Below are 124,729 nucleotides of genomic sequence, written 5' to 3'. Positions count from 1 at the left end.
GCTACCTAGCTTAGCTGCAGTGGCTAGTTTCTTGTTTACCCTCTGTTAGCATGCACAGTTTACTGATGCATTTGCTATTTTAAATATACACAACTGACTAAAAAACTGAGCAAAAAACAAAGTGTAAAACACAAAAATAAAAAAAAATAAAATAATTCAGCAGGATGTGGTAATCTTTCAGGAAAAACTTTGAATGCAAACAGATAAAGTTATTTGTGTAAACATTTAAAAAATGTCATATAACCTGACTGCGTACCTTTACGTTTAGGTTGATGTTACTAAGGTGCTAATGGGTAACGGTTTGATTTTGGGTTATTTTTATAGTTAGGGCATCTAAAATATTATAAATGAATGAAAATCAATGGAAGTCAATGAGATTCAATACATGGTCCTCACTACATATAGCAAGAAAATTCAGTTCAATTCAAAAACACTTCAAACACATTCAAAAATGTCAATGTGATCTGTGTTTTTGTTCCTTGGTGTAAGAAAAACAAAAATTATAAAGAACATAAAGAGTAAATGTTTATTAATTTAATTGTGAATCACTTTGTTGAGTAAATTAAAACTTCTCCTCCCCAGTTCAGGACACTTAGAATGAACTGATGGAAATGTATTAATATTAGAGGTGTCTGCATATTAAATAGAAAGAAAAAAATCTGATAGAATAATAATTCTCAGCACAACAACCCTGCTTTAAAAAAAAATCAACTTATGTTTTCACCTGGCAGATTGAAGGCTGTTGGCATCAGTTGTAAGTCCAGCATTGGCTCCACCCCTTCCTGTAGTCATCCTGTCAAAGACATGGGAAAGCTTAGCGAGGTGCATCCTGGAAACTATGTCTTCTACGGTGGGCTGTCATGTAGGTTAATGGTAGCTGGTTTCAGAATGATGAAAATAAAAAAAGATTTTCTTGTCTGATTTTAGATGCCATGCAGTCCATTATTGGATCTTGTAGTCTGGATGATGTGGCTGTGAGGGTTTTGACGAGAGTCATTGGACATTGTCCTCACAGAAACCAGCTCCTGATCGACTGTGGATGGGCTGGAATCAGGTAGCTTTAATAAATGGTGCTGTATTTATTTAAATCAACAGTATAGACAGAAATATGCAAACCATGCAGCTTTTCTGGTGGAAACATGTCCAGTAATCTTTCTGACATTGTTCTTTTCAGTTTGGACGGAGCTGGAAAACTTCCCACTGGATATGCTGTGATCGAAGGGCATCCAAACCTTAAGTAAAACCTCTTCTCTCTTATTCTCTGATCTCCAAAGTGAATCTAAGTGGGGCTGAATAAACTCAGAGGTGTTTTCTCTAGGTTGTTGTCTATGACTCAAGAGCACGGGAGAGTGGAGCCCATCTCAGGTCCACTGGACTACAGCAAATACCCCATTGGCTCTCTGCTCACCTTGATCCCTTACCACGTCAGTACTGTTGCTTTGTTTTTGACTCTGTTGATAGAAATGACCTCTTGAGTTTCTACACAATGACTCTATCATTATCCCGTACATCCTTAGAATGGAGCACGGCTTATCTAAATATAAGCCATTTTTCTTGCTAAACATTGTTTTTTATTTTTACAGCTACAAAATGTATTTCATCTTTGGGGGGGGGGGAATGCATATCATGTAAATAGTTTTTATTTATTAACTTTCAAGACTTTTTGTTTATGATTGTATCAAAATCATATTATGTGGCTGAAAAACTATTTTGTTGAATGAGGCCAGGAGGTTGCCATTGATGGAAATGGAAAGTTTGTTTACAATTAGAATAAAGTTATTGCAGACAAATTGAAATGTTAGGTACAACACATTAGACTTTTTTTTTATTAATTCTTTTTTACAACCAATTATTCTCCCAGTGATTTTAACAACAAAAAAAAGCCCTTTATTGCACTGAAATGGTTGGTTAAAATGCAAATACTTGTCTTTTAAAAGAATACACAAAAATAGTCCAGCTTGAAATAATATGCAAACATTGCAAAAAAATACACATTCCTGTTCAACATAAAACATACCAATAATCAAAGTATTGCACACATGTTTATAATGGAGCAGGTGATAAAAAGTTCTCATAATAATGTACTTTTTTGTAGCCGCTTTGCCCAAAAGTACTCCTGACTCAACAATCTTGGTCTATGTGTCAAAAAGGTTGGACACCACAGAATTAGGCCAACTGAGTTCTTTCCATTTGAAAAAAAAACAAGATATGAGAAGGTAAAATAATAAAGTACGTGGGTTAGAGCAAAATTATATATATAAAAAAAATTAAAAATGCACTCTTCGTGCATTATTTATAAATTCTATACAGATGTTTTATACAAGTATACATAAAAACAAGCCTGTTTCATTGCAGCTGGTTGTGGGGAACAAAAGCCCAACTTAAATAAGATAACCAAAGGATGAATGCACTCAGTTTATTAAAATGGCAGGATATAGACTATTAAGATGCTCTGCATGTCAGAGCTCAGACTCACATATTTATACCATAGTTGTTTATTAGATGTAGTTTCCTTTTTCGTTACACAAAAGGTTTTGTTTCTAATGAGATAAGATAAGTGGGATTCCTGACTGGAAGTATTCCGCTCTCCCAAAGTTTAAAAAAAATGGAAACATAGCTTTTGTATTAGTTTTTTTCAGAGTCAGGGCTATTTTAATCTGTGTGATGTTTAGACATTTTTTTAATCTCAACCATTATTATTTTTCCCCTCTTGGGAATTCATTATTTTTTGTTAAAAATTCTTGAATGGTTTATTGTTTGCTGTTTTCTCTCCTTCCTGTTGGGGAGCACAGAAATAAAGAGGCCATTTTACCAATTCTAGCATATTCATATTATTATGCCGTTGAATATGCATTTCCCCATTTAAAATAAACATGTAAAATTGTTTCTCAAAGCATTTGGCTTTGAAGTGTCTTTCTATTAACCATCTTCCCCCCCATTCTTTACAGTCATGTGCGACAGCCATGATGCACCCTGTGTACCACGTGCACTCTGAGGGTTGCCTGCTGGGGAAGTGGACGCCAACCCGTGGCTGGTGAACATCTATCCAGCTGCGCATTTAAAGCAGCTTCAGTTGATTTGATATGAAGAGAGAAAACATATCGTATTGTTCTTAGTATATAGATATGTGCTAAAAGAAGAACTTGTGAACTAATTTTGGGTATAGAAGTAGTAGACCTGTTCACTGCATGCTGACTCTAAAAAGGTGACAGAATTACTGGGGGTGAAGACAAATTGATTTTAACTTCTAACTAAATAAATTGGTAATTAACATTTTCTGTGATTCTACTGTTTATTTTTGTATCAGTGTTATTCTACAAAGAAACTATGTGACTCTTAACACAAGGAACTTCTGAATGTTCAAATTAGCTAATTTGATGTGGTTCAGTTGGAATTCTTTGATATTAAACTCTGTAAGTAAAGATAATTATTAGAGTTTTAGTGACTGCATAGAATTTGACACTTTAGGCATATGTGATTTATTAAAAAAAGAATTTGTGTGTGCATCTCAAAATTTAAACACAATGTATTAATTTAAAATTGCACATTATTGTAAAAAATAAATGTATAGCATACAAGACACTGTATCTGATTGTTTAATAGATCATCTAAAAATATTAAAAAAAAATAAAACATGAGGTGAAATATGTTCCTAATGTTTACAATTTATGTTGACAAATGACAAATGTGCAGGAGGTTAAGTTATGGGGCTGGATGTAGAGGAAGGAGTTTGGTGTGGGTGCCTGGATATAGGCATGCGGGAGGGATGGAATAAGTGGGTTTTGGAGGCTAGATATTTTTTTATATATTTTTTTTATAATGAAAAGTAACAGATTTTTTTTTAGCCAGTAGATTTGTTAAGTGAGTGTGTTGGGCAAGTAGCTGGGATTGGCTCAGCAGGGCACAGAGGATGGAAGTTCGCCTCAGTTATGATCCTGCATTTTTTTTCCTGCAAATATGAGCAATGTCAATGAATGTTCTCTTTCAAAAAATATACATGCAAAGAATAAAATAGCTGCAATAATATACAGTGCATTTCTTAACAGTGGCTCAGGAGTTTAACAGCTTGATGCAGAAAGCTTTTTTCAGTGGTCTATTTGTTCTGCAGTTATGATGCTGTTTGTTGGCATCAGGAGTTAAAGGTCCTGAGGAGTCAGGGACAATATTTGAGTTTAACCTTTCTTTATATGGATAGATATCCTTTAGTTGATAAATGATGTCTGCTTGGATGATGAGTGAGGTGGTTAATAGTAAATAAAAATATATAAATATTTTTCTTTTGGTGAGCATATTTTTAGTAAAAACAATAAAAACTGTGCTTATTATTACATTTTATAATACGGAAGAGGATTAGGGCCACTGAAAAAATAAAAGAGTTAACTGATTTTTAAATATTAATCTTATAATAAGATTAATATTGGGAAAAAGTCAGAATTCTGACTTTTTTCTAAGAATTCTGATTTTAATCTCAGAATTCTGACTTTAATCTTAGAGTTCTGACTTCTCAGAATTTTGGATCTTAATGTAGATGGTCACCATGAAGAAGAGATGTGGGAGCACTCAGCTTCACTGAGAAAGATGTGAGTTGTTTGGGCGGGCAAGTAACACATTGGTGAAAAATGATGACTTTTTACATGCCCGAGGGGTCCCCGGTGATGCTATTTCATTAATGGAAGAGGAGAAGGTGATTAAAACAAGAGAGCTAGTTTAGTCTCTTAAACAGACATGGCTACGGCTTGATTCTAACATGTTTATCTGTCAAAATTCGGTCAGAAATCTGAGATTAAATTCAGAATTCTGAGATTAAAGTCAGAATTCTGAAATTTTTTCCATATTAAACTGAAATAAAATTAAAAAAAAATCAGTTAAATTTTATTTTTTTAGTGGCCCTAATCCTCTTCCGCCTTTTGAGATAGATGTTCGGGGGAATATAAAAAGTCAGGTTAGAAGTGCAACCTGGGAAATGTAGTTTTAAGCAAATCCAGCGTTTTGATTGGTCACTTCCTGACCTTTCACTCGTCACGTGGTTTAAAATCTTCAGGATGGCGCGGAAACTTGTCACATCGTAGCACAACATGTTTTTAAGTTTTCTGTTCCCTTTTTTTCTTTAGTTCAAACCTGTTCGCGTCTTTTTATTCATAAGTAAGTTGTGTTTGTTTCTACGTCTCATCTTTAGGTGGTGTTGCTGTCCATGACGCAGCTGCAATAACCAGAACTACTCTGTCCTCTTTTATTAGTGAGATAGTAGAAACCTTATATCAGCAGCTAAGCAGACCTCACCGACCTGCTCTTTATAATATTGTTGTTGTTGGGGCGACAGTGGCGTTGGATGTAGGAGTTTGCCCTGTAATCGAAGGGTTGACGGTTCAAGCCCCGACTCCGACTTTCATTGTCGTTGTGTCCTTGGGCAAGACACTTCACCCGCATTGTCTACTGATGGTGGTCAGAGGGCCCGGTGGCGCCAGTGTACGGCAGCCTCGCTTCTGTCAGTGAGCCCCAGGGCAGCTGTGGCTACAATGTAGCTTGCCACCATCAGTGTGTGAGTGTGTGTGTGAATGGGTGAATGAATGTAGTGTAAAGCGCTTTGGTCAAGTCTCCTAACTTGAATAAAGGCGCTATATAAGTACATGCCATTTACCATTTACCATTGTTTCCATCCTAAGGGATGAGTGTGCTGGAAGTGAAATTCGTCGGGGATGGAGATGTTCTGGAGCATATCGTGGAAAAACAGGAGGGTGAGCAGCTCTACTTTTCCTGTCTCATTATCCTTGTGAAAAAGTATATATTTCAGGCTTTTTAATTTTAATTTGAGCCCGAAGTTTAATAATGAGTATGTAATCAGGAAAATATAATTTTACAAATTTCTAATCTGAAACAAAAGGCATCCAATTTCACACTGATGTTCACCACAGATTAGAATAGAATGGAAATGGAATAAAAGAATCCATTTATTGTCCCACAATGGGGGGAAATTGTAGTTTTACAGCAGCAGCAAAAGATTATAGCAAAAGTGGACCTTATAAAATGTATTTAAAAAATAACAGAATAAGTGACAGGGTTAAGCCTTTATAGGGAACTCAGTGAAATACCTTTGAAAATCAAAAAATTTCAGCCAATAGTGTTAATGGAATCCAAGATCAGACCTTATTATCTTTTTACATTAAAAAACATGGATATTTTGATGGCAAAAATGAATGTCAATGTAATAACAGGAAACGCCAACCTACCCTAATATATAATGAAAATAACAAAAGTTCTTCTATAAGAAATTCATCAAAAACAACTAAGAGTGAAAGGAATACATTGATGCGGATACTGGCACTTGAATTTTTTAGTTTATATACCTAAATATAATTGTTAACTTGGCTTATTAACTTTTTAACTCTACTTTTTAACTTTTCAATTAGTTTTTTATCTTTTTTTCTCTTGAATTGTTAACTTTTGCTTTTAAACTTAATTTCCAGTTGGTAATATATCATTCAAGGGCTCATCTAATTGGCCAAATGCCAAAATAAAATGTACAGCTAGGTAGCAGCATCTTTGCTAAGTGGTTGGATATAGATCTATTGCTTCTAGACCTTGCTTAGGGATGGGGGAACTCCTTTAGTAAGGCAAGTAATCAAAAATAGTAACTTGCCCTATGAAGTGTTAAGAAAATAAACAAATGGGATACTGTACTGTACAGTGTTTTTAGAATATAAATACTGTGCATCTGGAGAATAAATAGTATACAGCTGTGGACATTTTTACGGCAATGGATATGTGGAGAAAAATAGCAACACCAGAGATGTGCAAAAATGACAGCAGCATGTCATTTAGGTTAGAAAGAAACTGCAAATAAGCATGATAGATGTATGCATGTATAGATAGATTGATGCCTGCCTGCCTGCCCGCCCGCCCGCCTAGCACCATCCCATATGCATCATGTCACTTGGGAGATCCAAAAGCTTTCAATACTGAAATGTTGTATCCGGATACAATACTTATTTTCAAAAGTATCGATACAGTGCTACCACCAGTGGCACCTAAGCAGTCATTCATCTAAAGTGCAGAATAGAGGACAATGCACTTTCAGAACACTGTGTGATTGAATAATTCTGTGCACTTTTCAGTTTCAGACTTTTTTTGTAAGAGGTGCAGCTTCTGAGAATTATTTTTGTTTCTTAACTGGTTTGTCATTGTTATGTGTGCAAAGGAAGGAACACTTAATTTTAATTTTATAAGTTTTTTATCAAGCTTGCTTAATATTGTGCACAGCATACAACCTTTATTGTATTTATTTATTGTATTTTATTTATTAATGAAAATATTTCTGTAGAATTTTGGAGTCTTTGTTTTTATCCTTGTGGTATTGAAAATGTTATCGAGTATCGAATATTTTCCTTAGTATCGGTATCGAGTTGAAATGTTTAGTATCGTGACAACCCTAGGTACTGGTGATTTAAATTAAGTTATATGGAATAATAAAATACAAAAGACCCCAGATTCAACTCCAAAGAAGAGCTACCAGCTTGAAACTAAGACATACTTGGTTGATCCAAAAAAATGAACCTAACACACCTTAGACTGAAATGAATAAGGATTCTGAAATGGCACAGTGTCTGATTCTATTTAGAATGTATGAACTATGTATAAGAAGTATAAACACCCATTGTTTCTTCTAAGACGTTCTGCCTCTGATTTTGTTTTTGTCATGCTTTAACAAGGCGTGCAGGGCAGCGCCGGCGCAGTGCAGAGGATGGTGAAGTTTAAGAGCCCACCAGGACAAAAAGGATGCAGAGGAGATGGAGATCAGGAGGAAAACGGAGTCTTTGATCAGCAGGATTACATCCAGTCTTTAGGAACGGATAATGCTGAAGGTAATCATTGCAGGAACTTGACATTTTTTCCCTTTAAAATGTTTCTTATTTTTTAGTTCGTGGGTCTTTCCTTAGCTGGTAGCCATAATCATCAAAATAAATTAAGAAATAGATAACTGTTATGCATTTATATAATCTTGAATGTATTTGATGGTGAAAAGTTTAAAATACTGGATTAGATTTGTTTGATTAAAGTTTTTAGTACTTTCTGGATTATCCTTAATGATCAGTAGAAGAGAAAAGATGCTGCACTGCAGTTATTTTCTTGGCTTTGCAGACGATGAGGATGGTTTGTCCAGACTGGCGGGTTCCTCCATTTTCACCTTCCAGAAGGTCAAGCGTGGCAACAGCATGGCCAACACAGGTGAGAGCTGCTGCCGTTTCTACAGCTGTGTTGTTCTTCAGCTGGATTAATTTCCCCCTGGACGCTTATTTGTCCTGTTTGTTGACGCAGCGAGCGAGCTTGCTCGGACCCCTGGGAAAACTGTAAGCTTCCAAGCGGCCGAACCCTGCACCCCCAAACGAACAGGCCGGCGTGAGTTTGAGACGCTTGAATGTTCACAATAAGTCTTTTTATTGGATGTTTTTATTTTAAGACATTTGTTTTCTTTCTGTTTAGAGAAGAAAACTGAAAGTAGGACCCCACAGAAGGTAGGACACCCAAAAGCAACAAAAGTCATTTTAAAATTGCTCTGAGATTTTTTTTGCTCTCATAATCGGCTCTGCGTTGTGGTTCTGAAAGCAGAGCAAGAAGGTCCAGTTTGTCTCCACAACACCGCATAGGCTCAGGAAGAGGCTAACAGGTAAGTGTAACATAAAGAACACAGACATTCTTTAGGATTGGCCTCTATTTTAGCAGCCTTTACAAAACCTCACTAGGTGACCTATGATTGAAATAGTTTCAAACAAAACAAATATTTTCTCTTAACTTCTTAATTATTCACCACTTACAGCTGTATCGCATTAAATCCCAATAAAACACACTGACTATTCTGGCTGTAAATGAGGAAAATTAAAAGTATATGAATCGTTGATGAAGCACTGTATGAAAGGTTCTGTATATTTCCAGCGCCGAGTCTTCGGTCGGACAGCGACAGTGAGCTCTCACCTTCTGACTCTGAGGAAGAGGAGGAGGAAGAGGATGGGCTAAAGGAAAAGCAGAAGGTGAATAAAGAGGACAAGGAGAACCAGAAAACCCCCAGCAAAGGTTTATCCGCAGCCCTCTACAAAACCCCAGCAAAGAAGAGCAAGAACGCTCCAGAACCGGCTAACCAGCCCACCATGATCGAGGAATATTTCGAGGCTCACGGCAGCTCCAAAGTGCTGACGTCTGACCGGACCCTGGAGCGGCTGCACACCCCTAAACTAGACAGGGTTAGTTGATAACTGTCAGTCTTAATAAAAACTTGGCAAATGTGTCTGAATTCGGCTAAAATATAAGGCTAAACATCTGTTGTTTTTGACAGGAGACGTTGGCCCGTCTTTTAGAAGGGAAGCCATCTTGTTACTCAAAGGAGATCCAGGAGCTGCACAACAAACACAGGAAGCACTTTACCAAATGGATGTTACAGTTACAGTAAGTACGGCTCTGGTTCATCAAAAGTTTCTCCAGGGTTAAGCATCAGCTTAGAAACATGCAGCTTAAAGGGATAGTTCGGTATTTTTGACATGAATCTGTATGGCATCACCAGCGGCATGCAATCACACTGACTTACCCCTGGCAGCGTCCTGTGAGCAGAGTTATCGTCCAGTTTTGGTCAAGCCGAAAGTAGTCCGACAGGTTTTTAGAGCCAGCGAAATAAAACGTTTCTCTTCCCAAAACATTATGTGTTCAAAAGAGCGATATTTTTGCCATGTCTCCCTCGCGGAGGGAGACATGGCTGTTGTTGGGCTCGCTGTCTGAATGACGGCGCGCACTGATACGAACAGAGAGAAAATAGGACCAATTGATAACGACGTGTGACTTTTTCCACTACAATGTTTTTGGGATGCGAAAATATCACTCTTTTGAACACATAATGTTTTGGGAAGAGAAACGTTTTATTTTGCTGGCTCTAAAAACCTGTCGGACTACTTTCGGCTTGACCAAAACTGGACGATAACTCTGCTCACAGGACGTTGCCAGGGGTAAGTCAGTGTGATTGCATGCCGCTGGTGATGGGGATGCCATACAGATTCATGTCAAAAATACCGAACTATCGCTTTAAACATTTTTCATGTTTTGCTAAATTAAAACCATCAAATTCAGTTATTAATTATATACATTTATGAGTAAGATTATACAAGTATAAACAATAATTAAATAGAGTCCACTTGTGTTTTTGCTTTCATTTTCATTTCATTTCATTTATTGTTTATTTGAAAGGGGACAGTGTACATTAATCAACATTAAAACAATGTAAATATACCCGAGTTAGCTAAGGAGTGCTAATTTTCATCCGTAGTCCCCCAGCCAGATATTAAAAAGGCAACCTTAAAAATAAACACAAGTATAAAATCACAAGATTAAATTACAATACCAATTACATAAAAAACATTATGGTTAAGAAATAAAATTCATGTAAAATGATTAAAAATTTATTGTAAAATTATTTAAATACACACAGAAAACCTTAGTGCCCACAAATTGGGCTCTCTACAAGCCATTTTTTTTTTGCATTCTTTTTGAATGAAGAGAATGACAAAGAGTCTCTGATGTTTTCTGGCTCTGTGTTCCATTGCTGAGATGCTCTTACGGAGAAGACAGCCTGACCAAAGGCTGTTTTTCTCCGGGGGACGATGCAGTCTTCCCTCACTGCCCCTCTGGCTACCCTAATCTCACTGGATCTGAACTGTACAAAGTCACATAGTGGAGGTGGTGCTAAACCATGTCTGATTTTATAAATTAAACAGATGTTTTTAAATTTGATAAGATTGTTCCAGGTAAGTAACTGATATTTCCTCAGAATACTACAGTGGTGGTAATGGTATGGTTTTTTATCCAGTATTTTTAATGCTTGTTTATATAATGTTTCTAATGGTTTTATTGTAGTAAAGTGAGTATTGGACCAACTTATTAGACAATATGTTATATGGGATAAAATCATGGGAAAAAAATATGATTTAGCAGCTTCAGTTGAAAGAAAATCTCTAATGAATCGGAAGTTTGCTAAAGTAAACTTAATCCTATTATGAAATCCTATCCTGGAAGATAAATCCAAATGTATTGTTAAAGTGCTGATTTTCTCTTCATGCATTTGTTCTGGATGGATACGTTACCGAATAAAATAGGGATGTCTCAATCCGATATTTATATCAGATCTTGGTCCAATATTAGCCAAAAAAACTGATATTGGATTCTATCCGCCAGCATCTATAATCTCCCATTTTTTTCATGTTGATAGAAACACTCTGATTCTGCCAAAGCTATGATTGGTAACGTTGGAGAGCTAGGAAGATTTGAAAGCTGCACTCCCCTTTCCCTCCCCCCTCCGTTCAAAGCTACGGCCTCTTCTGCAAACATTAACACTTATCTCACAGCAGAACACAGCAAAGCAGAGGGGAGCCGACTCAGGCACTTCTTTCAATACGTTTTTCACTTAAACCTTAGTACTTAATGTCTCATTTACCATGTAAACTATATTATTATTATTGTAGCTTTCAATGTAGCATAATAAGTTCAGCAATACTAAACTTACAAGTTGTGGTTTAGATTGAAGGGGTGTTGTGGATGGCAACGGCCAAAGCTGATGAGCGTATATGCGACACAGATGAAGGGATCTGATTGGTTTTTCCGTTCTGAATGAATCACAGGTATTGGTCTGAGTTTTTACAGGCTTGCTGCCCCTTACAGAAGTCTGTTTGTTTTTTCCTTTGTTCCTTTTTTCTGAATATTTCACTCAATATATTTAAAAAAATAGGTATTCTGAAGAGGATTAATAATCCAAAGTTTAACAGTTTCTGTAACTCATTGGTTTTTTTTCATGGGTAAATTGTATTCATACCTTTTGTTTGTCCCTGTTTTACTAACATTATTTGATGAAGCCTTTTCTTATATTCTACAGCATAAAATGAGTAATAAAAGCTGGTATAATTCGTGCCAATATAGTATCGGGTCAATATTGATATCAGCCAATGTTCTAAGCTGCGATATCGGCATGGTATGGGAAATAAAAGAGTTGTAACGGGACACCCCTAGAATAAAAACAATGTTTACTGAAAGCCATAGATGGGACTATTTGCAGATAAATGAAAGCTGTTATTAAAGTAAAACATTAGTTTATATTGTATTGAATCAGGGAAACTAAATGCTACACGGCAGACATTTTTAAGATTTATTTTCATGTTCAGTAAAAAAAAAAAATTATTATCCTTGCATTAAAGTGCGCATCAAAAATCCTGAATGATGTTATGATGCAATGTGAAAAAGGTGCAGCTGAGTGATGAGACGCCTTTGGGTGTCTGTGTGCAGGTTGGGATTCAGCGTGCTGGTTTACGGTTTGGGCAGCAAGAAGGCTCTGTTAGAAGACTTCCGAGTGTCTTATCTGTCCGATGAGGTCCACCTCGTCATCAACGGATTTTTCCCCTCCATCACCCTCAAATCGGTCCGTATTCAGAAAGGGAAGGAAAACGCACTAAATATGAACTCCTTGAAGTTTCCACTAAATAAGAAAATTTGTTTGCTTTCTCGTCAGATATTAAATGCTCTGACTTGTGAGGTTCTGGAGCACCAGGGAACTTTCCGAACCCCCTCCGATCAGATCCAGTTCATCGCTCAGACCCTCAAAGACAGTAAGAGTGCATGTTAAACCCCCCCCAGTAAGTTGAAATTGCCTGACGTTTCCCCCTGGTGTCACCACAGGCCCAGATCTCCATGTGTACCTGCTGATCTATAACATAGATGGACCAATGCTGCGAGGGGAGAAGACCCAGAGTGCTCTGGGGCAGCTGGCATCCCTACCCAACCTGCACCTGGTGGCCTCTATAGACCACATCAACGCTCCATTAGGTGGCAGCTTGGAGGACTCTGGTTATTACCCCTGATCTTGGTCACTGCTCTTCTTCACTAAGTGGTTCCTGTGATGTTTCCAGTGTGGGACCAGTTTAAGCAGAGCCAGTTTAACTGGCTGTGGTGGGAGTGTGTGACGTTCCAACCCTACACCGAGGAGACGTCTTATGAAAACTCGCTGCTGGTGCAGCAGACGGGCGCTCTGGCTCTGTCCTCCCTCACACATGTGCTGCGCAGCCTGACGCCCAATGCCAGGTAAGTCCGCCAGGCTGACAAACACCTCCTAAAATAAGTCTGGAAAATTATTTGAATACTTCCTCAGCGGTTTGGTGACGGTGACATTGACATTCACTCATCAGCAGCAAAAAAATGGGAGGTTCAGTTGCATTTGTGCTTTAATAAAAAATAAAGTACAGGAATTTAAGGTCGCCATCATATCCACCCCTCCCCCTGTATAGTAGCAGAAGCCACACTACACCACTGATATGGTGACTGGTTTTTCATATGACAACCTTTCCAGTCAGCATTGGTGGAGCTCCTTTAAACTGTTTGGTTTCCTAGCAACAGGCTGATTATTATTTATTGAACACAATCGTATTTCAGGAGCTTAAAACAAATATGTGCAGCTGGTTTCCAATTGCGTCTAATCTGACTGAAAACCTATTTAGGAACAAGTCATTGATCAAGAGTCTTCATGCAGCTTTAAGGTTGTCAGAGAGGATGAAATCAACACTTTTAAGCTCAATAGAAATCTGCTTCCTTCCACATCCTATAGGCCTTCTGGAAGAAGGGCTTTAGGGTCCAGGGTTGTAAATAAATCATTTTACAGCAAATTTTATGGTCTGCCAAAAAAAAAAACATGAATTGCAAAGAAAAGAAAAAGAAAAATCATGCAAAGAAAAATTACTACAAATGAGAAAAAAGGCTGCAGTTACAGAAAACAAAGAGCAGCAAAGTGGAAACACCCTGCAAACACAAACCCTCTGCAAATTCATAAATGCTGCTGCCAATTAAACAGAAAGTAGTAGAAGAGAAAAGCAGCAAACTAATGCTGCAAAATTGAAGTACTGGCCATTAAGGGGGGACGATCGCCAACTTATATGGGACTAGACCCCTAATTAAGGCATAGAACAGGATGCTGAGAGAGATTGATTAAAAAGAGCCAAAGGAAAACTTACGATTTCTTTCTTCCCTTCCTATGTCCTCTGGATGCATCTTGTTTATGCTTTCACAGCAAGTTTGGTCCTTAAAAATTAATTTGTTGTAATGTCTTTATTCTGCTCAGGCTGACACTCTATACCAGGGGTCTGCAAACTTTACAATCGCAGGAGCAATTTTTGACTTCAGCTCAGCTAATAAAACTCTTTAAGAGCAGGAAGACATTACATGATCTTTTAAAAAAAAGATAGATCTTATCTAATAAATATGTAACACAGATTTATCCTTTATAAAATAACCACAAATTCAAATTTTAGAATTAGGGAAAAAATTGTGAAAAGGGAATAAATACATTTTAATGGGTCACTGAAATTTGTGGAAAATTACCTATAGGGGAGAAAAAAAACATTTCCCTATCTAAAAAGAACAAAAATATATCCGTTATGCTTGGAGATTTATTTTACAATTTCAATGCAATTCATTTGAAAAGGGATAAAAATGCACCCAGTATTATTTGAAAAACATTTATCTTGGCCTTTATCGTTTTTTGAGCCATTATTTAGTGTCTAAAGAGCCACAGGTTGCAGACCTCTGGTCTGTAGGCTGCAGCACAATAGATTTCCAAGACTGGAGCTGGAAACTTGACATTGATTTCAAACACCGAAAAAACATCATTTCAGCATTTTTGGAAATCCATGGCTGAATCTCTCCCAGGAAACCTAAACCTAAGAGGAAGAATACTATATCTTCCAACAAGGGATGGGCGGATACGCTGCCATTAATAAGACAGAAAGATTCAGTAATGAAAAATCAAATTAACTATTTTTTTTGCAGAAATCTGCCAATAAATTATTTGGTTTTCTGCCAGTTCATTCATTTTTGCCTCATCTTTAAACCCTGAACTAAAAAATAAAATGATAATTGTGATTGATAATGAGTGAGTTTGTTTTCCCTTCGTTTTTCAGGGGGATCTTCAAACTGTTGGTTAAATTCCAGCTGGAGAACAAAGACAACCCCTCGTACTCAGGTACGCACACTTTCCAAAACTGAATTACTTAATAGTAATTTACTCGCTGGGTTAAACTTGCCACATCATTGTGAAGAGGACGACGTTTTCTGTTCTGTATGCAGGCCTGTCCTTCCAAGACTTCTACCAGCGCTGTCGAGAGGCGTTCCTGGTGAACTCTGATCTCACGTTGAGGACTCAGCTGACAGAGTTCAGAGACCACAAACTGATCCGGACACGAAAGGTCCTTCGCTTTAGGGTTTCACCTCTTTGGAAAAACTCTGTTCAAGCCTCCATGTTTGTCCCTTTTTGTAACATCTGCCTTTTTTACTTCACATCAGGGGGCAGATGGAGTAGAGTACCTGATTGTTGCCGTGGAAACAGGAACGTTAATGGATTTCTTGGAGAATGAGGATGATGACTGAAAGGGTAATGATCTTTAACCCACTCCTGGTGAAAGGCATATAATGTGATATTCACATTATATTCTGATGTGCACATTTTGGGAGATTTCATCTGAGTCAGTAAAAGGAACAATGAGTTAAATTATTGCTGGATTTTTGTCTTTAATTTCAAAATAGCTTTACACAATGAATAAAACATCCATTCTTTTGTTCTTGCAAGGCGTGTTGGCATGCAGATAAACGACAGAAATAGTAAAGTAACTTAAAAGGGGTGGTAAACTGTGAGAATGAAGATAAAAAATAAGAAGTGGCAGTGAAATTAAATTAGAAACTATACATATATATATAAGCAAGAACCAGGAAACAATATGTGGATTTTTTTTTAAGAGTCCTGAGATAGAGTCAGATATGGAAAGGTTAGAAAAGGAAAATCGTTCTTGGTGCATGCTGGAGATCTATTCAGTGTTGGATGTCTGCATTTTTCTGAGCTGACAATCTCTGATTGTCTCCTGAATCCAGTGTGAAGGTCTGCAGCCTGTTCTGTGTGGCTGTGTGCACAACCTGGAGCTCCTCTTCATCCAGGTCCCTCAACAGAAGCAGAACCGCATCGAGGACATGGGTCTGAAAGGAAAACATAAACTGGCATAAATCTTTCGGTTTTAAGTCTCACGAGGATGCTGCATGCAGGAGCTACCTTTCTCATCGTGGGTTTCTCCAAAGTGGATGGAGAAGAAAGAGAGGAGAACTTATCTCTTGAGAGGGGCTTCATTCCCAACTCCTCTCTGATTTTGCTAACAGGGAAAGAAAAAAATATTTCAGAAACATCCCAGTCTGATCAAGTTAAACTGTCATTGGAGAAAAGTTCAAAGCCTACTTGGTCTCCTCCATATTGTAGTTAAGGGGGTCGTTCTCTGTGTCTGCATCTGGAAGGCCATTGCTGGAAAGCGGGTTCTGGAAGCTGCCGGTAGGTGTGCTGACCTCATCACCTTGCACAAGAGCCAGGGCTAGCTCATCTTCGGTTACAACTGAACAAACAAAGCACCAGGCGTGAGCAATAAACCCACGCAGACGCTGCAATTGTTTTATCACTTTAAAGATGGAAATAAAATGTGAGAAATCTGGGAGGGGACAATGTAACTGTATTGGTATTGTAAATCTGTGAAACTAATAAAAGAAGTCATTTGTTGTGCCCACATGTGTGTAATTACATCTTAGCATAAAACCAGTTCTATGAAGGCCCCAGAGGTGCATTGGAGAACAGTCTTTAGAAAAAGCTACATCATAAAAGCATTATAGCTTGAAACATGGAGAGGGTGGCGTCATGCTGCGGGGAGGCTTTCCTTTAATGGATTGTCTGAGTGGGTATGAAGATGTATGGAGCTACAAACGGGACAAGTAATCTAAAACTAAGTGAATTACTTAACTTCCAGCAGGATAATGACCTTACAACCAGACCTACAACGGCCTAGTTAAAGCCCAGACCAACATAAAATCAAAAAATATAAAGCAAAAACTTGAAAATTGCTCATAATAGTTGTTCTACAACCAGTCTGAGTTTCAACAATTCTGTGACATGTATAAAAAAAACAAAAACTAGATGTGGAAAGCTGGTGGAGATACAGCAGCTGTACACATCTATCCAAAAACAACAGGGAGATGAGAGAGGGCCTTCGCCCAAAAACAAACCAACGTCACCTTGATTATCGAACTTCTGGAGCCGAGGCAGGCAGCGCAACACAGTGAGCCGATAACGTGTGGCATCAGTTCCACAGCAGGGATTCTCAGCTAACCAGAGGACTCTGAGGCGAGGCAGTGGGCGAAGATGGCAGAGCTCTGATAATGTAGGAATGGCGTTCCTCCTCAGGTAGAGTTCACTCAGATACAGGCAGCCGGCCAAGGGAGATAGAGATGAGATGTTGTTCACACTGTAGACAAATGGAGAAAACTAGTCTGGGAATCATACTAAACATTTCCACGGATGTGATGGGACAAGATGTTTTTTTTATTTTAATCAAGTACTTATCTTTGGAGCTGGATCTCACAAAATGAGCTTTTTAAAAACCACAGGTTGCTGTTGATGTTTTTTTGCATCAACAGCATGAGAGGCATTTTATAGAGCTGCTTGGCTAGCTTTTATAAATACAATTACAGAAAGAACTTATGAGAGACTTCAACACAGACACAGCGTTAGTTTTGAAGGGTTCAGCCTTCATCAGATGACCCACAACCAAGAAAACTGCTGTGGGTGAAAAATTGCAAGGATGACAGTGGTTGACTTGTAACTTTGAAGGCCACAAATATGTACATTTCCGTTTTTAACAGTTCCCCTTGATATCTCTGCATACTTCCAGCTCACAATACCAGCATAGTCTGCTTGGCTTGGAGAGAGGGATGGTACTCTGACAGTCCATAAAATGACCACAACGCATGAGCACACCCTCAGCTCATTGTGCCTTAGCTTACATGGACAATTAGGGTGTTTTTCTCATATTTTCCCTCCACTTGATGAGTTTACAGCAGTTTCTAATGTTTAAAATCATTATAAAAAATTTTATAAATCTAAGAATCAAATTAATTTTCATTTGAACAATCTACTGTACAGAAATGACTTTAACAAACCAGCATGACATCAAACACAAGTTTGATCTCTATCAGTTTATCTTGTTCAGGGGTTCATGCAGAGCTTGAGTTTATCTACCTGGCATTGCATCACTAAAGAAAAGGTTTAAGATGAACCCACTCAATCTTGAACCACGTTGTCCATCAGATATAAAGTGATCTGGCTGAAAATTTTGATTTTGTTTTACTAAATGCAGAAAATGTTAAAGCTGAAAGCATCAAGAGGTATGGTCAAGAAAGAATATAAAACAAACTAAAAAAAAAAGTGATTCAGCTTTCAATCAAACTTTCTTTATCGTTCTGTTTCTATTAGCCTTCCAGGGAAGTTTAGGGAGGTTACAGAATATTATACATCTTCAAGCTTCAACAATAAAACCTTTCTGCCTGCAAGATGATTGTCTAACTGAAATATTCTACACAGCAAAAACAAAAAGGTTAAATGATTTTAAAAGCTTACAGAGTTTTAAACTAGAATTATAAGATAATCATTTTAAATTGCACCATTTGACAAGTACTGGAATAAAACATTATTTTAGTGCAATCTAATGCCAAAATGCAGGTGTTTATACAAGTTTTACTTGAAAAAATTTGCATTTTTTTCCTATCTATACAACTGGCTTGGTTGGGCTCTTTATAAGTCTGCTTGGATGTTATTTATTGGCAGGGCTATAAACCATAACAGCAAAGGCAAAAACTACCAAGTGGAATTTAAATTAGCACCAGACAAAGGAAAGCTGTATTTTAAAATAAGAGCAATCAGTTCCGTTAAGCCTCGTGTAAAGTCAGCAGAGGGAAATATAAGCTTATTTAGGATGATATTACAATAATATCTCTGACTCCAAAGCTCTGGGGAACAGAGAGGAAAATAAGAAAATATCTTTTAACTTTACCAACCTGAGAGTCAACACTTCAATGCTTGGCATCTGAGAGAAGATTGAAATCTGAAACACAAAAAATATGAATAATTCTGTATATACTTGTTTTTAAAAAGTGAATAAAATAATATTTTACAGAGACCACACAGCTTTGAATACTCACGTCATTCAAGTTGCATCCCCTGCAAAACAATACGAACAGCAGCGTCAGCAAACATGAACACAGCTGTTCTTAACCAACAAGTCTATTATCATGTAAACCAACAACCAGATAAATTATCCATCTTAATTGGGAGATGTGATCGATTTTAGCTCTTACCAGCAATTTAGTTTCTTCACGCTTTCCAAGTCGGAGGCCTTAGCTTTAGCAAGCACAAGTTTCCGTGTTAGCTTCATGGTCTCTAACTACACAGCCTAACAATTAGGAATATATATAATTAAATCTGTATCAACAAACAACAAAGGCTGCATCCTGACAGCATCAGCGTACAAACAACATAACTCAGCTGCACGGTGAAAAGCTGGCGTCTTCAAGGTTAATGCGCATGCGCACATCTAACAACGCGTCCTTAGTTACGGCTAATTAAATAAATAATTGTGAGAAAATTTACTTTTTAAAATTTTATAAAATCCGTACACTAGTAGATACATACGTAACTATTAAATAATTCAATTTCTCGTGTATATATATATTAAAAAAAACAATTATATGTATCGTTTGTGAAGAACTCAAAGTCCCATAATGCCTCAGTAGAGAATGAGTAAACGGTGCATGCGCACTACGTTCTGCCTCTTTGGACCTCCGTCTCCACTGAAACGATGGTGAGCCTAGCTTGCTCCTTGCAAAATCCGAATCAATCTTACGATTCCTGAGCCTTAAGTTATATTTTTCCCCCAATGAATGGTTTGTGTGATCAATGTTTGCCCGACTAGAGTGTTATTTTGTTCTTATGTTTGTTGTATCAAGATAAAAAATTATATTTAACAGAACCGTCAGCTCAAAAATGGCTGCCGCATTAGCTTTGCTAATGAAGCCGGTCAGACTAGCTTACATTAGGTTTAGCGTTTGCTCAGTTTCATACGCTAGGAAATAATAAAAGAACCTATTGAAGTCTAACATTCGTTTACGATAAAATTTTATAGTTTCTGTACACAATTGTGTTAACGTGTCTAAAATTAGTGCTTGAAGTGGGTATGGTTGAGTAGTTGGGAGGGGATTGAGGCTGTCGTAATTCTATGTAACTTCTACAGGTTCCATTCGGTTTGCAGACGATTTTGTTTCTTTACCTTGCTGATATCAGTATTAAATACAAAGTACATTGAATTTTCTCAGAATAACGGCCATGATTGCAACATTAAGCTTTTGAGTGTATTAAGTTGTATAATCATTGCTGATGACATTGAAGATTGATATGTTCTTTAATGGTCACACTGTTTCATTGTCCCCAGGCCAAGCGCACCAAGAAGGTGGGGATTGTTGGTAAATATGGCACGCGTTATGGTGCGTCGCTGAGGAAGATGGTGAAGAAGATCGAAATCTCTCAGCATGCTAAATACACTTGCTCTTTCTGTGGCAAGGTAAGTGTTTGAGATAGTCATGTCTGTACTAGAACTGGCAATTCCTCCATAATTGGTCCAATATGGAAAAAGAGACAAAGTGAGTGTATAGCCCTGGGAGAAGTTAAAAGCATTTTTTAATCTCTTTATTTTCAGACCAAGATGAAGAGGAGGGCAGTTGGTATCTGGCACTGTGGGTCCTGCAGAAAGACTGTGGCTGGTGGCGCTTGGACGTACAAGTATGTTGTACTTTTTTTTTATGTCCCTCAGCTTGTATATCTTTTAGAGTAATATAAAGAAACCTTTGAATATACAGACCTTTCTTTCAGATGGGTATTAAAATGTGGTTTGTGTGTTTCTTGGCCTTAGTTTATCTCCCTAAAGCATTTAGTCAATTTCTGTTATATCTCTAAAAGGTTTAGATCTGGCTTAGAGATTTTAATGGTTTCTCTTCATTGAGGGAGAAACTTTTAAAACCTATGTGAGCGAGTGCCTTGAGGACTTAAGTCAGGCATTGTTACTGCCTAATCATAGCAGTAGCACGATCTATACCATCAGCTCATTTGATCATGCACAAAATGCATCCAGGTTAAAGTCCGAAATTCATTTTTCTCCGCATTAAAAAAAGCATACTAAATTAAAATGTAATGGTTTATCTTTTTTGTTTTGTGTTCTGAGAAATAAACGTCATTAAATCCTTTTTTTTATCAATTATCTGTGCCATTCATGTCTCAGAAATTTGTTCCTTTGCGTCTTCTGGTGTAGGTACCAGGTCTGCATGGACCCTACGCATGACAGTGGCATTGCACTATAATTGGCTGAATGTTTCGTTGATGGCGTAGAACTTAGTGGTTGGTCTGGACGATGATTATAAAAAAACAAAACAAGATGCAGTGTCCATATTTTGAGTCATGAGCATCTGTAGCCGGGGTTTCCGCTGGTCATTAAAAATTATTAAATTATAATTTTTTAGAGTAAGGACTTAATTGGCATTTAAATGTATTAAATATGAATATCATGGCATTTAAAGTGCTTTATTAAAAATAAAAACATTTTTAAATACAATTTCTCCAGATATATCAGCTATAACTGGTTCCGCGTACTTGCACGCAACTGCTTCCGGTTGATCGTAATGCTGTATGTTTGGAAAAGAAGCTGTAGGCGTAAAAAAATCTAGAGAATTGGACAACGCAAATTTCAACAAAAGTGGCTGGAAAACGAGGAATTCGTGGCCTAGCTGCAGCCTGTTGACAGTTAAGATGGGAGAGGATTTTGCTGTGTTTTTTATTGAGTCATGGGTACTTGTTGACATTAGAATTCTTTCTAAGAGCTAAAACAGGCTGGGCTCTTTTAGCTCTGTTAGTTGCCCAAATTAAGCTACACCACTTAACTTCGTGTCAACAATTGTCCATTTTGGATAAGTAGAGTAACTCTTTTGTCTAAAATCTCAAAAGTCATTTTCAAAAAGAAGTTCCATTCGTCTTCCCAATCCCCTAGATGTTATAAAAGAAAGTAATTACACTTTTTGTGTCACCATGTTAAATGGCAGAGCTCAGTCTGTCCTAGAGCACAGTACTTGGCTTCAAGATTGAGAATGATTTTATATTTTTACTTCTGGCATGTTCAGGTCATCAAAGGAAATTATACACGATGGCAAATATAGGTAAAGAGTTGAGACCCCAAAAGAGATTTGAATCTTATGAAACGAACCCAACTCAGTTTCTTATTGTGGCGTTGTCAGGTTACGTCATCAGCAGGAGAATGTCCCTCAGCAGTTTTGGTTCCTTGATCAGCAGCAAAAAATTTTAACTTTGGATTTATACACAACTGTTGTCCTTTTGAGTTCTGTGTTTGCATTTTGTTGTACCTTTATGGTTCATAGTGCATGTGCTTTAGTGCACTGCAGCAAGTGATCAAATAAATCAGTCTATAGTTTTAAGATGTATCTATAAGATGCAGCATATTAGCTTGAGGGCTTTAGTTTGACATTCCTGAATCTGAATAATTAATTGATCAGCAGAATTTGGTCGAGATAACATGTTAAACATCATGCAGCTTAGTTTTGTTTTTAATGGTAAATTTTAACTTGAAAAAATCATGAAGTCTCAAGAGAAATTAAATGTTATGACCAGTGTTGGGACTAATGTGTTAAGTAATGGGTTACCTTGCAATAACTACTAAAGTAACTAGTTTGTAAAAGGCAGTAAAGCAGATTTGTTATCCATCACTGTATACAACTGAGGACTTCAGTTTCCTGAAACAAGCGCAGTTCTGTATTAACACAGTAAAGACAATGAGCCACTGATTCAATGATGGCATTTCTACAGAACAAGCGATTCCTGGAGGCTAAATATTGCTGTGATTTGCCCTTAACAGCTGGAACAAATACTTCAGTTTATACCAATATATCACCTAAATCAAGCATAGCCTGTTGTAAAGTTATTTTCTAAGTCTAATGTTAAACCCTATTTTAAATCAACTGTTGCAAAAATAGACCAATACGTATTTATAAGCTAACCAGTCTAACCTTGGTTTGTATGGAATGGTCTTATTTAGACATCTGTTAACAAAACTACCAAAACAATACAGCTGTAGGAATTGAAATTTTTTTTCCCATCCAGGGAAGACGTTTCATGATGAAACGTCTTCATATTTGGAAAAAAAAATGTCAAGGGTTTGTTTTTAACTTTTTGGAGTAACTGAGCTGGATGTCTGAGAATCTTCAACAGCTTGCAATTCATGTTTTTTTTTTTTCTAATCTGAACACATTTAATCGATTTTGAAATATTTTTCATTTAAATATAGTTGGTGTTTTTTTAAGAATAAGTAAATGAACTAGTAGGAGTAATCTGAATGCATTCCATGTTTTTGATATCTGTCTTTGTCTCTTGCAGCACAACGTCTGCTGTCACAGTCAAGTCAGCAATCAGGAGACTGAAGGAACTCAAGGACCTGTAAACCAGTGCACAGCTGGTGGATTTGGGACTTTTGTTTTCTATTTCAGCCCAACTGGACATCAATAAATAAAAAGTCTGGATTGGAGAGTCATGTGTCTTTGTATATTTGTGTTCAAGCTGGCAAAGTGGGCTTCATTCCAAGCGCTGCCTCACTTAGAAAGAAGAGCTGCCACCACCCACCGAGCAGAGTTAGTTTGGAAGGACGAGATGGTTTACGTCCAAACAAGGTCTAGATTTTGTTGAAAGGCGAAAAGCTGTAAATTTCAGATATTTTCAACAACGGTGGGACAAAACCAGACTGACCAAACAGCCCAATTTTCAACAACTATTTCTGGACCTTATTAAGACTATGAGGGACCAGATTTATCCTTAAAAAAACGTCTGAATGACGTCTGGTGTTTGGGGAGGTAACCTTGAGCTTGATCATCAATCTATCTAAACATAAAGGTTTTAAAGTAGAACAGTAATTCACACCACATCAGTTTAACTATCCATAGATTTTAGTGTTTGATTTGATTCGGGGGTAAGGATATGAAATTCAGTAGAATTTGTTAATTTAAAATTTCACCGGAGAAGCTTTGATTTGATGGCGAAAGAAACCCATTGGACACCTAGTAAAGGGAATTATGTTTCAGTATGAGAGGATGGTTTTAGCGATTGGACAGTGGACAAAATCATTTTTCTGGAGAGGATATGTTATACTAAAGGTGATGGGTGCAAGCTTTCAAATGACGTGGAACCAACAGAGAAATTGTGCTAAAAGTTTTCTTAGAAAAGAATCAGGTTTTAATTGAGGTTTAATATTGGTACTAAAGCTATTAATGCATAGGAGATACGTAACTAAAGAATTAATCCAGAACAATAGAAATTGAGCTTGATAAAGTGGGATTTGTTAGTGACCATGCAATTAACATGTTTATATACCAGAACTGTCTAACAGGCTATTTTGCCATGTGCCTAGATTAAGCACTGTTTGAGACCTACAAAAGTTTTCTGATTAAGGTTAAAATTGCTAAACTACAGTTTTTCAGGCAATGTAAAAACTATACAATCAATATAAACAAATAAGGAAACTACATGTAAATGGTTCATATTGATGGCAAAAGAAACAGATGGTCCCAGGATTGGATTAGGAAGGTTCTTGCTGTAATGACAGATGTGATTATGAACCATATCTTTGTTTTTCAATTTGATTCAAAAATCACAGATGTTCAGACTGTCTGAGGAAGAGTTCCAGTCCCACGCAGCTCTAATAGCTGAAAACACACTCTGACAAAAGCACTTTTCTGGAAAGGGACAATACAATCTTTTCAATTCCCTCCTGTTGTTAAACCACATGTGGTGAAGAAGACAGGTTTGAGAAGCCCTGCTTGAATCTCTTAGATCAGGCATCCCCAAACTCGGTCCTCGAGGGCCGCTGTCCTGTAGAGAAACATCTAAAACCTGCAGGACGGCGGCCCTCGAGGACCGAGTTTGGGGATGCCTGTCTTAGATGGTTCCATAAATCCCTGGAGGAGTAGCAAAATGATTTCAGCTTCTCATGTTTCTGCAATGTATTTGCCAATAAATGAAAGATCAGCTGCAGGGTTGAGTGATTCTGGTGTGAAAAAGGAAGCAGCTTTCAGCTGCCCACTGGTCCTTAAAGAATGGGTGAAATGCAAAGGTTGTGCAGTGACTACAAAGGTGATGATGTTGGAGTAAATAAACAGCTATTCTCAGGAAGTCACTATTGCCTATAAAACATTGGTTAATTACTTTTATAACACATTTGTAATAACATTGTGCTATTATATCCAATGCTTGAAAGCAGAGGTCGGTTAACCTGCCACCAGAGTTAACACTGATTAATTTAAAATAAAAGATCTGTCTCTGCATGAATATCTTCGCAATACCACAGCTTTAATCAGTATTAGGGACAGGCTTGCTGTCCATTTCTAAACAAAACCCGCAATTAAAAGTCAGAGTTAACTCTTAGTTAAAATCTTTTATGTATTTAGAATATTTCAAAATTAAACCAATATTTTCTGTTTGTCCCAAATGAGAAAATTGCTCTGATTTTATTCACACAGTTCAGTTACTGGTTGCAAAACGAAATACAGGTCCTTCTCAAAATATTAGCATATTGTGATAAATTTCATTATTTTCCATAATGTAATGATAAAACTTGAACATTCATATATTTTGGGAATTAAAAGTTCCCAAAAGGAATTTTGGGTTTTCATCAGCTGTATGCCAAAATCATCCATATTAACACAATAAAAGACCTGAAATATTTCAGTTAGTGTGCAATTAATCTAAAATATATGAATGTTCAAGTTTTATCATTAGATTGTGGAAAATAATGAACTTCATTTTGAGAAGAGCCTTTAAATGGTGTGTGTGTGCGTGATATGTCCTGAAGAGGGCGCTGTCGGTCCCTGCTCCATCTGACTGACTCCTGGTGGAATCAGCATGGCGGCCTCCAGTGTGTTCCGACCGGGCTTGCTGAACCACAGAGTAGCGATAGTGACCGGCGGAGGCACCGGGATCGGTAAAGCCATCTCTTCAGAGCTGCTGGAACTGGGTGAGACTGGTTCTGTTCGGATAAAGTGGACTTTCTTACTACTAAAACCTTAAACAGATTCCCTCATGTCGGGCTATGAACTCCAGCACAGATAGCCTGCATGTTTAGGTGATCATTGACAATATTGACATTCGTTAACAACCAAACTGAGCATGCGCAGTGCTTAACAGTCTGCAGTAGTGGAAGGACTTGTTGGCTCTGTTTGAAAATATGGGCTGCATCCTCCAAGGACGCGGTCTACCTAGACTGGATCCTTCGAAAAGTCCGTGAAAATAAGGAGACAGGAAGAGTTTTGGCTGTGAATTCAAACACTCTGGTAGGAGATTGTTTGGAAGGGGTGATGGAAAGTTTTTAAACATATTCAATGGACATGAATAAGACAAGTAGTAATAAAAGAGGAACATCCTTGTGGTTTCTACTCTATGAATCCAGGATAACAAAGTTGTTCTGCACATCCTCTATGTATGTGGTTGGTCTTTTCTTTTTGGTTGCCGATCTTTTGAAAAATAAAATGCAATGGTTCTTTTTCTTTTTGTGGAGCTCCTATGGGTTTGAGAGGCAAACCTGAAAGCTTTAAGAATTGAAACATTTGTGTTGGTTTAATTACTCCTAAATGCCAATGGGAGATTATTAAACTAGGCAGAGCAATAATTATTTAACTTGTGAGCAAAACATGAACTAAAACTGGGACTAAAAAAAGCAACAGTTAAAGAGAAAACAAACCACTGGATGTGATCCTTTTTAATGTGAGAAATTGGTAATATGAAGTGAGAGTGTGTGAAGACACCGAGATGGGTGAGTCTCACTCCCAAAGGGTGAGAGTTGCCAGCCCTGTTATTCTGACCTAATGCTGCTTCTCTGTCTGCAGGCTGCAGTGTGGTGATCTCCAGCAGGAAGGCAGACAGGCTGGAGGCAGCAGCCCAGGAGATGAGACAGAGGATCCCCACCAACAGCCCTGCAAGTGTCACCCCAGTGCCCTGCAACATCCGCAGCGAGGATGAAGTGAGAGAACATGTTCAGGAAGAATCTGCTCAGTCCATGAGGGCGCGCTTTGGTTGGACTGAGATATCTTTATGCTCTCTGTGGCAGGTGAAGGCTCTTGTGTCATCGGTGCTGAAGCAGTATGGCAGGATAGACTATCTGGTGAACAATGGAGGGGGTCAGTTCAGCAGCCCAGTGGAGAACATGACCTCCAAAGGCTGGAAAGCTGTGATAGACACCAACCTGACTGGTACCTTTTACTGCTGCAAGGAGGGTGAGTCAGACAGACACTAACAATAAATAATTAAACAGTTTAAATTTCTAATGCTATGGCTATAAATGGTTAAGATTTCTAAAAAGCATAATTTATATTGAGATCCCCTATAGCAGGGGTCTTCAACGTTTTCCAGGCCAAGGACCCCCAGACTGATGGTGAGATTGGAGCAGGGACCCCCTAATTATATATATTGTATGAAATTGTGTTATATCAAACTGGTTCTATAGCCACTCTATTACAGATGGAGTAATGTAACGAAAGTAATTTCTCCCTGGGATTATTAAAGTATTTCTCATTCTGATTCCTGGTTGATGGGACAGGTGTTGTGAATGAAACGGTGCCCAGCTTGAAAGAGCTCCTGTGTGCCGCTGAATGTGAGCATTGATGACCGAAAGACATCTGCCTCCATTTATCTGCTTACTACAGTGTGTTGAATTAATGTTAATGTGGATTTAAAGACATTTTAATTAGTGGAAAAAATTGCAGGGGGGAATATAAAAAAAAAAAAAAAAAAAAGAGTATAATCAACCAAAACTTTCGTGACCCCCATGCAGTACTTCCATGGACCCCCTGTTGAAGACCTCTGCCCTGGAGCACTGCCATTAGGTAGTGCCCTAACGTATTTGCTCTAAAACCATCTTTGTGCAACATTTTTTGTGGGAGTAGTGGCCTAGTGGTTAGGGCATTTCATTCAGGTCCCAGAGGTTTTGAGTTCAAGCCCCACTCCCACAGACTGCCACTCTGGGGTTAACGCCCTTAACCCCACACTGCTTCCCAGGCGCTGCACAGTGGCAGCCCACTGCTCCCCAAGTGGAGTATTCCTATCCTGCTGGCAGCTTCTCTGTCCAAGTCTGTGTCCAAGTCCATAAATAGCTTCTCTGTCCCCTGCTGGGGAAAAATAGAAATCATTTCAGCATGATGGAGTCACCACCGTGTTTTACAGTTGTGTTTTTTTTACGGTGACATGCAGTGTTAGGTTACTGCCACCTGTAGAATTTTACAGCTTGACCAGAAATGTTAAAATGTTGGTTAAACTAAATTAATCCCAGTCTTCTCATGTTTCTCTGTCACACCAAGATGAGAAATTTATAAATGTCTAGTGTTTACGTTTTTCATCTCAGTCTGGATCTTTACAGCTCCTCCAGAGATACTTTGCACTAACTGTTACTTATGGATATTCTAGTAAAAGCAATCTAATTGAAATTTGTTCCTTCACTTTTCAGGTTTTTACGATTACAAAATTTGCTCATTAATAATTTTCTGTCACCTTGTCCAATAAACACTACAGCGTGCCACGTGAAGCCCCAATAAAATAAAGGGAAAAGACGGGAAAAAATGTGGAAAAGTTCCAGCTGTATGAATGACTGCATAAGGCACTGAGTTTTCTGCATAGCTTAGCACCTGTCCCATTATTCAGTCTACACAGCCTGGATGAAGCAGCATGGAGGTGTGATCGTCAACATCATCGCGGACATGTGGAAAGGATTCCCTGGAATGGGGTAAAGATGCGTTCCATTACCAACTGATAAACAATCATAAACTTCACATTACATCCTGGTGTTTCCTGTTACTTCCAGCCACACAGGTGCAGCGAGGGCAGCAGTGGATAACCTAACCAAGACCCTGGCCATTGAATGGGCTTCATCAGGAGTCAGAGTCAACGCTGTTGCTCCCGTATGTAAAGTTATGAGCTGATCAGTGTTGAGTTTTTGAAGCTGTGCTTTTTATTTTTTATTGTTTTTTTTTTGTTTGTTTTTTTAAGGGGACAATCTTCTCCAAAACTGCAATGGAGAACTATAAGGAGTTTGGACCTCATCTCTTTAAGATGTCTATTCCATTTAGCCCTGCTAAGAGACTAGGAGTGCCAGAGGAGGTGTGTGCAACCCCAACACACACACACAAACACACACACCGTGTAGTCTGCAGATGATATCTATCAAAAATATGGTTGGCATGCATAAATTAACCTATATAACCACTCTGGAGAGGAAAAAATTTATCATTCAGGTTTTTCAGTTTAGAACATCTGTCATGACTTGTGTTTTTAGTTAAAAAATATACTGCAAAAAAAAAAATTGTCTGCAAAGATATGAAATTATGAGAGGATCTTTAAAGATTTTTTAATAAGGAAGTTTATTCTTTTCACCAAGCAAAAATGAAAAATTGGTCTGTTTTTCTGAATTGGCAAGATCATTTTTACCAAAAAAAATTAAAAACATTCAGTTTTTCTTGTGCTGCTGGGATTTCATCATGAACGTCCTGTTACTGTACTAAGAAATATAAGCATTTCCTTTAGATCAGCTTCAAAGTTTCCCATTTGTTAAGTTTAATTAATTTTTCCTTCTCTTTTAGGATTGACGCTTTGGGAAATTCTCTTCTCTCGTAGTTATGTACTAGATGCGATCACTATTAGTTTTTTCGACTTTGAGAACACACCTGTGCGCTGGGTGCTACTCATGGCACATTCATTTAGACAAACAGAACATTTTTATTTATGTGCTTATTTTACATTATCTTGTTGCCTCAGAAAAAAAAAAAATTAGTTTTTTTTTCTAAGTGTCGGCCTAGTGGTTAGGGCATAGGGATTGGAATCCTGAGGTTCTGAGTTTGAGCCCCACTTCCACAAACTGAACAATGGCAGCCCAGTGGCAGCCCACTGCTCCCCCACTGTATGAAGATCAGGTAATCAGGAAGGCTGAGTCCATTTTGGATAATTATACCCATCCCCTACATAAAGAATTCCAGTTTCTACCCTCTGGTTCCCGTTTTAAATACCCACCAGTTCTGACCAACAGATACAAACACTCCTTTATTCCCTTTGCTGTTCAGCTGCTAATCTCTACCAGGAAAAGCAGATAGCCATATGTTGCATGCATATAGGCCTATGCTCTCATTCATCCCCTGCACTGCACATATTTATTTACTTTTTATTTTTCTCTCTCTTTTAGCCACCTTTTTAAATATTTTATGTGTTTCTTGTGTGCGATGTAAGTGCACATTTTTTTTTTATCTGTGATTAGTGAAATGTGAACATGTGTGTGAAAGGTGTACTACTACTGCACAGAAATTGCCCATACTGGGACAAATAAAAGGAACTGAACTGAACTGAACTGAACTGAACTGAACTGGGAGGGTGAAAATGCAGAGGCAAATTTCTCCAACCAATAAACCAATAAAGTTCAATTATTTTTATATCTACATTGTGTTTGTTTATTTCTATAAAAAATATTATTATTCAAATTAACTGGATTTTATTTATTGATTTTGGTAAAAAACAACAACATCTGGTTCATTCAGAAAAACAGACCGAGTCTTTTTTTTTCAGGTGAATGCAATATGCTTCTGTACATAAGGACCCATTTTTCCATCTCTCAGATTTCTTCCGCTGTTTGTTTCCTGCTGTCTCCTGGAGCCTCCTACATCTCTGGAGCCACACTGAAAGTGGATGCAGGACAGAGTCTGTACCATTCCCTGTGGGAGATACCTGGTATGTTGCCATTTATTACCACAGCCTTACTTTACCCTTTAACGTTCTTAGGTTGCTTTCAACAACATGCTGTATTTTATAGTAAGCTGGATATTTGTGTGTGTTTTTGTGCAGACCACAGCTCATGGCCTGAAGCTCCAGACGGTGAAAATCTGGACGCTCTGAAGGAACTGCTCAAGCCACAAAGCAAACTTTAATAAATTCCTTAACATGCATGACAACAAATGGGCAGATAGCAAAGCTATACGACCTATAGAATGTGATTTATTGTATATTAAAAAAACAACTGTACAAATTTGTATATCATTAGTAGGGAGTTAGAGAGATATAAATCAAAGATTTATAATGTACTTAATCTATAAAATATTAACCTGTTTTTAATTTCAATAGTAACACCGTACTTTTTTGCTAAAACAAAAATAGTGCCTTAAAAACTGGAAACCACAGATTAAAAGTGTTTTACAGTATAGACAGTCTGTTTGTTTTAATCTCAATTTCTATATTTTTAAGGTCTCAGTAAGTATAGAAAGAGAAAACAGAGACAGAGAAGATTTGCTGTATACGTATGTTTTTAATTTCTAAGTCATATCCATGGTAGTCCTTGTCAGGGTTGCAGACACAGACACACAAAGACACACAATCATGCACACGCACGCATTCACACCCAAGGACAATTTAGAGAAGCCAATCAACCTAACAGTCATGTTTTTGGGCTGCGGGAGGAAGCCGGAGTACTCAGAGAGAACCCATTCATGCATGGAGAGAACATGCAAACTCCATGGTGTGGGCCAGGAATCGAACACAGAACCTTCTTGCTGCAAGGCAACAGTGCTACCCCACTATAGTACTTTGCAACTTTTGATTAAGTCAAAGTAATGGGCACTTGTAAATCATTGTACAGTGAAGTTTGGAGGTGGGACCATGTTGGTGTGGGGCTGTTTTACAGCATATGGTCCTGGGAAACTTCAAATAATTGAAGGAAGCATAGAAAAATGTACCGAAAAATTCTTGATAAAAGTATGCTGCCATCTACCAGCATGATGAAGATGAAACGTGGGTGGACATTTCAGCAAGACAATGACCGCAAACACAGATTCAAGGAAATTGTCAATTTGGTTCAGAGAAAGAAAATAAAGATGCTAGAATGGCCCAGCCAATCAGTTGATTTGACCCAACAGAAAGTCTATGGAAAGAACTTAATTTCAGAGTTAATAGAAGAGGCCCACGAAACCTTCAAGATTGGAAGACTGACTGTGAGCCAAAATCCCACCTGAGCAATGCATGCAACTTATTTCTGAATACAGGAGGGGTATTGAAGCTGTCATTGCCATCAAAGGCTTTTGTAGAAAGTATTAAATCAATATCAGAAATGTGATCAATATTTTTTTCCCTGTGTCATTTCACTTTAATACACATAATTTATGGATATATCTTTTGTTTGATTTCTTTTCTATGTGTGGAATGGCACCTCTAGAAATATATTTACTGAGGAAAAATGGGTGCATGTTCAATAATTTTACGTGCCATATAAGGGTAAATGCTTACTTTTCAATTAGCCACAGTTTACCCTGCTTCGGGGAAAGATAGAATGGCACTTTCCTCTCAGTAAAATATATCTGAGAGGTGATCAAAATATCTGTGGAGCAAACCTGGAGTGTTTTACCCCATAATGACAGGATGGACAATAACATAGCTTACCGTAAACCTATAAAACCTTGAAATGGTTTTGAGCAAAATATCACAACAAAAGTGGTCACACAAATGTAGACCTTAAAAAGTAGTGACTTTTAATGAGTGTATTGTAGTACTAATACAAACGTCCTATTTGTGCAATTCAGCACAAACTACAAGGAGATTATTTCTCATTTTATAAAAAGAAGAAATATCTCAAACTACCGTAGGTGACGAATGTTTCATGTTACAGAGGCTGATAGTAACTTCACTGTAGAAAAAAGACAACACACCAATAAATTAACGAATATATTCAAATACTCTCGCGCTTTTGGAAGATGTTTTTCTTTATTTAATTTGTCCATAACGCGGTGCCGTAAGTTTGCCGTCAAGTGCTGCGGATTGTCGCAAGTCCCCACTTCAGCAGCAGAGGTCACAACAATTCGTCCAGGTACACTGATTTGTCTTTGTAAAACCTAGCATTTGTGTCCAGACTGTTATTGTTATGTCAGGTTTTGTAGCGATATGTTGTATCATAATTGAATCCTTGAGCAGAAGCTCGTCTCAGAGCGAATGTTTTCTTTATCTGGTTTAAACTAATGTAGCTTAGCTTGCTAGCTGCGAAAACACCGACTACTACCACATTTAGTAATGTAACATGTCGAGTTTTCATGATATCAAAAGTAACACATTTACTATAAAATGTCTTACTTTTTTTGTTTTTCTAGTCCTCTTTAAAATTCGCTATGTCTTTGAGATATTATGGAAATATTCCTTTAATAGCTACGCTGGTTGACTTGTTTATGGATCCTATATCATTATTTCGTTCTTTCATTTTACAACAATTATTACTGTTGCTGCTTGCTGTCTGTGTTTTTATCTGAACCCTAACAGGTTTCCTGTAGAGCTTTTTTGTTTTCTAAAATCCAACCAAATCTTATCATTAACCAATGGCTTGTGTTCTTAATGATGTATTCTTCTTTTTGTAGATTCTACTCCAAACAAAATATATTCCTTCATTTTTTTTAGCAATTATTTTTGGACAGTTTAACCTCATTTAACGGTTTAACTTTCAACCAGTCACTCAATTAATTGTATCTTTAAGGCATTTTAAAAACTCAAGTACTGTACATAAGAACAAAAACAGGTTAAAATGCATTTAGATTAAAACTGACGGAAAAATCAGGTTCAAAATAGGAATGGAGTAGTAGTTTCTATAAGAGCTTAAAAAAATAAAATAAATAAAAATAAGACAAACTTGTTGTGATTCAGTTTTAGCTTTCATGCATCGTTTCATTGGAACATATTTGACCATTTGCTGGGACTCTTCTGTCCTTGTGTTTGGTGTCCATTTTAATGACTGCCTTGCTAAAATTGAAGACAGCATGGGATGATTAAAAGGAAGAAGGGATTGGTTGAACTGTGGGTTATGATTTTCTCTATTCTAATTGTCCTAATATCACGCTTCCTACCGTTCACTGTTTTTATTTAAACTTTGATGTTGGCAACTGTTTCCTGTCTATCATCATGGTTTGACGTCGTTTCCTTCTGTATCTATTGCCTGTGCTATAAATCACTTTTTTTTTTCAAATAATATTGCAAAATATGTTGAAATGCATGTTTTAATGACCTATAATTATGACTTACCCAAAACATGAAAAAAGCCAGAAGCCAAAAAACTTTTTTTTTCATAGATACAGTCTTGGAAGGAAGTTGTCACCGGTAGAGTTTGTAATGACCATGTGTGGCATCTTTCATCTTGTGGACTGATTTATTTATTTTTTTAAGATAAACTCACAGAGTGGGAAGAACAAATTTAGACCCCTATTTGGTCACACAGTTGAACTGTGCTATTATAGTTTCAGTATGGTAATGGTATTGCCCCTGTAAAGCCAGGGTTTGTAAATTTTTAAAATGTAAAGTGTGATGAAAGATCACAGCTGCACAGCCTGGAACCTAAAATCTGTTATGCTTTTTGTGTATCGCTGCTGATGAGATCCAAGTTCCAACTGTAGATGCTTGAAGTTTTTATTTTTAAAGTTTAAAACATGGAATTCGATTTTACAGTTTTAAATTGTGACTGCATTTATTTGGTTTCAAATTCATGTTTGACTTTTAAAAGAGATTTACAACTAAAATCTGTTCGACATGATGAGGATTGAGAAATATTAAATGTTTTTGTTTTTTTTTAGTATGGGAGGTGATCACGGCCCTAGCAAGCTGTCCATGCCAGACTGGGGGCAGTGGAAGGTGCAAGGAACCCCGCTGGAGTTCACACAGCAGCGACTGGCAGCCAGGGGGCTCAAAGACCCCTGGGCACGGTCAGTATATTCACACATATGACAGCTATACCACAGATGCAATTAGATATTTAAATTAGTCAAAATTTAACTATTTAAAGACAACGTGCAACATAAAAACCTGCAATAGCCTGATCTTACAAATATGTACATCTTGAAAAAATACTTTCAGGTTTGATTGACTGAACAGAAATTAAGTTGAGCTGTTTTGACATTTGCTAATTTACATTTGATTTATTATTTTCTTGTTGTTCTTTAGGTTTTGAGTACAAATTTAGATGAATATTTCAGCTACACCCTTTTGCAATAGTTTGGAGAGCTTTTGCTTAAAGAGAAACCTTCAGTGTTTTAAGTCAACCATGACACAGTAAAGGCAATCAACTAGAGAAAGTAAATGACCACAAAGATCTCAAAGTCTCCAAAGTTGCCAGGAAGCCTTCAGCAGCACTGTAGGACCTGCAGGACTGTCCAATAAGGATCCACTCTGTTCTTTATCAGACATTTTGCATTGATCAGATGTAGGGTTGTAAAAAGTATCGAAACTCAAAAAAGTATCGATACTTAAACGTTGTATCCGGATACAATACTCGTTTTTAAAAGTATCGATACAGTGCCACCACCAGTGGCACCTAAGCAGTCATTCATCTAAAGTGCAGAATAGAGGAAAATGCACTTTCTGATCACTGTGTGATTGAATAATTCTGTGCACTTTTTAGTTTCAGACTTTTTTTTTGTAAGAGGTGCAGCTGCTGAGAAATACTTTTGTTTCTTAACTGGTTTGGCTAGTGTCATTATGTGTGCAAAGCATAGCCAAGGAAGGAACAATTAATTTTAATTTTATAAGTTTTTTATCAAGCTTGCTTAATATTGTGCACAGCATACAACCTTTATTGTGTTTACTTATTGTATTTTATTTATTAATGAAAATATTTCTGTAGAATTTTGGAGTCTTTGTTTTTATCCTTGTGGTATCGAAAATGGTATCGAGTATCCAATATTTTCCTTAGTATCGGTATCGAGTTGAAAAGTTTAGTATCGTGACAACTCTAATCAGATGTAACAAAATGAGGTCGCTTTTGGTGCAAAACCCTCTGATGTCTGTTGGGAAGATTTTTTTTTTCTCAACTGTCCTTACAAAAGTCCAGAACTACATCTTACAGATTATATTTTGGGTTTGTCCAGATTCAGGAGGAACCACGTCTGCGTGGGCAGCGCTCTTTGAAGGATGCAGTCCCTGAAAATATCTAAGACCTAAAAAGAGGCTTTGGAGAAGAGATGTTCTCACAGTGATTAATTTGGAGAACTTTTGCAAGGCAAAGGGGCCAAATATCGACCAATCATGATCAGAGGAGGAGACTGAATGAGAACATGCTTTCTGTAAAAATATAAATTTTTAGGTAGCCCACAATTATGAAATCATTTCGTTGCAGCTTATATATATTTTTTTTTTACAAGATGTCCCATTGTTTGTGGACAAAGTTTATATCAAACTTAGAATGTTATGCTTTTGATACTACTTTGTTTGGGTCAGCAGCACTGTGTTTATAAATGTCTGTCTCTTTGCTTTCTATCTGCCTGCAGCAACGAGGCGTGGAGGTATGCAGGCGGCTTCGCCCGTGCGGTGACCCTATCGGATGTTCTGCTCAGAGGTTTTAAGTGGGGCTTTGCTGCCTTTACTGTTGCCCTGGCAATAGAGTACACCATGTTTCCTCCAAAGAAAGGAGATCACTGATTGTTCGGCATCATGTGTAATTTGATCTTATGATATTCTGTATTTTGTTGGTTTGATTAAATGTATTTTGATCACCTCATGGATGTTTGGTTTTTAATTCTTTATTGTTTTAACATGGAGGAAAAAAAAGGAGGGTTGACGGATCCTTTTACTCTTGCTTCTTCTTCCTGCCCAGTTTCCGGAAGCAGAGTTTCAGACATTTAAATATCAGTGTTACAGTAACCAGCAGCACAGTGGCTAGCAGTGCTACAATGTCCAGGCAGTAGTACTGGAACCAGTTAAGGTCATGAACAGCAGCTTTGAGGTGTTTCGCTCCTTTATGTTGCATCACATATTCTGTCCAGTAAACTGAAAGATCCAGAGGGTCCATGGGGCGATCGTTATGAAGGGCTGAAAGCTGCCTGATGTTCTCTTTGTACCTGAACGCACGGATAAAAATAAAAAATAAAAAAAAGGTTGAACTGAAGGACATCAAGTTCACATTCTGAATCCAGCGGCTGAAATTAAGACCTTCCGGGTGTTTAACCTCCTACCTGGGGTTATTGATGACCTCATTCAGCCCCTGCAGCAGGCTCTCAGTGGTGATGGAGGTTATATCCAGCACCACTCCTGCTCCCCTGCTGGCTATCCTCTGTGCGTTGTCGGGCTGCTCTGCATTCACCGGCACCATCAACATGGGAACAGCGTGACATAAACCCTCAAACGCGCCGTGTGAGCCAGCGTGAGTGATGAAAGCTCGAACCCCAGGATGAGCTGATAAAAGTTAAACATATTTTAGTGCTCCAAACTGTCTTCAGTCATCTTTCTTGATACTTTGAAGCATTTTACCTACCTAACAGGTCGTTCTGAGGTACCCATTTCATCATCTTCACGTTTTCTGGGATCTTGTCAGGAACTTTACCAGTGTATCTCCATATCACCTGTCAGAGGGGTGGAAAATCTTAAAGTTGCATGAGCCATTTTAAAAAAAGTATTCACATCCACTAAAACGTTATGTAAAGTGGTGCATAATTCTGATTGAAAGGAAAATGGGTAATTTGAACAGGTTTAGTCATTCAGCCCTCCTGAAGCCACGTGTAGCAAGGCTACCAATGATAGGAGTAAAAGCTGTTAGTCTTTGGATGTAAAAATGAATCGATTGATTGGGAGAGAATATAGAGAATATATTTTAATCCTATCAAAGAGTCTCAGATTAAGCTGAGTCATTTGGTCAGATTTAACCCCTCCCTGTTCAGTGTGTTTATAGGTTCAGGGTCATGCTGGTGGAAGGTGAGCCTTTGCCCCAGTCTAAGGTCTTTTGCAACTTCAAATAGATTCTCTTCCAGCATATCAATCATTAAAGTTTTTTTTTTTTTTTATCACCTTACAAACTGAGGGAACAAAGTGCTGTAAAGGTCCATAGAGATACAAGGAAAAGAGATGCAACATTTAAACTAATAGAATAATGGAAACTAAAAAGAAAATAGAGCTACTGATAAAACTATCCGGATACCTTTGTTCAATTGGTGTTAAATGCAAATTAAAAAGATATAAAATTCTACATCTATAATATGCTAAAAGTGAAAAGACCAACAAAGCAGAACCCATGTAGTCTGACCAGCTTTAGAGTTTGCAGCTAATCACCAGGATCCTGCCTTTCCTACCATGTTTAAGAGTCTTTTGTTCTGGCTGTCAGGTGTTATTTTTTTTACTCTGCATTTTACATGTAAGCAGGAAAGCTTGGCTTTGTTATCTGACCGAGAATGGCTAATTATTAAATCACACAGAGATGAACTTGATTGGTTTAATGCAAAAGGTCAGTGTTTGATGCTGAGTATAAGAAGCAAAGTGAGATAAAGATAATGTTTCCTTTGTTCATATTCAGAGCTATGCACTGCTTTGAGTTAACCGAGCATAAAACAATTAAAATGTAACAAAACATTGAAAAAGGTTTGAGAAGCAGGAATGCTTTTCCACTATTAGAGACCCTCTACCTTCTGTGGAATCTGCCTGAAGGCTTCTAGGAAGGTAGACGTGATGTATTCTGGCAGTTCTGAAAGCATGGAGCCCAGAGTAAACACTACAAACCCATGCTCACCTGAGATCCACGTCACCAAATCCTGAAATCATGCAGACACAGCTTGATCACATTTTCACATAGTTTCCTCCACTCATTTAGTTTCATTCAGTGATGTGAGTTTTGCATTCGAAATATATAATTAAAAAAATATCTCACTTCAGGAAGAGGATTCCTCAATTTGCAATTTATTCCACCAACTAGAATAGTATTTGGCATGAGAGGGCGGGGAGAGTCCAGCGTGAAGTCAATCCTGCAAAAAGATAATCGCAAAAGATTTATCTTGCATATTGTGCATGAATACTTAATACACATTTCTTCATTTTGAAGGTATGCATGACAATTGGGATGGATCACCTTATTATTTACACAAACCTAAAGTCAGGTATGTGGTAATCTGAGGGTCAGCAGGGAATTTTAAAGAAAGCTAAATGGAACCATCTTGTCTAGTTAGATGCTTTAACTGTTATTTCAATCTGAAAAACTCACACAGAGAGAAAAGATAATTAGAAGAATTTATTGATAAGAAAGTATAGTCTTTGGCGCTCAGACCTCGGCAGGAACATTCATGCTGAATTATGCTGTAACATGCATGAGTAGATGAATGTGAATAGGGATGTTCCCCCCGGGCCTGAAACTGGTGGTGGTTTAATCCGAGCTGGTTGACAAGGTGATCTGCTGGGCAGAATTGTGGGACTAGAAGACTGAGGGAGCTGACGCCGGGGCTTCACTCAGACTCGGGATATAGAGGTCCTGCTCGGTGATGCAGGTACCGTGAAGTGTCCATGATGAGCAAGCATGAAGCGACAGTGGAGAGGAAAAACTCCCTTTTGGGAAGAAACCTCTGGCAGAACCGGGCTCAACATGGTGGTCTTCTGCCGGACCAATGCGATGAGACGAGGGATGGTGACAACTGGGATTAATACTCTCTGATGAGGTTGAGGTGAAGTCGTGTCATGGAGGACGATTCAGCTGCGATGGCGGAGAAGGGGATGGAGGTGGGTGAATTGTCGTCTGGATCGAAATCCGACATGCGATTGCAGGATAGCGGCTGTGGTGAGATTTGAGGGAGTTTATAAAGTGGAAGCAGGACGCTGATTGGGCTTCGTGGTGGAGTAGTTCAAAGCTGATTGGCTCGCTTCGGAGACGGATCGGCTTCTGATGATGTGAGGTAAGTCAGAGTTTCTTCAATTGAACTTTCGCTAGAGCTTCATTTCAATCTGAAAAACTCACACAGAGAGAAAAGATAATTAGAAGAATTTATTGATAAGAAAGTATAGTCTTTGGCGCTCAGACCTCGGCAGGAACATTCATGCTGAATTATGCTTTAACATGCATGAGTAGATGAATGTGAATAGGGATGTTCCCCCAAAAAGTCGAGGTCGAGGCGGGAGAGTCCGTATGCTCGTAGGGCATACGCTAGGGACAGAATAAAGAATGCGTAATGAAATGCTGAGAAGGTTTGCAAACAACTTACCGAGCCAGGTTGTTGATGAGGATGGCGACCACGGTTGACGCCGAGAACTTACCGATGATGATTTACCCATGATGATGATGATGATGATGAACCCATGATGATGATGATGATGATGAACCCATGATGATGATGATGAACCCATGATGATGAGCCCATGATGATGATGAACCCATGATGAACCCATGATGAACCCATGATGAACCCATGATGAACCCATGATGATGATGATGATGAACCCATGATGAACCCATGATGATGATGATGATGATGATGATGAACCCATGATGAACCCATGATGAACCCATGATGATGATGAACCCATGATGAACCCATGATGATGAACCCATGATGAACCCATGATGAACCCATGATGATGATGATGATGATGATGATGATGAACCCATGATGAACCCATGATGAACCCATGATGATGATGATGATGATGATGAACCCATGATGAACCCATGATGATGATGATGAACCCATGATGATGATGATGATGATGATGATGATGATGAACCCATGATGAACCCATGATGATGATGATGATGATGATGAACCCATGATGAACCCATGATGAACCCATGATGATGATGATCCCATGATGAACCCATGATGAACCCATGATGATGATGATGATGAACCCATGATGATGATGATGATGATGATGATGAACCCATGATGATGATGATGATGATGATGATGATGATGATGATGAACCCATGATGATGATGATGATGATGATGATGATGAACCCATGATGATGATGAACCCATGATGATGATGATGATGATGAACCCATGATGATGATGATGATGATGATGAACCCATGATGAACCCATGATGATGATGATGATGATGAACCCATGATGAACCCATGATGAACCCATGATGATGATGATCCCATGATGAACCCATGATGATGATGATGATAATGATGAACCCATGATGAACCCATGATGATGATGATGATGATGATGATGAACCCATGATGAACCCATGATGAACCCATGATGATGATGATCCCATGATGATGATGATGATGATGAACCCATGATGATGATGATGATGATGATGAACCCATGATGAACCCATGATGATGATGATGATGATGAACCCATGATGAACCCATGATGATGATGATGATGATGAACCCATGATGAACCCATGATGATGATGATGATGATGAACCCATGATGATGATGATGAACCCATGATGATGATGATGAACCCATGATGAACCCATGATGATGATGATGATGAACTCATGATGAACCCATGATGAAGATGATGATGATGATGATGAACCCATGATGATGATGATGATGATGATGAACCCATGATGAACCCATGATGATGATGAACCCATGATGATGATGATGATGATGATGAACCCATGATGAACCCATGATGATGATGATGATGATGATGAACCCATGATGAACCCATGATGATGATGATGATGATAATGAACCCATGATGAACCCATGATGATGATGATGATGATGATGATGAACCCATGATGAACCCATGATGAACCCATGATGAACCCATGATGATGATGATGATGATGATGAACCCATGATGATGATGATGATGATGAACCCATGATGATGATGATGATGATGATGAACCCATGATGAACCCATGATGATGATGATGATGATGAACCCATGATGAACCCATGATGATGATGATGATGATGAACCCATGATGAACCCATGATGATGATGATGATGATGATGAACCCATGATGAACCCATGATGAACCCATGATGAAGATGATGATGAAGATGATGATGATGAACCCATGATGAACCCATGATGATGATGATGATGATGATGAACCCATGATGATGATGAACCCATGATGAACCCATGATGATGATGAACCCATGATGAACCCATGATGATGATGATGATGATGATGATCCCATGATGATGATGATCCCATGATGATGATGATGATCCCATGATGGTGATGATGATGATGATCCCATGATGATGATGACGATGATGATCCCCATGACGATGATGATCCCATGATGATGATGACGATGGTGCATCCCATTATGATGACGATGATAATGAATCTTGCGGATGAGTCTGATAATGAATCTTGCGGATGAGTCCATATAGAACATATAACATGACGGGATACAGACATGACGAGACGCAGACATGGTGCATATTTATGCATTGGAAATGCAAGCAAAATGGCGTAGGGATGCATGACGAGACACGACGAGACACAGATAGGGAGCATGTGATGCATGGGGAATGAATCTTGCGGATGAGTCTGATAATGAATCTTGCGGATGAGTCTGATAATGAATCTTGCAGATGAGTCCATATAGAACATATAACATGACGGGATACAGACATGACGAGACGCAGACATGGTGCATATTGATGCATTGGAAATGCAAGCAAAATGGCGTAGGGATGCATGACGAGACACGACGAGACACAGATAGGGAGCATGTGATGCATGGGGAATGAATCTTGCGGATGAGTCTGATAATGAATCTTGCGGATGAGTCTGATAATGAATCTTGCGGATGAGTCCATATAGAACATATAACATGACGGGATACAGACATGACGAGACGCAGACATGGTGCATATTGATGCATTGAAAATGCAAGCAAAATGGCGTAAGGGATGCATGACGGGACACGACGAGACACAGATAGGGAGCATGTGATGCATGGGGAATGAATCTTGCGGATGAGTCTGATAATGAATCTTGCGGATGAGTCTGATAATGAATCTTGCGGATGAGTCTGATAATGAATCTTGCGGATGAGTCTGATAATGAATCTTGCGGATGATTCTTGCGGATGGTTACATATATGAAGAATTGATGCATTAGGGAATGCATGCTAAATGGTGTCAAGGATGCATGACGAGACACAAACCAGACGTGACGTGACACACAGGAGAATGCATATAATGCCTGTCATAAAGGTGAGATTGCATGAATGCGAGCCAGAATGAAGATAGCATGAATAGCAAGGAGACAGCATGGAAGACTGCATGAAGCAGGGAATAATGAAGAAAACTGATAAGGAGTGGGAGTAGAAAATGAGTTAGAGGATAGTCGTGATTAGGTCAGAAAATTATGAAAATGAGTTGAACCACCACCAGTACTTGTAATAGAGTTACCTAGAGCAGAGAGAGCACTGAGCTGAGAGAATTGATGAGAGTTCTGGGCGGATGAATGAGGTATAGGCTTGTGAGCCATCGGCCCAGAGCTGAGGGAAGCCTCAGAACCCCGCGAGTAGCTGCAATGCAGCTGCTCGGTCCAGAACGAATGCCCAGATTACCTACTAGAGGGAAGGCCACGTGATTCTAAGAGTATCCTGAGGTGGTGAAGAACCATGAGTGGACGTAGGGTAATGCTTGGGCGAATAAAAGTGCTGATGCCTGAACATAACGCACTGAGATGATGAAACGTTAGTGACTGCTGCCAGTGATGTTTCTGATGAAGGCATGAGAGACTGGGAGGAGGAGTGACTTATTAGTGGCTTCAACTACGAAGTTATCGCAGTGGGCGGACGCGATTCCTTCCCAAAGCCCCACGATGCAAGCTAGCTAGGGTTAGACCTCACACAAGCATAATGGGTGTGAATAAAAGAGGCCATGAACCACCTGTCCTGAAGAACCCCCCAAAACCTACGGATGCAGCATCCGTAAAATTTTTGAAGCATGGCAGGAGATAGATAATGTCGACATAGAAAAGAAATTTGTTCCAATAGAAGCAGTCAGACCAGAGATCCGAACGGCAGCCTACGTTCAGTAATCTGACCAAGAGAGGGACGGAAATGCCGGATCAAGCAACTGGGAATGAAAGCGCGGCCTTGAGAAATAAGCGCATGGCAAATTAGCTGACCTAGCAAGGAGCGCAATTGGCATATAGAAATGACTGATGGAGAACATCAGTTTTGTGTTTTTTTTTTTTTTTTTTTTTTTTGAAGAAGAAGAAGACAGAACGATAATCAGAAGTAATAATAAGGGGTGGTAAGATGACGGGCTGCTAAGACTGAGGTACGATATATATGAAGCGTGCACGGCGGGGACAGACTGATCGGATGGCCCTCCTGCAGCTCTGAGTAATCACGATAGATGCTGAATGCGGCCAAAAATTTTGGCCAATAGAAAGATCTCTGGTAGACGGAGATCGGATGATTTAAGAAAAACTGCGAAGTCACCTGCTGATGCGACCTGCTGATCGACTTCAGGGGAGGGAAGAATAAGAGACTAAATTAAAATATTCCCCTGAATAATTAGAACGAGGCCAGTGAAAATATCAGCATGTGTGTTAATATAAGTATGCCTGATAGAGGCAGACGAAGCATAAGAGCAAACTCAAATAGATAGAAAATTATGAATGAAAACATGGTTGAATACGTCTTACCCTAAGGCTGGCCCGGCGGGCGTTCCCTAATGTGAATGAGGGGAGGGGGAGGTCCGTCTGAGCAGACAGCGGCAGGGATGACGTGGCAGTGCAGGGATTCCCACGTTTGGAGCGTGCGGACAGCGTCGAAGGATTGAGTGAGAGAGTCCGGTGGAGCGGAGGGAGGCTGAGAGCTGTTAAGCGCCAGAAGGACTAGACGGGGGAGCTGCTATGAATCAGGAAGCTGGAGAAGGTCCAAGGCTGCATCGAAACGATGAGAAGGAGCGGGCGCAGCGGTGACTGCTGCTGGGACAGATCCGGGAGGCCTTCTGCGCCTGGCGAGGGGAGCGGAGGACTTGCATGTCATTTGCGGCCAGGAATCGGAGCGGATTGAAGCGGAAGGCGAGGGAGATGAATCACGAGGAGGTAGGAGGGAGGCTCGTTAAGACATCTGAGCAGAGTCTAGGTCGGAGCCTGGCAATATACCCTTGGAGTGTAACGCGGAAGAAGGAGATGAGAGCGGCTAGACGGGAGCTTCTCCGAGCGGGGAAAATTGAATTGTCGTCTGGATCGGAATCCGACATTGTGATTGCAGGATAGCGGCTGTGGTGAGATTTGAGGGAGTTTATAAAGTGGAAGCAGGACGCTGATTGGGCTTCGTGGTGGAGTAGTTCAAAGCTGATTGGCTCGCTTCGGAGACGGATCGGCTTCTGATGATGTGAGGTAAGTCAGAGTTTCTTCAATTGAACTTTCGCTAGAGCTTCATAATATAAGAATAATAAAGCAAAAATATAGAAATGTTCTGTTTATCACCCACAGCTTTGATAAGATGTGCTTGCATGTCGTAGAACACTTAATCACATTATAGATATTGTAAGAATAAAAAACAATTAATAAAGATACAAAAATAATACAGCAATGATCTTTAAAAATCCGACCTGTGCAGCCAGATGTCAGAATCTGAAAGAATCTCTGCGACGCCCACTTTCTCTCCCAGAAATTTGTAGGCTGTCTGGTCGAAGTGCCAGTACAGAATCCGACACAGTAACGGTTCCAGTAAAGCCACCTGTGTGTCAGAAAACAAACAAAAAAGTTTCTTATATAAAAACCCTGGAAAAAACTACTTATAAAATTAGCTGTGGGTTGTTCCTCACATAATTGACTGAAAACTATTTAATGAAGTTTTTTGCAGACAGTGGAACATCTTTTATAAGATCCAGTGCCCTATTTCTTACAGGTCTGATGAGCCGTTTCCCCCTTTTAGACTATAAAGGCTCCAGGAAGAGAGCTCTGGATTGAAGCATTGCAGATGATTATAACATTATTCAAAGGGGCCGATTTATCAATTTACTTTAAAAAAAAAATTGTTATTCCAAAAGGAAAATAAGACTAAATGTCTGTGACAGACAGGTGACCTGTCCAGGTTGTACTCTGCCTCTTGCCTATAGACCACCTGAGGTAGGCACCAGCCCCACCGAGACCCTGACAGAATAAGCAGGAGAAGATGGGTAGAAATGAAATGTTGTTTTAACTCAAATGTTTTTTTTTTTATTTTTTACATGTTGTTGTATATCTTGATGGCTGTAAGTAGGAAGGATCTTTTGTAGTGTTTTGCCCCCGATCTGCACAAGCCTTAGCTCAAGACACACTGTTATTGTTCCACAGTCTGATGATGAGTATGCTCAAATTTTTGCTAAATGTTTTTATTTTTATCAACAATTCTTCGTGAAATCATTCTTCAAGGTCTTAGAGGAGTTCATAGAATACATCAGCCTTCTTGATTTGCTTGCTGAGTTTGCTCTAATGCTTTTACCCTAGCAGATGATGGGAGAATAGATCATGTTCTCCACAACAGACTCATGGAATATAGTCTTGCTTCAAACACTGAAGAACCTAAGCTTCCTGAAGAGGTACAATCTGCTCTGTCCTTTCTTGTAGACAGCTTCACAGTTGGATCTCTCGTTCAGTCTTTTATCCAGGTAAACACCACAGTATTTACACTCCTTAACCACCTCCACTTCTTCTCACGTGTTGTTAATGGCTGTATTGTTCCTGTTTGTTCTTAAATCTACAATCATTTCCCTAGTTTATTTTTAATATTCAGGACCAGATGACTGGTTCCACACAATACCACAGAGGGTTCACCAGCTCTCTGTACTCAGGTTCTTGTCCATCTATCATGCACCCAATGACTGCAGAGCCATGCGAGTATTTCTTAAAATGACAGGAATGTGTCTTTTACTGGAAGTCGGAAGTGTAGAGATTAAAAAGGAATGTTGAGAGTACCATCGCTTGTGGTGAAACTGTGCTGAAATATCGTGAAGTTTAGAAGCTCCTGTATACTTCTCAATAATCTCCTGTTTTCCTTCCTGAGGGCTATTTTTTCTAGCTTAGCAGTTCCTTCAGATTACTGTAGATCCAGGGTTTATTATTAGGTTTAGCATATTACTCTTTTATGGAAATGGTGTAATCTTCACACAAGTTTATGTAGTCAGTCATACACTGCACTGATATGCCTGACATGGTGCATCCCAGTCTGTACCCAAAAAACAACGTTGCAGGGCTTCCTCATCTTTCTGTGATCATGTTTTTACAATTCTCTTTAATGCAGGTATACTTTTATATAAATTTAAACAAAAAATTAAAAGGTACTGGCAAAAAGTATTTCAGCTGCTCACCATCCAACACCAGAGTAAAAAAGATAAAATAAAATAGAAAGAAGATAATGTGATCCACAAATAGAGGAACTTAAGTTCTTTTAAAAAAAGAAACATATAATGTGACGCACAAATTTTATTCAATTAATTTTAGTTTGTTTATATAGTGCCAATCCAAAACAAATGTCTCTTCAATGCACTTTACGGAAACAATTCAATCGATTTTAGAATTTAGGATATTATGAGGAAGAAACAAATCATATTTTTATAGTAAAAAAACAAAAAAACAGCAGAGATATGTATAGATAACTTAAACTTGGAGGTAATTTTTCAGTTAGGAAAACTAAATGTTTTAATGCAAGGCTTAAATAGATCAGACAATTTTTCTTATCTATGAGTAGATTTACTCACCAAAGTGTTAATGGTTCTCTCCTTGAAGTTCATCTTGTCAGTGAGTCCAGTGAAAAATCGAGGCACATAGGATGGTGGGGCAGGGCAGCCTGCAGCTTTCAGGTCCATAAAACAGGGGATCCCCCTCAGTAAGTTAATAACAGGGACACCTGCAAGAGATTTAGCACATTCTTCTTAGCTGCTTGGTTCTCATAAGAAAATAGTACTTTTTTTAAATTATTTTTAAGTAAGCATCCCCTAACTCTTTCATATTAGCATAAAGTGATCTTAAAGTCAAAAACAAAAATGAGGTGTACAAGCATGATACTTTAGAGCAAAGGAGCGCTTTGGTTGGATCTGCATGGAAACTGAATCAGACAACACTGAACTGGACTCTACGGAAGAGGATTAGGGCCACTGGAAAAAAAAAATAGTTAACTGATTTTTAAATTTTATTTCAGTTTAACATGGGAAAAAAAGTCAGAAATCTGACTTTTTTCTCAGAATTCTGACTTTAATCTCAGAATTCTGACTTTAGTCTCAGAATTCTGACTTTTTTCTCAGAATTCTAAATTTTTTTCAGAATTTTGACTTTATTCTCAGAATTCTGACTTTTTTTCCAGAATTCTGACTTTAATCTCAGAATTCTGACTTTTTTTTTCAGAATTCTGACAATAATCACAGAATTCTGACTTTTTTCTCAGAATTCTGATTTTTTTTTCTCAGAATTCTGACTTTTTTCTCAGAATTCTGACTTTTTTTCAGAATTCTGACTTTAATCTCAGAATTCTGACTTTAGTCTCAGAATTCTGACTTTAATCTCAGAATTCTGACTTTTTTTTCAGAATTCTGACAATAATCACAGAATTCTGACTTTTTTCTCATAATTCTGACTTTAATCTCAGAATTCTGACTTTTTTTTTCAGAATTCTGACTTTAATCACAGAATTCTGACTTTTTTCTCAGAATTCTGACTTTGTTCTCAGAATTCTGATTTTTTTTTCTCAGAATTCTGACTTTTTTCTCAGAATTCTGACTTTTTTTCAGAATTCTGACTTTAATCTCAGAATTCTGACTTTAGTCTCAGAATTCTGACTTTAATCTCAGAATTCTGACTTTTTTTTTCAGAATTCTGACAATAATCACAGAATTCTGACTTTTTTCTCATAATTCTGACTTTAATCACAGAATTCTGACTTTAATCACAGAATTCTGACTTTTTTCTCAGAATTCTGACTTTAATCTCAGAATTCTGACTTTTTTCTCAGAATTCTGACAATAATCACAGAATTCTGACTTTTTTCTCAGAATTCTTACTTTTTTCTCAGAATTCTGACTTTTTTCTCAGAATTCTTACTTTTTTTCAGAATTCTGACTTTAATCTCAGAATTCTGACTTTTTTTCCAGAATTCTGACTTTAATCTCAGAATTCTGACTTTTTTTTCAGAATTCTGACAATAATCACAGAATTCTGACTTTTTTCTCAGAATTCTGACTTTGTTCTCAGAATTCTGATTTTTTTTTCTCAGAATTCTGACTTTTTTCTCAGAATTCTGACTTTTTTTCAGAATTCTGACTTTAATCTCAGAATTCTGACTTTTTTTTCAGAATTCTGACAATAATCACAGAATTCTGACTTTTTTCTCATAATTCTGACTTTAATCACAGAATTCTGACTTTTTTCTCAGAATTCTTACTTTTTTCTCAGAATTCTGACTTTTTTCTCAGAATTCTTACTTTTTTTCAGAATTCTGACTTTAATCTCAGAATTCTGACTTTAGTCTCAGAATTCTGACTTTAATCTCAGAATTCTGACCTTTTTTTCAGAATTCTGACAATAATCACAGAATTCTGACTTTTTTCTCAGAATTCTGATTTTTTTTTTTCTCAGAATTCTGACTTTTTTCAGAATTCTGACTTTAATCTCAGAATTCTGACTTTTTTTCAGAATTCTGACTTTAATGTCAGAATTCTGACTTTAGTCTCAGAATTCTGACTTTAATCTCAGAATTCTGACTTTTTTCTCAGAATTCTGACAATAATCAAAGAATTCTGACTTTTTTCTCAGAATTCTGATTTTTTTTTCCTCAGAATTCTGATTTTTTTTTTCTCAGAATTCTGATTTTTTTTTCTCAGAATTCTGACTTTTTTTATCAGAATTGTGACTTTTTTTTCTAAGAATTCTGACTTTAATCTCAGAATTCTGACTTTAATCTCAGAATTTTGGATCTTAATGTAGGTTGGCACCATGAAGGAAGAGATGTGGGGCACTCAGCTTCACTGACAAAATGTGAGTTGTTTGAGAGGGCCAGTGACAAATTGGCGGAAAATGATGGAATTAGGCAACTTTTTACGTGCCCAAGGGGTCCCCTCATTAATGGAGGAGCAGAAGGTCATTAAAACAAGAGAGCTAGTCTCTAAAACAGACATGGCTATGGCTTGATGCTAACATGTTTGTTAGCTGTCAGAATTCTGAGAAAAAATTCAGAATTCTGAGATTAAAGTCAGAAAAAAGTGAGAATTCTGATTTTCTTCCCATATTAAACTGAAATAAAATTTAAAAATCTGTTAACTTTTTTTTCAGTGGCCCTAATCCTCTTCCGTAGGATTCTGCAGAATACAGCTAGTGGGGAATGATGTCAACTATGAGACAAACAGAGTGCCAGATCTATCAAAGGTTTGCGTGTATTAAAACATGAGCTATTTCACTGCGCACGCTAAAAAATGTACAAACTGATCTATCAACAGCGTGCTAAAAGGATTTGGTCTTTAAAACGTGCTAAATAGCGCCTCTTATCCATTTAGTACTTTTTCTGCAATGAATATGCAATATGGGACGTTTACACGGTAAAGTGCGTCTTGTGGGAGGAGAACATGTAAATATATTAATTTAGCACTCGCAAAGTGATTTATCAAACTTGAGCGCAATTTTGCTAACGGTATCTGACTCTATATTTAACACGTTTCAAAAGAAGGTGCAAATGGTCTGTATGCGTAATTGCGCACACATGGCAGCGGTTATTGTCGCAAGAAGGAGACATGGAAATAAAGCAAGGAGATGCAGAGAACGCATTTTTTCACTCCGTGTGAATATTTTTGCAATGAACGAGGAAACGATCATCAAAACATATCGTTTATCCAGCATTGCCATTTTGGAGCTGTTGGGGGAACTCCGAATGGATTTGGAGCCAGCCACAAGGAGGACCCACGCAATACCAGATATCACAAAACTCCTTGCAACATTGCACTTTTTTGCATCTGGGTCATTCCAGCGTACGGTTGCAGCGAGAGCTGGGATCTCCCAATCTAGTTTTTTCAGAAGTGCTGTCCGACGGGGTCGGGGTTCTCCCCCTGCGCCTGTGGAGCAACGTGCCAAATGCTGCGGGGATCTCATCCACAGTCACAGGCAATACATAACACCTGTTTTTTTTTTTGTTTTTTTTACTGCAGCACATACCACCTTAGGGAATAAAGGTTGCCAATTTATAAAATATATATATATATATATATATATATATATATATATATATATATATATATATATATATATATATATATATATATATATATATATATATATATATATATATATATATATATATATATATATATTTACTTATTTATTTTTTTGTTGGGGGTCACTGTAAGATTTAAATTTCTTAATGCACTAGTTTGTACAGACTACAAACTACTTTGCCGCAAACCACAAAACGCGCAAAACCATCATTTAAATAGGGCGTCTCCAACAGTTTTGCACCTTCCACCAGTTACGCAATCGCTCTTGTTAAATCACCCGCAAACCATGGTTCAGCCCCTCGCGCAAAATTCCAGTTTGCGAGCGCAAATTACTGCACGCAAAATTAGATCTTGATAAAACCGGCCCAGAGAGTTATAATGAAATTCTTGAAAGATGTTGAAGGTTTCTGTGTATTAGACTTCTATCTCTGTGGTTTAATTTTTCTCTAAATCTGGTTTCATTGAAAGCATGGTACTTATTATGGCACTTAAAAAAATTAAAAAATATGTGGTCCACTGCACAGGAAAGCAAACATGCAAATGTAATCTAAAAGAGAGGAAACTCACCAAGTTTCCGAGCAATGAATGAACCTGTTGGGACCATTGGATCTGTGAGGACCGCATCAAACTTCTATGAGACAAAATGAGGGGGATGACTGCAGCTCTACCATTTATTTCTGTTTGACCAGCCATGACATCATTTCTTGATTAAATGAATGTTTGTTTAAGTTTGTAGTAAAAAGCATTGTCCAAACAAAAAAGGAATACACACTAAAATTGATCAACAGCATAATGTACAATACTTGAGATTTGATTTGTAGAAAAGGAAAAAAACTACATGATATATAATTTGCTTCCTTCCTTCTACTACTTTTTTATAGATCTTATCAATATGGTCAATATATAGGTCAATAGGCTTTGATAAATCCAAGCCACTATGAAATCTGTTTTTTTTAGGAAAGTTCCAATCTGTTTTAAATTGGCAAAGAGTATTTTAGGCTTAATCTATTGTTTAAAATGAATTATGAAAATACAGCAAACCGGTAGAAATAATTATTGAAAATATTTGAGTAAAAAACAATTCATGCAACAAATGTGAATAAAACGTACCTATAGGTTCCCATGTTCTGTTTTCACCCACCTGCTCTGCTAGATGATGAATGAGGCTGGTGTTGAACAGCAGACTCTCTGCAGTGGTATGAAGAAAATTGCTGGTTTTTCCAATCTGGGTGAATCTTGCCTTTATTTTCTCCATGAACGGCTGTACTGATTTTTCTAAGACATCCTTGTGTGAAGACAGCAAATTAATAACATGTTCCTTATCATAAGGAACCGGATAGAAGATGGTATCGTAGTATTTCCCTGGACCCATCCGTAGGTTGTGCTCAGGAATCACAACAGTGACCCTGTGGCCGCGTCGACCCAATTCTTGTGCAAGCGCTTTTATACCCACCCAATGACTCCCATCCATGGGTATCACCAGCAGGTTACCTAAAAACTTTGGTGAAGAGCTGCTTTTCACAGCAGCGTTGGTATCTTTAACTTTGTCTGGCTTAACAAGCTTGGGGGTTTCTGCAGAGTCCTTTACTTTTTTTGCAGCCGCTCGGTCCTCTAAAGCCATGCTCAGAATGAATAACACCAACACAACCGATTGCCGCATCCCTCTTCCTTCCTTCTCCAATGCAATGAGAACAATTGTTAAAAAAATAGATCTGAAAATCCTTCTTTCCTCTGCACTAAAAAAGCAAGAGTAAAGCTGTTGGTCCTAAAGCTGCTGAAGCTCCTCTATAAATTAGAGTTGTGTACGTTCAAAGTCCTCAAATGAAAGTAGAGCACTATCTGTCCTCAGTAGGTAAAGGTCAGGAGCCTGTGTTCTTTAGTTACTAAGTAATTAGAATAAGTATCCGCCGCTTACAAAGAAACTAAACAAAAGGCTGCTATCTATGTTTGAAATGAACAACTGAGGTAAAGTTCAGTGGGTTCAGGAGTGTTTGCACAAACAAAAGTAATCCCAGTCAGGAAGTCGTGGTGGAATTTGCAGTATGATACGGTGCCAAATAAGACTTTTTCTCATTTTTTCCTGCATGTCAGCAGAAAACATGTTTGCTGTAGGGGAGTTTATTCATAGGAGCTGCCTGATTATTTGTTTGTATATTATTTTATTTCTGTGCTGATGAGATTTTGTTGATTTCGATGAATCATTATATTTGTTTCCTTGTCTTATCAATGAAAATAAATAAATGAACAAGTGGAAAATCTAAGAAAAATATTGGTTTTAGTTTTTTCATTTAGAAAATATAAATGCGATTGTTCATATTAACACTATGTCTGCTGACAGACTGCTAACTCAGTAGCATTAATTAAAGTAGCTTAAGATACAGCAATACAATGGATGACAGGAAATTAGTTCAATTGTATGTTTTTTGATTGCCGATATAAAATTGAAAAGATCTAGTGTTATGAAAATAACACATTCATAAACAAAAATGTACCTTAATAATAAATATCATTATGCTCAAGTAACTATGGTATTTAAAAGGGTAACTATGTTGCACCACAACCGTCTGTGATAAATACTAACTGTAGAAAAAGTCCTTATTTCATGCATAAAACTAAGTCTAAAATGCAAATGATTTAATATTGTTCTGTTAAAAGTCTACAATTATTCCTGGAAATAGTTAAAATTGGACTGCTGGGAAGAACATGATAGAAATACAAATGTGCTATGTTGCTAAATTATAAAGGTATATTTACTTTTTTTTTTTGTATGTTAGCAATAAAACCTGGGATAAAAGTAGATTGAAATTGTTTCCAAATCTTATTAAAACATTACTCATATTTTTTTTCCAGGCCCAGCATGCATTTTAAAATTTTAGATATAATCTTTAAATAACAACTAAATTACAGTTTCTACAAAATATTTTTATAATCCCAGCATTTCCCTCTTTTCTGTCCATTTTATAAATATTTATTCATTCATTCATTTAGAATATGTAAATTCCCTTTCACTATGTATTAACACCTTTAATAGTAGTTCTCTAAAGGAAGACATGAAAAATTAGCACTTTCTCTTTATTAACAAAAACTAAACTTCTCTTGTTGTAGCAGAGTTACCCATGATATCCACTGAAATTTTAGGACTTAATAACACAAATAACTCAGAAAAACTGCAAGACATATTGCCATTACAGTTCAGAACTTTGTTTAAAATATATAAACTAAATATAGGCATATATAGTTAAATAGTAAAACAAAATATTAAAAGGAACTAGAGAAAATATATTTCTATATAAATACAAGGAAATACACTATATTGCCAAAAGTATTTGCTCACCCATCCAAATTATTGGAATCAGGTGTTCCAATCACTTCCATGGCCACAGGTGTATAAATTCAAGCACCTAGGCATGCAGACTGTTTTTACAAACATTTGTGAAAGAATGGGTCGCTCTCAGGAGCTCAGTGAATTCCAGCGTGGAACTGTGATAGGATGCCACCTGTGCAACAAATCCAGTCGTGAAATTTCCTCGCTCCTAAATATTCCACAGTCAACTGTCAGCTGTATTATAAGAAAATGGAAGTGTTTGGGAACGACAGCAACTCAGCCACGAAGTGGTAGGCCACGTAAACTGACGGAGCGGGGTCAGCGGATGCTGAAGCGCATAGTGCGAAGAGGTCGCCAACTTTCTGCAGAGTCAATCACTACAGACCTCCAAACTTCATGTGGCCTTCAGATTAGCTCAAGAACAGTGCGCAGAGAGCTTCATGGAATGGGTTTCCATGGTCGAGCAGCTGCATCCAAGCCATACATCACCAAGTGCAATGCAAAGCGTCGGATGCGGTGGTGTAAAGCACGCCGCCACTGGACTCTAGAGCAGTGGAGACGCGTTCTCTGGAGTGACGAATCGCGCTTCTCCATCTGGCAATCTGATGGACGGGTCTGGGTTTGGCGGTTGCCAGGAGAACGGTACTTGTCTGACTGCATTGTGCCAAGTGTAAAGTTTGGTGAAGGGGGGATTATGGTGTGGGGTTGTTTTTCAGGAGCTGGGCTTGGCCCCTTAGTTCCAAGGAAAGGAACTCTGAATGCTTCAGCATACCAAGACATTTTGGACAATTCCATGCTCCCAACTTTGTGGGAACAGTTTGGAGCTGGCCCCTTCCTCTTCCAACATGACTGTGCACCAGTGCACAAAGCAAGGTCCATAAAGACATGGATGACAGAGTCTGGTGTGGATGAACTTGACTGGCCTGCACAGAGTCCTGACCTCAACCCGATAGAACACCTTTGGGATGAATTAGAGCGGAGACTGAGAGCCAGGCCTTCTCGTCCAACATCAGTGTGCGACCTCACAAATGCGCTTCTGGAAGAATGGTCAAAAATTCCCATAAACACACTCCTAAACCTTGTGGACAGCCTTCCCAGAAGAGTTGAAGCTGTTCTAGCTGCAAAGGGTGGACCGACGTCATATTGAACCCTATGGATTAGGAACGGGATGTCACTTAAGCTCATATGTGAGTCAAGGCAGGTGAGCAAATACTTTTGGCAATATAGTGTATCTACATTCTAATAGGATGCACTGAAATAGTGGAATCTCTAACGATGGTTTATGTGTTTTCATCCGGGTTATCTAAATATCTATGATAAAATAATGAAATATTAGTTCTAGATATAGTTTAGTGATGCCTTTGGTAGAGATAAAAAAATGTTTTTGTGCTACCTCTATGGAGCTGAAAGGAATAAAATCCTAAAAGATAAAAAAAAGGCATTTTCACACTCAGCTGATGGTGTTCAAATATATACTGTTCCTTAGTTGCTAGAGCAGGAAAAGCAGGTACAGCAAATGTTTAGAGAGGAAGGAGCGCAGCTGGAGGAGAAGGGTTTGTTAGAGGTTAGCATGCTCCAGATATATACTGAATGACTTTTTAGTAATTACACTAAATATAAAGTAATTTTAGTGTTTTAACCATAATCTGACAACAAAAAAGGTATAGATTTTTTTCCCACATCAATATATTAACATTCGAGAGGACAAATACAGAAAAACTGCTCTTTTCAGAGCCAGTCTTTGTGTTTTTTTGGAAAGGATAAAGAGGTAAGTCACTTATATAACAGCCAGACCTGTTTAATGTAGATATTTATGAGTGTCTATATTAATAACATTCAAAACTATATATAAGCTACAGTGCATGATTTTAATAAAAATATAGGAAAGAAATGCCCTAGTCATGTTTTGAGCAACTGCACTTGTGCAAATATGTGAATATAAAATAGTTGCAACTCTTGGCCTTTTTCAAAGTATACGGTGGGAGCAGCAGAGCTATAATGAATGGCTAAAACCAAACTCAATGAATAAATTAACACTAGAAATGCGCACAAAGAGCATGATCATTGGTGTTACATGAGCACATCACCGAAACTGGCATGTAGGACAACCAATCGATCAAAGCCGAACAATTGTCCACAAAACCTTTAATAAAGCCGGCATGCATGTGTTAATATCTGCAAATGTAGCGAGGGCTTCTGGACAAACTTCACAGATTTATTTGGATCTTAAATCTTCAGAGATAAATATGTCTTTCCATTAGTAACTGTGCATGGATGTTTGTGGCACAAAATGTTCAGCACATTGTAGCAGACAGCAGCTACAATGTGCGGAACCGTATTCTGTGACCCTTCATGGCCCAAGAGGTCACTATGAATACACTTGACTTCAGTTTAAGTAAGGGTTTTGTGATGTTAGGTTTAGAAATTCCAGTTAGGGTTTGTTGATAGACTGGTGAGGACAATCACAAACAAAAGCCCCTTGGGTCACGCAGTATTTGATGGTGCAGAAAATATTGTGGGACAATAAAGAAACGTTCTATTCTTTTCTAATATGGTGTAACACCTGTTCTACAGACTGCAAGACCTGTCCAGCTTACTCAAACTTCTGATTAAACCAGGATGAGTGGCAAGAGATTCGATTAAAAAATAATAGGATAAATTGCTGAGTTCTCTGTTTGCTCTCAGGATTAACTATTAATTAATGTGTCAGAGGGCACTATATCAAGTTTACACTTCCACACACCTATATTCTTAAATATGGTAATCAAGGATTTTACATACTATAACAGCATATTGAATTTAGATTTAGCCCAAAATCGTTGTGTTGAAACATAACTTGTGTGTGAAGCAGAAGATTGAATCTTAAAAGTTAAAGTAAAAAAGTAGCTGCTCAACCACAACTGCTGCTTATCTTATCAAGGCTATACTTTAAAACATGAAATTGTCCAGAGAGCTGTTCTAAATGTTCTGTCTAAGTCTAAGTTCAAATGATTTGTAGAAAATTTGTAGAAAATGTTATGCATTCGGTAGAGGCAAAATATAGGACAGCTGAAACGTAACCCATCAGTTATTACTTAGACTTAGACAGATTTTATTTATCATTTTGTTTACACAAGTGTAAAACAAAAAGAAATTTCATTTGGAACAGCTCTCTGGACCATTTCATCTTTTTTTAAAGTGAAGCCTTGAAAAAATAAATAAAATAAAAACAGTAATATAAACCTATGACTGTAAATTTATAGTTCTAACTTTTTTTTAAGAGCAGACAATGTGAATAAAAGAAAAATAAAATATATTTAACCCTCAAAAAAAAGAAACAATTACTACACAGTTACTCTTCTTGGCCAGCTGGTGGCGGTGTAGCGAAAGTTTGGATGAAGCGGAACTCTGTTTAGCTTCATGTGATTGGCTCTTCATCGTGACGTCAAGCACCGCCTCCCGCTGCACGCTCAGCTTTGAATGAAGGAAAAAAAAAAGGCTTTGAATTAAAATGTCCGCGGGGTTATTTTGCTCTACATTTAGCGGATAATTGAACCAGTTGGGAATATGTCTGGAGATGGAAACCGTCTGAGAAATGAATCGACTCGAGTATTTAATCTGACCGCTGGTCAGTAGAGAATAGCGACCTTTGAGCTTTTGGTTGTTGCTGTTTGTTTTTAGCTTAGCCTAGCATAACTTAGCATGCTCGTGCTAACTGTAGCTAAAGTAAAAGTGCACAATTTTTTTATTGGTGTTGAACTTTTGTGATAAAGACATTTGTTAAAGTTTACTTTGCCGGCGTTTACATTATTTTAATCCATGAAACCTGGTAAATTAAGTGCAATAAAATATATTGACAAGCGGAAAAGAGGAATTGTTTAAGAGAAACAGGATCGACTCATAAAGCCACTTTGATCTTTATTGAATCCAATAATTTAAAAAAAGAAAAAGTTCTTCAGATAACTGCATTATGTATCATGCGTCTATTTTCTGCTTTCATTGTGGCTAGAAACACACGTCTTTTTGTCACATTCGAGGATAATAAAAATAGAATATCACAGGTGAGAAAGGATTATGAACGGATACTGATAAAAAGCCAATTAATTTTGTCAACAGCATAAAGTTTTGGTTTATCATCATGAATCCCTGTTTCTCTTTCACAGGTCATATAAGTACTGGCTGAAGTGGACAGTACCCATGTCTATACGACGTTCCTCCAGATTGAAGAGCACCCAGAACAGCCCCACGAGGGACAGATACAATGCAAAACCTCGGCTTAGAACCCGGAGGGGAAGGTCATCATTGAAGGAAACCGATTCAAATGAGAGCAAGGACTGTGACATCATCGACCTCATCAACAAGAACCCAAATAAAAGCCACGTTCCCGAACACAAAACCTCAACAGAGGCTGTTGGCTTTCTCAGTTATGGACTGGATGAGTCAAACGATGAGAGCGACTCTGAAAGCAGCAGCATAGCTTCTGGTCCTTCCACTTTATGTTACGACAACCGAGAGGAGCTTTACTGCCATCTTTGCTCTCCTTGCCATAAGCTCTACGAAAAGGCCAAAAGGTTGAAGGAGCCAGTCAAAAACAAACTCCTCAATAACGGTTCGTTTATTTATTTTATTCTTATTCTAAGAAGTAAAATATGGTCCAAAAAGCTCTGGGAAAGAATTAAAAAAATTATTGTTAAAAATAGAGGGACAGCTACAATAATTATACTAGAAATGTAAAACTTTAGAAGAAATATTTAGCTTATTATTCTTAAAGCAACACTAAAACATTAACACAGAAAAAATAATGTCATAGCATCCAACCTCGCTACATTTCTCCAATTTTACTGCTTAAAGTATTTTAATTTTTAAGTATTTGATACCTATGATGAAATGGGGTGCTGTGTGATAAGTCGACCCCGTAGAAATTCAGCTTGTTCCATACTTAACTTTCTGTCTCACATGGGTTTCCTTTTCAGATCCAGAGTCTCTGGACTGTGACCAGTGGGTACTGCTGAAAAGATGGATGCCCGGAAGACGACCTAATGCCAAACGGTAAGAACAGTTAAAATTAGAGATGTGTGGAAAGATGATAAAATATCACTACCAGAACTTAAGGCTCTTAAAGGGGAACACCGTTATATTTTTTTTTACATTGGCCCTTGATTTTAAGTTATTACATCATGCTCTACTCACCCATATGAATTTTGTGTCATTTGGAGCGGTTCTGAAGATATTCGGTTTTATTATATCCAAGTAACATCTTCCTATGGGCAACGAGTTGAAGGCTCAAACTAAACTGTTCATAATTTATCATTTATGGTACGCCACGTTCATAACATGTAGGTGAATCACTGTCCCCCAGACATCCGCGGTTATATTTTTTATATTTATATGTTTTAAAAACAAAGCTGAGTGTGTATGACGTCATCCACACGCCGGACTGGAGTTGTGACAGGCAGCCCGTTCAATTCCGTTTTGAGAGCGAGATCATCTGTGGTAGTAGCGCTAGACATCTTCCAGGCATGTGAGTAATACTAGCAGCAGTTCAGCGGACAGAATGAATGAATGGTATCCGGCGCGCGCGGATACTTATCAGTACCTAATGCCAAGCACAGCTTGCCGCTCACTCAGAGGCCCCCTATGTAAAGGAAAACGGTGAGGGTTTCATAAAACCTAACGACTTTGGGAAACACAGCGGGTTAAACCAAAACACAGAGTATACAGCGTTATTGATAAAGAGGAGAGCACTGTGTCAGGCCCTGGTGCTACGCTGGTAGAAAGGTACAGGGGGAGAAAATGTGGACCTTTAAACTACCTTAAGCATTATAGCTGTTGTAGTTGTTCATATTACACTGGATACAATTAATAATTAAATTTTTCTTAAATTAAGTGTTTCGATTTTTATTTAAGCAGGTATAAGTGAGACAGTTTGGCAATAGAATAAGAAGAATTATGTTTAAAATAGACAACCAATTCAAGTGAATAAAATCTAATTATCTTATTCTAAGGGTACAATATTTCTTCCACTGGTGGATCATCTCATTTACAGTGAACCCTCGTTTATCTCTGGGGTTACGTTCCAAAAAGAATCCGCGATCGGCAAAATCCGTGAAGTAGAATCCTTTATTTTTTTTCCAGTTATTATACAATGAAATACCCCATAAAACATTGAAATCAAGGAACAAAACCTTTTTAAAGGCCCAAGCATTTGTTTAACAAATAAAAGTACTGTATAAATGTTTTTTTTTTTTTTTTTTTTACAAATAACTACAGTACTGTACTGTAAAATAATATAGTTATAAATTAATAAATAATAATTTTAATCATCAATACGAACTGAAGAGTTAATATTGCGGGGATCAGCACCGCCCCACCGCGACTGATTGGAAGGCAGAAAATGAAAAATTATTATGAAAAAAAAAATACAAAGTACAGTCGGACAAATAGTGACTCACATGTACAGCACAGTATTTCATTGCTGTTCTGAATGCAGAATGCAGAACGCAATGCATGATGCAAATCCGTGAAGCAGTGAGACTGTGAAAAATGAACCGCGTTACAGCGAGGGTTCACTGTACCTGTTTTACATATTTTAAGATCATTTTTCGTTATAAATCTGCATGAATTTAGCTTGGAGTAATTTGCCTTGTCATCCACCCTCAGCCTAGAAGCTAGATTTAAAATTGATTCCCAAAAAAATTAATCATTAAAGTTGATTATATTAAATGGGTGTCATTAAATTATACAAATTAGTTATTTTAATGAAACAGCTATGGTAACTTTTAAACAGAATAACAGTTTCTGAAATGCATGTATGGATGCCATGACTGTTAACATTGCAAAATGTAGATATGTTTTAGGAAATAATTGGGACATTTATTCATTTAATTCAATATTTTAGTGGCAATTTGAACTTGATCCACTCAGTAAAATAAAATGATGACTTATTTAGTACATTTACCAGGCAAGTTAGCTGTATTGTATTTGCTCAAATGATCAGATTTGAATCACCAATCTAGGCTGTATTTTACTCTCTATCGAATCTGAAAGGAAATTGGTGTCAAACATCACTGGTTAAAGTTGGTTTAATGTGTTTTGACAGGAAGCTTTTGAGTCATGTTCAGCTTGATGGAATTGACGTGCAGAGGCCGAAGCACTCATCGCCGTGTTCGAGGCAACACACCTTCCTCCGAAGGTAAAGAGGTTTTTTTTTTATTTTTTGTATACTTTTTTCAGTTTGGCCTTTCCCCTGTATAACCGCTCTATATGCAATTTATTTTCATGCCAGGAACCTGAGGCAGTCCAAACTTTTGGCAAAAAGAAATAGGAAGAAAAGGAGGAGGAGTAGTAACTCCCAGGGCCCCCGCGTCTTTAAGCAACAGCGCCTTCAAAACGGGCAAGACGCAGAGTTGAAAGATTTGGGTGAAACCCTAAACAGCTCATTTAGCAGCTGCAGCAACCTCCAAGATTTCAGCAGTCCAGAAACGCAGAGTCAGGCCAGGATCGATGAGACCAGAGCATCGGCAGAGATCCAAAATCAGGAGAGGCCACCAAAGAGGGCTGAATTCAGAAAGCTTCTGGCTCAGCTGCAGAGAAACAGTAGTGTCATCATCAAAGAAACATGCTGCCAAGACCGTTGAGTTGTTCACTGTCAGCCAATCATAGCGTTGCTTCAAACTAGTTTGCTGCTGTTCACACGGATTCTGTTTCTGTTGGGTTTCCCTAATATAATGTTGCAGTTGCATGCTTGTTAATGTTGCCCCGTTTATATATTTTTTGCTGTTTTATTTTTATGGTGTTTTTTTTCAGTGAGTATTATTTTAGATTGACCTTTTTATGCATCCTAACAACTGTAAATAAATGTATTTAAACTTGGCCCTGACTACAGTTCTTTAACAAGTTTTCACTTGCCTCGATATACAGTTTAAATACAAAATCTGTCACACTTATTGCTGTAAATAAAGAGCATAATATCTCTATCAAAATGTTTAACAAGGATGCATTTATGCAAGTGGAGAAAGAAATATGCCCTGTTAAATGATTGGTGGTCGGGATTTTGACACTGCTGCTTTTAATGTGTTGTGTTAAAAGTACACAATTAAACAACTTTGGATCTTATAACTCTCCTCTTTATTATCCTGGCTCCTCTTTTAAGTTCTCTTCAGCTCACTCCACAGGTTCTTTATAAGACATAGGTCTGGAACCGGTACAAAAGAGGAAGGTTAATTTGTGTCTACTGAATCTGAAGTTTTTTTGATTCCTTTTTAATTTTTGCTCAGTAGGTGAACTTGGTTTAGCAAGTGGTTGTTTTTTCTGACTTCTGCAGGTCAACAGAAACTTGAATGATAGTTTCTGTAATATTTGACATGGAGTGGGGATAGAAATGACTGTGTTGCATCATATTTCTACCTTCCGTACAGAATCGCTGAAGTTAGGTTGAATCGAAGAATCCGAGCTGCGTGTGGATGAACCAAAGCTGGTATTTTTTCAGATCTTTTGGAGCTTTTAAAAAAATGCTGTCCCCATGCGATTCAAGTTTTTTCAAAAAGGAACAATTTAGCATTAGTCCATGATTTAAGTTTCACATGTGGTTTTCTTGTTAAATAATGACAGAAAGGGGTAACGGCAGGTGAAAAGCAGAGGGTTTGGGAGGCTGATGATTTATTAGATATTAATCATTCCAGCCACTAAATAGGGTAAACATGCCCACTGTTCTATTCAATACTAGCACAAGAACGACAATGCAATACATTTATAATCTTAGATGCGAGCACGCTGTGGTAGTTGACCTCTAATCTTTGCTACATTTTTCCATGTTTTCCAGTAATTCCGATATCCTCTTCAGCAGTTTGTATCACAATGCCACTTCAGTAAAAACTGGCAATGGCTCTTAGGCGCTTTAACTTGACATACCAAATGAGGTATGCACACCTTTCAAATACAGAACTTGATAAAGTAGTTGGTTGGAGAAAATGAAGAACTGGGAGCTAATTCTGTTTTGGCCAGACTAGCAGCAATTGGTATTAGAGTGCAAAGAAGAAGGGTGAGAGAAAGTTTGATTCGATTGAATCCTGCCAGGGCGGTTCACAGAGCATTATCTCACCGACTGCACCGGAGAACCTACAGGGTTGCAGAACCAAACTCGCTGTGGCACATAGCGATCAGGCAATTGTCAAAATATGCAGAAAAGGAAAACGAAGTCCTTTGGTTTGTTTTTAACTTATTTTTTGGAATTAAAAGGAACCACGTCAAAAAGGCCTGGTGAAGCCTCCTTAATACTATTTCCTCTATTTGGAAAATGGATCACCTAAAAAAAAGCTGAAGATCACAAGTTATTTGTCATGTTAGCACTGATGCAGTTTTTTTTTTTTTTCTTTTTTTTTTTTTTTTTACAATGTTTTTTTTGCAGCACTTTGTCACAAGGCAGAAAAAATTGCTCCAAAATACAAATATTTAAATCTGGGGTCACTGCACTGGAAATTACCCAGGTTATTTTAATTGAAGTCTTGTTAACAGAATCTTGATTTATTTCTGAACTAAAGCCTCTAGATGTGACTTAAAGATCATTTAACTTTGAACATCTAAGATGTTCAAAGCTTTTTACAAGCTTTAAAGCTTGTAAAAAGCAAAATGTCTATTAAAATGTAACTACAAAAATTTAAGAACATATCTTTTTATGTCAGATCTAAACCGTAATTATTTTAATGATTTGTTTTAAATACAATATTTTTTTTTTTTTAAGAAAAAGGTCTACCTTGTTGTAAAAACTGATGTTAAACATATTTAATAAAATTGTGGTAAACATTCATCTATTAATTGTTTAGAGGTTTATGACAAACTTAATTTGCAAAAGCAAGACTGTATTTAAACTATCTCCCGATCTTATTTATCTTTCTCTTGGTATTCCATTGGTTGTAGGGGGTTATACATGGATTGTCTTGGTCAGTACATCCACTGACTGTGATATTAGCTGTAAAGCTACCCACCGGCGGCCGGTGGCCTCTTTTTCGGGATATTAGCGATGCAGTATAATCTCGCGATGTTTCGTGGAAATAGCGCGACTTCGACAGGCACCGGGGTTGTTCTTCAAGCTACTTCAACGAGGTAAGAAGTGCTTTCATGAGCTATTTTCTGTACTCTGTCGGTCACTTTTAATAACGTAGAGCCAACCATTGCAGGACTGCCAACTCACCAGCATTGGGGGTGAGACTCACGCATTTTAGTGTCCTCACACGCTCTCACTCCACACTCAGTTTGTCCCGCATATGAACATTAAAACTGAACTCCGTTCCCTAACTTAATGCCGCACTGTTAAAAATCCAGTCCAGGTTTTCCCAACAATCCTGACACCAACACACAAGAACGTGCCAGGGTTGTACCTGGCCCTCAGTAGGATATATGGCAGGCTGAATTGACAATTATTAGAAGGGCTTTCCTCTCTATTGCTCCACTTGTTGATCTCTAAAATAAGATTCTTCCTAGTCAAAATTACATTCCTGCTAGTCAGAAATTTGAGTTCATCCTAGTAAACTTCATTTTAGATAGGAAGAATGTTTATTTTAGATAAGAAGAATGTTATTTAAGATATCTGGAAGTCAAAGCCCAATATACATGAAGGGGAAACGTGACATCAGTTGTACTAGTAAGAATTACATTTCAGCTACTGCAATGTATATTTTAGATAGGAAGAATGCTATTTTAGATATCTCAAATGTTTATTTTGACTAGGAGGAAATGCATTTCAGACATCTGGAATATATATTCAGTAAAGCTAATAAATGTCAAAATGGCCTGCCATATTGACGGGACCTTCGGCTGCCCCTCATGTGCGTCAACCATTGACTGCATGTAAACTAGCTGCTCCTGCTGCTCTTGGTGTGAACTTGGCATTACTACTTACTGACCCTTTTAGAATTTCTGCTAATTTTTAAGTCTCCTGTGATGTTTCTGCTTCACTTCATCTTTTTAAACAAATCAGATGCTCCATTCAGCGCAACAATCCAGCTGTGTTACTGTTAGAAATATAATGATTAAAGGAATAGTACACCCAAAACATGATTAGCCTTCATTTTCTACTCACCCCCATGCTGAACAAAACTCTGGAGTACTTTTTTGATATCTCAAATGCATCTGGAGATCTGGGAGGGTTCTTGCTGTCTGCTGACATTCAAATAATGGAGGTCTATGGCGCCCGAGACAGAAAGGTCCACAAAAGTCCACAAAAACTTGTCAATATTCCTCCATACTGCTCGTCCAATGTAATCCAAGTGTCCTGAGTGGGTAGCATCCAGAATTTACTCGAAACGAAGTCATTTAGAACGTTTTAGAGCCTAAACAGTAGTGTATAGGATTTCCTAATAGCGCCCCCATGCGCGCTCGCGAGTTTACGGAAGCCGGCAGACCAAACCAGCGCATTCAGCTCGGCAAAGAACTCATGCTCTTCCTCAACACTGAAGTCCTCAGACATTTTTCTTTCGTTGTTTCTTTCTTTGCACAGGTAAACAGCACATTTCTTCTTCTACGCTTGCATTATCGGCAGACCAGACGCTGAATGCGCACTTTCTTCCGGTTTGGTCTGCCGGCTTCCGTAGAATCGTGAGCGAGCATGGGGGCGCTATTAGGAAATCCTATACACTACTGTTTATGCTCTAAAAACATTCTAAATGACTTCGTTTCGAGTAAATTCTGGATGCTACCCACTCAGGACACTTGGATTACATTGGACGAGCGGTATGGAGGAATATTGACACGTTTTTGTGGACTTTTATGGACCTTTCTGTCTCGGGCGCCATGGACCTCCATTATTTGAATGTCAGCAGACAGCAAGAAGCCTCCCAGATCTCCAGATGCATTTGAGATATCAAAAAAGTACTCCAGAGTGTTGTTCAGCATGGAGGTGAGTAGAAAATGAAGGCTAATCATGTTTTGGGTGTACTATTCCTTTAAAGCTTTCTGCAAAGCAAACTGCAGGTTTTGCTGTTGTTCTTGCCTTCATGCATTCTATTAGTCCACTAGGTGGCGTCATCATCCTAAAATTTACCCTAATCTAAATCACAGTTGACCGATGGTTCTGTCAGCAACTAATGTAGAAATTAAATTGAAATGATTGTTTAAGTCTCTGGGTTTATTTACCCACTTTATGCCGAGGTAAAGAGTAATCATCCACCTTCCTACCACCTATCTGCATTTGTCCACATCTACATTTCACATCACATCCTTCTTTGTTGCAAATTGTTTATTTTACTCTTTAATTTATAACATATAATAATCAAAAATATTTATTTAAGATGATACAAACAAAATATTTATATAAAGGTTTAGCACCAGAAATGTATGCATAGTTTCCTCAATCTGCCCAGCAGTGCTTTATAACCAGATTGGTTGAGCTGATAACATTTTGAGGAAGGGTGGGGGTGGAAAGTGAGAAGCAGATAAGAGTCCCGGGGGGGTGAACACTTGTGATAGCTTTTTTCAAGTTTGTTTTAGAGTAGGCTCACTATTTACTTACGGACTGAGAGAATTGTTAGAGGATGGAGATTTCCAGTCAAAGCAGAGTCAGGAAATGTGTCTGCAGAGACACTTGAGCCTCCATCTCATGCAGATGACAGATATGGATGTAGTCCTTTGTTTAGATAAGCAGATTTAAGACATTATGTAAATATCCTTTTTATGTTTGTTTTTTCATCTTAAAATATTCAAATTCAAAAGAATGCAAAGGGATTTAAGGTCAGAGAATGGAAACCAATATCTATATCCATCCATCCTGGCTCCGTATTTCAATCCTGATCACTTTAAAATCATCTACCATGACTTAATCGGGAAGTTTGATCATAATTCAAACAACTTGTGTTGTAGAGACAAAAGTCGTATTGAACCCTCTTTAATCTCAATGTTCCCAGTTGAGAGCAGAGCTTAGAATCTCAGCATAACTTTGGAGCGCAGAACATCTGATACCACGGACACACTGGTGACGCTTCACCTGCAAAGATCAGAGGGAGTCCTTCTGCCTGCAGTTTAGCAGAACTAACCAGAGGAAGTCTGATATGCATCTTTGAAGGATGTAACACTGTATTTTCATCATGACCCCCCCCCCCATGTTCATTCGTACATGGTTTCATGCTTCATGTAAGGCAGTGACGCAAGAAAAACAATACCATGGCTCGACCAAAAAAAATGAATAAATAAATTAACTATTTTCATGGATCTTAAGTTGTTCCAACTTAACCATTATGGAGTAAATCCCATGATGCTCAATTACTTTAGTACAATAAACAGGATTCTGTTTTTCCTCTAAAATCTACATTAAAGTGAAGAAACTTTTATACTTAAAAAGGTTTTGGTAATATGAATTGGGCTAATGACTTAATTTTTAGCAATTCTAACTTATCTGTTTTACTTAGACTTTTAAAAAAACTTAAATGATTATTATTGAGGCCACAGTTTTAGAAAAGACGTTTAGTTTTTAGAGACATAACCTTTGGACTGGCTTTCACACCATGAAGCTCAAGAAATATTGTGTTCATTGTTCTTCAGTTGTTTTAGGCTAGTTGAGTGCATATATCAGCCCCATTAGTGAGGCACATCATCTGGGTACATCCAGGTCTTGAAGGACCTCTGTTCCCCCAATAACCATCCTCAAGAATAAGAAGCAGAAATACTTTAGTAATCCTAGAGGGAAATTACTTAAAATCCAAGTTGGTTGGATCAGACATTGTTGCACCTCTGGACGTGACAATCTTCATCACTTCATTGACAATATCCCCTCTGTCCTGGCATAGGTTGGTCAGAATCAGTGTGTCAGAGCACAGTTTGTCTGAGCTTAGGTATTCAGATTCATCGTTGGCAACAGATCTCCTTCTTTCCACAGAAAGGAGGAAAGAAAAGAAGCAAACATTTAGTATTGGAGAATATTAACGCTAATAATTAGAAGCTTTGGACTTTTTATTATCTTTACATTATAAACGAGCAGGCAGAAAAATACTACGCAGCTGATTACTTACAGGATTATATAGAATAGATTAGAAAATATTTTATTGTCCCCTAGGACCCAAGTGACATTTGTTAATCAACAAACTAAGTCTTAGGTTTGTCTCAATATTGTTTCATACAAAATTAGACTCTAGAGGTCCTACTGCAACACTAAAGGGTGAAGTATATGTCTGCTTATAGCCTCAATAAATGCTAATTAATATTTTTGAGAAAAAAACTAAAAAAGTTTTAATGTTTTCCACAGAAGCATAATGTAATAAAAGTAAAGTTGTTTGCAGAATTGCAGAAAATAAAGACATAACTAAGAGAGAATGTCACCATCTCTGCGTTATATGGAGGTCATGTTAACAATTAATCAGATTACAGTTTTGCAGCATATTAGCAGAGTCACTAAGAGCCTCATCTTCTCTTGCAGTGAGAATCAGCATGGTGTGGGTTTAATAGGAAACCCAGGTTAATGTCAAAGCAAGACAAGCATTGCTAAATGTCTGATTTAAAATTTAAAGTTATCGCATTTTGAACTGTAAAAAATAAAACGGAAATAAAGTCAGTAACTTTTCCTTAAATTGTAATATTTGCAAACCTCAGTTTCTTGCAGCAAAAAAGATCTGGGCAAGTTCAGTAGGTTCTGATGTTTGCTTTTAAATAACACTTTATAACACGATATACAACACTTAATATTCTATTATTGTTGAATGAAGAGAAAAAACATCTGCATATATGTATATAAATATATATGTTAGGACATATTTCTTTATTTTAATTTTGACCAACTTTTTAACATAAGTAATAAACTGAATAAAACACGTATAGCTAAAAAAACCTTTATGCTGAAGAAAACTGAAATATCAGAGTATGTTGGCTCCACGGGCTCGTTCTGATTTAATCAAGTTTGGAGCTTTGAAGGAGCCACAAACACAAACGCACATTGTCTGATTCTCAGCGGCGGTCTTTCCTATTGCCAATTGACCCTGATGATTACATGCCAGAGGTCTCAGGGGCTGAAACAATTCAGACACGCACATGGCATCCTGTGATAGATCCAGTTTTAACACCTGACACCTCGAAAACAGGAAAAAACAACAAGTTTCAGCCGGCAGACAGATGCATTGGGAGTGTTTGGAGGAGGGGCATAGAGGCAGCAATAAAAGCTCTCAGAGGGGAGAGTTGGCTTCATTCTGCAGAGGATTGTCTCCATCATGTCCTACTATGAGGTGAGTTTGGTTCAGCTGCACATTAGAAGTTCAGAAGTCAGAGAATAAACATTTCCACTGTGTTTTTCCAGCATATCATCGTGGATTTCGACCTCAATGACACGGGTTCTGGTTCAGGCTTCGGAGATGAGGGAATGGACCTGGAGGAGCCTTGTAATGCTGCGCAGGTGATGACAGACGAGCTTCGTCGGGTTTTCGTTCCTGTGGTTTTTGCCCTCATCTTCATCCTTGGCATCACCGGAAACGGTCTGGTTGTTCTGGTGCTGGGTTGCCAGCGCAGGTGAGAGGACAGGAGCAGGTTTTTTTCCCCCCTGAGAGGTGAAATGAGGCCGCTGACCAGGTGACCCTCTCTCTGCCCCACAGGTCAAAGTGCAGCCTGACAGACTGGTATCGACTCCATCTTTCCGTTGCCGATCTCCTCTTTGTTTTGGCGCTCCCCTTCTGGGCAGTAGATGCAGCCTTGAATGACTGGCGTTTTGGAGCCGCCATGTGCATCGGCGTCCACGTGATCTATACTGTCAACCTGTACGGCAGCGTGCTGATCCTGGCCTTCATCAGTCTGGACCGGTACCTGGCAGTGGTCCGGGCCACAGACACAAACACCGGCGGGCTGAGGCAGATGCTGGCGCACAAGGCGGTGTATGTAGGTGCGTAAAACTCAGACTTTAAACTTTATTGTAATTTTGTTTACACAGAACGTAAGCAAAATGAAATTTCTATCAGTGCAGCTCTCAATACATTTCCATTTCTTAAAGTGCAGCAGAGATAAAATGTAAACATGGTGGTCAAATGTAAACATAAGACTGAGATATGATTTAAGCTAGAAAAACGATCTACAAATAATTAAAAATGTCTTAAATTAGTTGTATTTGCCCTTAATTTGAGTAGGTAAAGTTTGCCAATGGAATGAGTATTTTTACTCTTAAAATAAGATAATTAGATAACATGCAATTGAAATAAGACAATGCAATTGTGTTTTCTTATTTTAAATGGTGTCTTTTACCTCCTCAATCCAAGAACAAATACAGTTATTTTAAGAAAGAAATACTAATCTAGATTTCAATTTTGTTCCAGTGTACAGTTTTTCCAACATTCAGCTTTTTGTTTTTTCCGTTTTATTAAAGGACACATATTCGTTCTTCTTTACTACATTCCTAATGTTTTGTTTTTGTTTGTTTTTCATGCTAAATAAACCAGAAAATGGATCAAATTTCATTGTTATAAAATACAAAAAAGATCTAGTTTCCCATTGAACACTAAGAATGACGCTATGATCCTATGTTGATACATTGGGTTGTTCTACATGGGGGCCAAAAGGGGCCAGCACCCCTCTAGACCTGGTCCTTGCACCTTGCTGTATTAAAAGATAAAAGGCAAGTCAGTTTTTCTTGAAATAGATGTTACTTACCTTGATTTAAGACATATGTAAGACAAATTGCAAATCAAATGATGATTTATGTTTAAAAAAACAAAAATAATTCCATCTTCAACTGCATAGTATCATATTATTTTGCTTTGAGAGCCAAACTCCTCCTTCCTTTGGCAGATTAATGTATTTATCTGCTCAGATTAAGGGCATATACACTGATTTTTAGAAACTTTTCCTTTTTTAGATCAGTGGCTCCAATTCAGTTTTCTATTTTCTATGATAAAAAACAAGACTATAATCGATTTGTTCCATGGAACAATTTAATATTTATTTTTTATTATTTACTAGAACAGTTATATAGAAATTACATGTTCAAAATACAAAATGTACCTTTGCTCTGTTCTTTTTGTTTCATTATTTTATTGTTTGCAACCATTAAGAATCACTGCTCCCACCCTGGTCATTTTCATCTAGAGCTGCCACTGTTGATACCCAAACCCTGACAGGATTTTTCCAACTTGTTTTTGTCCTCCTTTGCCCTACAGGTGCGTGGTTGCCTGCTACTCTGCTGGCTGTCCCAGATATGATATTTGCTCGGACTAACGAGGGCGGAGAGGGTATCGCATGCCAGCGCTTCTACCCAGGAGAGAATCCCCGTGTCTGGATTGCCGTCTTTAACCTCCAGCTGGTCGTGGTTGGTCTAGTGATCCCTGGTTTGGTTCTTCTGGTGTGCTACTGCGTCATCGTCTCCAGGCTGACCAGAGGCCCATTGGGGGGCCAGTGGCAGAAGAGGAGGGCAGTCAGGACAACTATCGCCTTGGTTCTCTGCTTCTTTCTGTGCTGGTTCCCATATGGAGTGGGCATCTCTGTGGATGCGCTGCTGCGTCTGGAGATCCTGCCCTGGAGCTGCAGGCTGAAGACGGCTTTAGACGTGTGGCTGTCGGTGGCAGAGGCCATGGCGTTCGCACACTGCTGCTTGAACCCGCTGCTTTACGCGTTTCTGGGGGCTGGGTTCAAGAGCTCTGCCCGCAGGGCACTAACTCTCAGCAGGGCCTCCAGTTTGAAGGTGTTGCCCAAGAGACGTGCCGGCACTTCAACAACCACCGAATCTGAATCCTCCAGTTTGCATTCCAGCTAGGGTTTCCCTGAGCTGCACTGTTCTGTACATATGTGATATATTTCTAAGAGGTTTTTTTTTGTTTTTTTTCAAATATGAGGAAAGATAAGAAGCAGTCTGCTGGTCCATGACTTCTTCTCATTTGTAGATTTTCACTTGTAAATATTGTAAATATTGTTGATATACCTGTGTTTGCATGCTGTTGTACATATTTCTAATAAACCTTACCAAACAAGTTCATAAACGTGTTTTGTTTTTTTCCTGCCTGATTGAAACAGGCAGAATAGCCAATCCCAGCTAACGCATAATAAAATACTCATAAATACAGATAGTTCAAGTCCTCATGGAGATAAAATTTAATTGCAATTAAAGTCACCAAATAGCACAAAGAAAAGTAGAATAGATATTTGTTTTTTTAAATCCAGATTTTCCATTAACATTTCCTGTGCTTTAATGCAAAGCTGGTGAGTCCCTACAGAACATGGTAAACTGGATACAAAAGTGTTGCAATAGTCATATTTTACCTCTATATTTTATTTTTTTTTATGGGTTAGCATTGAGCTGTGTGGCATCTGGAATCACTGATGCAAACCCAGGCTCGAAAAATGAAACCGTTCCAGAGAGAGGGTGTGAGATAACAGGTGGGTTTCCATCACAGCGTGTGAAACCGCGGCGATGTGTGTTTTGGAGGGATGGCAATTCTATTTCTTTTGGTTCTATAAATGGTTTGCTTCTACGTGAGAGAGGAGAAGAAAAGCTCACGGGTCAAAGGGGTCAGTTTTTCCAATACTCTGATGTATACACATTGACACCAGAGCTTCCCACATTCTTACTTCCACCTGGAAGAGACAGAAGCTGGAAGTTCCTGTTTCCTGGTCATGAGGAAAAGGTGATGAAGAAGAGAGGCTCTGTGAGAAAGGCGAGGAAAAATACGCAAATGGGGATGCTGTAGAGTGGACGGTGGCAGTCAGGCCATAAATCACATACATCTACATCCCACTCTGAAGTGGATCATATATTGTAGTGAACGGAACGTGGAAAACACACTTACCTGGAGCCTGTTTGGAAGGCCACCTCTTACATCCCCCATCCTTCATTGACATGTTGGCAAATACATAGACAGGAGCAAAAACACACACAATTCCCTTCTATTCATAGTGTATTCAAAACAGGAAAGACTTCCTGCAGCTCATTTTAAGAAAACAAGCGGTTAAAACAATCAAACAGTCCGCTCTCACCAACACAGAGAGCTGCTACACAAAGCGCTGGTTACTCTAAAGGGTCTGAGAGAGCTTAATCAGTTATATGATTTACTCTAAATCAGCGTTTCTCAGGCTTTTTTGACTTGTGTTCTCCTTTGGGCATTTTATCTTACTGTGAGTCTCCCTCTCAGTCAAAAGTATTATCCAAAAGTGGAAGGTACAATAACTGATTATAAAATAAAAACTATTTTACTTGGGGCAGTGGCTAGCACTGCTGCCTTGCAGCAAGAAGGTTATGGGTTCGATTCCCGGCCCGGGTTAACATGTTCTCCCTGAGCATGCGTGGGTTCTCTCCAGGTACTCCGGCTTCCTCCCACAGTCCAAAAACACGACTGTTAGGTTAATTAGCTTCTCTAAATTCTCCTTATGTTTGCGTTAATGGTGTTTCCCTGCGATGGGCTGGCGCCCTGTTCAGGGTGTACCCCGCCTCTCGCCCGTGGACAGCTGGAGATACGCACCAGCACCCCTCGCCACCTCACTTGGGATAAAGCGTGTCAGAAAATGGATGGATGAAACTATTTTACTTAATCTTTTGATTCAAGCATTTAATTCTAAGGCATTTTATGCTTTCCATCTCAAATTAAAAAAAAAACATACAAGCCTAGAATTTAATAAGGAATTCAAATAAATACAAAATAAAATCAGATTATAAACCTCTATTTATAAAACTGGAGCCCTTATGAGTAACTTCCCTATAATACCATTTAAACTTGATGAATTGGGAACAAAATACAGAACAAAAATTATAGTCAGACTGACTTAATTTTACTTTGTTTTCATCAAGACACCTGAGCTGCTTTGATGAGCTCCAATAGCTCAGTGGGGAAACAAAAGCTGATTCTCCACATCCCGTCTGTTCCTCCACTTGGTTTGGATGTGTGTAAGAGCTGAAGGTGAACTCTAACATAGAAGAAAAACTAATCTGTAGTGGGGATTGTTTGCCAAGCCAAACATCCAATTAAAGTTCAATTAAGCCACTACTAAGGCACTGGGGTCAAGTTTCTGTATGCAGGCAAAAGAAGGTTCAATGTCCAAACTCGATGATGGTTCTGGATGGTTTATTTTCCTATTTCAGCCAACAATTACAGAGTTCAAACTTTTCTTTTGTCCTATTTCTCTTGCTCTGGTAAAAACCATTGGGCCCAAACCCAAAAAGCCTGCTGGTCCTTTCCCAAGTCCCTACAGTTATAGAAAGTGGACTGATCCACATCACTTCCTGTCATTAGTAGAATAAATAATAATAAAATAAAGATAAATAGAATCAACAACTATTAACCTGCAAATAAAATCTGTAAATTTTACAAAAAATATAAATTTAGGAATTAACGCAATTCAAATGAAGAAATCAAATTCTAAGAAATAATATATTTTCATGTACCGCTGCAATGCACTCGCTGACCACTAGTGGTAAAAGTTCCCACTGTTTGGGAATCACTATCTCCTTTAAAAAAAACAGCTTTGATTAAAACATAAAAACACATCAACATAGACAGAAGAAGCTGGTTTATTATTCAGGCAGTCTTTCCTTTTTCACACTTTTCTGTGTTATTTCCGTTTTTGTCTCTTCCTTCTTCACAAATAGAACCCTTTTTTTATTTTTTTGCGTACCTATTAATTTTTTTTCAAAGCTACCAGAATCACATAAACATACATATTGACAGTGTTTTTACTTTCTCTTTGAAGATCCAAATTTATTTGGGCTTTATTTTCAACAGGATTGACTCACAAGTTTCTGGTTATTTTCTATTATTTCCTAAATCATCTCAAGCTCTGTAAGGTTTTTTTTTTAACAGATGTACATTATAGGAGAACGGTCTGCAACCTTTAAGATCTAAGAAGCCAGTTTGTTCCTCTGAGTAAAAGTCATTCAGCATCACAAATATTATATATACTTTAAAATAGAAAAACAGCTTAAGATTTTTTTTATATAAGAAGTAAATCTTTTGCTACTTAAAACAACCAACAGTTTGTTTGTGTTTTTAGCTTTTGAAACAAGTAAAAACAGAAAATGTTTCATAAAGATCAAGCATTGATTTTCTTCCATAGGATAAATAATTGATGAGAAAAAAAAACCCCAACATAATTTAAAAGCTAAAGACAAGAAAAGTAGATCTAAAATATATTTCTGGTTCTGTCAATGTTGCTTTGTTGTGACATTTAAATGAATTATTAAAAAAAAAAATTCCAAGAGCTTTTCCGATTGGTATTTATGATTATACAACATTAGTTGCTTCTTATATGATTTTAGGCCACTTGAGGCTCAGGTTGCAGACCTCTGGTTTAGGATATAAGGTTAGGCTTTGGCTGGATGGTGTTTACAGCTGCACAAAGTCCAGCCCTCGGACCAAGGCCCTTCTTTCATAATAACCTAGTTCAGTCAGGCTTTCGGATCTGAGGTATCAGCGCTTCCAAACTATATAAATCAAGCAATGAGTGCAAATAGCATTTAATGGATTCATTTATGTGTTTTTGTAACTTAATATTCTCTACATAAGCAAGGGCGCTGTAGTGAAAACAAACAGTTTTTTAATAAGCTCCAGGAAAGGCGTAAATATTATCATGTTGGAATTTTGATTAACTACACATTGCTTAGTAAAATATACATAGTACTTTGCTAATATTGCTTGGGGGTTATAGTTGTTTTCTTTAATTTGAAGGTCAAAAGGATTCTGAATTTATTCATCCCATTTTTCTGCCTCTACCTCCCTGCAGCAGATTTTACGACTTTTTAACCATATAAAAGTGAAATTAAACCAAAACCTATGCTGCCAGGTGAATGGGATTTCTACGGTGGCCAAGAAATGCAAACACATTGCAAAATGCATAAATTCACTGCAAATATAAAAACTTACTGCAATGATTAAATAACACTTAAACGTACAAAACAAGTGTAAAGTGGAAATCCTGCAAGTAGCAAAAACAATTGCATGTTAAGTAAAACTGCAAGCTAGCTCCAGATAATAGAAGTGACCACACTGGGGACAAAAAATCTTCAATATTTCTGTAGTTTTTTCAGATTTTCCTGACTTTAAATATTTTTTTTAAGCCCTGCAGCAGATTTCCTTTTCAGTTTCGTTTTCAAATATTAACATTTCGTTTTGCAGGTAGGTTTTGTGCTTGCAGCGTGCACGCGCTTAGCATCTCTCATTTTCTGTGAGAGAAACATTTCTCCTTAGCAGCATTTTTCCTTTGATTGTGGTGATCTAATTTTGTTTGCTTTACGTTTTGAGTGTATTTACATATTTGCAACGTTTGCAACACTATTACCAAACTTACAACTTTGTGGCTATATTAAGAAAATCTTAACTTTTTTTTTTTTGCAAAAAAGTAACCAATCAAACCTTTTTTATTTAGCAAGCATCGGGTCGAATTGTTGTCCCTATAGCTCCTGTTAGTAGATCCTTTTTCATCATCTTCTGTTGAGAGTTTTCATTCCTAATAGTATTACTTTAAACATCCATATCTTAAACATAACAGGGAGATATGCTGGTGAAGATTCTCAGTCATTCAGATAATAGTCATGTTTTTTTTTTTTTGGAGTAATAGGGAGACACCTGCATGGAACAAGAGGCAATTTTTTTTTACAAGATTTAAAGTCAGGGAAAAATCTAAGAGTTGGGAGAGACATTTTTGTTGAAAGCAATTAAACTAGAATTACCAGAGAAGGGTCATTTAACATTTCTACCTTTGGAGCCCAGAGACGGGTTGACTGACCTGAAGGATTTTAATGTGAACAGGCGCTTTTGTTCTGTAAATAAGGTCATTACTGGTGCACCAAAGGAAGGGGGAAAGCTTAACTCCCAACTAACTGTCTAGTTAGTTCTATTCAGTATATTGTATTTTATAATATAAAGATTATATATATTATATTTAGCTTAGTTTTATTTTAGCAAAAAAGCCCAATTAATTAATTTTAATATTTTAAATGGAGATATATTTTACAGCCAGGTACAGCTGTGAGCAATGACCAGAAATATTTGTGTCTAAGTCAAGAGGACTGAAATTCCAGCATGAGAAATATACAAAAGAACAACTGTTATTTGTTTGAATGCTTTTTATTTTTGTCATTAAAAACGATACAAAAAATACAAGAAATAAAACAACTCCACACATACTTACACTAGGCACAGTGGGGGGCATGTGAGTGGCATGTCCTTGTGTGACTGACATTTCAGCACTCACTCAGCAGTCTGTCTGTCGGAACATACCTGGCACTGCCAGGGTATGACCTTGGTGCATTTGCCACATGTGTATTTGTAGCAGTCAACGCATCTCACAGTTGCACGATTGTTCTTGCATCGATGGTTGACCTGACACTTTGCCCTTTTGCCTGAGCTGGGTGTGGAGGGTTGTTGCCGAAGCAGTTTCTCCTTGTGTGCCTTCTTCTCACTCACATAAGAGTTACCCAACTCTTTTGCAAGCTCAACCAGGAAGTCCACCCGTCTCTCCTGCACCCCAAGGCATGCCTGATAAAGCACATGTGCATTCAGTGCTGCCATGTCAATCATGTTGTAGAACACAGCAACTGGCCATCTCCGTGTTCCTGCACGCACGCTGTACTCCCGCACCATTTGGTCCATCACATCCACGCCGCACTTTGTTTTGTTGTATTTTGTGACCGTGTTTGGCTTCCTTTTGGTGGTATCCTCAGTCTCAACCACGCTGTGCATGCTGCTGAGAACGTAAACGGCCTTATTCCGTTTGGGCGCATACACTGTCAGCGTGGCACCAGTGGTTGAAAACACCTGAGTGGTGAATTCAGTGCGATCCATCTGTCTAGCGGACTGAGGAATTTCCCGGCGTCTCTTGTCGACTGTGCCGAGGATAGTGGTTTTCCTGCTAAGCAGTCGTTGTGCAAGTGACAGTGATGTAAAGAAATCGTCTGTGGTTACAGTTCTGCCCTTGTCCAAGAACGGTTCCATCAGCCTCATCACTACAGTCTCGGACAGTCTCTCCCCGCTGGGACGATCGGGGTCCTTGCCAAGATATGGGAAGACATTACAGATGTATTTTGATTTCAAGTCACAAGCCACCCAAAACTTGATGGCAAACTTGTCCGGTTTTGTTGCAGTGTATTGCAGGAAACAGCAGCGAGTCTTTGATGGAAAAATCTGTTTACCAACAGTGATGTGTCGACCAGGGTTGTAGGATGCGATGCAGTTAGTGACAAACGATCCCCAAACATCGGAGATTGCAGCAAACTTATCGGTCTCCGCTCGCTCACTGCGTGTAGACATGTCATCAAAGCGTAGGTGTCGCATGATGTCTTGGAAGCGGCTTCGGGCCATAGTAGCAATGATCCTTGGGTTTGCCAGGTTTGCTGACCAGCTGTCACATAGTGATGGAACCTTGGTCACCCCCCGCAAGATAATGACTGAAATAAATGCCATCAGTTCCGGGAGATCCAAGGACCAATCCAGCTGCTCCGTGTGATGTGCATGTTGAATAGTCCATTCTCGAATGCTACTAAGCATGTCAAGGGTGATAAAACAGAGGAAGCTCTCAAGGCGACTCCGGATACTTTGTCTGGCCTCAGCGCTTGGCTCTCCATCTGTGGCGTACGGTTCTATTGGTGTGAAATGGAGATGTGTCCCCACTTGTTCTTCACGCCACACTGTGCCATCAGTCGCGGTCTCTGACGACTCACTCCCCAAACGAGCTCTCTTTTTTGGTAGAGGGAGAGTCTCCTCATCTGCAAGATAAACAATTTCAAATTAACTTTTAGTTTGGCTCTAAATAAAAAATAGTCAGGAAAATAAAATAGGTAGGTTGAGAAATCTAACCTGAAGACAGCTCAGAGTCCGAATCCAGTTGAAGGTCTATGTCTTCTCCATCTGAATCACAAGGGCTGGCACTGCTCAGAATCAGTTCCAATGCCTCCTGAGTGGTGAACCTCTTCTGCATTTTGTTTCTTGTGAACTAAAAGGTGAAGCAGTCACCTATTTATCCTCCACAGCACAAAAGGCTGCATGCAAATTTGCATGTGCAGAGCTGCCTCCATCATACATCGCACCCACCCCCAACATTGACTATTCACACTCCTACCTTCTGGCCTGACGTTACAGGTGTGTAATGCTTTTGTGAGTTTGGCTCTCCTCCCCCCCTCTGATTCCTCAGGCAATGGCCATATTTACAACTGAACAAGGGATGCTAATTTGAGCCATCAGAGTCGTCAGTTTGGACTCGGGGTCTTTTGACCCTCTTTCGGGACTTCAGGGGGGAGGTCAAAACCCTGGTAATGCTATGACTGGGGGAAAAATCCAAACTATTGTGTTTGGTGCAGTATAAAAACAATTATTTTGTGTATGTGTGGACACAAATCTGAAATCATCAAAAAAAGGTCCCAGCTTTTTCATTTTTGGCTTATAAGCATCTTTTATGATGACAAAAATGAAAAAGCTGGGACCTTTTTTGACTGATTTAGACAGGGGGAACAGATTATGGCAGGTGGCCTGCTATAATTTGTTCCCTCCTTGTAACTTTAAGAAATAAAGGTCCATCACATCAAAAGTTTCAGGAATAAATTGTCATCATAAAAGATGCTTATAAGCCAAAAATGAAAAAGCTGGGACCTTTTTGCCTGATTTAGACAGGAGGAACAGATTACAGCAGGTTTTATTTCATCCCATATTGCCAATTGTGGCAAAATAGGATGAAATAAAACGGCTGATGTTAGAAGACAAACTGTTTATTAAGGATAGTACAACATAGATAAATTGTAAGTTACTATAAACACAAATATAGATTTAAGTACTAAATTTCAACCAGGAAAAAATTGTTTCCTTCTGCATATAGTCTTTAATGATTACACGTGCACTCCATTTTCTATTTCATTTTTATTGCAAGTATATGGTTTACAACAGTTTTCAATGGGATGAGAACATTTGGACACTGTGAAACAATGAGAGATTTTTTTAATGAACGTGTGGAAAAGAACAAGGATCTGTTTGCTTTCAGAGGGAGGAGTAGACACTGCTGTCAGCGACCAGCTTTCAAGCAAACGTTTGTGTTTTATAATTAGTTTTAAATCAATATCACTGGCGATATTCTGCTATAACATGTGAAGTAAAGAATAAAACAGTAAAGCTCAACTTTCATACACGTAAAACCTTTCAAATTTCAAGTTCTGCACGTTGGAATTGAGGCGGAGTTAACTCGGGTTGATCTTCCTACTCCGTGCGCGCTCCCGACGAGGGGATACAAATTTTCGCAGGGATAACTACCTTGGCACGACACCTGTAAGGTAATTTCGCATTCTGCTTACTTTTTTCCGTATGGTCGGAGAAACAAACTCAATCCTTTAGTCCTTCGTTTAGCTATGCTGTGGTTGTTTACACTATGCCTTTTCCACCAAAAATGGCGTCTTAGCAACAAATGTCACGTGACTGGCGGAGACCGATTACACAAAAATAAAACAGCACTGCAACACAAAAAACAAAAACAAAAAAACATGGTACTGTGTCATCTGCAGAGCTTGAGCCTGGTGCGTCTTTGCACAGAACAGGAAGAAGATTAAAGATATAGGACCTAATATCTATTAACCCAGCATAGCATAGATAGGTTTACTCTATAACCTCACAGTCATCATGATGAACAGGGAGCAGATGGACTTCAACTGAGCTAATAGCTCCAGCTGTGATGGAAAACAATGAGGTCTCTCTATGAGAGATTCTAGCGGGATTTCTATCAATGTTTAAGAATGTCTGTCCCTTAGTTCACTGAAAATTAAACCATTTATTCCTAAAGTAGCTAAACTGTAGATCATCACACAGCTGCAGCCAGTCCAGTCATACATGTAGAAAAATAGAAAGTGTTCCTCAATAGACATAATGCCATTTTGCCATTTTTTGTTTAAAATTTTAGTGTTAAAATAAATATGTGTATTTGATAAATAATTAATTAATCACCAATATTCCTTAAAAATTTTTTTTACCGTTTTATTTTTCTGAGTATGAATGTATGAAGCTATAAAAACTAAAATTAAACAAAGATGCTGTTCTACAAAAAGTAAACCTTAAAAACTATTGTAGGTATGATTGATTAAAAACTGAAATGTTGTTGCTGACTAAAAAAGCAAAATCAAAAGTTGAGTTTTCAAGAAATGTCCTGAATGAAGCTTTATGTTATATTTTAACACCAATATTAGACACCTTTTTATCTACGGAAAGCATTTTATAGTAAATACTAAACGGCTCTATCCTCTCTTTACAAAATCTGAACATTTTGCTCCTCAAACGTTATTTTGTCCGTTATTTTTGAGGTGCGAGTGGACAGCTATATCTTGCCCAGAGCAACTGGCTCTCCTATACTGTGCCATGTGTTTGACAAAAATAAGGACAAGGATCTTACCATTTGACTAAGATTAAAGAAAATATATATATTTTTTAACAGTTTCCGAGCATAAAGGTTTGGAATAACTGGATTTAAAAACTTTTGCTCATTAGAAATTTTCTGATTTTACTATAAAAGCTTCATGATCTTCAATAAAAGGCTTATTTTTTTCCATCAATCATAAACTCTTCATCCTTCAGCTACAACAATTAGATAGAATAGAAAATCCCTTTATTGTCCCATAATGGGGAAATTGTGGTGTTACAGCAGCATTAAATGGTTACAGCAAAGGTGTTCACACAATGTGAAGCTAAGAAAAGTGTATAAAATAGCAGAATAAGTGACAAAGTTAAGAAAATAAACAAATAAAAACTACTGTACAGTCTTTTTACAACCTAATAGTGTAAAATATAATTAAAAGCAAAGTGTAGTTTTCACTGAAACAGAAAGCAGTATATTTTATGTAGGATATGTTTTCTCCATCAAAATATTGTGGTAAATAAGACTGACGACAAGAAAGGATTTAAATCCTGATCTCTGCAGTGAACGTTTGAAGCTTTATCTTGACTCAGCTTTGTTTCAAATTTAGTGGAAGAAGCACGTCACAGAATACAAGACAATGTGTCAAAGCCTGAAAACAAGCAAACCAGGAAACAGTTGCCACCTCTCCAAGAAACTTTCTCAATTCAAATGTCTGGATCGCAGTGAGTTTGAGTCTTATAGAGACAAAGCCTTGGGTCGCTTGGAAACATGCAAATGGTAACCGATGAATGGATCGTTTGGTTCCATCGTTAGCTTGTAATATCTGAAACCTGTCTATGATTCTGAGGGTCGGTCGTTAAAGGGGGGGGGGTTGCCGTTAAGGGGGGGATTGTCTCCTGTAATACCTGAAACCTGTCTATGATTGTTAAGAGTCGGTTGTTAAGGAGGTATCGTTCACCGGCTGGAGCGGGTAGGTCCCTCGTTCCTCTGTGATGGGGTGGGGTGGGGGATTTGGTGATATCTGGAAGGGATCATGTCTATAATTGAACTGTATGTTTTTGGAAGCTGGAATCTCTAAAGTTGTTTTTTCTCTCTTCACTTAGATGGCTTCCTTTACGCCCCTCTCAAACCACCTATTTTCTTTATCCAGGATGTGAACATTCTGGTCCTCAAAAGAATGTCCTTTGTCCACAAGGTGTAGATGTACTGCGGAGTCTTGTCCAGAGGAGGCCGCTCTTCTGTGTTGGGCCATGCGTCAGTGGAGAGGTTGTTTGGTTTCTCCAATATAAAGATCAGAGCATTCCTCGCTGCACTGAACAGCATATAACACTCCGCTCATATGCGGTCTGGGGGTTTTATCTTTAGGATGCACTAGCCTCTGTTTAAGGGTTTGGTTTGGCTTGAAATGTACTGGGATTTTGTGTTTGGAGAAAATCCTCTTGAGCTTTTCAGACACTCCAGCAACATAAGGGATTGTGATGTTTTTGTGTTTAATTTTCCCATCCCTGTTGATGAGTAACGATAAGGATGTTGATAATCTAATTAAATTGCAGTGTTTGCTGCACATTCGTAAAGCTTTCTCCTGGGTATGCCAAATTAGACGTTTTTTTGTAGAACTTACACATTTTTAAATAGGTTTTTAAAATATGCCTGACTTTATACTTTTGCAGCTATTATTATTTATTTACTCTCCAGGTGTACAGTTTTTTTTTATTCCTAAAAACACTTTACAGTACAGTATGTAATTGTTTATCTTTTAAGTCTTCATCATTATGTTATTGTTATACTTTTTTCTAAGGTCCTGATTTGTGTGACCATTTTTTTTCTATAATAATTTTTCTGCTGTAAACACCAGAATTTCCCCATTGTTGGATAACAAAAGGGATTTTTTAAAATCTATTCTATTCCTGAAAGGGATTGGAAAATATATGTTTATTGAATTGGTGACTTGACTCAATACTACAATACTTTTAAAATTATCTCAGTAACAGATTAGGAGTGTTGCACATTTACCAATACCAGTATCAGGCGGGGCCCCGATCGAGCACTAAAATGGTGGTATCAGTATTGGAGAATACCAGCAAATAGGGCATCGATACCATTTTGAGAGCCAAAAGTTTATTCAACTTTTACTCATTAGAATTACCAAATTTTCAGATTTTACTACAAAAGCTTCATGATCTTCAATAAAATGCTTCTTTTTTTCCATCAATCATAAACTCTGTCTTTATCCTTCAGCTAAAACAATTAGATTAGAATAGAAAACCCCTTTATTGTCCCATAATGAGGAAATTGTGGTGTTACAGCAGCAGTAAAAGGTTTTAGCAAAGGTGGTCACAAACTGTGAAGCTTAGAAAAGGGTATAAAAATTGCAGAATAAGTGACAAAGTTAAAAAATAAACAAATAAAAACTACTGTACAGTCTTTTTACAACCTAATAGTGTAAAATATAATTAAAAGCAAAGTGTAGTTTTCACTGAAACAGAAAGTAGTATATTTTATGTAGGATATGTTTTCTCTATCAAAATATTGTGATAAATAAGACTGACAACAAGAAAGGATGTAAATCCTGATCTCTGCAGTGAATGTTTGAAGCTTTATCTTGACTCAGCTTTGTTTCAAATTTAGTGGAAAGAAGCACGTCACAGAATACAAGACAATGTGTCAAAGCCTGAAAACAAGCAAACCAGGAAACAGTTCCCTTTAAACATTTTTCCCTCCTCTTGTTCATATCCTTCCCTCTCCTGCAACAGTTTCTTCTCATTGTTTTGTTTTTCACCTGCTGATGGTGACTTGATGGCTTCAAAAGTGTCTTTATCAACTCCCATGTCTATGTTGACATTCACAAGCTATTTAATCTATATTTATGTCCTGCAGAGTAAAAAATCGTGTGAATAGAAGGAGAGAAACTCACCTAAAGATTAGTGTTAAATTATTATTATTTTGGTTATTTCACGCTGGATTGCAGTAGCAATCATGGCAGTGTGAGTGCTGGTGGGCTTTTGTGTTTCTGCCTTACAGATGGCAAGGTTCCCTCATATTCATACGAGCTGAGCTTCCTGTCGCTGAACAATTGTGGGAACGCCAGAGGTCAAGACAAAAGAAGAAGTCAAAAAGGGGAGAGAGGCTGTGCTGCATCCAAATGGCCCACAATAACTTCCTGCCTTGTTCCTGGCTGGCCCATACAATGTGACAGGTGAAACCAATAGCCTGCCGGGGGGGTGTATTGACCTCAGCAGGTGGAGGCGTGAGAATTGTCTGTACGCTGAAATAGAGATCAATGGGTTTGAGAAAACTTGCTCAACAGAGGGTGACCACAGACATCATTTTAAGCTTGTATTTTACTTCAAAAAGAAAAATCATAATTTTTTTTTTTCCTTTAATTTTTTATCATTCATTCAGTGTTTTTTTTTTTTTGGCACAGCAAACACAAAATGTAGTACTAGACAATCTGGTGAGAAGATGTCCACAGTTCCTTAAGGTATAATGTGGGCACAAAGACATCAGTATCCAAGTTTAAGCTGTGGAAAATTCCCCTCTTTATAACCCTGAGGGACACCCTGATCCAAGACGTAATGGTTTAATTGAGCAGCTCAGCAAAGGATTGGCTACTAATTACTACTTTAACCTACTGTATATTCAGTTTATAACAAAATACACTTTTTAAATCAAATTAAAACTGTAGATAGTGCATTTCTTCTTCATAATTTTGTTGCTGATACTTCTTACTTTAGAAAAAAGTCTATTTTTGTCTATTTTACTTTCGTGCCACATTGTTTTCATTTTTATCAAAGTAATCTGCAGTGAAACTTCCCACATTCAAACCAAGTTAAGGATAATCTTATCCTTTGGCGAATGATTTAACTCTTTGTTCATAAGGAAGCAAAAAAAAAAAAAAAAAAACTAATTTTCCAACAGAGTAAAATACTTATTTTACTTATTAATATGGAAGTCACCTTTTATGTGATTTTTCAAACATTTTGGACATTGGACATTTTGTTAGCGGTAGGCCTTTAGAAGACATAAAGTAAATCTTTAAATGTTTAAAACTGCAAAGCAATGCAACACATCAAAACAGAAAGCTCCAAAAGTTACTCGGAGCAACTATTGACACTTTTAGTGGTTTAACATGTTGCTAATAAAGCAGAGAGAGCAGGAAAATTAAATTGTAAAAATGACCGGTTGTTGCCACCAAGTGGTCGCCAATGGAACTGCAATAACACGAGGTTTTTATTGGCCTCTCCCAAAGATAACACATAGCATGCTCAGAGCGTCACTATGCGAGTGAAAAGCGTTCAGAATATAGAACAAAAAGAATTGAGAATATTTTAATGACCTAAACTTTTAGAGAAAAAAATGAAAAATAAAGGAAGACATTTTTGAGCTCATTGCATCACAAAATATTAGTAAATGTTCTAAAAAAAAAAAAAAAAAAAAAAAGACAAAGGCTATAGCTTTTTTTTTATTTGGTAGCTTTATGAAGAGTTCCTGCTGATTTTTTTCTTCTTCTGCTAAATCAATTCAGATTGAATACCTCTGTTAGATGTTGACTGGATTCTACTCAGTTAAAAGAAACTGATCTAATAACTTTCCATAACAGTCATTCGGTGTATTTGAAGTGATCCCTCCTTCTGATTAAGGACACAGTTAGAAGAATGTGCTTTGATTGATTGATCCTTAATTTCGCCCACAATATTTGGAAAAGAAAAATTTTAGAAACATTTGGTGATGAATGTAGATTTCAGTAGAAACAGTGAAGTGACTATTTGTGCAAAACTCAAATAAAAAAAATAAGAAAACAAGACTTGAAGGTGATCAAAGCAAAAGGTGAGTTTAACTCAAATTGTGACCTGATGCACCATGGATTCTGGCTTACGCAGTCCAAAAAGTTAAAAAAAGGGGTCAAAATCCAGTTCTTTTCTTGTTTTATTCTCCGTTCAGACTAAACAGCTTGCAGGCTTCACAGGATTCTGCTACTGCTCTTACTCTGAATCCTGCACATCTTCTTTGACTGACTGATTGATTGAGTGGCTGACCGAGACTGAAAACTGAGAATGGTAAAAAAAAATATATAACCACCCATGTGCACAATGAGCTAACTAAAACCTATCTATTTATACTGTGAAACACACACATCCCAAGCTAAAATTAATAAACTAATTAAGTAAATCACTAAACAAATCATATTCTAAATAACAAATCAAACTAAATAATCAAAATTCTAAGATTTAACTGAAAATGGAGAAATAGCTCCTATAAACAGGAACTAGTTAAACTCACCATCATGGGAGAAGGGATGGAGGCGATAGAGGACTACCGGTATTAATACGTCTGTATTCACCTGGACTACAGACTGGAGGAGCAACTGTGAAGCCGACTACAAGAGGAAACAAAGCAGACTGTAGTTCATAAGGAAGCTTGGATCTTTCGCCGTTTGCAGCAGGATATAACATATCTTCTATACTGCTGTGGAGAGTGAGTTACACCAATATTCATTTTTCTTTTGAGGCCAATAAAGAATTTTTGAATTGAATGAATTTATCACAGGTGTGAGTTAAATGTGTGGATTTAAACAGAGTTCAAAGAGGCAGTATGTTTCTGAAACATTATTTATCCTAGGATGTATTCCAGGTTGCCTTCTGTTTTTTAAAGATGGTTTCAAGAAACAAGTTGTTGGATTTACGGTGAAAAAAAAACATAATTAATAAAAAGTATTTGTTTGCCTCTTTTTATATACACATAAACCTCGATGACATTCCCAAGCAACATCGACTATTCTCTAAACATCTTCCACATGGTTTAGAGATGTGTTTAATTAGGTGAGAAAAGCAGAATTCTTCCCAAAACAGACGTTGAATCTGTCTCACATTTATTTTATGCATGTCCCTTTATCTACTAACCTTTGGATTCAAATGTCTTTTTACAGTTTTTATCAGAATCACTGAATATATGGTTTTATTATTAAATGTTGAATGTAACGTAAAAGTTCAAAAAATATCCACTGGACTTGGTTTCCAAGATTTGAAGACGTTTCGCCACCTCTCCAGGAAACTTTCTCAATTCAAATGTCTGGATCCGCAGTGAGTTTGAGTATTATAAAGACAAAGCCTTGGGTCGCTTGGAAACATGCAAATGGTAACTGATGAATGGGTCGTTTGGTTCCATCGTTAGCCTGTAATATCTGAAACCTGTCTATGATTCTGAGGGTCAGTCGTTAAAGGGGGGGATTGCCGTTATGAGGGGGATTGTCTCCTGTAATACCTGAAACCTGTCTATGATTGTTAAGAGTCGGCCGTTAAGGAGGTATTGTTCACCGGCTGGAGCGGGTAGGTCTCTCGTTCCTCTGTGATGGGGTGCGGGGTGTGGTGATATCTGGAAGGGATCATGTTTATGATTGAATTATATGTTTTTGGAAGCTGGAATCTGAGTCCACCACCTCTGTTTAAAGTTGGTTTTTCTCTCTTCACATAGATGGCTTCCTTCCCGCCCCTCTGAAACCACCTATTTTCTTTATCCAGGATGTGAACCTTCTGGTCCTCAAAAGAATGTCCTTTGTCCACAAGGTGTAGATGTACTGTGGAGTCTTGTCCAGAGGAGGCCGCTCTTCTGTGTTGGGCCATGCGTCAGTGGAGAGGTTGTTTGGTTTCTCCAATAAAAAGATCAGAGCATTCCTCGCTGCACTGAACAGCATATACCACTCCGCTCATATTCGGTCTGGGGGTTTTATCTTTAGGATGCACTAGCCTCTGTTTAAGGGTTTTGTTTGGCTTGAAATGTACTGGGATTTTGTGTTTGGAGAAAATCCTCTTGAGCTTTTCAGAAACTCCAGCAACATAAGGGATTTTGATGTTTTTGTGTTTAATTTTCTCATCGCTGTCGATGAGTAACGATAAGGATGTTGATAATCTAATTAAATTGCAGTGTTTGCTGCACATTCGTAAAGCTTTCTCCTGGGTATGCCAAATTAAAAGTTGTTTTTTGTAGAACTTAAACATTTTTAAAAAGGTTTCTAAAATATGCAAGAACAAGAAAGTTCTCTTCAAAGATTTGGAATCATTAAGGATATTATAGCTTATATTTGATATATACTTAATAAAATCTGTCTTTTTTTTGTTTTTGTTTTATTTCCTCTCTCTCTTTTTGCTTACTTGGTTTTCCACTATGCATCCTGATGTATTTTACGTCTGTTTATGTATCATCTTTGTTTTTAGTATAATATTATTTCATTCTGCCTCTTCGTGGTTGTATGACGTAATGTTTGCCTGTTTAAGGTTATATTTCGTTTATAGAGATTTCTGTGAGAAAAAAATAATGAAAAAAGGACTTCTGACTTTATACTTTTGCAGCTATTATTATTTATATACTCTCCAGGTGTACAGTTTTTTTTTTATTCCTAAAAACACTTCACAGTACAGTATGTAATTGTTTATCTTCTAAGTCTTCATCATTATGTTATTGTTATACATTTTTCTAAGGTCCTGATTTGTGTGACCATTTTCTTTCTATTATATTTTTGCTGCTGCAAACACCAGAATTTCCCCATTGTAGGACAATAAAGGGATTTTTTAAAATCTATTCTATTCCTGAAAGGGATTGGAAAATATATGTTTATTGATTAGTGACTTATCTCAATACTACAATACTTTTTAAATGATCTCAGTAACAGATTAAAAGGAGTGTTACACATTTACCAATAAAAATCAGGCGGGGCCCTGATCGAGCACTAAAATGGTGGAATCGGTATCGGAGAGTACCAGCAAATAGGGCACCGATACCATTTTGAGAGCCAGAAGTTTATTCAACTATTGTCACCCATTCCAGGTAGGCAGATCTCGGACTGGGAATGATTTTCGGCCCTGGCATTTTTTCATCTACCCCAGCCTACTTCTTTTTACCCATAGACAGCCATCCTAAACTGCCAGATTGGGAAACATCCCAACCTGGCAACAATGCGTGTAAGACAGGAAACATTAGCCTTTAGATGCAAAACCCCATCATGCACAGCAACATATTTTTGCAAAATATTCGAACATAAATTCGCCAAATATAAGAGGAACATCGTAGCCTGGTTTAAAGAAATCATTTTAGTTTTATTATAATTTAGTTGGAAGGATTTTACAGTTTGAAGAAATAGAAAATTACACCATATGCCAACCTTCACAAGCAGGTGCATGACGAGGAAGGGCTATATATACTGCATGCATCATTTAGGTAGTTAACATTCTATTACTTCTTGAGCTCCTTTAGTTATTTCCTGTCGCAGGTAGGTGCTTCAGCCAGAGAGTAAGGATTGGGGCTGGTATGATTTAAAGAGGGCCGGCCCTCGCACTCTGAAATTAGGACCGGTCCACCGGGTATGAAAGATTACCAGTCCAATGCTGCACAGCGGGTATTGGTATCAGACCCATAAAATGGCACTGGCGCAACACTAATTAAAAGCACATCGTAGGAGCCAATTATTTTTTGTTAATAATTAACAAAGTTTTTTGTTTTTGTGGATAATCTAGCTAAGTTTATTCTACTTTATTGTTTGTATGAGATTATGTTTTTTTTAGTTATTTAGTCATGTTCCTTTGTTTTTGGTTAGTTATGATTAATTTGGGTGAATAATTTTTTATAAATAGGCTGTCAATGGTAGGACCAGCATACATCATAGTGGGCGTATGTTTTTTTTTTTTTTTTACCAGTGCAAGAGAAGCATGGAGGAGCATGTTTGTCTTTTTCTGTTTGCTTGCCTGAGGAAAAAATAAACTGAGAAAACTAAAGCAGTTTACCTGGAACTTTTTTTTTTTTTGCCTGCTTAAAATGAGTCCATGGTGCTTCTGTGGCCTTTGTGGATTTCCACAAAGCTGGAACACAACACACATTTTTATTCTTCTGAATCAGCAAAGGTCCCTTTAAATTCAATTCAATTCAGTTTATTTATATAGCGCCAAATTCACAACACACGTCATCTCAAGGCACTTTACAGTTCAACCAGAACATACAGTCAAATTGATACAAAGTTTTCTATCTAAGGAAAACCAGTTGATTGCATTGACTCAAATACAATCCCGCACACCAAGGCCCCGTCCACACGAAGTCAAAACGAACACGAAACGCTAATATTTTCCAGAACGTTTGTCGTAAAGACGGAGACGTAAAATAAATGTGATCGTCCACACGAATGCATGAAAACGCTGCAAAATGTATGCCAGGCCTGTAAGTGGCGCTGTGGTGCCAAAGCAAAAATAGGCGACGAAATGTTGGGCCTGCGCACTAATATTTATACATGGTTGCCCTGCGGGTCCATTTTCGTGGTTCAGTCAAATTCAGGTGCTGAACTATGTTGTCGATATTGCTCTGTTCTTCCTGGAGATATTCCAGAAGAAAAAGATTCTGTTGTAAGCCCGACAGCAGGGTGAGTAGCATTAGCAGCAACCATTCAACACAGTACGGCGCCATTGTTGTTGTGATACTGTGTGCGCATGCGTGTTTAGAGGAGACGCTATGACGCATGCGTGTAAAAAAAAAAATGCGGTTAGAGCTTATAGATGGAAACGCAAAAATGGCGTTTCAAAATCTTTCCACTCTGAAGGCTGAATAAAAAAAAGATCGCTTACAGACCCTCGAAACGCCAGCTTCGTATGGATGAGAGGCTGGTTTGGTGAACAATTTGTGCGTTTAGGCCAGGGTTTGACTTCGTGTGGACGGGGCCTAAGCATGCTTGTAGCGACAGTGGAGAGGAAAATCTCCCTTTGAACAGGTAGAAACCTCCAGCAGAACCAGGCTCAGTGTTGGCGGTTATCTGCTGAGGCCAACTGGGGTTCAAGGAGACAGAAGCAGAGATACAAAAAGCAGCTGTAAAAGGCGGCCCCGTCCAGGAAACACACAGCCAGGCAGACGAGCTCCAAGGCAACTCCCAAGCCAGAGGACGAAGAGAGCACATCCACTCAGTCACGGTCAGAGAAACAGGACCACACTGGAAAACAGGCCGATCTCCAACATCTATAAACAAGGGTGTTGATGGAAGCAGCACAGCTGATGTTTCTTTCCAGGATGACGTCACAGCCAAACAGGAACAGATGAGGCAAAGCTACTCTGAGGAAAAGCAGAGAGAACAGAAGGTTAGAGATTGAACTAACAGATTCTGCAGAATAGGAGAACAGAATATGCATCAATTCTGACAAACAGGAATTATTTATGTCATGTGACTTTTAGAGCCAAATTAGGATTTACAAAACAGATTAATTTACATGTTTTTTTGTTTTGTTTTTACTTTTATTTTCATAAATCCAAAAAACACTTTCAGAAAAACAGAAACGTACAATTGAACATATGCCATCCATAACAGTTTTCTTTCAGAAAAAGAAACAATATAAAAGAATGAGAAAGAAAATAAAAAAAATAAAAACACAGGGGTTTAGCTAAAGTATATTGCTATGAAGTCTGAAAGTTTTAAAGTAACTTAATCGAGGCATGAAAACTTTTAATATCATTTTGGAATGCTTGAAAATTTGAAGAAACGTTAAAGAATCTGCACTTGTGGATAAAGAATTTCCCATAATGAAAATAATATTACATAAAAATTCCACATTTTTATCATGAAAAAGTAAAGCCAAATTTAACTCCTTTATATTCAAAACTAGGAATCACATTTTTCGTTGATAACCAATCATAAATCTTGTCCCAAAAAGACTTAACCACACAACAATTGTAAAAAATATGTTCTTGTGTTTCTAGATCTTTCTGACAAAAGTTACATGCATTAACATTAAATCTAAATAGATGAATTTACATGTATTATTTTAAAATAACATGCAGCAGATGCAACCGGAAGCCAGGGTTACCCATGATCATTTGCGGCAAACACGCCGCTAACAAAAAGCAGAGCAAAACCCCGCCCACATTTGACGTTTTCGTCTCCGTTTCGTCCCAAACCCGGAAAATATTTGCATAGAAGCTCCGATTGGCCGAGAGTGGCGCGCCAAATGTCACGTGGTCTGGCTTTTCGCGCGAAACTGGTCTCTGTTGTCAGGCGGGGAGCGAGCAGAGTGAGCCGGAGGAAGAGCAGAACTTTTCCAGCTGCTGTTTAGCTTGTTTTTTTTGACTCTTTTGGACTCAGTTTCGGGCATCATGGACGTCGCCACAGCAAACGCGGAGACCGGCGGAGTGACGGTGAAGGACGAGCTGGCAGAAAAATGCCAGAAGTTGTTCCAGGCTTTCTTAGAGGAGTAAGTCACGCGGAGCTGACCCAGATTTCACCGATCATTAATAATAACACTTTATTTTAGTAGTTGTGAAGTCACTCTGCTGTTTTTAGTGGTTTTATCAACTTTTCTGATAAGGGGTGGTTTTTGTGAGCAGGTTTCAGAGCGGGGATGGAGAGGTGAAGTACGTCCGGGAGGCTGAGGAGCTGATCAGGCCTGAAAGAAACACTCTTCTGGTGAGCTTCTTAGACCTGGAGGGCTTCAACCAAGAGCTGGCTGACACCATCAAGGAAGAGTACTACAGGTTAGCCCACAGCATGACTCCCCCTCTCAATCATGCTGCCTCCCAGACTGAAAAAACAGACATTAAATGTTTTTTTTCTTGTATCCAGAGTTTACCCCTACCTTTGCCGGGCTGTTCGTAACTTTGCTCGGGATCATGGGAACGTCCCTCTGAACAAAGAGTTCTACGTTGCTATTGAAGATCTATCAACCAGGCACAAGTGAGAAGCCCATTAGGTTAAATGAGGCGGGGGTTTGATGTCTATTGCATGTGAGAGTTAATTTATGGTTTAATGTAGGATCCGTGAGCTGTCCTCCATGCGTATCGGTACTCTGGTGAAGATCAGTGGTCAGGTGGTGAGGACTCACCCGGTCCATCCTGAGCTGGTGAGTTTACCTGCTTCGTTGGGCTTTGGGGTGATGATTCAATACCAAGTGGTTGGCGGACCGTGAACCTATGCGGCGGTTCCTGTGTGTCTGCAGGTGAGCGGGACCTTCGTCTGCATGGACTGCCAGGCGGTGATCAAAGACGTTCCCCAGCAGTTCAAGTACTCCCCGCCCACCATCTGCAGGAACCCTGTCTGCAGCAACCGCTCCCGCTTCCACCTGGACACGCACAAATCCAAGTTCATCGACTTCCAGAAGGTGAGGTGGTAAGGATGGGCGCGTCGCATTGGCGGCGGTCGCCGCCTGCAGAGTTTCTGATGCGGTTTGATTTCTGTGCTCTCAGGTGAGGATCCAGGAGACGCAGGCGGAGCTGCCTCGGGGATCCATCCCACGATCGATGGAGATCATCCTGAGGGCAGAAGCTGTAGAGACAGCTCAGGCCGGGGACCGCTGTGACTTCACAGGGACCCTCATCGTAGTGCCGGACGTCTCCCAGCTCAGCACTCCTGGTACGGCTTCACTCCTTAGCAGTTAAATTTCACCCGTTGGGCTTTTCATGATTTATGGCTTTGATCTCCTCAGGCCTGCGAGCAGAGACCAGTACTCGCGTTCCTGGAGGTCCTCAGGGCTTTGAGTCTGAGGGTCTGAGGGGACTGAAAGCTCTGGGAGTCAGAGAGCTGTCGTACAGACTGGCCTTCCTGGCATGTAACGTGGCGCCCACTAACCCACGGGTAAGAAACCAACACTGCAGCTGACCATCCCCTAAACAATCCAGATGTGTGCTATTAGACTAGAACTGTCTCCTCCTGCTGTAGTTTGGAGGTAAAGAGCTGCGGGACGAGGAGCAAACGGCCGAAAGCATCAAGAGTCAGATGACGGAGAAGGAGTGGGAGAAGGTGTTTGAGATGAGCCAGGACAAGAACCTGTACCACAACCTGTGCACCAGCCTCTTCCCCACCATCCACGGTCAGACCGCCGGCCTCCACAGGCCTTTCCAAACCTCTGACCTTTGACCCTTTAGCTGACTGACGCTGATGTTTGATCCTTTAGGCAACGACGAGGTGAAGCGCGGCATCCTGCTCATGCTGTTCGGAGGCGTTCCCAAGACGACCATGGAGGGGACCTCGCTGAGGGGAGACGTCAACGTCTGCGTCGTCGGAGACCCGAGTACCGCCAAGAGCCAGTTCCTCAAGTATGGAAACAGCCGGGAATGTGAATGTTGACTTCTCTGCAGACGTGATTAACCCCCCCGGTGTCCCCCTGTGTGTTCAGACACGTGGAGGAGTTCAGCCCCAGAGCTGTGTACACCAGCGGCAAGGCCAGCAGCGCCGCCGGTCTGACGGCTGCTGTCGTCCGTGACGAGGAGTCCCACGAGTTTGTCATCGAGGCCGGAGCCCTGATGCTGGCAGACAATGTGAGGCTTTGTAGCTCGGCGAGCCTTTCATCCATCAGCAGAGCGCATTTGTCCTGATGTTTGCTTTTTTTTTAGGGCGTGTGCTGCATTGATGAGTTCGACAAGATGGACCTCAAGGACCAGGTGGCCATCCATGAAGCCATGGAGCAGCAGACCATCAGCATCACCAAGGCTGGAGTCAAGGTAACAGCCCCCTTTAAATACCCAGATTGGGATTAAAAAAATAATCCATGTAGAGCTCAGACGACTCCACTTTCTGCTGCAGGCCACCCTGAACGCACGCACCTCCATCCTGGCTGCTGCCAACCCCGTCAGTGGGCGCTACGACCGCAGCAAGAGTCTGAAGCAGAACGTCAACCTGTCCGCTCCCATCATGAGCCGCTTCGACCTATTCTTCATCCTGGTGGACGAATGTAACGAGGTGCGCTGATCAGTCTGTCCGGTTTATTCCGCCGTTAATGTTTCGTCCTTCAATCTAATCCGTGTTCTGTGTGTCTCAGGTCACGGATTACGCCATCGCCAGGCGCATCGTGGACCTGCACTCACGTGTGGAGGAGTCTGTGGACCGGCTCTATTCTCTGGATGAGATCCGTAGATATCTGCTTTTCGCTCGGCAGTTCAAACCTAAGGTGGGTGGAGGCTGGATTCTCAGGTTCTCCTTCCTTCCTAAATTATGAATATGTCCTCAGTTCCAACCATAAACTTCAGTGTTTATTAGGATTTTGTTCTGATAGTGAAAAAGAAAAACAAAGTAATGCACAAAGTGAATGAAAAATGATGCATGGTTCCCTAAAATATTATATTTCAAACTATTATATGGAATTAACTTATTTAAATCTTTTTGTTTTGTATTTAATCTATTTTCATATCTAATATATAGATTAGTTTTATAAAAAAGCCATTGGGAAATATGTGGTAAGACCTAAGGCAGATGGCCGCTCACACTGAGCCTGGTTCTACTGGAGGTTTCTTCCTGTTAAAAGGGAGTTCTTTCTCTCCACTGTCGCTACAAGCATGTTTAGCGTGAGGGATTGCATTTGAGTCAATGAGGCGATGCAATCAACTGGTTTTCCTTAGACAGATCTGGTTGAATTGTAAAGTGCCTTGAGATGGCATGTGTTGTGAATTGGCGCTATAGAAATAAACTGAATTGAATTAAAATATGTGACTGACACCCCGATGCACACAAAGCCTTCTAGGGTTTTATAAAAAGAAAAAAAATAGAACTTGTATCCTTTTTCATTTCATTTTGCAATCATCTATTACTTTCTGCTGATGGTTCATATACAATTTCACTAAATACACTGAGGTTTGTGGGGAAAAAAGTAATATTTAAGGATATGATTACCTCAGAAGGCGTAGATGTTGGCATCTCCTGTTTCTGACCTGTCGCCTAAAGATGCTCCTTCTGCTTCTCTCCATGTTAGATCTCCAGTGAGTCTGAGGAGTTCATCGTGGAGCAGTACAAGCGTCTCCGTCAGCGCGACGGCTCCGGTAGCGTGTCCAAGTCTGCCTGGAGGATAACTGTGCGACAGCTGGAGAGCATGATCCGCCTTTCAGAGGCCATGGCACGCATGCACTGCTGCGATGAGGTATTGCTCTTCATTAGTGTAAATGGGACCTTTTTATGAGTTCTGCCTAATTATTAGAAAACCTGAGGTGGATTCTTTCTGTCTGTGTAATTAGGTGCAGCCTAAACATGTGAAGGAAGCTTTCCGTCTGCTGAACAAATCCATCATCAGGGTGGAGACGCCTGACATCAACCTGGAGCAGGAGGAGGAAATGGAGGATGAGCAGCAGCAGGAAGACGGTAGGATTGATCATAATAATGTAAACCTGGCTGCTTAGAGGGATGGAAGCCTGCAGTTTAGTGGAAGGGCAAAGTAAAATGAGATTCAATCTGTTTTGTTCTGTAGGGAACAATGTCCCGAATGGAGTGGACGGTATCAACGGTCATGTGAACGGAGTCAACGGCCACGTCGATGGTATGAACGGTGAGGCGGACCACGGCACTCAGCCTAAGCCCTCTCTTCGTCTGTCCTTCGCCGAGTACAAACGCATCTCTAACCTGCTGGTCCTGCATCTGCGCCGAGCAGAAGACGGTGAGAAATATACACAAAATAAGATCTTCATCCTTTTCCACACGTCGCTCATTCCTGTTCCTCTATCCTCTTAATTCATACTGCAGCTGAAGAAGAGGAAGAGCTGAAGAAGACGGCGGTGGTCAACTGGTATCTGAAGGAGATTGAGTCGGAGATCGACTCTGAGGAGGAGCTCATCAACAGGAAAGGCCTGATAGAGAAGGTCATCCACAGGCTGGTCCACTACGTGAGTTCAGTTTGCTCATATATATTTTTACAAGAGATAAAATCCGATTGTTTTAACGCAGAGTTCTGTGCAACGTGTTTCCGATAGGACCACATCCTGATCGAGCTGACTCAGGCCGGGCTCAAGGGCTCAGAATCCGAAAGCTCAGAGGGAGAGGTTGTTCTGGTCGTCAACCCCAACTACATCCTGGAGGACTGAACCATCTCTGGAAGCCGACCTGTTTGATCCCCACTTGTTCCGCATGTGTCTCAGAAGGATGTTTGAATCCCTCTCTGCTGTACAAAGGCTTAAAATTTGACTTGTAGCAAAATATGATGTTGTAAATATGCTGTTTTGGTCAGTTGAACCTTTCTGAACTATGGGACTATTCATTGTGTTGCAAACTGTCTCATAGGCAGACACCAGTGCTTTGTTCTCAAGCTGTATTGTAATATTTGGGAATGTTTGTTCTAGTAATAAAACATTAATTAAACATCTGCCTTGGTGAGAGTGTATCACAGTTATCACTGAAAAGTTAATTTCAGTCAAAGAATCAAACTTGTAGGTTTAGACGAACAAACTGGTTCCCCTTTTTTTCTGAGCCTTAGAGGTAAGATAATAATGGCCTAATAGAATTATTCCAGCTGTTGTCATGGTTACACAAACTTTTTTGCATCTTTTTTGTACACTTTTTCACTCCAAGCCAACTCTTGCATATATCAGTCCAAAATACCAGCTGCTATAGATATGTATTTTTAACGACTGTCACTTCTGTTTTTGTTCATGAGATGAAATTTCTTAAAGAAGGAAATTCTAGGTTACTAATTAATTTGTATTGCTGCTTCAATCATCCACAGTGATACAACCTTAGACTAATTTATGTTGTCATTTTGTATACAAAAGTGTAAACAAAAAGAAATTTCGTTAAGAAAAGCTCTCTAAAAAAATTTAATTGTCTAAAGTGCAGCCTTGAAAACAGTAAAAAAAAAAAATACATAAAAACAGTGATATAAACACATGACTGTATGTTTACAGTTCTAACTTTTAAAAAAAAATAAAATACAATAAAATAACCCTGACCTGAGTGCTTAAAGCCTTTATAATTTCAAAATATAATCCTTGAGGATTGGTACTAACAAATGTATCCGTCGTCCTGTTATGAATGTATTCTAGGCATTTGTTTGGAATACCATTTAATAAACCTTTACCAAAACTGTCCACCAGGTGGGGCACATCTCAACACATGAAATAACGCGCATGCGCATTTCCTGTTATTCCTCCAACATGTCTGCCTCCTGCCTGGTTGCACTTAGGGCATCTCTGACAGGTAAACCTTCTTTATCTCAAAAGGGCTCACTTTTAAGGATTCATAGTCACAATTTTTTATTTTATTATGACTCTCTGTAAACAGCGTAACTTAGAGTTTCATTTTATAGGGTTTCAAAGCTGTCCCGGGTTTGTTTAGATATGGTTTACTTCCAACTCCTGTTATAAACACCATAGCATGGTTTGATAAGGAGGCAGAGTGGCTGGTTTAAAGTCAGGAACTGGGTTTGTCCTCCAGGTGGCTCCTGCCGGTGGTTCCTCAGACACGGCGCTCCGACACCGACAGTGTGCCACCGTCTGCGGCTTCATGTCTTCCCCACCGCCGGACTGAACAGCTCCAGAACCGAACCGACACAGAGCTCCGAGGCTGCCCACACTCCGACAGGGGGAGGCGGGGAGGAGGAGCTGGAAGGACCCGAGTATATCCCAAGGCGGAAGGCCAAGAACCCTATGATGAAGATAGGTTATGCTTGGTGAGCTGACGTCACTTCCTGTTTACCCTGCTAACCTAAGTAAATGAGAAATGGTGGCTGGCCAATTATCAGTTAGGCTTCTTTTAAATTGCAGACATTATTATTGTTAAAGAACAGAAAAATAAAGTCAAATATTCTTTGATTTATTTCAAATGTATTTTGACTTTAGTTGGGTAGCTACATTGCAAACATATCAATAAATAGTTCTATAGTATTTTTTTGTCAAAATAGCAAACACATTAATTAAAACTCAAAACATTGTAGTATACTAAATTAGTATTCAAGCATTTTTAAATATGATGACATTGGTATATACTTAGGGTAGGGGTTGGCAACCCAAACTGTTCAGTCCTATTGGATAAAAAAATAAAAACAAGTCTGTCAGGAGCAAAACAAAAGTAAAAGTCTTCTATAAGCCTCGTGTGGCAGCACAGGCTCTAAGTGTATTAGCCCACTATAAAAAAAAAAAAAGACTGTGGGATATATATATATATATATATATATATATATATATATATATATATATATATATATATATATATATATATATAATAAGCATTCATGATTAAATGTGTACTCTGGAGAAAATGTCGCATCATGTGACTAGTCTGCTGTATGATATTTGGTGCTTTACGGTTAAATTCCATCACAGTATTAATTAGGTTTTGCTGAATCGATGGAATTATAGAAATATGATATAGAAATCAGATTTATTATTTTTATTATGAAGATTTGGGGTAAAAAACAAAAAAAAATTGGAAGTTCACATCCCTGCATAAGAACGCTACCTTGAGCTCTGAACGGTTTTCCATCCTTGCAACAAAACTAGCAGCAGTGGTGGAGTTTGGAGATGCAATCCACCTCTTTAATCTATCTTTGCTCTCCTCGTGTAATTTATCCAGAAGTTCTGCAATCACACATTTTCTATCACTCCTGCATGTTTAGCATGCTTTCCCTGAAAATGCCTTTCTTAGTTACTCTTTATATTTCTTGACAACTTTTGATTGCAAAACAAACATGCAGGCAATCCTTCTGCATTGGAAATAAAAGAAAATGATCGGTCCATTCTTCTTTGAATCCTCTTTTCTCAGTTGCTATCTTCCTTTTTTTCCCCTTTGGGATCCATGGCTCGAGACACACCCGTCGCTTTGTTTAAAAAAGCCACCTGCCCGGTACCGAGCCGAAACGTGTTGCAAATCTTTGTGGAAAGAAATTAAAATGTATTTTTAAAATGTATTAATTATACAGACTTTTACAGCATTAGAAACAAAATGAATGCTTGTTTTACCTTCTGCACACCATATTAAGACAAAGAAACAAAAAAATAAAAATCCATTCCTTTTTCCATTTTTAAGCCGCAAGGGGTCCTAAAGAACCGCATACGGCTTTGCAGCCATGGGTTGCCAACCCCTGACTTAGGGTAACACACTTAAAATAGGTTTAATTACTATTTAATATATATAAAATATAATGTGCTGTATGATACACTGCACATTATGTATTTTCTTTGTATACTGCTAATAGTTTGATTGCTGTAGAACTTCGATACTATAGTTATTATGGAGTCATTAGACATAGATTAACTGTGGAAATATTTGCTTTTGTGAGTGAATTTATGTGTCCAATTCCCATCTTTGTCTCCAAGTCAGGTCCTGGAAAAACGAAAACAAACTCTGGTTTCAATAACTGCACAGGGCCGTTTAAAAAAGCAGGATTAACAGACTTTTAATTCTCCAATCCAAATTAATCTAGCCTAATATTCGGGAACTGATGGTTACTGTTAGAAGTTGCTGTGAGTTAATTTAATGCACTATGGGTAGGTTTATTTATAATTGAGCATGTGCGTAACAAGTATGAAAAGCCAACAGGAAGTGCCTATTTCATCCCACTGGAACTAGATTTTAATGGAGAATAAAAAAAAAGTGGAGAATGTTTAAAAATACGGAGCTACAGGTGCAAAGGACAGAGAGATGGCGCTGGAGAAGATCGCTGCCAAGTTCATGCGTAAGTTTATATGTAGACTGTGTGGCAGGCCATTTTGACACGAATTAAAAACAGTCTTCTGTTTTGTTTTCATTTGTATCCTTTAGGATTCTTCCTGATCAAAACCACATTCCTAGTTGGAACTGTAATAATAGAGGTTCTAAATCACATTTTTGCCAACAGAAACTGAATTTCAGAAAAATAAAATTGCTTTTTAGTAAGAATTAAGTTTTATATACCTAGAAATGTTCACACATTTAAGTTGCCTTTTTATCAGCTTGAGTGAATATGTAATTATATCTGAAATACATTTCTTCATAGCCAAAATAATGCAAATTCTGACCACTAACAATAGGAATATGGAGATCTGAAATTAATGCCTAGACATCAAAAATGTTTATTCTAGATGTGAAGAATGTCATTTTGTTTGAAATGGTAATTTTGACAAAGGAAACATTTTTTCCCCCCACATATCAAAAATACATATTCAGTCAAACTAATACATATCAAACCTGCCTGCCATAGCCTTTTGTAACAACTATAAAATTAATCGAAAATCAAATGTATTGCTTGAATGGTTGTGGATCAATTAATTCTATTTAGGTGAAATAGTCTGGTAGCAGGAATAAAAATATTGTTCTTACACATAGGAGCTGTACTTCATCCCATGGGGTCGCTCCTCAGTTTGATTCTGTCTTCCATTACACAGTAAATACTAAGCTGCTGTTTGCAGCCGCTTCAGATGTTATTTCTTTAAATGGCCGTTATCAGATTGTGCCTGCTACCTACTAGTAGGATCAGTAGGTTGTTATCAGCAAATGAATCCTAATCCTAACCCTAAAGTGATTCCTTATCTAAAGTAAAGATACACTATATTGCCAAAAGTATTTGCTCACCCATCCAAATTATTGGAATCAGGTGTTCCAATCACTTCCATGGCCACAGGTGTATAAATTCAAGCACCTAGGCATGCAGACTGTTTTTACAAACATTTGTGAAAGAATGGGTCGCTCTCAGGAGCTCAGTGAATTCCAGCGTGGAACTGTGATAGGATGCCACCTGTGCAACAAATCCAGTCGTGAAATTTCCTCGCTCCTAAATATTCCACAGTCAACTGTCAGCTGTATTATAAGAAAATGGAAGTGTTTGGGAACGAAAGCAACTCAGCCACGAAGTGGTAGGCCACGTAAACTGACGGAGCGGGGTCAGCGGATGCTGACGCGCATAGTGCGAAGAGGTCGCCAACTTTCTGCAGAGTCAATCACTACAGACCTCCAAACTTCATGTGGCCTTCAGATTAGCTCAAGAACAGTGCGCAGAGAGCTTCATGGAATGGGTTTCCATGGTCGAGCAGCTGCATCCAAGCCATACATCACCAAGTGCAATGCAAAGCGTCGGATGCGGTGGTGTAAAGCACGCCGCCACTGGACTCTAGAGCAGTGGAGACGCGTTCTCTGGAGTGACGAATCGCGCTTCTCCATCTGGCAATCTGATGGACGGGTCTGGGTTTGGCGGTTGCCAGGAGAACGGTACTTGTCTGACTGCATTGTGCCAAGTGTAAAGTTTGTTGGAGGGGGGATTATGGTGTGGGGTTGTTTTTCAGGAGCTGGGCTTGGCCCCTTAGTTCCAGTGAAAGGAACTCTGAATGCTTCAGCATCCCAAGACATTTTGGACAATTCCATGCTCCCAACTTTGTGGGAACAGTTTGGAGCTGGCCCCTTCCTCTTCCAACATGACTGTGCACCAGTGCACAAAGCAAGGTCCATAAAGACATGGATGACAGAGTCTGGTGTGGATGAACTTGACTGGCCTGCACAGAGTCCTGACCTCAACCCGATAGAACACCTTTGGGATGAATTAGAGCGGAGACTGAGAGCCAGGCCTTCTCGTCCAACATCAGTGTGCAACCTCACAAATGCGCTTCTGGAAGAATGGTCAAAAATTCCCATAAACACACTCCTAACTCTTGTGGACAGCCTTCCCAGAAGAGTTGAAGCTGTTCTAGCTGCAAAGGGTGGACCGACGTCATATTGAACCCTATGGATTAGGAACGGGATGTCACTTAAGCTCATATGTGAGTCAAGGCAGGTGAGCAAATACTTTTGGCAATATAGTGTAGATCATCCTTATAAATATTTAACTCTGATAATTAATGCCAGTCATTCTTTAATGACATGCCATGTTTGTGTTTTTATCACCTAATGTGTCTAAAGGACTAAATCAGGAAATAAAACATGATTGGCTGTAAGGAGAGCCTAGACAGAGGACATTTGAGTTCACTGAGCCAAACCGGCTACCGACCAGGTTAGCAATGGGGAGAATGTTACTATGGTAACAGAAACAGAGGTTGAATACTCTCCTAATGGAACGGAAAACTCAGGTTTCCCTGATTTTAGTTTTAGAAAACTAGCTTTGTGAAACAGACCCCTGATCCTCCCAGAAACGTTCACCTTCTCAACAGAACCAAAACAGAAGCTCAAAGCTTTGTGGACCAGAGTGTCGTCCTTCATCCTCTCCAGAGACCATGTGGTTTTATTTTGCCCTGTAGTCCTGGGCTTCTTTTAAGGAAGAAACAGGTTAGCTCTGCGAGAATGATACTACTGCAAGAGAAACAAATGACAAGCTAACAGGAATGGAGGAGGAATTATATTTGAAACAAAAGAAGCAAGAAATGATCAGCTGCCTTTTGAGTACATCCAAGTGCAGAAGCTGCTTTAAGAAAAGTTTTCCTTAATTTATTTACATTAACAAAACAAATCAGAAAACTGACGATACCATTCTGCTGCTGGCAAACCATAATCTATGTAAAAGGTTTAATTGGTGCAATTAGCGTAAAGAAACAATTAGTTGCACCTGCAGTAGTTTTACTGTTGAGGATAAATATAATTACGATATTTTGTGATACGGTGCATTTAAAGTGTTTTGAAGATGTTATCCATATTTCCGTCTTCCCAGGATGATTGGACTCCCTGCTGGAATAATCGGCTTCATTCTGGCGAAGAGACAAGTGGACAAAAACCGCCTGAAGCAGCTGAAGGTCAGGCAGAGGATGAAACGATCCAACGAGGGCGACTATGAGGGGAGTCGATATCGCCAACACAGAGTGGATCAGTGAATAGATCACACCATGCGGGACTCCTGGACTCCGGCATAAAGCTCTCATTAAAACAAAGATATTTATACAATGAATAAAGCTACATGCAGACAATAACCATCACCTGGTGAACAAAGAATCGCAAGAAGCCTCAGAAAGGAAACAAATTATTTTATATGAAAATGCGAACCGATTGTTTTTTCCCAGTATGATGTATATATAAACATTTACAGCAGCTACATGGGCTTTACGTGTTAAATGTTTGACACTACTGCTTTAATAAAGGCTTACGCAACTCAGCAGGCATGTTTGAACCTCTGGAGAAGCAGCTGGGTGGGGCAGGTTAAATTGGGAGCTTTAGGACGCTCCCAGTTCAGCTGTTTCACCCTGATGGCTCAGACCGTCCGTCTCCATCTGGCTGAACAAAGCAGCCACATTTGAAACAGTCATACAAAACCTTTCATCATAAACCAAGCCTTTATAGAGCAGTTGCCATGGATACATGTGGTATAATCATAAAAATTGATTATAATCAAATGCCTTTTTTTTTTTATCATTGCAAAGAAGAAGCATAGTAGGTATCTACAGTGAATCTGAAGCAAACAGCCCTGTTTAAATAACCCAGAAATATGAGAATTAATCATTTCAACACTTTTCTCCACTTGGTATGACAGCATTCCTTTCATCAAATGAAAAGATTCAAAGCTGGCTGCAGATTCCCAAACCTGTTTTGGAGAATGTTTAATAATCTGATAAGGCACAGTGGTGGCAGCATCATGGTCTGGGGTTGTTCTGAGGTTTTTAAGGTGGAACTCAACAGGTTTTAGCCCTTAACCATTAGGTTCCTGCTATACAGCTGAAGTGAGATTAGATTTTTTTTCTCCTCATCGCCTTTATAGCATCTGATGTTTTTTGTTTAGCTTTTTTCTAAATGTAAACACAGTATTCTTACAGATACTGTTTACTTCTACAAATGTAGAGTATTACTTTAAAGGTCTAGTTAGCACATCTTTGGTATAATTAATTCTTGAAATGACCTAATTATATTTTACTTGGTATTTAAACAGGGGTGTATAAACTTTCAGATCAAGACTATTTTAAAGTATAAATATGTATATTACAAGTACAAAAGTAGTTTTTGTAGATCCCTACACTGTAAAAAAAAGAAAAAAAAGAAAATTCTGATTAAGCCGTTTGACTCTTTCCCTGGATTATTTTTAACATATTTAAAATACAAATCATTTTTTTCCTTTAATCCAAAAAAGAAAAAAGAAAGGTAAAAAGTTGGAATAAAGACAAACAGAAACCAGTTTTTGAGGCGTGGTGCTTTCCAGCAGCCGTCCGACACGGCGTGAACTTCAGCAACCTCATCTGCTGGAAGCTCCAATAATTTGCAGCAGGAAGAGGAAGATCTGGACGATATCAACGTAAATGGAGAGCGCGGCGAAGACGTACTCCTCAGGACTAATGGAGTACTTCCTGTTTCCTATCAGGAGCTGAGTGTGGTATGCCAGGAACTAGGAAGCACAAAGGAGGATTAAAAATCAACACAATATAAAGTTAGAGGGAGGAAATCCTTCAGGTTGAGATGTAAAACACTCACCATGGTGAACGCTATGGCTCCCATAGCTGCGTACAGCATGTGAAGCCAATAGATCTGCAACAGAAAGCAGCGGTTAGAAGAAAATGAAGCTCTGGCTGCTAAACTCAACCCCCCCCCCCCGACTTTACTCACGTATTTGAAGGAAAGCACGATGGCTGTAATGATTCCAGTTACAAGCATCACGATCGAAAGGACACAGAAGAGGCCTCGGCATTTGGTAAAGTCAACCTAGACGGTGAGACCACAGGGCAGCATGTTAACACCTTTTCCTAAACGGGGAGCTTCGGGTTTCAGAGGCGGACACACACCTTTGTCTGGAAGCAGAAGATGGTGACGGCGATGCACACGACAGCTGTGATCCCGAGAGCCAGAAACACGGCTTTGGTATCATAGTAACTGAAACCAAAAACAAACTGGATTACTCCTCGGGTTCAAACGGGCTTTTTTACGTTTCCCTACGCATTCTTCTGCTCCGTCTCTTACCTTGAGATGGTTCCAGTCATGTACGACAGAGCCAGAGTCTGACACAGAAAGAAACAGTATATTTAGTCGTGTAAAGTTTTTATCAAATCAGAAATTATAGGAGCCGACTGAGAAATATCTGAAAGTAAGCCTTTTAACTAGAGATGCACGATATATATCGGTCACCTCAACTATCGGGCCGATTTGGGCTTATTTTCTATCGGCCCGATAGCCATATTTTCCCGATAAAAATAGCCGATAATTTAATAAAAACGCGGAAACTGCGTTCAAGAGTAACGACTTTTATTTTGAAGACACAAGCCATGACGCGCAGTGGCACGTCACATCCAATGCATGCGGCCAGTGAGTGGGGAAGTAGACAAACATGCCTTCACCAGTATGGTCGTTCTTCACAGTGGCAGAAAATGACAATGCTTTTGCTATATGCAACGCCTGTTCATTGCGGATTCCGAGAGGAGGAAAAAGGTCGTCAAGCTTTAACACAAGTAATCTTATATCTCACCTGAAAAGTCGGCACCGCGGCGAAGAGGTATTAAAAGAGTATGAGGCAGCGGCTGCAGCCGCTAGCACAAGCAGTGAAACCAATGCGGTAACTAAAGGAAGAAAATCCGATGTTACCATTCTGCAGTCTTTTGAAAAAAGTAGACCCTTTGCGAGAGACAATGAAAAGACCAAAGCCATTAACGGCAAAGTAATGGAGTTCATTGCACTCGGCGACCAGCCTTTCTCCGTGGTCGAAGAGCCATCTTTTCGTAGCCTGTTGGCACACTTGGAGCCACGCTACACTCTTCCAAGCCGCCGCTTTTTCTCAGACGTGTCCCTCCCTGCACTTTATGATGTTGTTGCCACACACATCCACAGCCTAATCGACCAGAACGGACTACACATAAGTTTCACAACAGACATATGGACGTCCGATGTTAGCCCTGTTAGCATGCTAAGTCTAACAGCACAGTGGCTAGACGAGGACTTTAATTTGCAACAAGCCATGCTGCATGCTCAGGAGTGCCCCGGATCACATACTGCCGCAATGATATGTCAGGCGTTTAACACCATGCTTGCACACTGGAATATAACGAAAGACCAAGTGCATGTCGTGCTGAGGGACAACGCACGCAACATGATCAAGGCCATGGAGGAGTGTGGGCTTGCCAGTTTGGGCTGTGTAGCACACACGCTACAGTTAGCTGTGAACGAGGCTGTACTGAGCCAAAGAAGCATCGCAGACTGTGTCGCGATAAGCAGGAAGATAGTCGGACACTTTAAACACTCCAACGTCGCCACCTCCCGCCTACGAAACTTACAGAAACAACTTGGCATGAAAGAGGCAAGGCTTCAACAAGACGTGGCTACTCGTTGGAATTCAACCTTCTACATGCTGACCAGCTTGTTGCAGCAGAAACGAGCCCTGGCAGCATATGCCGTCGATTTCGACTTGCCTGCATTTCTGAGCCCAAATCAGTGGGCTTTAATCGAAAACATGCTAACAATTCTTGACCCGTGTGAGCAGCTGACAAAAAACATGAGCTCAGCTACAGCCACCGCAGCTGATGTGATCCCCTCCATTGAGGCCCTGAAACGTCTGTTAAACAAGACTGTTGCAACAGATCATGGAATCAAAACTTCAAAGAGTATGCTACTGCAAGCTGTTGAGCAGCGTTTCAGTCACATCTCGACAGAGTCCGTGTGCTTTCTGGCCACAGTGTTGGACCCCAGATATAAAGACTGCTTTTTTGACCAAGCAACAAAGAAGGAAGCAATGGAAGTCTTAACAGCCAAAATGAGATCACAGACAGAAAATGAGCCAGAGCCACATGAGAAGAGAACCAGGACAGATGACAACAACAACAATACTTCCCTGCAGAAAATGTATGAAGAAATCCTTCACGAAAATGCCACAAACGAGCTGAACCACAGCCAAGCTGATCAGCAGGTAATTGATTTGTTGTTTATATAAAGCTTTGGGCTATCTGATAAAAAAAATGTTATATTATGTTAAATATGCTATGTATAACATTAAATATAATTTTGTTTTTGTTCTTTGTTATTCTTCTATTACCTTAGATTCAAGCCTATCTCTCAGAGCCCACAATTCCTCGATCCGAGAGCCCCTTGGACTACTGGAGAAGCAACAAAATCCGGTTCCCACAACTTGCCCTCCTCGCACGGAAGTATCTGTCCTCTCCTTGTACAAGTGTGGACAGTGAACGTTTATTTTCTGCTGCTGCAAATGTTATTGATGAAAAACGAAACCGACTTGGATGTGAGAAAGCAGAGATGCTTCTCTTTGTTAAGAAAAATCTCCCACTGGTGCCCTCCCCCAGAATATAGAAAATATAATGCAGATAATTTGACAGTGACAAGTTTGGGGGGAGGTTAGGATAGGAAATGTTGAGAAGAGAAAAATCTTTGAAGTTGAAGTTTTGAAGAATTTAAGCATTTTATTTTTGAAACAGATTTAAATATTTACGTCCCTTAGGGATGTACGTTTTGTTAAAATTAAGAGGCACATTTTATGCTTATTGTTGTTAGAACTTTTGCTATACGTTTTATGATGGCATATGACCACATGTAATGACATGAAACAGTGACAAGATTGGGGAGTGGTTAGCAAAGGACATGTTAAGAGGAAATCATTTAACTTTTAAGTTGAAGTTGTAAGCATTTTTTTTTTATCTAAATGACTGAGTTTTTTTTTTAATGCAGTCAAGCATTAATGGTTTTCAGAATGCACTTTACTTTATTACATACCTCCATAAGAGATGCACTTTTTTTGTTAAATTATGATGCATGTTTGATGCATATCTGTGTCTTGCTACATGTTTTATAGCAGATTACCTTATTTTTTTTGGTGAAATGAAAAGAAATAAACATTTGCAGTGTCACAAGTTGTTGTTTTTTGTTATAGATAGGTCAAATCAGCTAATTCATCAGTTATCTATACTGCACAAAGTAGATTATATCAATATATTATGTTAATGTTGTGTTAATAAGAAAACTAAATAACATTTTAACATATCGGTATCGGTATCTGTATCGGCCCTGAGAAGCAGGAAATTATCGGTTATCGGTATCGGTTGAAATTTTTAATATCGTGCATCACTACTTTTAACTGTAAACAGAGCCGTTAAAGTGGTTCATGATGAAATGTTGCAAACAAGCCTCTGCTGAGTTTATGGGGATTTAATGAACTAAAACAAAATCCTTCAGGATAACAGGGTTTATACATGAATGAGTAACTCTTATGAAATGCTTTTTAATGCTCTTAGAAATAATTTTAATGCCATCAACAAATACCCATGACTATATACCTATATATATATATATATATGCAGGTGCTGGTCATAAAATTAGAATATCATGAAAAAGTAGATTGATTTCAGTAATTCCATTTAAAAAGTGAAACTTGTATATTATATTCATACATTACATACAAACTCATATATTTCAGATGTTTATTTTGTTTAATTTTGATGATTACAAATGACGACAAATGAAAATCTCAAATTCATCATATCAGAAAATTAGAATATTGTGAAAAGGTTCAAAATTGATGGCTGGAGAGGATTGTGAAACAAAACCCATTCAAAAATGTGGGGGAGATTCACAAAGAGTGGACTGCAGCTGGAGTGAGTGCTTCAAGAACCACCACACACAGACGTATGAAAGACATGGGTTTCTGCTGTCACATTCCTTGTGTCAAGCCACTCTTGAACCACAGACAGCGTCAGAAGCGTCTTGCCTGGGCTAAAGAGAAACAGGACTGGACTGCTGGTGAGTGGTCCAAAGTCATGTTCTCTGATGAAAGTAAATTTTGCATTTCCTTTGGAAATCAAGGTCCCAGAGTCTGGAGGAAAAGAAGAGAGGCACTTCATCCACGTTGCTTGAAGTCCAGTGTAAAGTTTCCACAGTCAGTGATGGTTTGGGGTGCCATGTCATCTGCTGGTGTTGGTCCATTGTGTTTTCTGAGGTCCAGGGTCAACGCAGCCACATACCAGGAAGTTTTAGAGCACTTCATGCTTCCTGCAGCTGACCAACTTTTTGGAGATGCAGATTTCATTTTCCAACAGGACTTGGCACCTGCACACAGTGCCAAAGCTACCAGTACCTGGTTGAAGGACCATGGTATCCCTGTTCTTAATTGGCCAGCAAACTCTCCTGACCTTAACCCCATAGAAAATCTATGGGGTATTGTGAAGAAGAAGATGCAATACACCAGACCCAACAATTCAGAAGAGCTAAAAGCCACTATTAGAGCAACCTGGGCTATCATAACACCTGAGCAGTGCCACAGACTGATCGACTCCATGCCACGCCGCATTGCTGCAGTAATACAGGCCAAAGGAGGCCCAACTAAATACTGAGTGCTGTACATGCTCATACTTTTCATGTTCATACTTTTCAGTTGGCCAACATTTCTATAAATCCTTTGTTTTTATTGGTCTTCAGTTATATTCTAATTTTCTGATATGATGAATTTGAGATTTTCATTTGTTGTCATTTGTAATCATCAAAATTAAACAAAATAAACATCTGAAATATATGAGTTTGTATGTAATGTATGAATATAATATACAAGTTTCACTTTTTAAATGGAATTACTGAAATCAATCTACTTTTTCATGATATTCTAATTTTATGACCAGCACCTGTATATATACACACACAGCAAAATCCTTCACCATCTTCACCATGGACAGGCTGCAGCCATGTCCCGAGTTCCTCGTTTTCCTGCCACTTTGGTTCAAATTTGCATTTTCCCCATTCTCTAGCCTTTTCTCCGACTCAAGCTTATTTTCCAAAGCATTCTAATGCCACGATTATCAAATGTAATGAATTTCAATGCCAATTAAGGCCTTAATTTAAAAAATAATAATTTAATGACTTTGAATGACCCTCTTAAACCCTGGATAAGGAAATGCACGCTAGGGTAAAAATCAGCAGCCTGAGTTAAAAGGCTGTAGAGACAACTTTCACTCCAAGTTTTACAGGATGTCTAAAACAAAGATTTGATACAAACCTAAACCTTCCTATCTGAAACATAAATAGCCTTTGATTTTCACTTTTCTGTCCTAAATTTGCCTCAAACTCCAACATCTTCCACCAGCTGGAAGGTGGACCCCCTCGCAGCCTCTTTTCTTCCTGGATTCTCCTGCATTAAGCTCAATCCATCTTCCCATCAACTCCGACCCGGCTAAAGACCAGGTTTCCCACAGCGTTTTACTGCAACCACCATGTTTAACCATTTTGGTTTGCTCTATTTTGTGTTGGTCAAACATCAAAATAAAAAAATAATAATTGAAATGTCTGTTAATATAGCTCAAAAATCTAAAAAGCTTCAAGCTGTCTGAATACGATTAAGTCCAGAAAATACTCCATCAATTGACACTACTTTGGAAGGCCTACGCTGGTGTGGCACCACGGAAAGAAAAAGCTGCATCATTTTGCTGTTGCAGCAGATAAGGCAGAGAAAGACGCAACAGGTCAGAGGGATTATTCAAACTGTGAGCACATGGAAAACACTTCAGCCTCCGTGAATCATTTTGATCCAAGTCCAGGAAAGTGTTTATTAGTTTCCTGTTTCTGAGGACCAGCAGCAAGAAGTGAAACTCACAAAGAGCAGCAGCAGAATGATGTTCCATGGGAACTTCCTCCTGAACAAATAAAGGATTAACAAGCGTTAGCATTAGCTGATCATCATCTAAACAAAGTTTTATTCGGTAAAACTCACCGTGGGCCCTTACAGCAAACCAGCACCAGGTGGAGGACTACATACACAGCACTTTTAAGAAAAACAAATGGTTAATATTCACTTTTATTTTAGCGTTTAGCTTCAAAGGCTGAAGAGGAAGGCTTACTATGAGGCCCAGTATACAGCCGGGTTTCTCCTTACAAAGACTCGGACGGGGTCACTGTGGGAAAACAGGAGGGGTTACTGACAGATGACGGCATGACAGACAGAAATGCTCAACGGTGATGCTGTGTACTCACACAAAGGTGAATATGGCAACAATGGCTGTGGTGAGGAGGAGCTGGCAGGCCAGGATCACATAAACCTGAAACACACACAGAGGAAGCCCTTATAGACACCAGGATGAAGCAGTTTAAAGAGCGGTTTATGGTGAAAAATTATCCACAAGTTACTTCTTATGTGAAAGCTGTTTATTAGGTCGCCCATAAACAAATATTAAACATTTAAAACCCTTACTGGATCCAGCTTTAGCTCCAATACTGTCATTAGAAAATATTATAAATGATGATGATAAATAAAACCAGGTTTATTGTTCTTTTAATACTGATGGGACTTAAAATCCAGAAAAAATCAGCTTTTATCAGGTGAATCTGTCCAGGTGGCGACAGGTGATGCTCATTATGTCACAACTTTTAAAGATGTCAAATGTGAAAAAAGTTCTGCCCCAAATTAGTCCGAGCAGATTCAGACAGGATAGGAATTAAATTCCCATAAAATATTGGAAATGAGACAAATCTCTTTCTAAAGAGGATGAAAACAGAAGTAGAACAAAAATATGAAATAGATTTTGTATTCCTCAAATGTTTTATACACTTCTCAGATAATTAACCATAATCTTTAGATGAGTTTTTTTCAGTACTCAGACATGGTAATATTGCTTTTTGGGGAATTTAAATTTGAGGTTTAACTGTAGTTTAACTCCTTTTGCTGATATAAGTTTCCTCCTCTGGTGTGGAAAAACACTTTTACTCATTTTTATTTCCAGAAAAAATAATGACAAAAAAGCCTTCATATTACAAAAAGAAAGGTATTCATCAAATTGATGTTCATATTCCCTTTATTAAATTACATTAATGACTTTAGCTTAATTTCTAGATTACCGTTTTGCAACTAAATGATCAAACAAGAGAATCAGTGATCATTTTAAAATCTGGTTCTTCACAAGCCAATTATTTATAAATCAGTTTTTAAAGTTCAACCGGGATTTGTAATAGATTATTAATGGATCTAATATTCACACAAAATGAAAAAGTATCATTAATGCCTTCATAAAATGACATTAGTCTCATTATAAATAGTGCTGGGTAAAAAAATCGAGTTAATCGATTTTGAATCGATTCCTTTACATTTTTGAAAAATCGATGTCTAGGGTATGCGATCCAATAGTGCGTGGCGTTCAGATTCAAATGAGCAGGAAAGATGCACTCAAGATTACTTCAAGTCAGACAGCTGCAAATATAGCTAATAGGTTGACTGAAGACATTAACAAATGGGGGCTGACCAGAAAACACCCTGTAGTTGTTACAGACAACGCTGCAAATATGGTTTGTGCTTTAAAGATAATGCAGCTCATGCATGTCTGCTGTGTCACGTCTGCTTGCTCAGGTGAGGCTTCACTTTTTCCCTTTTCACAAACAAGTTTGCACTTTTGAGACAGTTTTGTTCACGTCTTATGTTTAAACTGCCTGATTTACAAGTTTGCACTTTGTATTACATGAGTAATACATGAGTTTTTTGAAACACAGTTGAGCCAATTTCATTATTGTAAAAACAGATCAAATCGAAATTAATCGATTTAGAACTGTATGAATCAAAATCGAATCGATTCAGGACTTTGGCGAAAATACCCAGCCCTAATTATAAATATCAGAACTTTTCTTTGGTATCAAATCCTAAAATATCATAAGATTTCATTAGAAAATAAACCTTTCATAAATGTTACATTTGTCAGAAACTTCTTTTTGACCGCAGTAAAATCAAGCTAGAAGCATTATTAGTGCAGTTCTCATCAGAACAATCATTTTTTATTTGAAGCTCCCGCCTTAAAACATTTACATCCTCTAATTTCCTCCAATTAACCAGAGCAGCACATTAACTGGACATCAGATGTTGGAAAATGTTGTTCAGAACATAAACCACGAAGCTCAGAGGCTGATCGATGTCTGACAGGCAGCAGATGGCGGTTCATCTGAGCTCTATTTCTCTGATCCTGAAACCAGGAGTGGAGCCAAATAATTCTGTTGATCTCTTTTATTTTGAATAATGAGTTTCTAACTGTTCTTTGACATTTTGGGTTGATATTAACATTTGTTTAGTTTTTTTGTAGTATAAGCTGATATCTGAATGCGTTTTTTTTTATTGCATTTAGCCATCAGGTCTTGAAATCAGTTGAAGCCCATGCATTAGCACTCCGAACATTTGCTAACCACTGTTAACTTATGAAGTCAGAGCTCTGCTAAAAGGGCAAACTAGTGTTAAACAAAAGCCATGGATGCAGAGAAGGAGCATGCACTCATGTTTGTGACATATTGAGGGACTTCATGGTGTTCAATCTGCACGCATAAAATGTTCAAAATGCACATAGCGACTAGTTAACATGCATGAATTTGATCTAAAACTGCTCAAGTGAGTATTTATCATTATCTGACCTCAGAAAGCTTTTTTGTTTAATTCCTAATAATTATTTCTTTATTATTTTGTTTATACTCTTGTCTTCTATACACTGCAAAAAATCCAAATCTAAATAAGTCATTTTTTCTTAAAATAAGTGCATTTGTTCTTGGATTGACGAGGTTAAAGAGACATTTTGCCAATGGAACAAGACAATTTATACTTTAAATAAGAAAACATAATTGCATTGTCTAATTTTAAGTGTATATTATCTAATGATCTTATTTTAAGAGTAAAAATACTTATCCTATTGGCAAAGTATTTAACTTACCTACTCAATTTAAGGGTAAATACACTTAATTTAGGAAATTTTAAATTATTTCTAGATTGTTTTTTTCAGTGTAGCTGTCAGTGTACTGATTAGATGGATAGCTATGGGGGAGGGACTGATGAGCAGCTGCTGCTGCTTTGCCATAGAAATTAGCTCACAGGAAGGAAACTGCTGCTAAAAAAAAGCAACTGAAGATAGAGTTTTTTACATCATCAAGAACCTAAAAGACGGTTTTGTAGGTGGCGCAGTAACCCGGGTTCGAATCCGACCTGTGGTCCTCTGCCGCATGTCTCCCCCCGTCACTCATACCCCCTTTCCTGTCAGTCTACTATCGAAAAAACTAGCCCCTAGTGCAGTAAAAACTTAAAAAAGAAAAAAAAAAAAAGAAAAAGCGTGACAACCTAAAAGAGAAGGACTCACTTTCAATAACAAAGCTGAAGGTAAAGATAGCTTATCAGGCACCAGGATTTCTATAGTAATGAGGAAAGTTCTTCAGCATCCTGCTACCACCAATGCAGAGCTTATTCAGCATTGGCAGGCGCTGGATGTGAGTCCATCCTCATGCTCAGTGGGATTTTGGAGTATTTTAAACAGAAAGGAAGCCATTTCTTTACTAAGGGCTGACTGAAACTGGAAGGGATGGAACGCAGAGGACTGGTGCTGGGTTACTTCTAGAGATAAGATAGAAAAGTAAGCCTCTGTGTAGGTCCTGTATTATATAAACAGTGGAATTATTTGATAAAAATCTATTCGAGTTTTCTTTCCTCTTAGAATCTACTCACAAAGCAGCCTCAGGTTATTCTGATGAATAAAGAGCAACACATACATAGAAATCAGGAACAGGTTTGTGACAATCTCTGTAGCCTCCAACATGATTGAGAAAGAAAAAATGTGAAAACAAACAAGCTTAAAAAACATTAACAGATGTTAAATCTGTTCACAAGGGAATGGCAGAATTTCAACAGCACTGACCTGTGGTCAGATTAGGACTGAGGGAAATGGCTTATAAAACTAATCTCCTATTTCTTCCTACCAAATTCAGGAAAGAAAAAAATCCAGATTTTCCAAAAATCTTCTTAAACAGAAAATATAATTATCTCTCCCAGTTGAGGGTCAGATCTTTAAGGCTGGACGGAAACTATGAGAACTGGAGCTAGTCAACATCATTGTCCAGAGGGAGCTGCTAAAGGTCAAGCGAGTCAGCCCTCACTAAAAGAGACGCACTCACAGAGAAAAACACTGAAGAAAAAAAACTAACAAAAAAATGAAAGCAGCAATCAAACGAGTCACTGCTGTGGACAGCCCTGTCAGATCAGTATAGGAAAGGCTGGAAAGATGGAAATCTGCTAATAAAAGTGGAGTCCAATTATGCGGGCATTTGTTAAAGGGAGCTCAATGATAAACAAATGAAGCTTATGCAAATCAGGCATCTGATGAATTTGGATTTACATTTTTAGCCAAGATATAAACTATCTTGGCTAAAAATTCCTTATTCTAGAGCTATAGTGCAGCTCTGTGTTTAAAAATGTGCATCTACAAAACAAGCATCTTTGCATGAATGAGGAACACTGCAGCTCTTAAGATAAATATTCCTGGATGCCTGTCAACGAACAAAAGCCAAACACTGGAACGTTACCTTTCTGATGAAGGCGTGCCGAACACTCAGGTCGTCCCAGTTGCCGTCGCTCACAGCAAACTCCTCATCTGCATTAAGTGGGAAAGAACAAGTGGTCGGAAATCAGGAAAAATAAGGAAGTTCATCACTTAACATAATTGGAAGCATAGGATAAAATACACTCATTAGAACCACAGCTGTATGCTTTTTACATTAATAATTACAAATATACAAGATTACTGTAGAGTTAACTAGGAACAATATGCAGGGTTGGTCAAGAAACATTCCCCTAATGTGATATGGGGTGCGGGAAGCTAGGGATAAAACAATTAATCGGATTAAATTGTTATTGAAATTAACTAATTTAGGAATCTATTCATCTTTAACTGGAGTAAAGAGACTCTAAAACATGCATTTAGCTGAAAAAGCAACCCATTTAGAGGAGTTTTTATACCAAAATGTGAAAAATATATAAACATCTTGCATAAAAAAAATAAATGTTTTTGAGCGTCTATCAGGAACTCTTTCAGTGGAAAAGTTTTAGTTTTAACTGGTTTAAATGCTGTATACACATTTTTAAGAAATCTTTTCCTATATAAATATTTATTTATTTTTTAGATTTTACAGCACTAGTGGCTCGTTTTTATGGACAGTAGTCTGACAGGAAGGGGGTATGAGAGGGGGAGAGACATGAGGCAGAGAACCAAAGGTCGGATTCGAACCCGGGTCGCCTGCATCGAGGACTAAAGGGCAGATTATACTTCTGCAACCGCACCCATCAAATGTCACTTGGGTCTGGTCGCGAACCAGCTTTGCTTGTATGCTTCCACACCGTCGGTCTGGAATTTCTAGGGACGCACAGCAGTTTCCTGCCAAAGTGCAAGGAGGAGCCTATTCGAGAACCCGCAAGAACTTTGGCAGATGGGTCCAAGAACTTTGGCAGCGCTGGCGGGAGTGTTTCTCTTCCAAAACAACAATGGCGCGTCTGCAAGATATCACGGTCACGGAGATGGATCTAGAGTTACTAGACATCAAAGAGGAACAGGTTCTGTTAATGGAGTTGGCAAAAAAAACAATTAACCATTACTTGTAGTTGTGCATTGTAGTTGTTCCTCGGTTTTTAAAAATGGCACGCCCAGGCTCAGAATCGAGAAAGACGACCACACAGACAGCCTGAAAGGCATACCAAGGACCAATGACAGCTGCGCACTTCTGCTTGAGGTCTGCGTGTGTTTGCGACCCCGCGACACATAGTCAGGATTTTTTTGAGGTGTGCGCCAACAGTTGTAGAACCTCTGCGCGGAGGGCGTGGTCACGCATACAGAGACAGATTTGACAGTTGCAGAGGCTATGCGTCAGAAGCGTAAATTGGCCTTAAGGCCTCCATACATGGGTTGTGTGCACTAACCACTGCGCCAAAGCACGGCGCTGCTATATAATTATTAAAAGTAAAAAATAAATCGACAGATTAATCAATTAGCGAAATTATCCCTAGTTGCAGCCCTACTGGAAGAGTCATGCTGTGAATGTGCGTGTCTGTAGGGACAGGGAAGTAAGGACACCCTCCCCTATGGTTAGGAAATTTGGATCACGACATCTTTTTCAGATGCTCCTTGAACATCTTCCTTGGGAGGTGTTCAAGGCACATCCCATCGGGAGGAGGCCCAGGGGACAACCCAGGACACGCTGGAGGGACTATGGCCTGGGCGAGCCTCAGGCTTCCCCCACCAGAGCTGGAGGTCTGAGACTGCTGCCCCCGCCACCCAGATGAAGCGAGTGAACAAACAAGAATGGCCAAGACAAATACAGAATTTAATCCAATAAAGAATTAATTGAAATATTTTAAAACTGAGGTTTACTGGTGGATGGACATTAGTACCCCATTTACACTACCCTTGAAAAACCAGGCCGAGACCGGTCCGAGCTCAGTAACTGAGATAATTTATCGTGTGTAAATGGAAAGCAAACTGAACTGAGCTAGACTTGACTTGCTTGATTCCCTCCTTCTTCGTCTTCTTCTTCTTGTGTTTTATGGCGGTTGGCAAACAACTTTTGGTGCATTACCGCCACCAACTGCTCGATTTCCTCCTTCAATACTGGCAGTAATACCGCAGATCGTCACTAGGAGGCGAGGAGTCGAGGAACCGAGATAGCGTGATGTGTAAACGGTCGTCAGAACCAAGCTCGGATCAGTTAACCAGGCCGAGCTCGGACCGGTCTCAGCATGGATCGGTTTTTCAAGGGTAGTGTTAATGGGGTATAAGGTTACCAGAAGTCCCAAATTGTGCAGAGCTGTGCTCCATTTTTTACTCATGTCCAACAAATTGAAACAATGTCTTACATTTGAAATGGTGATAATAATTTTCAAAAAAAGGTCTCAAAAAAGAGGCAAACATGGATGGTAGTGCTGGAATGCACTAACAAAGCATGATAAAAACTTTAAAGGACTCTGCGATGTGGACCAAAGGTAATATTGATATTTTCCTAAGTGCTTAGCTTTCCTTGAGGTATTTATAGAAAACCACCTGTGGTGAAAATAATGGCTGAAAGAAATAACCTCCCAGCATAAGCAAAATTATAACATCTTGACTAAAAAAAACATTCTCATTTGAAATCTCTTGTTAAACAAACAAAAAAAAAAATGGATACTTGAAAAATGTTGATATATTGTCCAGTACTTAAACACAGCCAGAACAAACCGGGGCGAGGCAGTGAAAGCTGATTCTCAAAGAGCTTTTTCTGAAGTTTATTATTAAATTATATACAGAGGGAAGTGAGACATCAAGCATTGGTTGTTCTAGAAACCAACAGCTGAAAAGGCATCTCACCTGAAGACATCACCCCTGATGGGATGGTCGGAGGGATGATTGGAGGCATGGGTGGTGGGGAGGGGTAGCCTGCTCCTTGTGGCCCTGCAGGGTGAGGCTGTCCTGGGTACGGTGCTGAAGGATAAGCCGCTGGCTGGCCCGGGTAGAGAGGGGTGTTTGGACCGCTCGGATAGGGAGGGTAAGCCTGGCCTGGTTGTGGACCACCATAGGATGGGAAGCCATATGCGGGTGGAGGTGGGTAGCCCCCGCCCTGGGGTGCGTACATCGGACCGCTGGAGTCCTCATAGCCCGGTGGGTAGTCTGATTTGGACATGATGCCTGTAGAGGAGGAACAGCAGCATGATTAGATTTAATCCTCCTTGTGTTTTTGCTAAAATCCTCATGTTGATGGGATCGTGTTGCTAATAATATTTGAACATCATTGATCTCATAATGGAGAAATTCACTTCTGCATCTTAACTAGGGGTGGAACGGTTCACAAAATCCATGGTTCGGTTTGGTATACAGGTGCTGGTCATAAAATTAGAATATCATGAAAAAGTAGATTGATTTCAGTAATTCCATTTAAAAAGTGAAACTTGTATATTATATTCATACATTACATACAAACTCATATATTTCAGATGTTTATTTTGTTTAATTTTGATGATTACAAATGACAACAAATGAAAATCTCAAATTCATCATATCAGAAAATTAGAATATTACTGAAGACCAATAAAAACAAAGGATTTATAGAAATGTTGGCCAACTGAAAAGTATGAACATGAAAAGTATGAGCATGTACAGCACTCAGTATTTAGTTGGGCCTCCTTTGGCCTGTATTACTGCAGCAATGCGGCGTGGCATGGAGTCGATCAGTCTGTGGCACTGCTCAGGTGTTATGATAGCCCAGGTTGCTCTAATAGTGGCTTTTAGCTCTTCTGAATTGTTGGGTCTGGTGTATTGCATCTTCTTCTTCACAATACCCCATAGATTTTCTATGGGGTTAAGGTCAGGAGAGTTTGCTGGCCAATTAAGAACAGGGATACCATGGTCCTTCAACCAGGTACTGGTAGCTTTGGCACTGTGTTCCGGCTGTCAAGTCCTGTTGGAAAATGAAATCTGCATCTCCAAAAAGTTGGTCAGCTGCAGGAAGCATGAAGTGCTCTAAAACTTCCTGGTATGTGGCTGCGTTGACCCTGGACCTCAGAAAACACAATGGACCAACACCAGCAGATGACATGGCACCCCAAACCATCACTGACTGTGGAAACTTTACACTGGACTTCAAGCAACGTGGATGAAGTGCCTCTCTTCTTTTCCTCCAGACTCTGGGACCTTGATTTCCAAAGGAAATGCAAAATTTACTTTCATCAGAGAACATGACTTTGGACCACTCACCAGCAGTCCAGTCCTGTTTCTCTTTAGCCCAGGCAAGACGCTTCTGACGCTGTCTGTGGTTCAAGAGTGGCTTGACACAAGGAATGTGACAGCAGAAACCCATGTCTTTCATACGTCTGTGTGTGGTGGTTCTTGAAGCACTCACTCCAGCTGCAGTCCACTCTTTGTGAATCTCCCCCACATTTTTGAATGGGTTTTGTTTCACAATCCTCTCCAGGGTGCGGTTATCTCTCTTGCTTGTACACTTTTTTCGACCACATCTTTTCCTTCCCTTCGCCTCTCTATTAATGTGCTTGGACACTGAGCTCTGTGAACAGCCAGCCTCTTTAGCGATGACCTTTTGTGTCTTGCCCTCCTTGTGCAAGGTGTCGATGGTCGTCTTTTGGACAACTGTCAAGTCAGCAGTCTTCCCCATGATTGTGTAGCCTATAGAACTAGACTGAAAGACCATTTAAAGGCTTTTGCAGGTGGTTTGAGTTAATTAGCTGATTAGAGTGTGGCACCAGGGGCCATCAATTTTGAACCTTTTCACAATATTCTAATTTTCTGATATGATGAATTTGAGATTTTCATTTGTTGTCATTTGTAATCATCAAAATTAAACAAAATAAACATCTGAAATATATGAGTTTGTATGTAATGTATGAATATAATATACAAGTTTCACTTTTTAAATGGAATTACTGAAATCAATCTACTTTTTCATGATATTCTAATTTTATGACCAGCACCTGTATGTTGATTGTTAGCCTGACATGTTGGTCGTGTTGCTGTTAGCATAAACAAAACGTGTTACACAATGCTTGCACACTGTTGCACTTTTATCCACAACTTTCTTTCCGCCGTCATCGTAGGTCACTCTAAATGCAAAGTGGTCCCATACAGCAGACCTATAAAGTGCTGCTGGCGCGTCTTCCAACTCCTGTCTTTTCCCACTCGCCATACCCACACAAAACTCCACAACAATTGATTTTTTCCTGCTACACCCGGCTACGCTGCTTCGCTTCTTCTTCTTCTTGTTTACTACTGGTGGTTGGCTTTGATCGCAGTACCGCCACCTTCTGCTCCGGAGTGTACACGCTTCGCCTATGAGAAAAAGGAGCAGCGCATGAACCGAACGCAACACCCGCGAAACGAACGGTTCGGATGGTTTTCATAAACCGTTCCATCCCTAATCTTAACCAATCCCCTTGCGGAGCAGTGGACTGCCATTGTGCGGTTCCTAGGCAGCAATCCGGGGTTAAGGATCTTGCTCGGGAACTCAGAGTGCAGGCTGTGGGGGTTGAACTGTCTACATGCAACCTTCTAAGAGGACTAGCTAACCACTAGGCCAACACTCATTGCTGAACAATCCATTCATTATTTTCCCTATAAAAAAAAACAAAAAACAACCCTAGTAGTCCTGGCATGGGAACTAAAGGAGCTCTATCAGTCTTATAAAATGAGCACTGCTGCAGATGTGTTTAGCATCCTACTGTACCTGAGCCTGCATGAGAGCACACAGCCTGATTTTAACTACGTAAAATCCCCCCCAGATTGCCTAGCTACAAATGTTCAAGGCTTTTGGCAGGAATAAGCACCCTTGAGCCAAACTGATGACATTCTGGACTTTCATCCTGCTCCACACACATTAGGGCTGCAAATATCCTCAGAGATGCAGTTTAGAGAAGCCCTGCTTCTTCAGCAGGCCTCCATCACATTATGACTGCACAACCCTGCAATGATCAGTGTGATTGTTATTGACTCTTATCCACAACATCCCATCATTCACCCACTGAGATCATCATTATTACAATTCGTGGCCGACGAAGTGACCAAACATTACCGAAGGCAGCCTCTAGTCATATTGAACACATCCGCATGTTGTTCAGCTTTAATCTTCAGGACTTTTCTACATGTTGCCATGTTCCATTCTGACGCTAATGTTCAACCGGCACCCGTCTTCTTCCTTTAAGTCAGGAAGACAGAGCAGAGTGTCTTAACTGGAAGGCCTGTTGCTCATCAGCCTTTCCCGGTGGAGGATTCCCCCTTTGGATCCCGCTGCATCACTATGCGACTCTAATACTCTCCTCTGTGGTCCTGTTTATTTCCCTACTGACCAAATCAATCATCTAAATCCAAATATTTAAAATTGCATCAACCGTCTATCCTTTCTTCTGTGATAAAGAACAGAGTATATCCCAACCTTTTGAGTGTGAGTATGAATACAGAGCCTGCAGATTTATTTAACACTTGGGATATGCAGCAAAGGGCTACAGACTGGTTGACATCCTTATTTATACATTTAAGATTGTATCGGGTTAACAGGAAAACATGAGCAGGAATAGAAGGAGGCATCATGAGAAACGACCTCGTAGACCTCGATGAAAAATCTGAAAAAGTCCCCAAAAAAATCCCTGAAACATGGAGAAAAAAAACACTTCAACTAACATTCTTTAAAAACGTAAGCAAAGCTAACTTATTTACATGAAAGCATTGTTTGTTGCCCTTTATTTACATGTTGTTCTGTCTAAATGCAGAAGAGCTGTATTTTTAACAGGGCTTTTAGGGTTATAAACACACAGTGAAAGAATTCAAGAGACGGCTCCACCCCTCGCTGCCATGGCATCCCACCCAGAGCACCAGGCAACAGGGCAGAAAACACTGGCTGGAAAAGAGGAGTCACAGAACTGATCTTTATAGAAATCAGCCAGAGTAAAGGTTAAGTTTTCACTTTTAGATGCATCTGGGTGGAGCATTCAGGAGGCAACACAGCAGCTCGGTCTTTCAATCCATATCCACTTAACTTGAACGTGCGTTTTCATAAAAGCCAAGTCATCATGTGGTTGTGTCATGTGTAGTCACAACGACTCATTAACAGGAAAACTTGCAACACAGCAAACGCAGGAACATGTAATGTGACAGTAGGTAATGCAGCCAGGTTTGTCAAGAGTTTTCAAACTACAGCACATCTGGAAAGTATTTGCAGCGGTGAACATTTTCCACATCGTTCAGCCTTATTAAATTAATCTCTTTCCTCTAAACTCCAAACACAAAATCCAATGAACGTAAAGTGGAAAACTGATTGCAAACAGAAATGTATAAAATTACATCAGGTAAGTATTCAGTCTGTGTTTAATGCCCCAGAAATGTTTTAATTGGTCTTCCATTTTATTTCTAAAAATATATTTTTCAGACTGATCAAGCTAAATGCCTTAAAAATCGCGAATTTTTGAAAAGACTCACCCTCTCCACTTATAGGGTTGTGCATGCGCACAAAATACCCACTCCCGAGAGGTAACCCATATTAAATGTGTGCGAGAGCATACACAATGCCATCTCTCCTCGTGCGCGCTCTGTTTGAAATTTGCTGTTTGCATCGTGCATACAAGCTTACTTTCCAAAAGAAAATTTGCAAGTTTTTCATTAGACTCACCAGCGATAAGAGAAAATGAGGACGATCATGTAAGAGAGTCTTACATAAACATATCACCATAATGATTGACAGTAAGGTGGACCATTAATTTTGAAGATCCAACAGGAAAAAGAACATCATCCCTGATATTTTCAACATGTTAATAGACTCTGTAGCTTTACTCTGTCAAAAAAGCAGAATAAGTGCAAAAATACATCATATAAACCCCAGTTACACTCAAAGCAATACATTAATCTAAACAATTATTTAGAATCTCATGCAAAATTTGGTATTTAACCAAAGGAGTGCTACTTATAAATGACCAAGTAACTTCAAACTACCACCATAAAAATGACAACCAATATTATAATTGTTCTTTAAACTTTCCCTCTCTCCAACAGGTTTAAAACAAAAAGTCTGTATTTTGGCACAACTACAGGAAAATGCTGAAAAGACCAGACAAATAAGGTTAAACTACATCAAAGCAAATTTTACCCCATAAAGGAAAAAAACAGAACAGAATACGTTTCTCATTGTTTCGCAATAGAGAAGTTAAATAAAATAAAAACTTCCCCCTACTCTATTAGGAAGTTAAACCCTGGTGTAGAGCTGGGCGATATGGCGATATATATCGTGAGGACGAGAGAAACATGTCTATCGTGACCTTTCTCCTCTATTTTTTCTATCGTGATAAACTTCTTTATTATTATTATTACAGCTAATATACATTTTAATATAATCTGTTAATATAACATTTTGCGTTTTTGCTATGCAAACTCTAA

General features: G+C 38.8%; 14 protein-coding genes across 18 annotated transcripts; 10 read left to right on the top strand and 4 right to left on the bottom strand.

Moving 5' to 3' along the window:
• Window positions 1–718: 718 nt before the first annotated feature.
• Window positions 719–3,605, top strand: LOC119797301 (D-threo-3-hydroxyaspartate dehydratase-like). Its single transcript, XM_038306327.1, has 5 exons — window positions 719–850; window positions 928–1,054; window positions 1,175–1,237; window positions 1,319–1,424; window positions 2,949–3,605. Exons 1-5 carry the CDS (start codon window positions 805–807, stop codon window positions 3,036–3,038), a joined length of 432 nt encoding a protein of 143 aa, XP_038162255.1. The 5' UTR covers window positions 719–804; the 3' UTR covers window positions 3,039–3,605.
• Window positions 3,606–5,014: 1,409 nt separating this feature from the next.
• orc2 (origin recognition complex, subunit 2) lies at window positions 5,015–16,607 on the top strand. 2 transcript variants are annotated; one of them, XM_038306472.1, is made up of 17 exons: window positions 5,015–5,142; window positions 5,664–5,735; window positions 7,707–7,859; window positions 8,137–8,223; window positions 8,314–8,394; window positions 8,479–8,510; window positions 8,605–8,662; window positions 8,929–9,233; window positions 9,326–9,435; window positions 12,310–12,442; window positions 12,533–12,629; window positions 12,700–12,846; window positions 12,930–13,101; window positions 14,970–15,031; window positions 15,136–15,254; window positions 15,352–15,439; window positions 15,934–16,607. In XM_038306472.1, exons 2-16 carry the CDS (start codon window positions 5,666–5,668, stop codon window positions 15,433–15,435), a joined length of 1,710 nt encoding a protein of 569 aa, XP_038162400.1. In that variant the 5' UTR covers window positions 5,015–5,142; window positions 5,664–5,665; the 3' UTR covers window positions 15,436–15,439; window positions 15,934–16,607. The 2 variants fall into 2 exon arrangements, with proteins under 2 accessions (XP_038162400.1, XP_038162399.1); XM_038306471.1 differs by having other exon boundaries at window positions 8,602–8,662.
• cfap410 (cilia and flagella associated protein 410) lies at window positions 15,552–19,450 on the bottom strand. The gene is made up of 7 exons (XM_038306481.1): window positions 19,228–19,450; window positions 19,072–19,090; window positions 18,928–18,974; window positions 17,110–17,339; window positions 16,289–16,439; window positions 16,109–16,205; window positions 15,552–16,035 (listed from the first exon to the last, which is right to left on the bottom strand). The coding sequence occupies exons 1-7, from the start codon at window positions 19,302–19,304 to the stop codon at window positions 15,874–15,876; spliced, it is 783 nt and encodes a 260-aa protein (XP_038162409.1). The 5' UTR covers window positions 19,305–19,450; the 3' UTR covers window positions 15,552–15,873.
• Window positions 19,451–19,630: 180 nt separating this feature from the next.
• On the top strand, window positions 19,631–23,507 carry rpl37a (ribosomal protein L37a). Its single transcript, XM_038306458.1, has 4 exons — window positions 19,631–19,730; window positions 20,358–20,486; window positions 20,622–20,704; window positions 23,360–23,507. The coding sequence occupies exons 1-4, from the start codon at window positions 19,728–19,730 to the stop codon at window positions 23,421–23,423; spliced, it is 279 nt and encodes a 92-aa protein (XP_038162386.1). The 5' UTR covers window positions 19,631–19,727; the 3' UTR covers window positions 23,424–23,507.
• Window positions 23,508–25,828: 2,321 nt separating this feature from the next.
• On the top strand, window positions 25,829–31,196 carry pecr (peroxisomal trans-2-enoyl-CoA reductase). Its single transcript, XM_038306446.1, has 8 exons — window positions 25,829–25,985; window positions 26,854–26,987; window positions 27,075–27,240; window positions 28,661–28,742; window positions 28,821–28,917; window positions 29,006–29,116; window positions 30,619–30,730; window positions 30,845–31,196. The coding sequence occupies exons 1-8, from the start codon at window positions 25,874–25,876 to the stop codon at window positions 30,925–30,927; spliced, it is 897 nt and encodes a 298-aa protein (XP_038162374.1). The 5' UTR covers window positions 25,829–25,873; the 3' UTR covers window positions 30,928–31,196.
• Window positions 31,197–32,735: 1,539 nt separating this feature from the next.
• Window positions 32,736–36,512, top strand: ndufb3 (NADH:ubiquinone oxidoreductase subunit B3). Its single transcript, XM_038306434.1, has 3 exons — window positions 32,736–32,852; window positions 34,594–34,722; window positions 36,283–36,512. The coding sequence occupies exons 2-3, from the start codon at window positions 34,595–34,597 to the stop codon at window positions 36,431–36,433; spliced, it is 279 nt and encodes a 92-aa protein (XP_038162362.1). The 5' UTR covers window positions 32,736–32,852; window position 34,594; the 3' UTR covers window positions 36,434–36,512.
• On the bottom strand, window positions 35,823–53,007 carry LOC119797364 (UDP-glucuronosyltransferase 1A1-like). The gene is made up of 9 exons (XM_038306424.1): window positions 52,070–53,007; window positions 51,496–51,559; window positions 47,434–47,582; window positions 45,304–45,431; window positions 38,649–38,742; window positions 38,407–38,532; window positions 37,266–37,353; window positions 36,967–37,186; window positions 35,823–36,852 (listed from the first exon to the last, which is right to left on the bottom strand). Exons 1-9 carry the CDS (start codon window positions 52,586–52,588, stop codon window positions 36,582–36,584), a joined length of 1,659 nt encoding a protein of 552 aa, XP_038162352.1. The 5' UTR covers window positions 52,589–53,007; the 3' UTR covers window positions 35,823–36,581.
• Window positions 53,008–57,703: 4,696 nt separating this feature from the next.
• Window positions 57,704–62,347, top strand: si:ch211-227n13.3. Of its 2 annotated transcripts, XM_038306408.1 has the most exons (6): window positions 57,704–57,860; window positions 58,242–58,293; window positions 58,396–58,841; window positions 59,206–59,281; window positions 61,332–61,424; window positions 61,518–62,347. In XM_038306408.1, the coding sequence occupies exons 1-6, from the start codon at window positions 57,800–57,802 to the stop codon at window positions 61,867–61,869; spliced, it is 1,080 nt and encodes a 359-aa protein (XP_038162336.1). In that variant the 5' UTR covers window positions 57,704–57,799; the 3' UTR covers window positions 61,870–62,347. The 2 variants fall into 2 exon arrangements, with proteins under 2 accessions (XP_038162336.1, XP_038162344.1); XM_038306416.1 differs by lacking the exon at window positions 58,242–58,293 and having other exon boundaries at window positions 57,712–57,860.
• Window positions 62,348–64,284: 1,937 nt separating this feature from the next.
• On the top strand, window positions 64,285–72,156 carry LOC119797338 (C-X-C chemokine receptor type 4-like). 2 transcript variants are annotated; one of them, XM_038306395.1, is made up of 5 exons: window positions 64,285–64,333; window positions 69,292–69,432; window positions 69,504–69,712; window positions 69,796–70,079; window positions 71,347–72,156. In XM_038306395.1, the coding sequence occupies exons 2-5, from the start codon at window positions 69,418–69,420 to the stop codon at window positions 71,937–71,939; spliced, it is 1,101 nt and encodes a 366-aa protein (XP_038162323.1). In that variant the 5' UTR covers window positions 64,285–64,333; window positions 69,292–69,417; the 3' UTR covers window positions 71,940–72,156. The 2 variants fall into 2 exon arrangements, with proteins under 2 accessions (XP_038162323.1, XP_038162315.1); XM_038306387.1 differs by lacking the exon at window positions 64,285–64,333 and having other exon boundaries at window positions 69,022–69,432.
• Window positions 72,157–77,228: 5,072 nt separating this feature from the next.
• On the bottom strand, window positions 77,229–80,301 carry LOC119797286. Of its 2 annotated transcripts, none has more exons than XM_038306315.1 (3): window positions 80,281–80,301; window positions 78,964–79,099; window positions 77,229–78,872 (listed from the first exon to the last, which is right to left on the bottom strand). In XM_038306315.1, the coding sequence occupies exons 2-3, from the start codon at window positions 79,082–79,084 to the stop codon at window positions 77,359–77,361; spliced, it is 1,635 nt and encodes a 544-aa protein (XP_038162243.1). In that variant the 5' UTR covers window positions 79,085–79,099; window positions 80,281–80,301; the 3' UTR covers window positions 77,229–77,358. The 2 variants fall into 2 exon arrangements, with proteins under 2 accessions (XP_038162243.1, XP_038162235.1); XM_038306307.1 differs by lacking the exon at window positions 80,281–80,301 and adding an exon at window positions 79,226–79,494.
• Window positions 80,302–92,484: 12,183 nt separating this feature from the next.
• On the top strand, window positions 92,485–97,569 carry mcm6 (minichromosome maintenance complex component 6). Its single transcript, XM_038306376.1, has 18 exons — window positions 92,485–92,706; window positions 92,840–92,986; window positions 93,075–93,185; window positions 93,264–93,351; window positions 93,448–93,609; window positions 93,695–93,860; window positions 93,934–94,082; window positions 94,167–94,317; window positions 94,402–94,543; window positions 94,624–94,765; window positions 94,841–94,948; window positions 95,031–95,186; window positions 95,266–95,394; window positions 96,193–96,357; window positions 96,452–96,575; window positions 96,682–96,867; window positions 96,954–97,093; window positions 97,181–97,569. The coding sequence occupies exons 1-18, from the start codon at window positions 92,609–92,611 to the stop codon at window positions 97,289–97,291; spliced, it is 2,475 nt and encodes an 824-aa protein (XP_038162304.1). The 5' UTR covers window positions 92,485–92,608; the 3' UTR covers window positions 97,292–97,569.
• Window positions 97,570–98,274: 705 nt separating this feature from the next.
• si:ch73-71c20.5 (DUF4748 domain-containing protein) lies at window positions 98,275–104,248 on the top strand. Its single transcript, XM_038306363.1, has 3 exons — window positions 98,275–98,399; window positions 98,637–98,871; window positions 103,810–104,248. Exons 1-3 carry the CDS (start codon window positions 98,330–98,332, stop codon window positions 103,967–103,969), a joined length of 465 nt encoding a protein of 154 aa, XP_038162291.1. The 5' UTR covers window positions 98,275–98,329; the 3' UTR covers window positions 103,970–104,248.
• Window positions 104,249–105,186: 938 nt separating this feature from the next.
• On the bottom strand, window positions 105,187–119,499 carry tmbim1a (transmembrane BAX inhibitor motif containing 1a). The gene is made up of 11 exons (XM_038306352.1): window positions 119,171–119,499; window positions 116,364–116,431; window positions 112,026–112,090; window positions 111,893–111,946; window positions 111,766–111,816; window positions 111,649–111,688; window positions 106,035–106,072; window positions 105,860–105,947; window positions 105,684–105,779; window positions 105,552–105,605; window positions 105,187–105,465 (listed from the first exon to the last, which is right to left on the bottom strand). Exons 1-11 carry the CDS (start codon window positions 119,481–119,483, stop codon window positions 105,316–105,318), a joined length of 1,017 nt encoding a protein of 338 aa, XP_038162280.1. The 5' UTR covers window positions 119,484–119,499; the 3' UTR covers window positions 105,187–105,315.
• Window positions 106,386–108,884, top strand: LOC119797308 (zinc finger BED domain-containing protein 4-like). Its single transcript, XM_038306340.1, has 2 exons — window positions 106,386–107,967; window positions 108,099–108,884. Exons 1-2 carry the CDS (start codon window positions 106,399–106,401, stop codon window positions 108,363–108,365), a joined length of 1,836 nt encoding a protein of 611 aa, XP_038162268.1. The 5' UTR covers window positions 106,386–106,398; the 3' UTR covers window positions 108,366–108,884.
• Window positions 119,500–124,729: the final 5,230 nt, after the last annotated feature.

The sequence above is a fragment of the Cyprinodon tularosa genome, unplaced genomic scaffold, assembly GCF_016077235.1.
Source record: "Cyprinodon tularosa strain WSP-4 unplaced genomic scaffold, ASM1607723v1 ctg1154, whole genome shotgun sequence".
Classification (NCBI taxonomy): Eukaryota; Metazoa; Chordata; class Actinopteri; order Cyprinodontiformes; family Cyprinodontidae; genus Cyprinodon; species Cyprinodon tularosa.
This window is presented reverse-complemented; position numbering and strand designations above follow the sequence as displayed.

Excerpts from the sequence above, each read along its gene's own strand:
- LOC119797301 (XM_038306327.1), top strand. The coding sequence starts at position 805 with ATGGGAAAGCTTAGCGAGGTGCATCCTGGAAACTATGTCTTCTACG. Across the intron at positions 1,055-1,174 it reads TGTGGATGGGCTGGAATCAG|TTTGGACGGAGCTGGAAAAC; the intron begins GTAGCTTTAATA and ends TGTTCTTTTCAG. Across the intron at positions 1,425-2,948 it reads TCACCTTGATCCCTTACCAC|TCATGTGCGACAGCCATGAT; the intron begins GTCAGTACTGTT and ends CATTCTTTACAG.
- orc2 (XM_038306471.1), top strand. The coding sequence starts at position 5,666 with ATGAGTGTGCTGGAAGTGAAATTCGTCGGGGATGGAGATGTTCTGGAG. Across the intron at positions 8,395-8,478 it reads CCCCAAACGAACAGGCCGGC|AGAAGAAAACTGAAAGTAGG; the intron begins GTGAGTTTGAGA and ends CTTTCTGTTTAG. Across the intron at positions 8,663-8,928 it reads GCTCAGGAAGAGGCTAACAG|CGCCGAGTCTTCGGTCGGAC; the intron begins GTAAGTGTAACA and ends GTATATTTCCAG.
- cfap410 (XM_038306481.1), bottom strand. The coding sequence starts at position 19,304 with ATGAAGCTAACACGGAAACTTGTGCTTGCTAAAGCTAAGGCCTCCGAC. Across the intron at positions 16,440-17,109 it reads CCAGAAGTTCGATAATCAAG|TTGTAACCGAAGATGAGCTA; the intron begins GTGACGTTGGTT and ends TTGTTTGTTCAG. Across the intron at positions 16,206-16,288 it reads TACAATATGGAGGAGACCAA|CAAAATCAGAGAGGAGTTGG; the intron begins GTAGGCTTTGAA and ends TTTCCCTGTTAG.
- rpl37a (XM_038306458.1), top strand. Across the intron at positions 20,487-20,621 it reads CTTGCTCTTTCTGTGGCAAG|ACCAAGATGAAGAGGAGGGC; the intron begins GTAAGTGTTTGA and ends CTTTATTTTCAG. Across the intron at positions 20,705-23,359 it reads GGTGGCGCTTGGACGTACAA|CACAACGTCTGCTGTCACAG; the intron begins GTATGTTGTACT and ends TGTCTCTTGCAG.
- pecr (XM_038306446.1), top strand. The coding sequence starts at position 25,874 with ATGGCGGCCTCCAGTGTGTTCCGACCGGGCTTGCTGAACCACAGAGTA. Across the intron at positions 25,986-26,853 it reads TTCAGAGCTGCTGGAACTGG|GCTGCAGTGTGGTGATCTCC; the intron begins GTGAGACTGGTT and ends CTCTGTCTGCAG. Across the intron at positions 28,743-28,820 it reads AAAGGATTCCCTGGAATGGG|CCACACAGGTGCAGCGAGGG; the intron begins GTAAAGATGCGT and ends TGTTACTTCCAG.
- ndufb3 (XM_038306434.1), top strand. The coding sequence starts at position 34,595 with ATGGGAGGTGATCACGGCCCTAGCAAGCTGTCCATGCCAGACTGGGGG. Across the intron at positions 34,723-36,282 it reads CTCAAAGACCCCTGGGCACG|CAACGAGGCGTGGAGGTATG; the intron begins GTCAGTATATTC and ends ATCTGCCTGCAG.
- LOC119797364 (XM_038306424.1), bottom strand. The coding sequence starts at position 52,588 with ATGCGGCAATCGGTTGTGTTGGTGTTATTCATTCTGAGCATGGCTTTA. Across the intron at positions 51,560-52,069 it reads TTCATCATCTAGCAGAGCAG|AAGTTTGATGCGGTCCTCAC; the intron begins GTGGGTGAAAAC and ends TTTGTCTCATAG. Across the intron at positions 47,583-51,495 it reads ATTCATTGCTCGGAAACTTG|GTGTCCCTGTTATTAACTTA; the intron begins GTGAGTTTCCTC and ends AATCTCTTGCAG.
- si:ch211-227n13.3 (XM_038306408.1), top strand. The coding sequence starts at position 57,800 with ATGTCTGGAGATGGAAACCGTCTGAGAAATGAATCGACTCGAGTATTT. Across the intron at positions 58,842-59,205 it reads AAACAAACTCCTCAATAACG|ATCCAGAGTCTCTGGACTGT; the intron begins GTTCGTTTATTT and ends TTTCCTTTTCAG. Across the intron at positions 59,282-61,331 it reads AGACGACCTAATGCCAAACG|GAAGCTTTTGAGTCATGTTC; the intron begins GTAAGAACAGTT and ends GTGTTTTGACAG.
- LOC119797338 (XM_038306395.1), top strand. Across the intron at positions 69,713-69,795 it reads GTGCTGGGTTGCCAGCGCAG|GTCAAAGTGCAGCCTGACAG; the intron begins GTGAGAGGACAG and ends TCTGCCCCACAG. Across the intron at positions 70,080-71,346 it reads GCACAAGGCGGTGTATGTAG|GTGCGTGGTTGCCTGCTACT; the intron begins GTGCGTAAAACT and ends TTTGCCCTACAG.
- LOC119797286 (XM_038306315.1), bottom strand. The coding sequence starts at position 79,084 with ATGCAGAAGAGGTTCACCACTCAGGAGGCATTGGAACTGATTCTGAGC. Across the intron at positions 78,873-78,963 it reads GGACTCTGAGCTGTCTTCAG|ATGAGGAGACTCTCCCTCTA; the intron begins GTTAGATTTCTC and ends TTTATCTTGCAG.
- mcm6 (XM_038306376.1), top strand. The coding sequence starts at position 92,609 with ATGGACGTCGCCACAGCAAACGCGGAGACCGGCGGAGTGACGGTGAAG. Across the intron at positions 92,707-92,839 it reads TTCCAGGCTTTCTTAGAGGA|GTTTCAGAGCGGGGATGGAG; the intron begins GTAAGTCACGCG and ends TTTTGTGAGCAG. Across the intron at positions 95,395-96,192 it reads CTCGGCAGTTCAAACCTAAG|ATCTCCAGTGAGTCTGAGGA; the intron begins GTGGGTGGAGGC and ends TCTCCATGTTAG.
- si:ch73-71c20.5 (XM_038306363.1), top strand. The coding sequence starts at position 98,330 with ATGCGCATTTCCTGTTATTCCTCCAACATGTCTGCCTCCTGCCTGGTT. Across the intron at positions 98,400-98,636 it reads ACTTAGGGCATCTCTGACAG|GTGGCTCCTGCCGGTGGTTC; the intron begins GTAAACCTTCTT and ends TTTGTCCTCCAG. Across the intron at positions 98,872-103,809 it reads ATGAAGATAGGTTATGCTTG|GATGATTGGACTCCCTGCTG; the intron begins GTGAGCTGACGT and ends CCGTCTTCCCAG.
- LOC119797308 (XM_038306340.1), top strand. The coding sequence starts at position 106,399 with ATGCCTTCACCAGTATGGTCGTTCTTCACAGTGGCAGAAAATGACAAT. Across the intron at positions 107,968-108,098 it reads ACAGCCAAGCTGATCAGCAG|ATTCAAGCCTATCTCTCAGA; the intron begins GTAATTGATTTG and ends CTATTACCTTAG.
- tmbim1a (XM_038306352.1), bottom strand. The coding sequence starts at position 119,483 with ATGTCCAAATCAGACTACCCACCGGGCTATGAGGACTCCAGCGGTCCG. Across the intron at positions 116,432-119,170 it reads ATCAGGGGTGATGTCTTCAG|ATGAGGAGTTTGCTGTGAGC; the intron begins GTGAGATGCCTT and ends CACTTAATGCAG. Across the intron at positions 105,466-105,551 it reads GAGCCATAGCGTTCACCATG|TTCCTGGCATACCACACTCA; the intron begins GTGAGTGTTTTA and ends TGTGCTTCCTAG.